Source organism: Melanerpes formicivorus, unplaced genomic scaffold (assembly GCF_026170545.1).
Source record: "Melanerpes formicivorus ecotype bairdi unplaced genomic scaffold, bMelFor1.0.p_v2 SCAF_408, whole genome shotgun sequence".
In the NCBI taxonomy this organism is placed as follows: Eukaryota; Metazoa; Chordata; class Aves; order Piciformes; family Picidae; genus Melanerpes; species Melanerpes formicivorus.
Genome location: NW_027142760.1, coordinates 12,286 through 152,798, shown reverse-complemented (window position 1 = coordinate 152,798; position 140,513 = coordinate 12,286). Strand labels below are relative to the sequence as shown.

Genomic DNA, 140,513 nt, shown 5'->3' with positions numbered 1-140,513 from the left:
AAATGATCTGAGGGCTGGAAGGGCTCTGCTGGGAGGCTCCAGGCTGAGAGAGTTGGCCTTGGGCAGCCTGGAGAAGAGAAGGCTCCAGGGAGACCTTGTGGTGGACTTGCAGTGCTTGAAGGGGGCTGGAAGCAAGCTGGGGACAGAGTTTTTCTGAGGGCCTGTTGTGAGAGGCCAAGGGGTGATGGTTGGAAAATACAGGAGGGAGATTGAGAGTGGAGAGGAGGAAGAAATGTTTGACATGGAGGGTGGTGAGAGCCTGTGCCAGGCTGCCCAGAGAGGTGGGAGATGTCACTGGAGGGAAGGGAGGCCATCCAGAGGGAGCTGGACAGGCTGGAGAGGTGGGCACAAGCCAACCTCAGGAGGTTCAACAAGACCAAGGGCAGGGTCCTGCAGCTGGGTGGAGGCAATCCCAGGCACAAATGCAGGCTGGGCAGGGACTGGCTGGAAAGCAGCCCTGAGGAGAGAGCCTTGGGGGTGCTGGGGGAGGAGAAGCTCAGCAGGAGCTCTCAGTGTGCACTTGCAGCCCACAAAGCCAACCAGAGCCTGGGCTGCATCAGGAGAAGTGTGGCCAGCAGGGCAAGGGAGGTGATCCTCCCCCTCTGCTCAGCTCTGGGGAGACCCCACCTGCAGTCCTGCCTCCAGTTCTGGAGCCCCTATTGCAAGAGGGATGTGGAGGGGCTGGAAGGTGTCCAGAGCAGGGCCAGGAGGATGAGCAGAGGGCTGGAGCTGCTCTGCTGTGAGGACAGACTGAAGGAGTTGGGGCTGTTCAGTCTGGAGAAGAGAAGGCTCCCAGGTGACCTCATTGTGGCCTTCCAGGATCTGAAGGGGGCTCCAGGAAGGCTGGGGAGGGACTGCTCAGGATCTCAGGGAGTGATAGGACTAGGGGGAATGGAATGAAGCTGGAGGTGGGGAGATTGAGGCTGGAGGTGAGGAGGAAGTTCTTCCCCATGAGAGTGGTGAAGCCCTGGAATGGGTTGTGCAGGGAGGTGGTTGGGGCCCTGTCCCTGGAGGTGTTTAAGGCCAGGCTGGCTGAGGCTGTGGCCAGGCTGATGTAGTGTGGGGTGTCCCTGCCCACGGCAGGGGGTTTGGAACTGGATGATCCTTGTGGTCCCTTCCAACCCTGACTGATACTATGATACTATGATGTCCCATGCCTGGCAGCATCCCAGGTGAGGTTGGATGAGGCTCTGAGCAACCTGCTCTGGTTGGGGGTGTCCCTGCTGAGTGCAGGGGGGTTGGACTGGAGGAGCTTTAAAGGTCCCTTCCCACCCAAACCATCCTGTGATCCATCATTTCCACGAAGAGAAGGAGAAAGTTTTCCTATACCAAAAACACCTGGGAGTGAAACTTCCTGTGTATACTCACACCACACACACATAAAACCCCTCAGTTTGAGAGGCAAATTGGATTATTTTATCTTTCCTTCTTCTTTTTTTTCTTTTACAAGCTTTCTATGACATCTAAAATCTCTTTCCCCCCACCCCCACCCCACCCCCTTCCAATAAATCAGACATAGTTCTATTTCCTCTTGATTTCTTCAAACAAGGAGACTTTATGCATCAGCTGGTGGCCCCATGCCAGCAGTTTGTACTTGAATTTCCAGAAGCACAGAGGGTTATTTACATTGCCAGTTGCAACACTTTTCTTTCTTGTTGTTTGGTTGGGGGATTTTTTTTCCCCCCCTGTGTAAAAGCTCCCTTATATTTTATCAATCATTGCTACCCCCACCCCCCTTTTTTTTTTGAATAAACAGTGGGTGAAGGCAAGGAGAACACTGCAGGGCAGGAAAAACATCCCAGCTGCTCTTGGAGCTGGGGGATAAATACAGGAATCATGCTCGCTGCTGCCTTAAGCTGATAGAACTGGCAGGGGTTTCATAGGATCATAGAATCAGTGAGGTTGGGAAAGGCCTCAAAGATCATCAATCCAACCTGTCAGCCAACACCTCCTGACTGCTAAACCATGGCTCCATGTGCCACGTCCAATCCCCTCTTGAACACCTCCAGGGATGGGGACTCCACCACCTCCCTGGGCAGCACATCCCAATGATGAATGACTCGCTGGGAAGAACTTTCTCCTCACCTCGAGTCTAAACCTCCCCTGGCACAGCTTGAGACTGTGTCCTCTTCTTCTGGTGCTTCTTGCCTGGGAGAAGAGACCAACCCCCACCTGGCTACAACCTCCCTTCAGGGAGCTGTAGAGAGCAAGAAGGTCTCCCCTGAGCCTCCTCTACTCCAGGCTAAGCAACCCCAGCTCCCTCAGCCTCTCCTCACAGGGCTGTGCTCCAGACTCCTTCCGAGCCTTGTTGCCCTTCTCTGGACATCATCATCATCATCATCATCATCATCATCATCATCATCATCATCATCATCATAAACAACCAGGTTGGAAGTTAGAAGAGACCTTCAAGATCACCCTGTCCAACCCATCAACCATTCCAACACCACCTAATCAACTAACCCATGGCAACAAGCACCCCATCAAGTCTCCTCCTGAACACCTCACATGATGCAGCCTCCAAGATTTTAGCTCCCTGGGGACAGGGCTGATGCTCAAGCTTGACAAATTCAGGCTGGATGTGAGGAAGAAGTTGTTTCCCATGAGGGTGGTGAGAGCCTGGCACAGGCTGCCCAGGGAGGTGGTGGAAGCCTCCTGCCTGGAGGTGTTTGCAGCCAGGCTGGAGGTGGCTGTGAGCAACCTGCTGTGGTGTGAAGTGTCCCTGCCCATGGCAGAGGAGTTGGAGCTGGCTGAGCCTTGAGGTTCCTTCCCACCCTGATAATTCTGTGTGATTCTGTGAAATCCTCTTCTAAGCAACCTGTGAAATCCCCTTCTACAGAGGGCCCTGAGCAACCTGGTCTAGTGGGAGGTGTCCCTGCACATGGCAGGATGATCATAGAATTGTTAGGGTTGGAAGGGACCTCAAAGATCATCTAGTTCCAACCCCCCCCTGCCATGGGAAATGATCATTAAGGTCCCTTCCAACCCAACCCATTCTGTGATTCTACATTGTCTGTGTGTTTTAATATGATCTTCTCCAGAGGACTGTCTTGATTAACCCTCAGTTCGTTGGAAATGAGCTGCTGACAAATGTTCTCCTGCTCTGTGCAAGTCCTGGAGGGTTCTCCAAGGAGATGGTTGGGTAGGAGAATTGACCAAACATTAAGTAACAGCAGGGGAGGGGAGCTGCAACAACCAAATCACATCAATGCACAAGTGCCAAAAGATGCAGCTCACATACTTGCTACCTCCTCCTACTCAGACACACAGAGTTTGGTGTCTGTCACTGCTCTCACCAGAGCTGCCATTGCCTCTGCACACATCTCTACCCCCTTTCCAGCTGCTTTCTAACTGAAGGCCACAGGTGCAGGCAGATGCTGCCCCTGGAAACATGCACTCAAGCCTCAAACATCTGCATTTGTTTTTCTTTAATCAAGACAGACATGATTAAACAGGAGATAACAGGATCACAGAATTGTTTTGGTTGGAAGAGACCTTCAAGATCACCAGGTCCAATCCTTAACCCAGTACTGCCAGGGCACCACTGAACCATGTCCCTCAGCACCACAGCTGCACACCTTTGAAACCCCTCCAGGGTTGGGGACTCCACCACTGCCCTGGGATGCCTGGGCCAGGCCTTGACAGCCTTTTTGGGGAAGAAACTGTTCCTCATGTCCAACCTAAACCTCAACTTGATGGCATTTCCTCTTGTCCTGTCACTTTCTCATTGGAAGAAGAAACCAAATCCCACCTGGCTCCAACCTCCTTTCAGGAAGCTGTAGAGAGCCAGAAGGTCTCCCCTCAGCCTCCTTTTCTCCAGTTCCCAGTTTTTTTTTGCTCATTGAGAACCTGCATTGTATCAGCCTGGCTTAAATGTTGTTGGGGAGGACTTGAGTGCTCAAATCAGGATAGTCAAAGAACCATGGAGGTATGTCCTAACCATAGGGATTATGTTATCATTAGGTACAACACTGCCAGGCCCACAGCATCTCCATGGCTTTGAAGTACCTCCAGGCATGAGGACTGTCCTGAGCAGCCTGGTCCTGGCCTTGACAACCTTTTGGGGAAGAAATTGTTCCTCCTGTCCAACATAAACCTCTCCTGGCACTATCTGAAGCCATTTTCTCTCGTCCTGTTGCTTGCTCCTTGGAAGAAGAGACCAAACCCCACCTGGCTCCATCCTCCTCTCAGGGAGCTGTAGAGAGCCAGAAGGTCTCCCCTCAGCCTCCTTTTCTCCAGTTCCCAGTTCCCTCAGCTGCTCCTCATTAACTAAGGTTTGGTATTCCACATCTACAAGGTGTCAGAAACAAAACAAGAGCCTGCAGTGAACTAACTCCATGGGAACAATACACAGGGGAAAAAAAAAACCAAACCCAAACCAACCAACAAACCTAAATCCTGGAACATACAGCCCTGCAGAAGTGAGACATGCCACCAGAAAAGCCTCCACAACACTCCTTTGTAACTCTAGAATGTCACATTTGAAACCCAGGGGCTTGCCTCACGCTCCCACTCCCTGAAGGAGAGAGGAGAAGCTGAAGGTCTTTAGCAGACATTAGCAACTCTGTTCTTCAAGTGGCAGATGCAAAGGAAGGGATTCATTTCCCCTAACATCAGCCACCTAAACATTAAATGGCTGATAATCATCTTGACTTCTTTTTATTCTTAACAGAGATTAAGCTTGCTGCTATGTGCAGGTCTCACTTTCTCTCTCCCCAGAGGCTGCAGAAAGCAACTTGAGTGTCGACACCAGAGCGCTGAGCTTAAATAGGGGCCTGAAATTAAACCGGAGGTGTCCCACCCTCAGCACGGCTCCTGAATGCATGGCCTGCATCCAAAGCATGCTGGAGCCCCTGGAAAAATCCCAGCTGTCGTTCTGGAGGTGGGTTTGAGCCCTCTGCTGCTGCTGCCCAGTGGTTTGAGGTGGTCAGGGTGGTTCAGCGGTGCCGTGGCAGATGAGCGGAGCGACCTGCGGTGCTGGCTGGCAGCTCCCCCAGCACCCTCCAGGAGAGCAGCCTGGTGTCCATTCCATAGAACCATGAGGTTGGAAGAGGCCTTTCACAGGCTCACAGGATGCTAGGGGTTGGAAGGGACCTCTGCAGATCATCCAGCCCAAGCCCCCTGCCAGGGCAGGACCACAGAACCCAGCACAGGTCCCACAGAACACATCCAGACAGGGCTGGGAAGGCTCCAGAGAAGGAGACTCCACAACCTCTCTGGGCAGCCTGCTCCAGGCCTCTGGCATCCTCCCAGGGCAGAAGTTCCTCCTCCTCTTGAGCTGGAACCTCCCGTGCTGCACTTTCCATCCCTTGCCCCTTGGCCTAGCCCAGGGTGCAGCTGAGCAGAGCCTGGCCCTGGCCCCTCCCTCCTGACCCCCAGGCTCAGATATTGATCAGATCCCCTCTTCTCCTCTCCAGACTAAACAGCCCCAGGGCCCTTCAGCATCCTCCCTTGGACTCTCTCCAGCAGATCCCTGTCCCTCCTGAACTGGGGAGACCAGAACTGGATGCAATGCTCCAGGTGTGGCCTCACCAGGGCTTTTCTAGAGCTCACAATCCTACCACAACTGCTGAGCCACTGCCACTGAACCACATCCTTCAGCACCACATCCACATGGCTTTTGAATACCTCCAAGGTAGAGAGGCTCTGCAGAGGGACCTGGACAGGCTGGGCAGATGGGCAGAGGCCAAGGGCAGGAGATTGAACACATCCAAGTGCCAGGTTCTGCACACTGGCCACAGCAACCCCAGGCAGTGCTACAGGCTGGGGTCAGAGTGGCTGAGAGCAGCCAGGCAGAGAGGGACCTGGGGGTGCTGGGTGATGGTAGGCTGAACATGAGCCTGCAGTGTGCCCAGGCAGCCAAGAAGGCCAATGGCATCCTGGCCTGCATCAGGAGCAGTGTGGCCAGCAGGAGCAGGGAGGTCATTCTGCCCCTGGACACTGCACTGGTTAGGCCACACCTTGAGTCCTGTGTCCAGTTCTGGGCTCCTCAGGTTAGGAAGGAGGTTGAGCTGCTGGAAGGTGTCCAGAGAAGGGCAAGAAAGCTGGGGAGGGGTCTGGAGCACAGCCCTGTGAGGAGAGGCTGAGGGAGCTGGGGTTGCTTAGCCTGGAGAGGAGGAGACTCAGGGGAGACCTTCTTGCTCTCTCCAACTCCCTGAAGGGAGGTTGTAGCCAGGTGGGGGTTGGTCTCTTCTCCCAGGCAAGCAGCACCAGAACAAGAGGACACAGTCTCAAGCTGTGCCAGGGGAGGTTTAGGTTGGATGTTAGGAAGAAGTTCTACACAGAGAGAGTGATTGCCCATTGGAATGGGCTGCCTGGGGAGGTGGTGGAGTCACCATCACTGGAGGTGTTCAGGAGGAGACTTGATGGGGTGCTTGGTGCCATGGCTTAGTTGTTTAGGTGGTGTTGGATTGGTTGATGGATTGGACATGATGATCTTGAAGGTCTCTTCCAGCCTGGTCTGGTCCATTCCATTCCATTCCATTCCATTCCATTCCATTCCATTCCATTCCATTCCATTCCATTCCATCACCTCCCTAGGCAGCCTGATCCAGTTCCTGAGAATCCTTGCTGTGAGGAAATTGTTCCTAACGTCCAACCCAGTCCTTCCCTGGCACAACTTGAGGCCATCTGCTTTGGTTCAAAAGCAAGGACAAATATGGAAGCAAGCAAAGTGCTCGCACACTGAACCTCCCTACTGACAAGAGTTGCTTGGGATGTGTTTACTGCTGGATGTTGCTGGCCTGTGGCAATGCAGCATAGCTCTGTGAGAGCCATGGAAGCACAGACTGCTTTGCAGGGGTGGAGGAAGCTCATCCAGTCCAACAACCCTGCAGTCAGCAGGGACATCTGCAACTAGAGCAGGTTGCTCACAGCCCCAGACAGCCTCACCTGCAATGCTGCCAGGGATGGGACATCTCCCACATTTTCTGGGCAGCTTGGGACAGGCTCTCACCACTCTCCATGTCAAACATTCCTTCCTTCTCTCCACTCTCAAGCTCCCTCTTGCAGTCCAAACCATCAACCCTTGGCCTCTCACAACATGACCTCAGAAAATCTCTGTCCCCATCTTTCTTAGAGGCCCCTTGAAGCACTGCAAGGCCACCAGAAGGTCTCCCTGAAGCCTTTACTGTGTCCAGTTCTGGGCTCCTCAGTTTAGGAAAGATGTTGAGATGTTGGAAGGTGTCCAGAGAAGGGCAACAAAGCTGGGGAGGGGTCTGGAGCACAGCCCTGTGAGGAGAGGCTGAGGGAGCTGGGGTTGCTTAGCCTGGAGAAGAGGAGGCTCAGGGGAGACCTTCTTGCTCTCTGCAACTCCCTGAAGGGAGGTTGTAGACAGGCAGAGGTTGGTCTCTTCTCCCAGGCAAGAAGCACCAGAACAAGAGGACACAGTCTCAGGCTGTGCCAGGGGAGGTTCAGGCTGGAGGTTAGGAAGAAGTTCTCCATAGAGAGAGAGATTGGCCATTGGGATGTGCTGCCCAGGGAGGTGTTCAGGAGGAGACTTGATGGGGTGCTTGGTGCCATGGTTTAGTTGATCAGATGGTGTTGGGTGATAGATTGGACTTGATGATCTCAAAGGTCTCTTCCAACCTGGTTAATTCTGTTCTCTTCTCTTCTGCAGGCTGCCCAAGCCCAACTCTCTCAGCCTGGAGCCTCCCAGCAGAGCCCTTCCAGCCCTGCCAGCATTGCTGTGGCCTCCTCTGGCCCTGCTCCAACAGCTCCCTGTCTGTGCTGTGCTGAGCACTCCAGAGCTGCCCCAGCACTGCAGGGGGGTCTGAGCAGAGCCCAGCAGAGGGGCAGAATCCCCTCCCTGCCCCTGCTGCCCACACTGCTGGGGATCAGCCCAGCACAGGGCTGGCTCTGGGCTGGCAGCGCTCAGTGCCAGCTCATGGCCAGCTCTGCACCCCCAGCACCCCCAAGGCTGTTCTCCAGCCCTGCATCCCCTAGCCTGTGTTGGTAAAGGGAATTGTCCCAACCTGGGTGCAGTACCTTGCACTTGTCCTTGTTGAACCTCATGGGGTTCACACAGGCCACTTCCCCAGCTTGCCCAGGGCCCTCTGGATGGATCCCGTCTCTCAGCTGTCAGATGACAGCACTCAGCTTGGTGTCATCTGCAAACTTGCTGAGGGTGCACTTGATCCTGCAGTGACACAGTACTGCTAACAAACATGCACTCAAGCCAGCAAATACTTGAGGTCCTGCTCAAACTGGAAGGGAAGAGAGCCTGATCAAACCAGCTTCTCCTCCTGACAGCAGCACCCTGCATGACCCTCCTGCTTATCTGGGTGCCTCAGGCAAAGGGTGTCCCACCAGCACCACCCCAGAGCCATGGTGTGGCCAGACAGGTGTGTGTAGGGTGCTCTGGGGAGTAGCTGAGCAGCAGCAAAAGCCCCCCAGCTGCCAGCAAAGCCTTCCTGGGTGAGTGACTGTGACCAGAAGACATTTAGAGATCTAGAGGGGGGCTGCAGGGGTGATGTCTGGGAAGGAGAAGCCTTCTGGAATCATAGAATGGTTTAGGTTGGAAGGAGCCCTGATGATGCAGCTCCAGCCCCCCAGCTTGTGGGGAAGGAGCCCCCATTTTCACTGCTGGAGCCTTGCACTGCAACCCCCAACTCCACACTTGCAAGAGATGGATTCAGCCTTGACTGGTCACACCCTCAGCACCTAGCTGCCAGGAGAAGGTGCACCAGGAGCAGAGGAGGAGCAGGGAGGGGAAGCAGCTCATCCGTTCTGGATTGTTTTCAGCTTTCCACAAACGCTGCCAGCTCCACACAGGCTTTTTTTTTTCCCCCTTCCCTTCGTGTTCCCAGCCCCAGCTCCTCCCCCCCCAGCCCCCTCCCTCCACGTTACACGGAGAAACAAAGCTGGGACACAAAAACGCTGCCCCTGAAGAAACTCGGGGAGCGCCGGGGCTGGCGGCTGGTGAGTGCTCGCTATTCATCTGATTAAGCAGCATCTGACATTTGGGCTTGGTGGGGTCTCAAGTTTCCCTCTAGTAAGATATGGGCTGACTCGCTGGCAGCCAATCTGGTCCGGCGGCTGCGGATGATGCTGGAGGGAGGCGAGGCGAGGAATGCGCACATCCCCAGCGAGCCTGAAGCACAGCCCCGGCGAGCCTGACCTCAGCTGCACCAGATGCGTGGCACCACGGCCCAGCCCTGCACCTTCTGGGGAACGATGCTTAGCTGCAAAGGCTGCAAAGTCCTCCTTCCTTTCTTTCTTTTTCTTTCCCTCCCCTCCACGTTTCTCCTTGTCTTGTACTTGTTGGGTTGTTTTCCTTTCCTTCGCCCAGCTAGGAGGGTTTTGTGCTTCCTGCTGCCACGTGGTTGCTCCTCTGTTGTAATCAGAGGACAGTGGAAGCTGTTTTACAAGATCAGCGTTGGATTTCCCAACCCAGGTTTGTCCTTGGTGCAACAGAGTCACAGAACTGTCAGGGCTGGAAGGGACCTCAAGGCTCAGCCAGTTCCAACCCCTCTGCCATGGGCAGGGACACCTCACACCACAGCAGGTTGCTCACAGCCACCTCCAGCCTGGCTGCAAACACCTCCAGGCAGGAGGCTGCCACCACCTCCCTGGGCAACCTGTGCCAGGCTCTCACCACCCTCCTGGGCAACAACTTCTTCCTCACAGCCAATCTCAATCTCCCCACTTCTAGTTTTGCTCCATCCCCCCCAGCCCTATCCCTCCCTGACACCCTCACAAGTCCCTCCCCAGCTTTCTTGTAGCCCCCTGCAGATACTGGAAGGCCACAATGAGGTCTGCTGGGAGCCTTCTCCTCTCCAGTCTGCACAACCCCAACTCCCTCAGTCTGTCTCCATACCAGACATGCTCAACCCTCTGCTCATCCTTGTGGCCCTTCTCTGGACACACTCCAGAAGCAGCCAGCACGAAGGGGAAACTCTTCAGTGAGCCACTCTTTCAGAAGAAACCCACTTGAATTGAAATCATACCAAAAGTGACAGCCTTGCTGAAGAGCTGGCTGCATGGTGGCCTCAGCTGAATCCACAGCTCAGAAAACCCAAGCCAGACACCAATACCACAGTTGAGTCTTCTGAGAGGTGTGAGCCACAAAAGAATCCTCCTCTGGGTGGATGTGTCACTGCCTGAGCACAGTGAGCCAGCTGAAGGAGCTGGCTGCAGCATGCTGGCAAAGAGCCACACAGAAAGGTGAGGGTTGGAAGGGAGCTCTGGAGATCATCCAGGCCAACCTCCCCTGCTCCAGCAGGGCACCCACAGCAGCTTGTCCAGCAGCACAGTGCCCGGGGGGGGTGGAAGCTCTCCACACCAGGACACTCCACAGCCTCTCTGGGCAGCCTGCTCCAGCCCTCCAGCACCCTCACAACAAACAACTTTCTCCTCCTGCTCAGATGCAGCCTCCTGGGTTCCAGTCTGTGCCCCTTGCCCCTTGTGCTGTCCCTGTGCACCACTCAGCAGAGCCTGCCCCCAGCCTCTTGCCCCCCAGCCTTTATCTCTTGCTGAGCATTGCTCAGATGCCCTCTGGGGCTGCTCTGCTCCAGGCTGCACAGCCCCAGGGGATCTCAGCCTTTGATCCTCACAGAGCTGTTCCAGAGCCCTCAGCATCTTTGCAACCTCTGCTGGACTCTCTCCACTGTGGTTTCCTTTGAAGCCTAAAACTCTAAGTACAATTTGGTAGAGAAACCTTGTGGTGCTGGGAACAGCTACAAAATCCTTTAAGCTTCAGAGGTCTCTGTCTTTGCCACAAGCCTCCTACTCCTCACCCCAAGACTGTGCACTAACTACAAGCAAGGACTACCATAATTAACATTGTAGGGGTTGTTAGAACTGTGTCTGGCAGAAAAGGACCTGGTCAAGAGCCAGTTGAAGATAAGCCAGTGTGTGGCCAGGTGGTCAAGAAGGCCACCAGCATCCTGGCCTGGAGCAGCAATGGTGTGGCCAGCAGGGTCAGGACAGGGATTGTCCTCCTGAACTCAGCACTGCTGAGGCCAATCCTTGAGTGCTGGGTTCAGCTCTGGGCTCCTCACTGCAAGAAGGACCTTGAGGAGCTGGAGCAGGTCCAGAGAAGGGCAACCAAGATGGGGAAGGGGCTGGAGAACGGGGCTGGATAACAGGGCTGGGGAAGAGCAGCTGAGGGAGCTGGGGGTGTTGAGGCTGGAGAAGAGGAGGCTGAGGGGAGACCTTCTGGCTCTCTACAGCTCCCTGAGAGGAGGATGGAGCCAGGTGGGACTTGGTCTCTTCTTCCAAGGAGCAAGCAACAGGACAAGAGAAAATGGCTTCAGATAGTGCCAGGAGAGGTTTATGCTGGACAGGAGGAATAATTTCTTCCCCAAAAGGTTGTCAAGGCCAGGACCAGGCTGCTCAGGGCAGTCCTCATGCCTGGAGGTACTTCAAAGCCACGGAGATGCTGTGGGCCTGGCAGTGTTGTACCTAATGATAACATAATGAGGACACACCTCCATGGTTCTTTGACTATCCTGGTTTGAGCACTCAGGTCCTCCTCAACAACATTTAAGCCAGGCTGATACAATGCAGGTTCTCAATGAGCAAAAAAAAATCCCTCATCAGCTTGTTTTCCACCCAGACCTCCCAGGGCTGCCCATTGCAACACTGCCAGGCAGCCTCCCAGCTCCTGAGAGCTCTGGCCCTCCAGACCCACTTGTCACCCTCATTTCCACTCCTTGATGTCCCTGATGAGTGGAAGTGAAACTTGCAGAATGGGTTGCATAATTTGTGCACAAAATAAGATGAGCATGGACGTGAATACATCTCTTGGGTGACCACCTATGAACCCTGAAGTCCCAGCAGGCATCCAGCTCATCCAAAGAGCCTGTAATGACCCTGACCACAGTCCTGTTGAAATAAGTGGTGACAAAAAGAACCCCAAACATTAACACCAGGCCACAAGCTCTCTGCCAGTCCTCTTGCAGGCATCAGGAAGCCCCTGGGCAAAGCTCAGCTAGGCAGCAGGCCATCTCTGTGTGGGAGATGCTGGAGCTCTCCTCAGGGGAGCCTCAGGCCATCATGATCAGCCACACGGTGTGACTGCATGGACACACAGGTGTCATGGGTGCTGCACATTGTCACACTCAGGTCATGCCACACATGGCATGTTCCTGAGCCCAAAGTACCCCAGAGATGCTCATCTCCTCTGCCAACACCAGCTGGGCCTCCTCAGAGGCTGCTTTGGGAGTACTGATGTGGACAAATGATGGCTGTGAACCCACTAGCCCCAGTGGCCCACATGGACAGCCCTGCAAAAGCAGCTACAGCACCAATCCAGGGTGTCTTGAGGGCTAGACCTGAGATCTCACCTCTCCTAGATCATCCCAAAGAACCTCTGGCAGCTCTGAGAACACTCCAGCACATCCTGACCTCCCCCTGCTGCCCTGCTTGGCTGGGAATGGAATGGAATGGAATGGAATGGAATGGAATGGAATGGAATGGAATGGAATGGAATGGAATGGAATGGAATGGAATGGAATGGAATGGAATGGAATGGAATAGACCAGGTTGGAAGAGACCTTCAAGATCATCGTGTCCAATCCATCAACCAATCCAACACCACTTAATCAACTAACCCATGGCACCAAGCACCCCATCAAGTGTCCTCCTGAACACCTCCAGGGATGGTGACTCCACCACCTCCCCAGGCAGCCCATTCCAATGGGCAATCACTCTCTCTGTATAGAACTTCCTCCTAACCTCCAGCCTAAACCTCCCCTGGCACAGCTTGAGACTGTGTCCTCTTGTTCTGAAAGCAACAATCCCAGAGCCTTCAGCCCTTGATGAACACCCCCCAGCCACCCAGCCTCCAGAGGACCTCACACCAGCTGAGGAGGAGCTGTGGGTGGTGACAGAGCAGGTAAAACCAGTGTGCAAGGCAAGAGAGCTTGCTGCTGAGTAAGACCAAAGCCCAAGCTCAAACCTGGTCTAAAATAAACAATGAGAGATCCAGTTCTCTGAGGAGCAGTTCATCCAGGCCAGGCTGATGAAGCCTCAAGTGCATTACAGCAGTTAACACCATCTTGACAGGCACCTCTGCCACCTGGAAGGGTACTCATGGGTTTGAAGCACATCTACACAACAGATGTATAGATGTGGAGGACAAACCCCAGGGGAAGGCCATGCCTTGCACCACAGACTGGTCCCAGGTCTTCCACATTTGCTCTGACTGTGAGAGAGGACCACCACAAATCCAGCTCCAAGTGCTTATCAAGGGGATAAGTGTCTTGGGATCTTCTCAATGGTGATCAACCTCTAAAGGGTGGGGATTGAGAGGATAGGGACAGACTCTGCTCAGTGGTGCCCAGGGACAAGGGGGGGTGGGTACAAACTGGAACCCAGGAGGTTCTATCTCAACAGGAGGAGAAAGTTCTTTGTTGTGAGGGTGCTGGAGGCCTGGGGCAGGCTGCCAGAGAGGTTGTGGAGTCTCCTTCCAAGCCCCCCTGGCCATTGTGATCCTGTGCAAGGTGCTGTGGGTGCCCCTGCTTGAGGAGGTGGCTTGGACTAGAGGACATCCAGAGGTTTCTTCCAGGCCCCACCATGCTGGGGCTCTGTGACACTGACAGTGGCATAACTCTGTCTCAAGAGACACAAGAGCCCTTCTTTCCCCAGGCCTCAGGAAAGGCACAGGACCTAGTCCCCATGATTCTTTGGCTGCCTCACAGGAAGATGAGCAGGTGTAACCCTAGTCCACAGGGACACAGCAGGCTACAAGGGCTGGCATCCCCCTGAAAGGCAAGGAAGGAGTCAGGTTGCTCAGGTGTCCCCTGAAATCATACAGCTACATAACATCACAGAACTGTTTGGGTTGGAAAAGAGTCTCCTCAAGATCATAGAACCTTTGACCTAACACCACCATGGCCATTAAACCATGCCCCAAAGTGCTGTGTCAACACATTGCTTGGATGCCCCCAGGGATGGTGACTCCACCACCTCCCTGGGCAGCCTGTTCCAATGCCTGACCACTCTTAGAGTAGAGAAGTTTTTCCTTATATGCCATCTTTCCCCCCTGTTTTGCAGTACTGAACTGCACTCCTACCATGTAACCTCAGGGTTCAGACTGGGTGAGCCCCACCACACTGGAGAGGGACATTTTAGAAGGGCATGGACTGATAGGAGGAGCAATCACAGAATCTCAGGGGCTGGAAGGGACCTCCAGAGCTCACCCAGTCCAAGCCCCCTGCCAGAGCAGGGTCACCTAGAGCAGCTCACACAGGAACACATCCAGGTGGGTTTGGAATAGCTCCAGAGAGGGAGACTCCACAACCCCCCTGGGCAGCCTGCTCCAGGGCTCTGCCACCCTCACAGGGAAATAATCCTTCCTCCTGTTTCCATGGCACTTCCTCTGCCTCAGCTTCCACCACTGCCCCTTGTGCTGGCATTGGGCATCCCCCAGCAGAGCCTGGCTCCAGCCTCTGGGCTCTCCCCCTGCACAGCTTTATCACCAGCAATGAGGTCACCTCTCAGGCTCCTCCTCTCCAAGCTCCAGAGCCCTCAGCTCCCTCAGGCTCTCCTCATGAGGAAGATCTTCCACTCCCTTCATCATCCTTGTGGCTCTGTGCTGGACTCTCTCAAGCAGCTCACTGCCTCTCTTGAACTGAGGGGCTCAGAACTGGACACAATATTCCAGATGTGGCCTCACCAGGGCAGAGTGGAGGGGGAGGAGAACCTCTCTTGACCTACTGACCACATCCCCTTTAATCCACCCCAGGATGCCCTTGGCCTTCTTGGCCACCAGAGCACATTGCTGGCTCATGGTTATCCTTCCACCCACCAGGACCCCCAGGGCCCTTTTCCCCTTCACTGCTCTCCAGCAGTAGCAGTGCTCTCCAGGAGCAGTGGCTTTAAACTGAAAGGGGACAGATTTAGATTAGCTGAAAGGAATAAATTCTTGGGTGGTGAGGCACTGGAACAGGCTGCCCAGAGAAGCTGTGGATGCCCCATCCCTGAATTGCTCAAAGCCAGGTTGGACAGGGCTCTGAGAAACCTGGTCTAGTGGAGGGTGTCCCTGCCCATGGCACAGGGTTGCAGCTGGATGTCCATGAAGTCCTTTTTGGTCTCAGTCAAGAAGGTCCATCCCACTTTGGTGCAGTCACAGCCTACACTATGACTTGTTTTCTTGACCAACAGAAACACACCACCAGGTGTCTGCAGATTTTGGCTCCCAGATCCAAACCTGAACACAGGTCACATTTTCACAGGGGTCAGTGTCTGCTACAGCCTAAACCAAGGGCACAGGAGGGCCCAAAACATCTGAGGTTAGCCTGCAGGACTCCAGAGGGATGCTCTCCTTCACTTCATTCCCCACCCTGTGTTGATGATGAGGATTGTCCCAGCCCAGGTGCAGGATCCTTCTCTTGGCCTTGTTGAACCTCATGAAGTTTACAGGGGCTCACCTCTCCAGCTTTTCCAGGTCCCTCTGGATGGATCCCATCCCTCAGGCATGCCAGCTGCACCATTCAGCCCAGTGTCACCTGCAAGCTGATGAAGACATTAAACATGGTCCTGCTCTGGCAGGGAGGTTGGACTTGATGATCTTCAGAGGTCCCTTCCAGAGGTCCCAGTACAGAGCCCTGAGGGACACCACTTGCCTCCCAAAACCCCCACAAACCACGTTCACAGCATCTCTAGGACATCATATTTCCCTTGGAGGAGTCCTCCTTTTGCCTCTCAATCACAAACACCCCATGGCTAGAAAGGGGGCAGGGGGAGCTCCATTTGCAGGCTAAGTAACAGCTTAGTAAACTCCAGTGTGCTTATGACGGCTGCTGAGCCAAAGGGCTTTATTCCTACCCAATCCAGGCTCCAAAAGAGCAGATGGTCACTTCCAAACAGGCCAAGGAGACCCCTGCTTGCCACCAGAGGCCTCAGGAATCATGAACTGACACAAGAAATAGAGCTTCTCCTCGGACAAACCCCGCAGCCTACAAAGGCATTGGTTCAGCAACTGCTGAGTGTTCGTTTCCTAATCAGGCTCTGTGAGCATGGCACACACCAACACAACCTTATCTTACCTCATCTGGGACAGCAGGCTGCTGTGTGATGTGCAGAAGTACAGCAGCAGGGCCCAAGTGCCAGGTCAGGATGAATCAAGCAGTTGCACAAAACCAGCCAGGACCAACCTGCGCTCTGAAAGCCGCGTTGCAATCGCCACAGCCCCACGCGGCTGGGGAGCTGGGGATCCTCCTTCGGTTGCCTGCAAGCCTTTATCACAAGCAGATCAAGAGCTGCTTCAGCTGGAGATGCCTGCATGTGACTGATCTGAATGTCAGGTGATGGATCACACCACCCAGCTCACCATCTGCAACCTGCTTCTTGGCCAATGTCAACAGCAGACTTCCAGTTGCTCAGGTCCGTGTTGGGAAACTGCCGTCTCCTAAGCCTGCTGCCAGGATTAGCTTAAGGGTTGGGATGGAAAATGAGAGCAGGGCCATGGATGTGGAAGTCAGGTTTTGGTGAATTATTGCAAATGTGCTGGGGTTTGACATCTGCTTTATGGAATCACAGAGCCACACCACGGTGGGAGTTGGAAGGGACCTCTGGAGATCACCCAGCCCAAGCCCCCCTGCTCCAGCAGGGCACCCACAGCAGCTTGCCCAGCAGCACAGTGCCCAGGGGGGGTTGGAAGCTCTCCACACCAGGACACTCCACAACCTCTCTGGGAGCCTGCTGCAGTGATCTGTCACCTTCTAAGTGACATTTTACCTTGTGGTTATGGAACCCAGGAGGTTCCAACTTGTGCCCCTTGTCCTGTCCCTGGGCACCACTGAGCAGAGCCTGGCCCCAGCCTCTTGCCCCCCAGCCTTTATCTCTTGCTGAGCATTGCTCAGATCCCCTCTGGGGCTGCTCTGCTCCAGGCTCAACAGCCCCAGAGGCTCTCAGCCTTTGCTCCTCTCAGAGCTGCTCCAGGGCCCCTCAGCAGCTTTGTAGCCTCTGCTGGACTTTCTCCAACAGTTCCCTGTCTCTCTTGAACTGAGGAGCCCAGAACTGGGCCCAGGATTCCATCCATCACTTTGTTAAGCCAGAGAAGAGGAGAACCTCCCTTGACCTGATGTTCTTGTCCTCAAAGGCACTTTGCTGGCTGATGGTGAACTTCTTGTCCACCAACCTTCCCAGGTCCCTCTCCACAGAGCTGCTTTCCAGCAGGTCAACCCTCAGCTGTCCTGCTGCAGGGGGCTGCTCCTCCCCAGGTGCAGGGCTCTACAGCACACCTACAGCAATCTCATGCAGACATCATGCAGACAGCAGTGACACATCTGGCTTTGCTCTTCCTACCCCCAGAAGCTGTACCACCTAATTGCACTGATGTCCAAGTGACAGGTACTGTGAGGGAAGGGAAGGGAAGGGAAGGGAAGGGAAGGGAAGGGAAGGGAAGGGAAGGGAAGGGAAGGGAAGGGAAGGGAAGGGAAGGGAAGGGAAGGGAAGGGAAGGGAAGGGAAGGGAAGGGAAGGGAAGGGAAGGGAAGGGAAGGGAAGGGAAGGGAAGGGAAGGGAAGGGAAGGGAAGGGAAGGGAAGGGAAGGGAAGGGAAGGGAAGGGAAGGGAAGGGAAGGGAAGGGAAGGGAAGGGAAGGGAAGGGAAGGGAAGGGAAGGGAAGGGAAGGGAAGGGAAGGGAAGGGAAGGGAAGGGAAGGGAAGGGAAGGGAAGGGAAGGGAAGGGAAGGGAAGGGAAGGGAAGGGAAGGGAAGGGAAGGGAAGGGAAGGGAAGGGAAGGGAAGGGAAGGGAAGGGAAGGGAAGGGAAGGGAAGGGGTAGCTAGGGAAGAGCTCCTCCATCATGCATGCCCTGATGGGAGCCAGTGTCAATTCCTCTTCCTTCCCAGGAGAGCCATGGTGAAACCCTTCCTGCCTCAGAAGCCATGGAGTTAGACTGGAATCTCACAGCGGGGAGTGACACACCACAGATTCTTTGGTGTTTATGGGCTCTAAAATGATTCTCAGGGCATCTATTTTTAGAGCTGAAACTGCATTTTTCCAGGGCACTCAGTCACCATCCCTCCCACCACAGCACTGGGCAGAGCAAGAAGGGCCAGAAGCTGTTGGCTAAGGACAGTGACCAGCCCTCCAGCACAGGAAGCAAACAGCCCTGAGCAAGGAGCAGACATGCTTTGAAGTACAGGAGTCACAGGGCCACCGGTGAGGTATCTGGAAGCCATCTGAGGAGAGCCTCAGCATTGAGCAATAGGAAGTTCTTGAGAGCCTGGCTTCTGGGAGCTTTAGTACTAGGTCACCATGTCCCAGGAAGACCTTCCTAGAAGAACTCTGCACAGAGCAGCAGGACTTGATGTTCCCAGGAGGTAATGCAATAGGTACAGAGGCCCTGGTGCAGCATACAGCACCTGAATCTCACTCTTCTTTTTGGGGAGGAATAGGTGAAATGAACAAATGCTTGTGTTGGTGGAGGGTAGTTGTGCTGTTTGTGCAGCACCTCCAACAGTCAGATCCATGCTTGCCATTTCCCTCAACTCCAGTCCACTCCATACCCTATCTACTCCATGCCCCATCTACTCCATACCCCACTCCATACTCAGTCTACTCCATACCTTATCTATTCCATACCCCACTCCATACCCAGTCCACTCCATACCCTATCTACTCCATGCCCCATCTACTCCATGCCCTACTCCATGCCCCATCTACTCCATGCCCTACTCCATACCCTATCTACTCCATACCCCACTCCATACTCAGTCCACTCCATACCATATCTACTCCATACCCCATCTACTCCATACCCCACTCCATACCCTATGTACTCCACACCCTACTCCATGCTCAGTCTACTCCATACCCTATCTACTCCATTCCCTACTCCATACCCCAACTACTCCATACCCCAACTACTCCATACCCCAACTACTCCATACCCTACTCCATGCTCAGTCTACTCCATACCCCATCTACTCCATCCTCTACATCCTCACTGCCTTCCCCTGAATCTCAAGTATCTGAAGACTGACACTTTGACACTGCTGCAGGAGCCATCATGTGTGCTGAGCCCTCCTGTTGGCTTACCACCAGGTTAAACACTTTTCTCTAGCTGAGTCAGGTTGTTACCACCTGACCAACTGTGGACCTGCTGGATCTCACCAGGCTTGGTGTTACTCTTGAGGTATCAAGTTGGACTTGATGATCTTAAAGGTCTCTTCCACCCCAAATGATTCGAGGATCCTGTGTTGAAGAAGCTTCTGGGGATGCAAAGGTGAGGCTTAAATCTTGTTGTCTTCTCCTTCACACCCTAGCTTTTGCAAATCCCTTTTCAGGATATGATTAATCTCTAGTTATAAATAACTGCAGCACCAAACCAACCAAACACTGTTAAGTGTGAAATATTCTCACAGGAGAAACCAAAACCCCAATGATTTTATCTTGTGTATCCTTCCTCCCTGGCACCAGCTATAACAAACACACTGCTAGAGAAAACCTGTGCAATGGAAGACCTCCTCTCAACACTGAAGAGATATCTTTGGATACAGGACTGTGAGGAACTTGCAGGAAAAAAAGGCTAACACCATGAGAATTCTGAGCTCCAGCTTGCTGTTAGGATTTCCTGAAGTAGAACTCCTTGCAAGGGTTTGCCTTTGAGAGGTAGTCAGATGGTGTTTCCAAGCTTCATGAAGTGACCAGTTAGCAAGCAAGGAGGATAAATGTTTCACATAGGCTACCAGGCACCAGCAGGGGAATAAAAGCACAAACCAGAGAGGTTTCCTTCTCTGGAGACCTTCAAAACCTGAAGGATGGCCAAGGGCTCAGGTCCAGTCAACATGGATTTAGGAAGGGAAGGTCCTGCCTCTCCAACCTGATCTCCTTCTATGATCAGGTGACTGCCTGGTGGATGTGGGGCAGGCTGTGGATGTGGTCTGCCTGGACTGCAGCAAGGCCTTTGACATCATCCCCCACAGCAAACTCCTGGCCAAGCTGTCAGCCCCTGGCTTGGACAGCAGCACTCTGAGCTGGGTTAGGAACTGGCTGGAGGCTGAGCCCAGAGAGTGGTGGTGAATGGTGCCACAGCCAGCTGGCAGCCAGGCACCAGTGGTGTACCCCAGGGAGCAGTCCTGGGCCCCATCATCTTTAACATCTTCATTGATGATCTGGATGAGGGGGTAGAGTCAGTCATCAGCAAGTTTGCAGATGACACCAAGCTGGGAGCAAATGTTGGTCAGTTAGAGGGTGGAAGGGCTCTGCAGAGGGACCTCGACTGACTGGACAGATGGGCAGAGGCCAACAGGATGGCATTCAACAAGTCCAAGTGCCAGGGGCTGCACTTTGGCCACAGCAACCCCAGGCAGAGCCACAGGCTGGGGTCAGAGTGGCTGAGAGCTGCCAAACAGAGAGGGACCTGGGGGTGCTGATTGACAGCCACCTGAATATGAGCCAGCAGTGTGCCCAGGCAGCCAAGAGGGCCAATGGCATCCTGGCCTGCATCAGGAACAGTGTGGCCAGCAGGAGCAGGGAGGTCATTGTGCCCTGTGCTCTGCAACAAAGCTGGGGAGAAGCCTTGAGCACAGCCCTGTGAGGAGAGGCTGAGGGAGCTGGGGTTGCTTAGCCTGGAGGAGGCTCAGGGGTAACCACATTGCCCTCTACAACTACCTGAAGGGAGGTTGTAGCCAGGAAGGGATTGGTCTCTTCTCCCAGGCAAGCAGCACCAGAACAAGAGGACACAGTCTCAAGCTGTGCCAGGGGAAGTTTAGGCTGGAGGTGAGGAGAAAGTTCTTCACCGAGCGACTCATTCATCATTGGGATGTGCTGCCCAGGGAGGTGGTGGAGTCCCCATCCCTGGAGGTGTTCAAGAGGGGATTGGATGTGGCACTTGGAGCCATGGTTTAGTCATGAGGTCTGTGGTGACAGCTTGGTCTTGATGATCCTCAAGGTCTCTTCCAACCTTGGTTGGTTGGTTATACTGTGAAAACCCACCTGGATACTATCCTGGGCAAGCTGTTCTGTTCTGGGTGACCCTGCTTTGGCAGCAGGATTGGACTAGATGATCTCCAGAGGTTCCTCCCAATTCCCACCGTGCTGGGACTCTGTGAAAACCTTTCCTCTCTTCCTGTTTCTTCCACCCTCACAGTTTTTAGCTCACAGAAGCAAAAAAAGAAATCAGAAGTATCTAGGTGGCTTGGACTAATGCAGAGCACCTGCTGTGCCACCTGTGTTTGGGACAGCAATGAGCCATGCAAGCTGATGGCAGCACAGACAAGCTCTGCTCCCTTCCACCACCACCACCACCAGCAGGAAAGACCTTGGGAAAGACCTTCAAGACAAACCAACCATTCCCCATCCTAAGTCAGAAAAGACCTTCAAGACAAACCAACCATCCCCCAACCTCACTAAGTCTGGTGCTAAGCCATGTCCTCCAGCACCACATCTCTGTCATCTAAACATCTCCAGGCATGGGCATTCAACCACCTCCCTGGGAAGCCTGGTCCAGTGTTTGAGAACACCCTCAGTGAAGTTTCTTCTAATATCCAACCTAAACCTCCCCTGGGGCAACTTGAGGCTGTGCCCTCTCATCCTGTCACTTGTTACCTGGTGGAATGGAATGGAATGGAATGGAATGGAATGGAATGGAATGGAATGGAATGGAATGGAATGGAATGGAATGGAATGGAATGGACCAGACCAGGTTGGAAGAGACCTTCAAGATCATCGTGTCCAATCCATCAACCAATCCAACACCACCTAAACAACTAACCCATGGCACCAAGCACCCCATCAAGTCTCCTCCTAAACACCTCCAATGATGGTGACTCCATCACCTCCCCAGGCAGCCCATTCCAATGGGCAATCACTCTCTCTGTAGAACTTCCTCCTAACCTCCAGCCTAAACCTCCCCTGGCACAGCTTGAGACTGTGTCCTCTTGTTCTGGTGCTGGCTGCCTGGGAGAAGAGACCAACCTCTGCCTGGCTACAACCTCTCTTCAGGTAGTTGTAGAGAGCAAGAAGGTCACCCCTGAGCCTCCTCTTCTCCAGGCTAAGCAACCCCAGCTCCCTCAGCCTCTCCTCACAGGGCTGTGCTCCAGGCCCCTCCCCAGCTTTGTTGCCCTTCTCTGGACACCTTCCAGTAAGTCAACCTCCTTCCTAAACTGAGGGGCCCAGAACTGGACACAGGACTCCACCTGGCTCCAACCTCTTTTCAAGGAGTTGTCGAGAGCCAGAAGGTCTCTCCTCAGCCTCCTTTTCTCCAGGCTGAACAACCCCAGGTCCCTCAGCTACACCTCACAAGACTTATTCTCCAGACTCTTCCCCAGCTTTGCTGTCCTTCTCTGGACCCAGTGCCCTTCTCTGGACCCGAGATGGGTGCCCACTGTCGGTGTCTAGACCAGAGACTACCATCTCTTTGTGGCCAGGCATGTTACCTGATCGGAGCTTGCTTCTGGAGAGCTCTGCAACAGCTTGCTGCCTCGCTGATTTTCAGAGAGATTAAAGCTGTGGTTTCACAACGGGGCTTAATGCCACATTTGGGCAATTCCTGAGCTCTCAGAACACAGCTTCAGCCCAGGCAGGGTGTGAACATACAGCCCTGCTTCTGCTGAATCAGACCAAGAGAGTGAGCACCAGAGGAAAAACAATAGCTGCTCTGCCTTGATACCTGCCAGGGTGAATTTCTCATGCTGGTGATTTCAAATAGCTGTGGGATTAGCAGCCTGAGCTTACACCTCCAGCACTTTGACCCAGCATTACCAGCTCTCCAGTTCCATTTGTTCTCCAAGAGCAGCCTTCAAGAGGGTCCAAAACATTGACTTTTTCATTCTAACTCACCCTCCACGAGAAACACTTGCCCACCAGAGAAGCAAACCAACCAACCAACCACATGTGTCATTCAGACTCCACTCCTGCTGCAAGCTGCTTCTTCATTTCAACTTGGTTTTTCATGGAGATGCAGCCAGCAGAGCGAAGGCAGCACTAGCACCAGCTCCTTGTAGGTGTTTTCAGAGGATGAGAACTGCACCCTCATTGCTAAACCCTCAGCTTGTGACCTTTCAGAAGGATTAATCTTCCCTCTCATCCCTCCCACCCCCCCCCCCCCCATCTAGCAGCCAGCTGACCCAGTTGGCCAACACTTACTTTACCAGGTGGGGAGGCGAGACAGAGCCCTGCCCAGCATCACACCAGATGGAAAATGTCTGGATTTACAGATCAAGGCAGGGCTTACTAGAAATAACACTCACAAGTAGGTGGGATGTTCCTGAAATGGTGCACTTCAGCAGCTTCAAGATGCAGGTTTTTTCTTTGAATAGAATGACACACAACCTCCCATCTTCATTCCCTGAGCTCCACTAGGAGCAAAGCAGAACTGCTTGTATGTAGTGCAGGAATTGGTCCAGCAGTGCATCTAACTCCATCAGGTCTCTGTACCTCCTTCCTGTCTCTCACTTAAGTATGATCATAGTATCAGTCAGGGTTGGAAGGGACCACAAGGATCAGCCAGTCCCAACCCCCCTGCCATGGGCAGGGACACCCCACACTAGATCAGCCTGGCCACAGCCTCAGCCAGCCTGGCCTTAAACACCTCCAGGGATGAGGCCTCAACCGCCTCCCTGCACAACCCATTCCAGGGCTTCACCACTCTCATGGGGAAGAACTTCCTCTTCACCTCCAGCCTCAATCTCCCCACCTCCAGCTTCATTCCATTCCCCCTAGTCCTATCACTCCCTCAGATCCTGAGCAGTCCCTCCCCAGCCTTCCTGGAGGCCCCTTCAGATACTGGAAGGCCACAATGAGGTCACCTGGGAGCCTTCTCTTCTCCAGACTGAACAGCCCCAACTCCTTCAGTCTGTCCTGATGAAGCTTTAACAACACTTTATTTATTCCTGGACAAAGGAATCAGAATCTGTTCCCCTCTTCATCTTCTGCCTGATACAGCATTCCAGTCACACCACCTTGCTGAACAAGCCCTCTCAAACTGCAGTTGGAACCCACTCTGTAAAAGATCAACAGCTTTCTAAGTCACTCGACATCAGGCAGCACCAAAGACTCCAGGGTGCATGGTAGCCAAGGGGTGTTGGAAGGGCGGCACCAGCCCGTTGGAAACCCTTAAAAGGAGAGAGCTGAGATTTGGGGTGTTTCGGTCTCAAGATTAATCCAGCCCGTACTTAGGAGGAGGGCTGTGCTGCGGGAAGGGGGACAAACGCCTCGGCGGTGGAGTGGGATCCGCAAGGTGTTTAAAACGCCCCACCCAGTGGTAGAAAGCCACAGCTGCACTCAGGAGCAAACCACACGGCAATCATCCCCCTAAGCCTCACACCTTCCTTCCCCCTCCTTCCAGGACACTGATCAATTCCCCTAGTCCCACCTGCTCGCAGCAGAGATGTCTTCATCTCCCAAGGGCAAAAGCACAGTTCAGCCATTGTTGTGTCCGGGAAACTGGAGAATGTGCTTGGGAATGATGTACAAGGAGTAGGTGTTACTGCTCTTAGTCTGTCAGAAATGATTGCACTTGTGAGTAAAGAGGTTCAGGCCAAACCCTCCAGGCTTGGGAGCCCAACAGATTGTGGAAGGCTGTCTCTAGAAGTCAGTTCTCAGTGCCTGTGATCATGAATCACACAACGGCTTGGGCTGGAAGGGACCTTTAAGGTCAGCTAGTCCAACACCCTGCTTTGGTCAGCAAGGACATCTGCAACTAGAGCAGGTTGCTCAGGGCCTCAAACCACCTCACCTGGAGTGTTGCCGAGGATGGAGCATCCCTGGGACAGTGACTCACCACCCTCAGCATAAAATAATTTAGTTTGAATCCCCCTCTTACAGTTTCACACTATCACTCCCTGTCCTGGCACAACAGCCCCCAAGAAAAACTGTCCCCAGCTTTCTTCTAAGCCTCTTCAAGCACTGAAAGGTCACCAGAAGGTCTCCCTGGAGCCTTCTCTTCTCCAGGCTGAATACATGTCAACTCTCTCAGCCTGGAGCCTCCCAGCAGACAGCTTCTAGTCCTTGTGCCATCTTCATGGCCTCCTCTGGCCCTGCACCAGCAGGTCCAGGTCCTTCTGGAGACAGTGCTCCAGCTGGGGGGTCTCACCAGAGCAGAGCAGAGCAGCAGAATCCCCTCCCTCAAGCTGCTGGCCATCTTTAACAGTAGCTTGATAAGGAGAAGCCAATATTCTGAAGCACAGAATATCCTGTTGCTGCACAACCTTGCACAGGACCAGAGTTTGCAGATCTGGGAACACCACACTCCAGGCTTAAAAGTGAAACCAGGAACCACCAAAGAGGAAAGCAGCACATCAAAATCCCTGTCGGTGTGGTGGTGAGGGACATGGTTTAGTGGTGACCTGGCAGTGCTGGGTTAGTGATCTTAGAGGTCTCTTCCAGCTACATCTGCCCCTGTGAAAGCAAACACTGATCATGAAAACCTGCAAGCTGTGGAACAGATTGCCCAGGTGGAAGCCTCATCCCTGGAGGTTTTGAAGGCCAGGCTGGAGGTGGTTCTGAGCAACCTGCTGCAGTGTGAGGTGTTCCTGCCCATGGCAGGGGGGTTGGGGCTGGCTGAGCTTTGAGGTCCCTTCCAACCCTGACAGTTCTAAGTTGCAGGTATTAGAAGTGCAACACACGAGCCCCAGTGTCTTCACACAAAGGGATTGCACTGCTTCACTTCAGAATGGCAAAGCCCCTCACCAGGGGTTCTAAGAGGAAATGAACAGGATACAAATGGAGTGAGGTGGGAATAAGCAGCTGGCTCACACAGCACAGAAAGGATACTAGCAGGATGCACAACGTCTGTGCTGATAACATGTCCATAAGTTATCTGTAAAGTGAGCTGCACATCATGATGCATTTAAGAACATCATTCAGGATGCCCAAATTCAACTCACACAGATGGAATTACACCTGGATCTCAAAAGGGGAGGGGGGGGGGGGAGGAACAAACCACCACACAAGAAAACCAAGAGTGATAAAAGGGGGGAAAGAAAGGTTATGTGACAAATAAAAGTGCAGGAAGCAATTGTGTTTTACAGTCCCTGAGCAGTGGTGAAGTCTTAGAGAACTGTTACTACACAGGGGTGAGAGCTTGCAAAAAAGCTGTGGCCAGCTCTGTGAGAAGAAAAGAGCCCAGGGCTTACCTAGAGCCAAGCAGGAAGAGGGAATCAGTTATTGGTTATTATGTAAGGAACTCAGAACAGAAAAGATCTTGCTCTGTCAACGTGATGTGCCAACTGCATATTGAACAGTGAAACCTCAGAAAGCCAAAGTCACTAAGAGCAGATAAAGGAAAGCAGATACTGTGTTGGGTGAACATCTGGTTGGCTGCCTCAGAGCAGCTGGGCTTTTGTTTAATCCACGCCTCACAATCACAGACTGCTTGGGTTGGAAGACACTAAGCAGGAACATCTGCAGCTAGAGCAGGTAGCTCACAGCCCCCAACAACCTCACCTGCAATGCTGCCAGCGTTCTCCCACCTCTCTGGGCAGCCTGGCACAGGCTCTCACCACCCTCAGCCTCAAACATTTCTTCCTTCTCTCCACTCTCAATCTATCTCTTTCAGTTCAAATCATCATTCCTTGTCCTCTCACAACAGACACTCAAGAGCTTGTCCTAGCTTCTAGGCTCCTTTATCTACTAAAAAGCCACCAGAAGGTCTCCCTGGAGCCTTCTCTTCTGCAGGCTGCCCAAGCCCAACTCTCTCAGCCTGGAGCCTGCCAGCAGAGCCCTTCCAGCCCTGCCAGCATTGCTGTGGCCTCCTCTGGCCCTGCTCCAACAGCTCCCTGGCTGTGCTGTGCTGAGCACTCCAGAGCTGCCCCAGCACTGCAGGGGGGGTCTGAGCAGAGCCCAGCAGAGGGGCAGAATCCCCTCCCTGCCCCTGCTGCCCACACTGCTGGGGGTCAGCCCAGGACACAAACACTGAATATTCCTACAGTTCTTAGAGAAAAATGCACCCATTAAACCCAAGGAACAGTGATGGGAATACTTCAGCTGTTACCCACCACCTGTATCCAAACTCAACCTGAATTTCTTGCTAGGTGAGGCAGTCAGGTTGCAACAACCTGCTGTTTTTCCACAGCTGTCACAGCTCACACCGGTGGAGTGGGAAGAGCCAGCTGTGAATAAGCAACATTTTGACAGTGGGCAAAAAGGCTTTGCTACTGTTTTATCCTACCTCGCAGGTGCAGGCTACAAAGAAGCACGTTCAGAATCTGGAGTATTGCATCCATTTCTGGGCTCTCCAGTTCAAGACAGACAGGGAACTATTAGACTCCAGTGGAGGCTGCAACAGTGCTCAGGGGCCTGGAGAGCCACTCCAGAGAGGCTGAGAGAGCTTGGGCTCTTTAGCCTGGAGAAGAGAAGACTGAGATGGGACCTTCTAGCCTGGAGGAGACTGAGATGGGACCTTCTCAGTCCTGATGAACAGCAAAAAGGTGGGGGTCACAAACTGGAACAGGCTCCCCATGGAGGTGGGTTGAATCCCCATCCCTGGAGATGCTCAAAAGACACAGAGGTGTGGTGTAAAGGGCAAGGGTAATAGATATAAACTCCATCAGAGGAGGTTCCACCTCAACATGAAGAGGAACTTCTTCACTGTGAGGCTCACAGTGCATTGGAACAGGGTCCCCAGAGGGGTTGTGTAGTCTCCTTCATCTGGAGACTCTCAAGACCCATCTGGATGTGTTCCTGTGTGGCCTGTGCTGGATTCCATGGTCCTGCTCTGGCAGGGGTGTTGGATTCAATGATCTCAGGAGGTCCCTTCCAAGCCCTGACTTCCTGGGATCCTGTGTTGGAGCACAATGTTTAACACCAGCCTTGGCAGAGCTGGAGAACGGTTGGATTTGATGATCTAGAAGGTCTTTTCCAACCAAAATGATTCTGTGATCCTTGGATGCAGAGATGAACACCAGAGCAAGCTGCAAAAGACTCTTGACAGCACAGTGAGCCTAGAAGACTTCAGTGAGTCAGTGGAGATCTTGTTTCATCCACATCAGTCTTTCATGTCAAATGATTCATAGCTGGAACTCCACTGCCTGTGAGAGGCTGGATGACCTGCTCAGCTGTGTGCTGCTCTAAATGAGCTCAAATGCCACATTAAGTGACACAAGAGATATGGACAGCACCATCAGAAGAGGTTAAGCCACTGCAAGTATGCAGCAGCACAGCTAGGCACAACTGCCATCCCCTCCATGAAAGGCTGGTGGATTTGCTGGAGCTCTCTGGAAGCTTCCCAGTAAACCACCAGTTGTTCCTTGGCCACACAGCCAGCCTCTCCAAACCCAGTGACTTACCAAGAAGCAGCAACTCCCACAGGGATGTATTCTGAAAACAAACAGACAAACACTAAGCCCTTTTCTTCTTTTTTTTACTCTTTTCTGCAAGATTTATTGTTCTTTTGGGAGGCACAATGGCAATTTCAGCTTTGGCTCATTGTCTTATCCCTCCATCTACTGTTAGTGTACACTTCAGGAGGTCTCTAATTTATCCCCATATCATAGAAGACGGACACGTGGCAGGCAGCAGCAGCTGCTGAGGAAGAGTTCAAGCAGCGCTTGCTTGAAACGAAGCAGCTATTTTAAGGCAGGTTTGGTGAAGGTTGACAGGCAATTTCCTCAGGAAAGGGAAAGAATTTTGCTTACAGAAATACCTTAACTTTGATTGGAAAGAGGCTTTTTCAGGAAAGACTTGATTGCTGTGGAATCACATCGCCGTGGCGCTTCCTTTCGTCAGAAGGGCATCACTGAGTCTGCTCTGCTCACCACTCAGACTTCTCAGCTATTCCTTTACCTTGCAGGAATGGCTCAGAATGAAGGGAGGTGGTGGTGATGCATTGTCACAGGAGTTTCTCAGGGGAGCAGCAGTTTGGGCAAGGCTGCAGACCCCAGAATCTCTCAGGCTGTGTTCTCAATGATGACAGCAATCCCTTGCCCGCCCCCAATGCAAGCGGAGCCAACGGCGTACTTCCCACCACGACGCCTGCGGGGAGAAGGAACAGAGGAAGATATTCACCTTGCTGCAACCCTCCCAGCTGTTGTCCTGGTCTCCTGGAAGGAAACCAGCTATCAGCTAGCAACTACTGAAAATGATGGTTTAGAGTCACTTAGGCTGGGAGAAACCAAATCATTGAGCCCCAACCATTAACGCAGATGGTCACTCCTAAACCACGTCCCTCAGCACCACAACCACACAGCAATGAAATCCCTCCAGGGATGAGAACTCCACCACTGCCCTGAGCAGGCTCTACCAGGCCCTGACAACCCTTTTGGGGAAGAAATTGCTCCTCATGTCCAACCTACAACCCCTCTGGTGCAACTCGAGGTCATGTCCTCTTATTTTATCTCTTGTCCCTAGGGGAAAAGAGACCAGCTCCCAGATGGCTCCAACCTCCTTCCAGGGAGTTGTAGAGAGCAATAAGGTCTCCCCTCAGCCCCTTTTTCTCCAGGCTGAACCACCCCAGCTCCCTCAGGAACTTTAGAATGTGAGAATAGAATAGAATAGAATAGAATAGAATAGAATAGAATAGAATAGAATAGAATAGAATAGAATAGAATAGAATAGAATAGAATAGAATAGAATAGAATAGAATAGAATAGAATAGAATAGAATAGAATAGAATAGAATAGACTAGACTAGACTAGACTAGACTAGAATAGAATAGAATAGAATAGAATAGACCAGACCAGACCTGAAGAGACCTTCAAGATCATTGTGTCCAACCTATCATCCAACACCACCCAACCAACTAACCCATGGCACCAAGCACCCCATCAAGTCTCCTCCTGAACACCTCCAGGGATGGTGACTCCACCACCTCCCCAGGCAGCACATTCCAATGGGCAATCACTCTCTCTGTGTAGAACTTCTTCCTAACATCCAGCCTAAACCTCCCCTGGCACGGCCTGAGACTGTGTCCTCTTGTTCTGGTACTGGGTGCCTGGGAGAAGAGACCAACCCCCACCTGGCTACAACCTCCCTTCAGGGAGTTGGAGAGAGCAAGATGATCTCCCCTGAGTCTCCTCTTCTCCAGGCTAAGCAACCCCAGCTCCCTCAGCCTCTCCTCACAGGGCTGTGCTCCAGACCCCTCCCCAGCTTTCTTGCCCTTCTCTGGACACCTTCCAGCAGCTCAACCTCTTTCCTAACCTGAGGAGCCCAGAACTGGACACAGGACTCAAGGTGTGGCCTAACCAGTGCAGTGTACAGGGGCACAATGACCTCCCTGCTCCTGCTGGCCACACTCTTCCTGATGCAGGCCAGGATGCCATTGGCCCTCCTGGCCGCCTAGGCACACTGCAGGCTCATGTTCAGCCTACCATCAACCAGCACCCCCAGGCCCCTCTCTGCCTGGCTGCTCTCAGCCACTCTGACCCCAGCCTGTAGCACTGCCTGGGGTTGTTGTGGCCAATGTGCAGCCCCTGGCACTTGGATGTGTTCAATCTCCTGCCCTTGGCCTCTGCCCATCTGTCCAGCCTGTCCAGGTCCCTCTGCAGAGCCTCTCTACCCTCCAGCAGATCAACTCCTGCCCCCAGCTTGCTGTCATCTGCAAACTTACTGATGATGGACTCAATGCCCTCATCCAGAAGATGAATGAAGATGTTAAAGAGCACAGGACCCAGCACTGATCCCTGGGGCACACCACTGGTGCCTGGCTGCCAGCTGGCTGTGGCACCATTCACCACCACTCTCTGGGCTCATAGTATTCTTCTACTGAGAAGCCTCTAGTGAGGTTGAAGTATTTCTGTAGGAGAGCAAGGAGCTGCAGGTCTGAGCCCTTCACCATCTAAAAAATGTTGTTCTCAGGAATACAAACCAGCAAGGGACAACATTACAGCACACTTAGGGTGTACTCTCAATGCACAGCAAAACTGCTGGAAGCAAAACATAATCTGATTGCCAAAGTCATTTTTAGAAAGCTTTTTACAGCCACACTCCAAGAAAGAGTTTTCTGCAAGGTGCAGATTAACTGAGGCCTCTTGGCTGCATGCTAATAAAAGTGTTGTAAGTACAAGCAAAATGGTACAGGGAGCTCTGCCCTGAGGGGCAGAACATTCTTGTCAAGATGGTGCTAAGCAGTTCAAGCAAGCCAAAAGAGTCAAAATTCCTGAGAATGGACTGAAGTAGGTTAGAACAATACCTTCCAGAAGCACCATCTGGAAAAGAACAGACTTTGCACACAGGGCATTTCAAAAGGAAACCTTCTGCTGACTACTGTGGGCTTGGATCAGGTCTAGAGAAAGGATCAGGGCACTGGAGCACCTCTCCTAGGAGGACAAGCTGAGAGAGTTGGGGTTGTTCAGTTTGGAGAAGAGAAGGCTACAAGGAGACCTAATTGTGGCCTCCCAGTATCTGAAGGGGGCTACAAGAAAGCTGGGGAGGGACTTTTGAGGGTGCTGGGTAGTGATAGGACTGGGAGTAGTGGATCCAAGCTAGAGGAGGGGAGATTTAGATTAGCCATTAGGAATAAGTTCTTCCCCATGAGGGTGGAGAGACACTGGCACAGGTTGCCCAGGGAGGTGGTGGAAGCCTCATCCCTGGAGGTTTTTAAGACCAGGCTGGAGGTGGCTCTGGAGAACCTGATCTAGTGGGAGGGGTCCCTGCCCATGGCAGGGGGTTGGAACTAGATGATACTATGAGGTCCTTCCAAACCTGACAATTCTGTGATTCTTATCACAGGGTATGAGGCCAGCTGCAGGACTTGGACTAGAACACAGGGGTACCAAATTCATACAGGAAGAGGCACACCTCAGTGAGAAGAGCTTTAAGACAGTTAACTGGCTTAAAGGGCTAAGGACAGACCTTATCTCTCACTCTACCACTCTGTGAAAGGAGGATGGGGCAAGGTAGGGGCTGGTCTCTTGTCCCTAGTAACTGCAACAGGACAAAAGGAAACAGCCCTAAGCTGCACCAGGAATGGTTTAGGTTGGCATGAAGACCAATTTCTTCCCCTAAAGGGTTGTCAAGGCCTGGACCAGGCTGCCCAGTGCAGTGGTGGAGTCCCCATTCTGGGAGAGGTTTCAAAACTGTGTATAGAATAGAATAGAGTAGAAGAAGAAGTTATTTATTTAGAATAAACCAAACCAGGTTGGAAGAGACCTTCAAGATCATCATGTCCAACCCATCAACCAATCCAACCCACCTAAACAACTAACCCATGGCACCAAGCACCCCATCAAGTCTCCAATTAACCAGGTTGGAAAAGAATTAACCAGGTTGGAAAAGACTTCAGAGATCATCAAGTCCAACCTATCACCCACCATCTGATCAACTCAACCATGGCACCAAGCCCCACATCCAGTCTCCTCCTAAACACCTGCAGGGATGGTGACTCCACCACCTCCCTGGGCAGCACATCCCAATGGGCAATCTCTCTGGGAAGAACTTCTTCCTAACATCCAGCCTAAACCTCCTCTGGCACAGCTTGAGACTGTGTCCTCTTGTTCTGGTGCTGGTTGCCTGGAGACCAACCTCTACCTGGCTACAACCTCCCTTCAGGTAGCTGTAGACAGCAATAAGGTCTCCCCTAGCTGTGGTGCTGAGGGACATGGTTCAGTGGTGACCTGGCAGTGCTGGGCTAACTGCTGGACTTGGTGATCTGATGATCTTAAAGATCTTCTCGATACCAAACCAACTCCATGGTTCTGTGATTTCAGCCCCCCAGTACAATCTTTGGCAGGCATAAACTCATCAGCAGTGCAGTCCCTACCAGCAGCTCTCAGCCACATACAGACCTTAACTCATGAACCAGGTGGGCTGTGATCCGTGATCCTGAAGCCCCCAGGGGATGGCCCAGGGCGATGGCACCTCCGTTGACATTGGTCTTCTCAGGGTCAAGGCCCAACACCTTCTCCACAGCAAGATACTGAGGTGCAAATGCCTCATTCACCTGAAACATGAGAGAAACAACACAGCTGTTCACCTCAGGCTTTCCACACAAGCTTTCAGCAGGGTCTGTGCACTCAAGATGAAACAAGGTGTGCTTCCTCTCCAGGTCACAGAATCCCAGCATGGAGGGATCTCTTGATGGAGCTCACCCAGCCCAACCCCCCCTGCTCCAGCAGGGCACCCACAGCAGCTTGCCCAGCAGCACAGTGCCCAGGGGGGTTGGAAGCTCTCCACACCAGGACACTCCACAACCTCTCTGGGCAGCCTGCTCCAGCCCTCCAGCACCCTCACAACAAGCAACTTTCTCCACCTGCTCAGATGCAACCTCCTGGCTTCTACTTTGTGCCCCTTGCCCCTTGTCCTGCCCCTGGGCACCACTGAGCAGAGCCTGGCCCCAGCCTCTTGCCCCCCAGCCTTTCTCTCTTGCTGAGCATTGCTCAGATCCCCTCTGGGGCTGCTATTCTCCAGGCTCCACAGCCCCAGGGGCTCTCAGCCTGTGCTTCTCACAGAGAGGCTCCAGAGCCCCTCAGCATCTTTGTAGCCTCTGCTGCACTCTCTCCAGTAGTTCTCTGTCTCTCTGGAACTGAGGAGCCCAGAACTGGATGCAGGACTCCAAGGGTGGCCTCATAAAGGCATAGTAGCTGAAGAGGACCTCCCTTGACCTGCAGATCACTCTTCTTCATGCACCCCAGAACACCATTTGCTTTCTTGGCCACAAAGGCACTTTGCTGGCTGATGGTGAACTTGGGTGTCCACCAGCACTCTCAGGTCCTTCTCCACAGAGCTGCTTTCCAGTCACTCAACCTCTCACATGTCCTGGTGCCTGGGGTTGTTCCTCCCCAGCTGCAGGACCCTACACTTGCCCTTATTGAACTTCATGAGCTTCCTCTCCACCCAGCTCTCAGTCTGTCCAGGTCTCACTGAAAGGCAGCACTGAGAAGGTATCAGCCACTCCTCCCAGTCTGGTATCAGGAAACAGGCTGAGGGTCCACTCTGCTCCTCCATCCAGACCATTTTGATTGAGAAAAACACTAAACATTTTGCTTACAGAAGTGTGTAAGAGAACACAGAAACTGTCAGGCCAGCCCAAATCCTTCTGGCACATGACACAAAGCAAGTGTGTGGAATACAAACAGAGGACTGCAATATTCTGCTGCAGTGTGCTCATGAGGTGCCCACCGCCCTGACAAAAACTGGGCTTGCCCACAGACAGAGCAGTGTGGAGAACTTCTAACATGAACAGCCCAGCCCACAGAGTCAAACCTCTTGTCACATGAGGGTATCTTTTTCCCCTCCCATGGAATGCTGTCATGCCATTTTCAGCTTCCATCTGCCCAAGATTTTTGTCATGACTGTGCAATCATGTGGTAGAAAGTGGATGGCCAGGGGTCAGGCATGTGAGCTAAGGCAGGTGGGCTCCAGAAACATCCACCTTGAGGTCATGAGCTACAGGTATGAACAGAATGTTTCTGCTAAAAAGCTCAGGGGTAACCTCACTGCTCATGTTAGAACTCCTTACCTCTACCAAGTCCATATCCTTCAGGGTCAAGCCTGCCTTCTTCAGAACCTCAGTAATAGCAGGTACAGGGCCTGTTTGGAAATGTTTTGTTCAGTTAGTCAAGTAAAAACAACATGAAGGCTTCTAAATACATCAGACAGCTTCATAAAGCCTCACCAAATCCACTCCTAAGAGCTTCTGCATAGCCCCTGAACTCTGCAAACACCCTGGCTACCACCTGCTTTATTTGGTGGTGAGAGAAGTTCTGAATCTCAAAACTATTTGGCAGTCTTCTCAACACACTGCCAGGGGAAGTCAGCAATGTCATCACTGCTGCACAGCTACCTTGGTACATACAAACAGAGCTCAAGTCAACAGAGCTGACACTCCACAGCTGAGTAAGACAACTACACGACAGTTTTGAGGCATTCTCCTTCCCTTCTTACTTCAGGGTCACTCTCTCCTCATTACAGCCTCCAGATATGCCCAAAAGAAAGAAGTAGGCTGTTCAGGATTTTGGTGGTCTTGTTCTGGTTAGGTTTTGTTTTGCTGATTGCCCAGGGGTCAAGACAGGGTCCAGGAGCTTCATAAATGCATCTCCATCAATGAGCAGGATCAAGGGGCAGAGTGGAGCTTCAGGCAGTTTGCTGATGGCACAGCACTGGGAGCAGTGACTGACACCCCTTAGGCTGTGCTGCCATGCAGTGAGACCTGGGCAGGCTCAGAGGAAATTCAACCAGGGCAAGTGTAAGGTCCTGCATTTGGGGAGGAACAACCCCAGGCACCACAGCAGGTGAGGAGGTGGCATGCTGAAAAGCAGCTCTGTGAAGGACCTGGGAGTGCTGCTGGACAGGTTCACCATGAGCCAGCAATGTGCCCTCATGGCCCAGAAGGCCAATGGTGTCCTGGGGAACATTAAGAAGAGTGTGGCCATGAGGTTGAGGAACATGCTCCTCCCACTCTACTCTGCCCTTGTGAGGCCACATCTGGAGTCCCTAGTCAAGTTCTGGCCTCCCCAGTTCAAAAGAGACAGGGAACTACTGGAGGGTCCAGCTGAGGCTACAAGGATGCTGACAGGAACTGAAGCCTGTGAAGAGGAAAAGCTGAGAGCCCTGGGGCTGTTGAGCCTGAAGAAGAGCAGCCCCAGAGTTGACCTGAGCAATGTTCAGCAAGAGATAAAGGCTGGGGGTAAGACGATGGGGCCAGACTCTTGCCAGTTGTGCCCAGAGACAGGACAAGGGGCAGAGACTGAAACCCAGGAGGTTCCAGGAGGAGAAAGTTGTGTGGTGTGAGGCTGCTGGTGCCCTGGAGCAGGCTGCCCAGAGAGGTTGGTGGAGTCTCCTTCTCTGGAGGGCTTCCAAAACCACCTGGACATTGTGATGCTGAGCAAGCTGCTGTGGATGTCCCTGCTTTAGGAGGGGGCTGGATGATCTCCAGAGTTCCCTTCTAACCCCTACCATTCAGTGACTCTGGGCTCTTCTAACAATTTACCTGAAAAATCTTCTTTTTTACAAGAATTATGTATATATATATATATATATTTACTTGGACCCAGGTCCAGCCAGAGGAAGCCAGCAAGATTATTGGTTTTGGAGAGCATGACAGAGTTTGGCAACAAAACACTCCTCTGGAAGAAAGCTGACAGCTACAACCTAGTAAAATCCACTGGTGGAGATTAATCTCCAAGCAGAGCCAGCTAAGGAAAGAGACACTCCAAAGGGTTAATGAAGTATGTGCTTGGAGGACAAAGATACTGAGATGTTAAATGGGGGCTGGCTGCTAAACAAGAAACCCCCTAAACCTGAAACATTAACGATCCTAAAGGCCACCTCACCACCCAAAAATGGTGTTGACAGCTCAAGAGCTCAAGGAGCAAACCCCATAAAAATAGGTAAGTGTCTGAACAGACAGAGAAGTTGGAAGAAAGAGCCCAGTTCAAAGCTCAGTGGATTATCAGAAAGCCTGGGGGCAGCTTAATGCCAGGCTCTAAATGCAGCTCATTAGGGATGAGTCTCCACGGGGCTGTTATTCGTGAGAGCAATGGGAAGGCCTCACTTGGACAATAGAAAGACCATTAATGACAGCCAAGCAGAGGTTTTTCTCTCCTCTCAAATAAAGAATTCTCTCACCAGCCATTGTGAAGCAGCACTCCCCATCACTATCAGTATGTGAAAGGGCAGTTGCTCAGTCTCAAATCCTGTTCTCAGATCTGTTGCTGTCATGTCGATGAATCTCATCAGGCTTTTTCCACTCGCTGGGGACAAGCTGTGGTGTGAAGGAGTTTGGATCCTCACTGTTCCTCCATATGATTTATGAAGTTTTTAAACAAGCTAAAAGAGCTGCCTGACCTAGAATGAATGAGCTGGTTTAGAAAGGGCAACGACAGCATGAAGTCTAGCGAAAGAACCCCTCCCTCCACATTTGCTTTGAAGGTTGTGTCAGCCAGATAGTCTGACCAGGAAAACAAACCTGACAATGCTTCATTTGCATCTCTACTGGCACCGGGGACCAGGCAACAATGACTTCTCTGAGCAGAAAGGCCAGAAGGAAAAGCAGTGCCGGGACACAATGCTGTCTACCAAGTGAACAGAAGGGGAAAACCCCAGCGTCTGGGTTGGCTTTGAGGGTTTGTTTTCCTTAACAGCGACTTGATTAGGAAGCATAAAATATGGGACAAAGGAGGAAAGAGAAGCAGTTGGTTTACCCAAGTAACACCTGCAGAGATGTGTCCTCAAATCTAATCCTAGACTGAGCAACTAAGGTGCACACATGGGGACAAAGGAGGAAAGAGAAGCAGTTGGTTTACCCAAGTAACACCTGCAGAGATGTGTCCTCAAATCTAATCCTAGACTGAGCAATTAAGGTGCACACATGGGGACAAAGGAGGAAAGAGAAGCAGTTGGTATACCCAAGTAACACCTGCAGAGATGTGTCCTCAAATCTAATCCTAGACTGAGCAACTAAGTGCTGAGAGGTGTACACATGGCCAGGGCTCCTGCAGCAAGAGGTGAGGAGGACAACTCATAGCTATACATTTTGCAGGGCAACTTCCTACAGGAAACTCCTCCTGGTTTGAGCTGGGTCAGAGCTAGCTCTGCTCAGTGCTGTCCCTTCCCAGCTCAGTCCCTGCTCACTGAGGCTCTTTCTGCAGCTCAGGGCAGGTTGGCACAGCCAGAGGCTGCTCCTAGCAGTGAGCACGCTGAGGGGGAGAGCTCCTGCCAAGGGCTGGCTGCAGAAAGGCTCTGCCTGAGACTTGATCCTGGGCACACCAAGGGCACTGCCACAGCTTGTGCCTCACCTTAGGGGCAGGATGCCAGAGGTGGCAGCTGTGGGGAGGAGCAGACAGGAGAGGTGACCCTCAGCTGCCCAACACGGGATTGCAGCCCATGGGTGGCATCTTCAGGAGGAAGCTGAAGGATCACCAGGGTCATGCCTCCTCTTCGATGGCCCAGAAGGACTCTCTCCTTTCTGTCTTCCATCCTGATCCATGTGTTCCTGAATCCAGTTTCAGACTTCAACTCCTGAATCCAGTCCAGTCTGGGACTTCTCCAGTGCTAGCTCCCAGCATCAGTGGTGCCAATGGTGCCATCATTGCTGTCAGGGGTTGTGTTCCCTATTGGTTCATGTCTTTTTGTCTCTATCCCATGGCATTGTTCTCCTTTCCATCCCAGCTGGTTTAGTTTCTTTCCCACCCCATCAGCCTCTCTCCTTCTGCCCTTTGGGAAAGCAGAGGGGTTCATGGAGCCTCTGTCACTTGCCTGGTGGGCAGCCCAGCCATAACCCTTGATAAAACTAAGAGTTTTAGGAGGAAAAACAGTTTTTAGAAGTGTGGGAGAGAGTGGAATGGAATGAACAGTCCCTCAGCAACAGAAATGTCTTCAGTGCTACGATACTCAGCACACTGCAGGCTTTCCCTCCTCCAGAACACCCATTTAATGCTGCTGGATGCTCTAAAATGTGCCACATGAGGACTTACCAATGCCCATGATGGAAGGGTCACAGCCAGATGAGTGATAGGCTACAATTCTTGCCAGAGGAGTAAGGCTGTGCTTCTTCAGTGCTGCCTCACTGGCAATGATGACTGCACCAGCTCCATCACACACCCCCTTGCAGTGAGAGAGAAGAACATCCTTAGCAGAGGAAAACACCAACAAACCAAAAGCCCTCTCTTTTTAAACTAAATAATGCTGCCCAGAAACCCCCCTTGAGCCCAAGGTACTCTTAACAGACAACTGTATTATTGTTTACTCCAACCTTGCACTCTTCTGTGGACTGTGAAAAGAAGTTGAATTAATGTCAAGCTGAATTAATTTCAATGTTTTAGGAAGGCAATTTTTTTTTTGGGCCACTTAAAGAGTCTTCCTGGCACTCCCAGTATCATTCTGCAGGCTTTAAAGTTAACACTGCAAATACTGGACAAGGTAAGATCAGTTTGGTTGGAAAAGACCTCTAAGATCATCAAGGCCAACCATTAACCCAGCACTTCCACCACTGAACCATGGCCCTCAGTATCACAACCACAGAACTTAGAAATCCCTCCAGGGATGGGGACTCTTCCACTGCCCTGGGCAGTCTCCTCCAGGCTCTGACAACTTTTTGAGGAACAAATAGTTCCTCATGTCCAACCTAAACATAGCCTGGTGTAACATGAGGCCATTTCCTCTTGTCCTATCACTTTCTCCTTTGGAGAAGAGACCAACCTCCACCTGGCTCCAGCCTTCTTTCAGGGAGCTGTAAAGAGCCAGAAAGTCTCCCCTCAGCCTCCTTTTCTTCAGGCTGAACCCCAGGTCACTGTTCAGGCTGCTCCTCACCAGCCCTGTTCACCCAACCCTTCACCAATTTCATTGTTCTTCTCTGGACCCACTCCAGCCCCTCAGTGTCCTTCATGGAGTGAGGAGCCCAAAACTGCACCCAGGATTCAAGGTGTGGCTTAACCAGTGCCAAATACAGGGGGGCAATCCACACTCTGGTCCTGCTGGCCACACCACTGCTGATCCAAGCCGGAATACTGGTGGCCTCCTTGGCCACCTGGGCACATGCTAGCCCATCATCAGCTGAATGTACACCAGCACCCCTAGGTCCTTTTCTGCCAGGCAGCTTTCCACCCACTCTGCCTCAGTGTTCATAGGGTTTCAAGAACAAAGTGTAGGACATGGCACTTCACCTTGTTGAACTGCACCCCACTGGCCACATCCAGTGGACTTGCCTGAGGGCCAAGCCCAGAGAGTGGTGGTGAATGGTGCCACTGCCAGCTGGCAGCCAGGCACTAGTGCTGCCCCCCAGGGATCAGTGCTGCGCCCCATCCTGTTCAATATCTTTACTGATGATCTGGATGAGGGCATTGAGTCCATCATCAGTAAATTTGCTGACAACACCAGGCTGGGCGCAGGAGTTGATCTGTGAGAGGGCAGAAGAGCTCTGCAGAGGGACCTCAACCAACTGGACAGATGGGCAGAGGCCAACAGGATGGCATTCAACAAGTCCAAGTGCCAGGGGCTGCACTTTGGCCACAGCAACCCCAGGCAGAGCTACAGGCTGGGGTCAGAGTGGCTGGAGATCTGACAAAAAGTAAGGGACCTGGGGGTGCTGATTGACAGCCACCTAAACATGAGCCTGCAGTGTGCCCAGGGGGCCAAGAAGGCCAAGGGCATCCTGGCCTGCATCAGGAAGAGTGTGACCAGCAGGAGCAGGGAAGTCATTATGCCCTGTACTCTGTACTGGTTAGGCCACACCTTGAGTCCTGTGTCCAGTTCTGGGCTCCTCAGTTTAAGAAGGACATTGAGACTCTTGAATGTGTCCAGAGAAGGGCAACAAAGATGGGGAGGGGTCTGGAGCACAGCCCTGTGAGGAGAGGCTGAGGGAGCTGGGGTTGCTTAGCCTGGAGAAGAAGAGGCTCAGGGGAGATCTTCTTGCTCTCTCTAACTCCCTGAAGGGAGGATGTAGCCAGGTGGGGGTTGGACTCATCTCCCAGGCACCCAGCACGAGAACAAGAGGACACAGTCTTAAGCTGCACCAGGGTAGGTTGTTAGGAGGAAGTTCTTCTCAGAAAGAGAGATTGGCCATTGGAATGTGCTGCCCAGGGAGGTGATGGAGTCCCCATCCCTGGAGGTGTTTAGGAAGAGCCTGTATGTGGCACTTGGTGCCATGGTTTAGTTGATCAGATGGTGTTGGGTGATAGGTTGGACTTGATGATCTCTGAGGTCTTCACCAACCTGGTTAATTCTATTCTATTCTATTCTATTCTATTCTATTCTATTCTATTCTATTCTATTCTATTCTATTCTATTCCATCCCTCTGTAGATCTTCCCAATCCTCAAGCACACTGGTGCCCATCTTTGTGTCATCTGCAAACTTACCTTTGATAAAAATACTGAAAGAGAACTGGCCCCAGGACTGACCCCCAGGGAGCACCACTTGTGACCAGCACATGGTACTATTAATTATAAAAGATACTTTACAGACTGATTGTGCCTGTGGTCTGGTTTAGGCAGGAATTCAGATGATATGCTCCCAGTGGCTTAAAGAATATTGATTAATTGATTAACATAATGATTGTGAGAGGAACTGTCTGTAATGACATGCTCTTTAGGGACTCAGATTGCTCTGGGTAAGAACAAAGGGTGGTTGGGACTAGAGAGGATTCTCATTGTGGTACAAAGATGAGCAGCAGCAGCTTCATTGATAATATGACACATGGTTTGTGAAGTGAATGTTTATCAATCACCTTCAAAAGGAAGCAGATAATTAATTCTACACATCCCCTTGTGGTAGTTTTAGGCAGATGCCTAGGAAAAATTTTCCACAGACTGAGCAGAGAAGTGGCAGAATGTAAATAAACTACCACTGGATGTGAAAGGGAAAATAATGATAAGGTCTAAAGCCCTGTGAGGAGAGGTTGAGGGAGCTGGGGTTGCTTAGCCTGGACAAGAGGAAGCCCAGGGGAGACCTCATTGCTGTCTACAGCTACCTGAAGGGAGGTTGGAGCCAGCTGGGGGTTGGTCTCTTCTCCCAGGCACCCAGCACCAGAACAAGAGGACACAGTCTCAAGCTGTGCCAGGGGAGGTTTAGGCTGGAGGTGAGGAGAAAGTTCTTCCCAGAAAGAGTAATTGGGCATTGGAACATGCTGCCCAGGGAGGTGGTGGAGTCACCATCCCTGGAGGTGTTCAAGAAAGGCTTGGATGTGGCACTTGGGCCATGGTTTAGTTGTCAGGAGGTGTTAGGTATTAGGTAATAGGTTGGACCTGATGATCTCTGAGGTCTTTCCCAACCTGGTTGATTCTGTGAATAATCCCACTGGTCTCATTACTAACATAAAGTCAGTTTTGTAAACCAACTCCTCCTCTTTTCAACTTCTGTGCTCTAGCTGACATTAGTAGGTGCTTTTGCTTGGCTGTCACGGATCTTGGCTGCATTTCCTGTTGTGACTAAGTACTCTCTGCTCTATCTCTCTCTCTTCAGGTTGGGGGGAAGGGAGCAGAGAAGGGAAAGCTGTTGGTAACCCCCTGGTTTTGTCCAGGGGGGTTCTGGTGTTGTATACTTTGTACATATTCATTGCATTTTGTATTTCTAGAATGTAGTTTTGCTTGCAAATAGTTTCATTTGCTTTCAACTGAGCTGGTCTGGCAAATTTTATCTGAGGGGGTAAGTTCAACCCACCACACCACTGCAGGCACCAACTGCAGAATTAAAGGATGAGAAGGAGGTGTCCATGGTTCAGTGGCAACCCAGAGGAGCAAACTTTAGGGGAAGAGAACAGAAGAGAATAGAACTAACCAGGTTGGAAAAGACCTTTGAGATCATCAAGTCCAACCTACCACCCAACACCATCTAATCAACTAAACTATGGCACCAAGTGCCACATCCAATCTCTTCCTAAACACCTCCAGGGGTGGTGACTGCCTGGGCAGCACATCCCAATGGCCAATCTCTCTTTCTGGGAAGAACTTTCTCCTCACCTCCAGCCTAAACCTCCCCTGGCACAGCTTGAGACTGAATCCCCTTGTTCTGGTGCTGGTTGCCTGGGAGAAGAGACCGACCCCCACCTGGCTACAACCTCCCTGCAGGGAGTTGGAGAGAGCAAGAAGGTCTTCCCTGAGCCTCCTCTTCTCCAGGCTAAGCAACCCCAGCTCCCTCAGCCTCAGGGCTTGTGCTGGAGACCCCTCCCCAGCTTCATCTGCTGTTCTAGAGCTGGAAGAGTCAATGAGGGGCAGTCAGCTGCAGAATGAGGAATCGCTTTGGTCAGCAGACACCTCTGCCAGCCAAAGGTGGGTTGGTGCAACAGGAACACAGCACCAGTAACAGTGGAGAACCTCAGAGGTGTCACAACCCAAGGCTTTGACGTACTCACTGAAGCATTCCCAGCTGTGACTGTTCCATCCTTTTTAAAGACAGCTGGGAGTTTTGCCAGCTGCTCCAGAGTGGTCTGGGGTTTTGGGTGCTCGTCCTTTTGCACAGTTTCTTTCCCTTTCTTCGTTTTCACTTCCAGTGGTGCCATCTCAGCATTGAAGTAACCAGCGTCTTGAGCTGCAAGCAGAAAGGAAAATAAAAGGATTCTGATAAAAATATCAGGAGGATTGCAGCAATCCTGTCTTCATGGGCACACAACTTTTGCTCTATTTTAACCAAGAGGTCAGGGACAGCTTTATGGTGTTTAAACAGGCTGGCTTGGGGTTTTAGTGTTTGTTTGGGTTTTGAGAAACTGGGCAAAAACTTGACAAACACATTCTGAAACTCCTCCAAAGTCTCGAAGAAGAAAGTGTTATTTCAGCTTTACATAACTGAACTACTCAGCTGGCACTTAGCTGTCAATATTCAGGCAGCTGAAGGCTACCTTCTGCCTCCACAATGTTTATATGAATGGGCAGATTTAAAGCCAAGCCAATTCCTACCTCCAAAAACCTGAACCAAGACCCTCAGCCACTTCAAACTGTTCCACACATCTTTAAAGGATTTAAAGCTAAAGATACTGGACTTGATATTTAGATTTTCAACACATTCCACAAAGTCTTTTTCTTTATTGATTAGCCACAGGACTCCCTTTAGTGTGGAATAAGGTCCTGCCTCTCCAACCTGATCTCCTTCTATGATCAGGTGACTGCCTGGTGGATGTGGGGCAGGCTGTGGATGTGGTCTACCTGGACCTCAGCAAGGTCTTTGACACTGTCCCCCACAGCAAACTGCTGGCTAAGCTGTCAGCCCCTGGCTTGGACAGCAGCACTCTGAGCTGGGTTAGGAACTGGTTGGAGGCTGAGCCCACAGAGTGGTGGTGAATGGTGCCACAGCCAGCTGGCAGCCAGGCACCAGTGGTGTGCCCCAGGGATCAGTGCTGGGTTCTGTGCTCTTTAACATCTTCATTGATGATCTGGATGAGGGCATTGAGTCAGTCATCAGCAAGTTTGCAGATGACACCAAGTTAGGAGCAGATGTTGGTCAGTTAGAGGGCAGAAGGGCTCTGCAGAGGGACCTCGACCGACTGGACAGATGGGCAGAGGCCAACAGGATGGCATTCAACAAGTCCAAGTGCCAGGGGCTGCACTTTGGCCACAGCAACCCCATGCAGAGCTACAGGCTGGGGTCAGAGTGGCTGAGATCTGACAAACAGAGAGGGACCTGAGGGTGCTGATTGACAGCTGCCTAAACATGAGCCAGCAGTGTGCCCAGGTGGCCAAGAAGCCCAATGGCATCCTGGCCTGCATCAGGAACAGTGTGGCCAGCAGGAGCAGGGAAGTCATTGTGCCCTGTGCTCTGCATTGGTTAGGCCACACCTTGAGTACTGTGTCCAGTTCTGGGCCCCTCAATTTAAGAAGGACATTGAGAGACTTGAAGGTGTCCAGAGAAGGGCAACAAGGCTGGGGAGAGGCCTTGAGCACAGCCCTGTGAGGAGAGGCTGAGGGAGCTGGGGTTGCTTAGCCTGGAGAAGAGGAGGCTCAGGGGTGACCTCATTGCCCTCTACAACTACCTGAAAGGTGGTGGTAGGCAGGCAGGGGTTGGTCTCTTCTCCCAGGCAAGCAGCACCAGAACAAGAGGACATAGTCTCAAGCTGCACCAGGGGAGGTTTAGGCTGGAGGTGAGGAGAAAGTTCTTCACTAAGCGAGTCGTTGGTCATTGGAAATGTGCTGCCCAGGGAGGTGGTGGAGTTGCCATCCCTGGAGGTGTTCAAGAGGGGATTGGATGTGGCACTTGGTGCCATGGTTTAGTCATGAGGTCTGTGGTGACAGCTTGGACTCAATCTTTGAGGTCTCTTCCAAGCTTAGTGATACTAAGATGAGGAGAAACTTCTTTGCTGTGAGGATGCTGGAGGCCTCAAGCAGGATGGCCAGATGGGATGTGGAGTCTCCTCTGCAGAGATTCCAAACCCACCTGAACACTGTGATCCTGAACAACCTGCTGTGTGTGCCCTTGCAATGGATGATCTCCAGAGGTCCCTTTCAACCCATGCAATGCTGGAATTCTATGAACTGGTTATAAGAAACAGAAATACAAACAGCAAGGTAGAATCCTAGAAAGCAAGACAGAAGCAAAGGCCTCTTCAGGGACAAAGTTTCTATCAAAGGCTCAAGGAATGGCAGGAATTAGCTGGAAGATCAGGAGGGAAAGTAACAGACAACTCAGTTGTTACAAGAGCTCTGCTACTGCCATTGAAAAAATACAGAATCTTCCTTCAAGATAAAAAGATGATAAAAAGCACCATCATTAGAATCTAAAACTATGCTTAGATCTTTGCTCCTCAAGTTCCTCTTTGGGTTGTAATGGATGTCGAAGCCCCAGCATGACCATTACATATTCTACTGGCTTTTGGCCTACCATCCTCTACACCATCAAGTTCACAGCAACCCAATGTCTCTACAGTACAAGAGAATCACAGAATGGTTTATGTTGGAAAGGGCCTCTAAAGCTCACCCAGTCCAACGCCCCTGCAGTCAGTAGGGACATCCCCAACCACAGCAGGTTGCTCACAGCCCCAAACAACCTCACCTGCAATGCTGCCAGGGATGGGACATCTACCACATTTTCTGGGCAGCCTGGGACAGGCTCTCAGCACCCTCTCTGTCAAACACTTCTTCCTTCTCTCCACTCCCAATCTCTCTCTTTTAATTTCCAATCATCACCTCATGTCCTCTCACAACAGGCCCTGACAAAAAGTCTGGCCCCAGGTTCCTTCTAGGCCCCTTCAAGCCCTGCAAGGCCACCAGAAGGTCTCCCTGGAGCCTTCGCTTCTCCAGGCTGCCCAAGCCCAACTCTCTCAGCCTGGAGCCTCCCAGCAGAGCCCTTCCAGCCCTGCCAGCATTGCTGTGGCTTCCTCTGGCCCTGCTCCAACAGCTCCCTGGCTGTGCTGAGCACTCCAGAGCTGCCCCAGCACTGCAGGGGGGGTCTGAGCAGGGCCCAGCAGAGGGGCAGAATCCCCTCCTGCCCCTGCTGCCCACACTGCTGGGGATCAGCCCAGCACAGGGCTGGCTCTGGGCTGGGAGCACTCAGTGCCAGCTCATGGCCAGCTCTGCACACACCAGCACCCCCAAATCCTTCTGCACAGGGCTGCTCTCTAGCCCTTTATCCCCCAGCCTGGTTTGATACTGGGGGTTGCTCAATCCAGGTGAAGGACCTCGCACTTGCGCTGGTTGAACCTCATTAAGTTCACATGTGTGCACTTCTCTATTATGCCTTTGGTCATGCAAACCAACCAGAGAATAGCTCAGACACAAACATCCTCTCTTCAGATTTCATCTCCTCCTCGTCAAACAGCATATGATTTGCAAAAGGGAAAGGATTTAGATTTAGACCATGACATATGAGCTACTTAAATATTTGCATCTGTGCTAAAAACTGACTGGTATCAGACTGTGTGGTAGTTTTAGGCTATGCATTTAAAATTTTTCACAGATCTTGAGCAGAAAAGCAGTAAAATGCAAATAAATCACTATTGGGTGTAAAAAGGAAAACAAAGATAATTGGAGATAATCCCTTTGGAGAGATAAGCCCTATAAGGACAGGCTGAGGGAGCTGGGGTTGCTTAGCCTGGAGAGGAGGAGACACAGGGAGATCCTTATCACTCTCTACAACTACCTGAAGGGAGGTTGTAGACAGGCAGAGGTTGGTCTCTTCTCCCAGGCAGCCAGTACCAGAACAAGAGGACACAGTCTCAAGCTGTACCAGGGGAGGTTTAGCCTGGAGGTTAGGAAGAAGTTCTACACAAAGAGAGTGATTGCCCATTGGGATGTGCTGCCTGGGGAGGTGGTGGAGTCACCATCCCTGGAGGTGTTCAGGAGGAGACTTCATGGGGTGCTTGGTGCCATGGGTTAGTTGTTTAGCTGGGTTGGATTGGTTGATGGGTTGGACACGATGATCTTGAAGGTCTATTCCAACCTGGTCTATTCTATTCTATATCCACCATAAGATTGGTTGTACCAAACCAATTTCTCTTCTCTTCTCACTTCTTGGCTCTGGGGAGAGATACTAACTCGCTTCTGCTTGACCTTAGCTGCATTGTTTTGGTATTAACATTCCTCTGAACCTTTCTCCCTTGTAAAGGGGGCTAAGGGGGCAGAGAGGGAGAAGCTAGCAGCTTCCCCATGTCTTTGCCCAGGGGGCTTCTTGTGCTGTTTGTTAATTGCAAACACCTGTGACTATTGTAACTCCTGGGTATTTTATACATACTCATTGCATCCCTTTGTAGGTTGGGGTCTTGGCTTGCACACACAGCTTTCACTTGCTTCCAACTGGGCTAGTCTGGCAGAGTTCATGGTGGGGGAAAATTTCAACCCAGCACAGACTGGCACTTCTGCTCCTAGATTTACTCACCAGCTTTGCACCTCTGCTGCGTTTTCAAGGCGTAGCGGTCGCAGTCCTCTCGTGTGATGTTGTGCTTTGATGCCAGGTTTTCAGCTGTAACTGCCATTGGTATCTTAACATAAGTATCTGTCAGGCCTTCCCACAGGGTGTCCTCCAACTGCACAGAGCATTATGGCAAGAGAATGGCAAAGCACAATAATGTGAACATTTATCAATGGCATAGAATCATAGAATGGTCAGGGGTGGAAGGCATCTCCAAAGCTCATCCAGTCCAACCCCCGCTGTAGGCAGCAAGGACATCCTCAACTAGGTCAGGTTGCCTCGTCAAGCCTCATCTTGACTATCTCCAGGGATGGGGCCTCAACTACCTCCCTGGGCAACCTGTTGTACTGTTCCTCTGGCCTCGTGGGGCAGAATTTATTCCTAGCATCCAATCTAAATCTGCCCTTTTCTACTTTGAAATGGTTGCCCTTCATCCTATCACTGCAAGCCTTTGTAAACATTCTCCTCCCTCCTTCTTGTAGGCCCCCTTCAGGTACTGAAACATCCTAATTATTCAGCAGCCTCTTGGAAACTCACATCTCTTTCCAAGTTTAGCTCAGGTGACCTCACTTGAGTTAAAGGTTTCTGTAGTTTAAAACATCCCAGGTGGGAAAACACCCAAGTCTAACTTCACTTAACTTGATGGAGTTGAACCACTTAACCTGATGGAGCTGGTAGCCAGTGACAAGTGGTGCTCCCCAGGGCTCAGTATTTGGCCCAGTTCTGTTTAATATCTTTATTGAGTGTTGATCTGCTCGAGGGAGAGTGACCTAGACAGGCTGGATCAATGGGGCAAGGTCACTGGAACAAAATTCAGCAAGGCCAAATGTGGGTCCTGCACTTGGGTCACAACATCACCATGAATGCTCCAGGCTTGGGCAGTGGATGGAAACTGCCCAGCAGAAAAAGACCTAGAGCTGTTGGTTGACAGCTGGCTGAACATGAGCCATTGTGTACCCAGGTGGCCAAGAAGGCCACCAGCATCCTGGCTTGAATCAGAAGCAGCATGGACAGCAGGACTAGACAAGTGATTGGCCTCGTGTACTCAGCAGTGGTGAGGCCACACCTGGAATCCTGGAGCTCTGGGCTCCTCACTCCAAGAAGAACATTGAGGGGCTGGAGCAGGTCCAGAGAAGGGCAACCAAGCTGAGGAAGGGTCTGGAGAACTCAGCTGGTGAGGAGCAGCTGAGTGAACTGGGGTTATTTATCCTGGGGAGAAGAAGGCTGAGGGGAGAACTGGCTCTCTAAAAATGCCTGAAAGGAGGCTGAAGCTAGGAGGGGACTGGACTGCTCTCCCATCCAACAAGTTATAGGACAAGAGGAAATGGTGTCAAGTTGAACCAGGGGAGGCTTAGGCTGGACATTAGGAACAATTTCTTCCCTGAGAGAGTGGTTAAGCATTTAACCAGTCTGCCCAGTGCAGTGTTGGAGTTCCCACCCCGGAGGGATTCCCAAGCTGTGCAGATGTAGTTTAGTGTTGATTTGGCAGTGTTAGGTTAATGGTTGGAATTGATCATCTTAAAGGTCTCTTCCAACCTAAATCATAATATCACAGAATCAGTCAGAGTTGGAAGGGACCACAAGGATCATCCAGTTCCAACCCCCCTGCCATGGGCAGGGACACCCCACACTACATCAGCCTGGCCACAGCCTCAGCCAGCCTGGCCTTAAACACCTCCAGGGACAGGGCCCCAACCACCTCCCTGCACAACCCATTCCAGGGCTTCACCACTCTCATGGGAAAGAACTTCCTCCTCCCCTCCAGCTTCATTCCATGCCCCCTAGTCCTATCACTCCCTGAGATCCTGAGCAGTCCCTCCCCAGCCTTCCTGGAGCCCCCTGCAGATCCTGGAAGGCCACAATGAGGTCACCTGGGAGCCTTCTCTTCTCCAGACTCAACAGCCCCAACTCCTTCAGTCTGTCCTCACAGCAGAGCAGCTCCAGCCCTCTGATCATCCTCCTGGCCCTGCTCTGGACACCTTCCAGCACCTCCAGATCCCTCTTGCCACAGGGGCTCCAGAACTGGAGGCAGGACTGCAGGTGGGGTCTCCCCAGAGCAGAGCAGAGGGGGAGAATCACCTCCCTTCCCCTGCTGGCCACACTTCTCCTGATGCAGCCCAGGCTCTGCTTGGCTTTCTGGGCTGCAAGTGCACACTGAGAGCTCCTGCTGAGCTTCTCCTCCCCCAGCACCCCCAAGGCTCTCTCCTCAGGGCTGCTTTCCAGCCAGTCCCTGCCCAGCCTGCATTTGTGCCTGGGATTGCCTCCAGCCAGCTGCAGGACCCTGCCCTTGCTCTTGTTGAACCTCCTGAGGCTGGCTTGTGCCCACCTCTCCAGCCTGTCCAGCTCCCTCTGGATGGCCTCCCTTCCCTCCAGCCTGTCTGCTGCACCACACAGCTTGGTGTCATCAGCAAACCTGCTGAGGGTGCACTCAATGCCACTGTCCATGGCACCCACAAAGATGTTGAACAAGACAGGTCCCAGGACTGATCCCTGAGGGACTCTGCTTGTCCCTGGCCTCCACTGGCCTCTGTGATTCTAATAATGTCTGACTATATGGGTAATGTCTGAACACAGATCAATGCTCTGAACAACTGAACCTGGATCTAAGCTCCAATAATTTCACTTGCAAGGATTTAGTGCCTATATGCCTGCTACTTTCACTACATAAACATGACTTTTTTCAGTGAGGAGGCAAAAAAGCAACCAACAAAGAAGGAAAGGGAAAACACTAGACCTTGAGTTCTGCTCCAAATCTGGTTCCAAATCGGATGTTGCGGACCGCATAATGAGCCTGGCTCATACTCTCAGCTCCACCACAGAGGACAACTTCTGACTCATTGAGGCAAATCTCCTGTTCAAAGAAAAACACAACAGATCTAGGATTTAATTTGCTGGTTTTGTGAGACACCTGTTTTAGAAAAGGAACTTTTCACCTAGTCATGCACCCAGCATGAAATCAAAGGAAAGCCTCAAAAAGCAACAATTCCTCAGTGGCAAAGTGCAGAGAACAAATGCAGTCTCAGAGCAGTCAAAGTCCTGCTTCCTGAAAATGGTCCTGGTCAGTGCTGCCCCTTCCCAGCTCAGTCCCTGCTCACTGAAGCACTTTCTGCAGCTCAGGGCAGGTAGGAACAGCCAGGTGCTGCTCCTAGCAGTGACCATGCTGGTGGGCAGAGCTCCTGCCAAGGGCTGGCTGCAGAGAGGCTCTGCCTGACTTGATCCTGGGCACACCAAAGGCACTTCCACACCTTGTGCCACACCTTGGGGGGCAGGAAGTCAGAAGTGGCATCTGCAGGGAGCAGCAGACAGGAGAGGTGACCTTCAACTGCCCAACAAGGGATTGCAGCCCATGGGTGGCATCTTCAGGAGAAAGCTTAGAGATTGCCAGGGCCCAGCCTCTTCTTCACTGGCTGCTGTCCCAGGAGGACTCTGTCCCTTCTGCTTTCCATCTTGACCCGCAAGTTCCTGAATCCAGTTCCCATCTGCTGCTGAGGCCAGTCTGGGACTTCTCCAGTGCTTGCCCCCAGCATCAGTGGTGCCAATGGTGCCGTCATAGCCATGATGGGTTGTGCTCCATATTGGTTTGTGTCTTTTTGTCTCTATTTCATGGTATTGCTCTCCTTTACACCCCAGCTGGTTTAATTTCTTTCCCATTCCCAAAGACTCTCTCCTTCCCTTTCTCAAGACAAGGGGGTTCACAAAGTGCAACTGTCATTTTTCTGATGGCCAGCTCAGCCCTGACCCTTGACAGACAGTAACTTGTAATACACATTTGAGATGATTAGTTAATCGTTATTATGACTCATTTTCAGAGTACCTGCTGGGATGCTTTCTATGGCTACCACAAATTTTGTGCACACTTAAGCAGTTCAGAAGAGAAGCTTGCAGCTTTGTTGTGCACCAGGAAAGAAGAGAAATATTAGCTGCAGTGATAAAACACCACGTCTGGAGCAGACCTCACAACCCCACTTTCTGATCTGAGGGGCCAAATTCTCCCAACAGATTTTTTTCAGTGTAGATCAAAGCGTGGAAAACCTTTGCAGAACTCACTGGAGGAAAGAACAGTGGGAGTTAAAAATCCACATCATGGCTCATGCCAAACACCAAGGACACATTTCTACACCCATCTCTTCTCTCATGTTTAAGTCTGATAAAGGTTACAACTAACAGAGAGGAAAGAAAAAAGACCTTTGTACCTGACATCCAGTGGCAATGGACTGGAAACCAGAGCCACAGAGTCTGTTGACAGTGAGGGCTGGAACTGGGACAGGAACTCCCACTCTCAAACCAACATGTCGTGCAATGTAGATGGCGTCCGCGGCGGTCTGTGGAGAGAACCAAGCAGAGGTTTTGCTACACTCCAGCATCTCTAGGAAGTGAAAGCCTGGATGGGAAGTCAGTGTCACTGCATCACAGTGTATGTTCAACAGAAATCCTGGGCCCTAGGAATAGCTTCATAAACACACCTTCCTGTGTGACCAAAAGAGACCAATGTCTCTACACAGTAACACGAAATCGTTCCGGTTGGAAAAAGACCTTTTAGGTTCATCAAGTACAACAGCTAACCCAGCACTGCCAGGTCACCTCTAAACCATGTCCCTCTGCACCACAACTACAGGGCTTTTAATCCCCTCCAGGGATGGGGATTCAATCACCTCCTTCCCTGGGGAGCCTGTTCCAGTGTTTGAGAGTCCTTTCATTGAAGAAGTTTCTTGTAATGACTAGTCTAAACCTCCCCTGCTGTGACTTGAGCCCATTTCCTCTTGTCCTACTGCTTGCTCCTTGGAAGAACAGACCAGCCCCCACCTGGCTCCAACCTGCTCTGAGGGAGTTGTAGAGAGCCAAGTCTTTCCTCAGCCCCCTTGTCTCCAGGCTTAATAACCCCAGGCCCCTCTGCTGCTCCTCACAAGACTTGTGCTCTAGAGCCTTCACCAGTTTTGTTGCTCTGCTTTAGACAAGGGGTGATGGATTTAAACTGAAAAAGGGAGATCCAGACTAGACAGAAAGAAATGGGTGGTGAGACACTGACCCAGGCTGCCCAGAGAGGTGGGACATGCTTCATCCTTGGCAACATTCCAGGCTGGAGAGGGCTCAGAGTAACTTGCTCTAATTGAAGATGTCCCAACTGACTGCAGAGGGCTTGGACTAGATGACCTTTAAAGGTCCCTTCCAATTGAAACCGCTCTGTGATTGTACTCACCCATTTCATGTCTGTCTTTGGTTTAATCTTGGCTGCAATGCAGAGGGCAATATCTACAGGGCAAGATGACACAAATAATTCCTGCCAAGTAAATCTTCTGTGCTACCAACCTGGATGACATTGCCGACAACAACACTGTCAATGATCTCGGGAGAGACCTTGCCAGCAGCCAAGGCAGCTCGAGCTGCATGTTCTGTCAGGTCAGTGGCTGTGAAGCCCTTCAGCAATCCTCCATAGGACCCAAAAGGAGTTCTCTTTGCTGCAACAATGAAGACACCTGAAAGAGAAGCAGGAGTTACCCAGATGGGCAGGGAAGGTAGGCAGAGTCAGCGCTCAGGATGAAAAGCTGGGAAGATTGCAGAGGTACCTCTCTTCAGCAGAGTTTTCAAAACCAAACCAGGTATTTTGAATACTGGGTGGAGAAAAGAGGCTGTCACACCACAGGGGATGTCAAAAGGACAGGGCAGGCTCTTGTCACTGGTGCCCAGTCGTAGGACAAGGGCCAACAGGCACAAACCGGAACCCAGGAGGTTCCATGTCAATAGGAGGAGAAACTTCTTTGCTGTGAGGGTGCTGGAGGCCTGGAGCAGTCTGCCCAGAGAGGTTGTGGAGTCTCCTCTGGAGAACTTCCAAAACCTACTTGGCCATTGTGCTGCTGTGGGTGCCCCTGCTTTAGCAGATGATCTCCAGGGGTCCCACCCAACCCCCACCATGCTGGGATCCTATGATCTAAACTGCATTAGCCATCAGTCTCCTAACTTTTGAGGAAGAAAATCCCATTTTCAATAGCCAGGAGAGCATGTGCAAACACACATATAGAAATACAGTGGTCAGAAGTGGTCTGTAAGAACTTCAGTGTGGGAGAAGGTGTCTCTGAACCAACCTCTACCCCTACAGAGTGCCTGTTGCAGCAGTTCCCTGCTTCTGTGCACAGAAACATGTGGGAAGCAGCCTGTGAACTTTCACCCAGTTGAACAACAGAGCTCACACATCCCTTTTCTACAGCTGCCATGAAACATCCACAGTTATTTTGAGCACCATTGGAAGGATAAATATAGACCTAAGAATGAAAATGCCTCTTCATTAAGCTACTCATGGACACCATCCTCAGGTCCCGTGAGCCACATTCTCTGCCTGGTTTCTCAGGGAGAGGGTGCTCCTCTGTCTCATACATATTTGGATCCCAGGCTGCTTCATTTATAGAAAAGGACTTTCCAAACTGGTGAAGGTCAAGCTTGCACCACTGACAAGGACTTGAACACAACGTTGAGATCTGAAACAGGTAATGAACATGCTCAGAAGATCAGGAAACAGCCTGAGGCAGACTAAGCAAAAATTGCAGCTAAAAAGGATAAAGGTGAATGCAAAACCCAATGTGGCTTTCACAGAACTGTTTGTTTGGAAAAGCCCTTCAACAAGACCCAGCACTGGCAGGTCATCAGTAAACCACATCCCTCAGCACCACATGGTTTTGAAATCCCTCCAGGCAGGAGGACTCCACCACAGCTCTAAGCAGCCTGGTCCAGGCCTTGGCAACCCTTCTGGGTAAAAACAAGTGCTCCTAATGTCCAAACTAAACTCTCCCTGGCCATTTCCTCTTGTCCTGTCACTTCTTCCTTGGAGACCAAAAACCTACCTGTCTCCAGCCTCCTTTCAGGGAGCTATAGAAAGCCAGAAGGTCCCTCCCTCAGCCTCCTTCTCTCCAGGCTGAACAACTCAAAAATCAAAGAATCACAGAATGTTAGGGGTTGGAAGGGACCTCGAATGCTCATCCAGTCCAACCCCCCACCAGAGCAGGACCACCTAGAAACACATCCAGGTGGGTTTTGCATATCTCCAGAGAGGGAGACTCCAGAACTGCCCCCACCCCAGGCAGCCTGTTCCAATATTCCATCACCCACAAAGTGAAAAAAGCTTTCCTCATGTTTACATGGAACAGCTCCACGTCCCTCAGCTGCTCCTCACAAGGGTCTGTTGTCCAGACCCTTCACTGTTCTTTTCTGGAGATGCTCCAGACCCTCTATGTCCTTCTTGGAATGAGGGGCCCAAAACTGAACCTGGGAATCATGCTGTGGCCTTACCAGTGCTGAGCACAGGGAGACAATCCTTGCCCTAGTCCTGCTGGCCACACTATTTCTGATCCAAGCCACCATCCTGTTGACCTTCTTGGCCACATGCTGGCTCATCTTCAGTGGCTGTTGACCAACGCCTCAGGGTCTTTTGCCACCAGGAAAGCCATGAAGATAGCAGCACAGAGGAACACCCTCTAACCCTGATGCTGGCTCTGATACCTACCTTCTGGGGTACCTGCTAACCAAACAGTTTTTACTTTGGTAGTAAGTATTTTCTCCAAAAAAAAGCTGAAAAAACCTGAACTGGCACCAGGTGCAAACCACCACAAGGTGTCTTAACAGAGGTGAGGATGCTTTAACTGATTTATAGTTGTGGAAAACAGTCACTGCAGAATTAGTTCAAGTTACAGATTTAAATTCAGAGCAGCAATCTGCATTTATCTGTCCAAAAGGTAACAATAATTGATGGGATGCTATTTGAGTCTTCATTAAATGTTAACAACACTTGCAAAACCAGGCCCCTTAGCTCTTTTATGCACAACCTCATGTTCCCAAACTAATCTCCCCTGCAGTAAAGCAGGCCTTTGATATTTATCTTGCCACCACTCCTCCTGCCCACTGGATTTCTGCCCCTCTTGTCTCCTCCAAAACTGCAGCAACAAGGCTCTGCTGTGGACCTGCCCAAGCTTAAAGAACTTGCTCTCCTCCCTTTTGGCCAGGTTGTTGGTTATCCACATTATCTGCTGAATCACATATGTCCTGCTGACATACAAACAAATGCTCTGGGGGTGAGGATGGAACTTTGCCCTTAAGCCTCCCTTTCACAATACCATTTCTCCCTCTCTTTCATCATGCCTGTTCCAGAATGCAAACCTGAGCAGGAGATGAAGACTAACCCAGAGTCAGGAGGAAGGGAGGGGTTAATTTTAACGTGGATCAGTTCTGCACTCAAGCTCACCTTCTGGCTGCTCAATGAAACATAATTGCAGGCATTAAAACATAAATCCCTCCACAAAATTTCAGGAGGGGTAACAAGGGGTAGCTGAAGTCCTAAAGCTCCACTAGTGTGCAACATGACCAAGACAAGGCTTGGATAAGTCTCTGCAGTTTTCCAGGGTGATCAACATTGGGTGAGAGCAGAATGCTTCCAAATGGATGAGGATGTGGAAACTTTAGGGGCTAGAAAGCAAAGGTCACTCTTATCAAACACTCAAGACATCATTTGATCTCATTTGGTTAAACACTTGCTGTCAAACAGGGATCTGCCAGTACAGGTCTGAGAATGTTTCAGACCTATACCAACAGATCCCTGTTTGACAGCAACATTTCAACAACATTTCTCAAACAGGGTATTTCTTCCTCAGATCCTATTTTTTAATGCCTAAACCCCAACTGTTAAGGAGCAAGAAAAGCATATAAAAAAAAAGAAAAAAGATATATATACCCTGTCAAGAGAGAAAAGAAGCTCCTGAAAGAGACACAGAAAATGATCACCTAACAAGCATGGGCAAAGCTGCTCTGCATTATCCATTTCAGCAGCAGAGCACAACAGAATTACTGCAACACTGACCAGACAGGCTTTGGGCACTGAAAGCTCAATCTGTGATTTACAGGCAGGATATTACTTAAGTAGCAAAGCACTGCCAAATAGATGACCAAAAAAAAATGCCCTTTTGGATACGTTTCAGCTTTGTTTTTTTAAGCCAGAGTAGGCATGAGAGGGTGCATTTTACCTCGTTTTTAAGAGAGGCATAAAGCACTTCTTCAGACAAAACACTCAGACAGAAGTTGTTCTGCACTGTCGGCGGCAGAACAGGTAGGGGCTGGATGGGACAGAAGGAACTTTGTCACCGACACCTGGAGTGCCACTCCAAGTGACACGGGCAGCTACCCGACACGCCTAGGCAGCCTTTTGCGGGTTCGTCCGTACCACAGCTAACTGAAGCACTACAGAAAGTCAAACATCCTCTATTCAATACTCAAATAGCGCTCAAAGCCCCGGGGCTTGCCACCTTCCCCGCCCCCCGCACCTCAGCGCTTTAAGGCTTTATCTCCAGCGTTTATCACAGGGATGGGCTCACAGAGCCGCGACGAAATCCCACCCAGGAGAGCCAAGACCGGCTTTAGAGGCCCCGCTTCGGCTGTTCTGACGGACAACACAAGTTTACGGGTCTGCTATAAACCGGGCTGCCCCCCAGGGCCTGCCGGGGCGGTCACCTTTCCCCTCACACCCGCCACCCCCCAACGGAGCCAGCCTGGGCCTCGCTGCCCCTCAGGGGCCGGCCACCCCTGTTGAAAGCTCCCTGTATCCCCACGTCCCGGAGCGGGGAAGCCGCCTGCCCCGCCGCGGGGCCGACCGGAGCCTCACCCCGCAGCAACGCCATGTCCGCTGCCTCGCGCCGTCCGCTGATCCCGGCCACTCACCCGCCGCACATTCGCCGCGCCGAGGGCGGGGCGGGGCGGGAACGCCCAGGCGCTATTTCTCATTCTAAATATACGTTTTAAAATGAATAAATGAGTTTTTTAAAAAAACACTAAATTAGTAAAAGTATTTCCTTTTTCTTTTACTTGGTTTCATTTCTTTTCCCTGGCCCTGCCGTGTGCCTAAAAAGGGCGGCGCGGTGTTTGGCGAATCTGCGAGCGGGAGGTGCGGCTCGGCCTTGGCGACGGCGAAGGCGGGAAACTGGGTCCCGAGCCGTCCCGAGCCCCGCCTGCCCGAGCCCCCTCTGCTCGAGCCCCGCCTGCCCGAGCCCCACCCTGCCCGAGCCCCACCCTGCCCGAGCCCCCTCTGCTCGAGCCCCGCCTGCCCGAGCCCCCCCCTGCCCGAGCCCCCTCTGCTCGATCCCCGCCTGCCCGAGCCCCACCCTGCCCGAGCCCCCCCCTGCCCGAGCCCCCCCTGCCCGAGCCCCCTCTGCTCGATCCCCGCCTGCCCGAGCCCCACCCTGCCCGAGCCCCACCCTGCCCGAGCCCCCCCCCGCCCGAGCCCCGCCCGCCCGAGCCCCCCCTGCCAGAGCCCCCCCTGCCCGAGCCCCACCCTGCCCGAGCCCCCCCTGCCCGAGCCCCCCCTGCCCGAGCCCCGCGGCAGCCGGCGGGGAGCGTGTGCGGGGCAAACATAGGCTCGCTGAGGTCGGAAAAAGCCTCGATAAGACCCTCTGAGAGCCCGGACGACAGCTCCTCACCGTCACGGCGGGGAACTCACCCCCCCGGGAGCCTGCGCTGGGGTTTTCACGGAGGTTTGCAGGTCTCAGCCGCTCCACAGCTCGTGGTGGGCACAGCGCGGCCGCGGCCCCAAGGCTTAGCCCCTTCTGGCGTTGGATGGAGAAGGATGAGCACACCCTTGTACGGGACACACCTCAAACCCCGGGTTGAGTTTTGAGGCTCACTCTGAAGAGGACATTGAGGAGCTGGAGCAGGGCCAGGGAAGGGCAACCAGGCTGGGGAAAGGTCTGGAGAGCAGGGCTGGGGAGGAGCAGCTGAGGGAGCTGGGGGTCTTGAGGCTGGAGAAGAGGAGGCTGAGGGGAGACCTTCTGGCTCTCTACAGCTCCCTGAGAGGAGGCTGGAGCCAGGTGGGGTTTGGGCTCTGCTCCCAAGGAACGAGAGACAGAACAAAAGGAGATGGCCTCAAGTTGTGCCAGGGGAGGTTTACGTTGGACATGAAGGACAATTTGTTCCTCAGAAGGGTTGTCAAGGCCTGGGGCAGGCTGTGGTGGAGTCCCCATCCCTGGAGCCATGTGGCCACAGAGAATCACAGCATCACCAAGGCTGGAAGAGACCTCGAGGAGCATCCAGTCCAAGCTGTCACCACAGACCTCATGACTAAACCATGGCACCAAGTGCCACATCCAATCCCCTCTTGAACACCTCCAGGGATGGGGACTCCACCACCTCCCCAGGCAGCACATTCCAATGGCTAACAACTCTCTCAGTGAAGAACTTTCTCCTCACCTCCAGCCTAAACCTCCCCTGGCACAGCTTGAGACTGTGTCCTCTTGTTCTGGTGCTGCTTTTATTAGAATAAACCTTTATTAGAATAAACCAAACCAGGTTGGAAGAGACCTTCAAGATCATCGTGTCCAACCCATCAACCAATCCAACCCACCCAAACAGCTAACCCATGGCACCAAGCACCCCGTCAAGTCTCCTTCTGAACACCTTCAATGACGGCGACTCCACCACCTCCCCGGGCAACCCATTCCATAGCGCAATCACTCTTTCTGTATAGAACTTCTTCCTAACATCTAACCTGAACCTCCCCTGGCGCAGCTTGAGACTGTGTCCTCTTGTTCTGGTACTGGGTGCCTGGGAGAAGAGACCATCATCAGCCTGTCTACAACCTCCCTTCAGGTAGTTGTAGAGAGTGATAAGGTCACCCCTAAGTCTCCTCTTCTCCAGGCTAAGCAGCCCCAGCTCCCTCAGCCTCTCCTCATAGGGCTTGTGTTCCAAACCCCTCACCAACTTTGTTGCTCTTCTCTGGACTCGTTCCAGCAAGTCAACCTCCTTCCTAAACTGAGGGGCCCAGAACTGGACACAGTACTCGAGGTGTGGCCTAACCAGTGCAGTGTACAGGGGCAGAATGACCTCCCTGCTCCTGCTGGCCACACTGTTCTTGATGCAGGCCAGGATGCCATTGGCCCTCTTGGCTGCCTGGGCACACTGCAGGCTCATGTTAAGCCTACCATCAACCAGCACCCCCAGATCCCTCTCTGCCTGGCTGCTCTCTAGCCACTCTGACCCCAGCCTGTAGCACTGCATGGGGTTGTTGTGGCCAATGTGCAGAACCCGGCATTTGGATGTGTTAAATCTCATGCCGTTGGATTCTGCCCATCTGCCCAGCCTGTCCAGGTCTCTCTGCAGAGCCTCTCTACCCTCCAGCAGATCAACTCTTGCCCCCAGCTTGGTGTCGTCAGCAAATTTACTGATGATAGACTCAATGCCCTCATCCAGATCATCAATAAAGATGTTAAAGAGCACAGGGCCCAGCACTGATCCTTGGGGCACACCACTAGTGACTGGTTGCCAGCTGGATGTGGCACCATTCACCACCACTCTCTGGGCTCGGCCCTCCAGCCAGTTCCTAACCCATCGCAGTGTGCTCCCGTCCAAGCCATGGGCTGACAGCTTGGCCAGGAGTTTGCTATGGGGGACGGTGTCAAAGGCCTTGCTGAGGTCCAGGTAGACTACATCAACAGGCCTCCCCACATCCACCAGGCGGGTCACCTGATCATAGAAGGAGATCAGGTTGGTCAGGCAGGACCTGCCCTTCCTAAATCCATGCTGGCTAGGCCTGATCCCTTGGCCATCCTGTAAGTGTTGTGTTATTGAACTCAGGATGACCTGTTCCATGATCTTGCCTGGCACTGAGGTCAGGCTGACAGGCCTGTAATTCCCTGGCTCATCCAACCGGCCCTTCTTATGGATGGGCACCACATTGGCCAGCTTCCAGTCCTCTGGGACCTCGCCAGTGAGCCAGGACTGCTGGAAAATTATGGAGAGTGGCTTGGCCAGCTCATCTGCCAGCTCTCTCAGCACCCTAGGATGAATCCCATCTGGTCCCATGGACTTGTGGGGATCCAAGCTGCTAAGGAGAGTTCCAACTACCGCCTCATGGAACATAGGGAAACTGTGCAGCTCCCTGGCTCCTTCTGCTAGCTCTGCAGACCAGCTGTCAGGAAGACGTTCTGCCCTTCTAGTAAAAATTGAGGCAAAGAAGGTGTTAAGTATCTCTGCCTTTTCCTTATCCTTGGTTACAATGTTCCCCTCCGTATCCACCAAGGAGTGGAGGTTTTCCTTCCCCTTCCTCTTACTATTAATGTATTTATAGAAGGACTTTTTGTTGTCCTTCACAGTAGAGGCCAGTTTAAGTTCCAAGTGTGCTTTTGCCTCCCTAATTCTCTTCCTACAACACCTAGCAACATCCTTAAACATTCTGTGGGTTGCCTCCCCTCGCTTCCAAAGGTGATACACCCTCTTTTTTTCCCTCAGTTCCATTAAAAGTTCATTGCCCATCCAGGCTGGCCGTCTGCCCCGGAGGCTCATCTTCTGGCACATTGGCACAGCCTGTCCCTGAGCCTTCAACAATTCTTCATTGAAGTAGGTCCAGCTCTCCTGGACCCCTTTGTTTTTAAGGACTTTATCCCAAGGAACCCTCTGAATTAGTTCCTTGAGTAACCCAAAGTCTGCCCTCCGGAAGTCCAGAGTGGAGGTCTTCTTGCCGCCCCTCTTGGCTTGACCAAAAACCGAGAATTCAGTTATCTCGTGATAATCTCGTGCTTGCCTGGGAGAAGAGACCAACCCCCACCTGGCTACAACCTCCCTGCAGAGAGTTGGAGAGAGCAAGAAGGTCTCCCCTGAACCTCATCTTCTGCAGGCTAAGCAACCCCAGCTCCCTCAGCCTCTCCTCACAGGGCTGTGCTCCATACCCCTCCCCAGCTTTCTTGCCCTTCTCTGGACACCTTCCAGCAGCTCAACCTCCTTCCTAAACTGAGGAGCCCAGAACTGGACAGAGGACTCAAGGTGTGGCCTAACCAGTGCAGTGTACAGGGGCAGAATGACCTCCCTGCTCCTGCTGGCCACACTGTTCCTGATGCAGACCAGGATGCCATTGGCCTTCTTGGCCACCTGGGCACACTGCTGGCTCATGTTTAGGCAGCTGTCAGTCGGCACCCCCAGGTCCCTCTCTGTTTGGGAGCTCTCAGCCACTCTGACCCCAGCCTGTAGCGCTGCCTGGGGTTGCTGTGGCCAAAGTGCAGAACCTGGCACTTGGACTTGTTGAGTGCCATCCTGTTGGCCTCTGCCCATCTGTCCAGTCAGTCGAAGTCCCTCTGCAGAGCCCTTCCACCCTCTGACAGATCAAGATCTGCTCCCAGCTTGGTGTCATCTGCAAATTTGTTGATGACTGACTCAATCTCCTCATCCAGATCATCAATGAAGATGTTAAAGAGGATGGGGCCCAGCACTGATCCCTCGGGGACACCACTGGTGACTAGCTGTGGTGCTGAGGATTGTGGGTTATTGGTGATCAGACCATGCTGGGTTAACAGTTGGCCTTGATGGTCTTAAAGGTCTCTTCCAACCTGGAACCTCTAATACAAGAAATATATGGACAAAAGGAAGGAACACAAGGATGAGCAGAGGGCTGGAACTCCTCTCCAGCAAGGACAGGCTGAGAGAGTTGGGGTTCCTTAATGTGGAGAAGAGAAGGTTCCAAGGAGACCTTCTTGTGGCCTTCCAGCATCTGAAGGGGGCTACAAGAAGGCGGGGGAGGGGCTTTTGAGGGTGTCAGGGAGTGATAGGACTGGGGGGGAATGGATCCAAGCTAGAGGAGGGGAGATTCAGATTAGATGTTAGAAAGTTCTTCACTGTAAGGGTGGTGAGAGCCTGGCACAGGATGCCCAGGGAAGTGGTGGAAGCCTCATCCCTGGAGGTGTTTGCAGCCAGGCTGGAGGTGGCTGTGAGCAACCTGCTGTGGTGTGAGGTGTCCCTGCCCATGGCAGGGGGGTTGGAACTGGCTGAGCCTTGAGGTCCCTTCCAACCCTGACAATTCTGTGATTGTGTATCCAAGTTAGGAGCTTATTTATACATGAAATGGGAGTGACACAGACCTCAGAAAGAATGAGTCTATGAGTAGGAGCTGCCTTCTGGTCTGCTGCACGAACCCATTCATTGCAACCTCGTGGCTGTGTGTCAAGGTTCCACACAACCCACCTTCCAAACTTCCAGGGTTGAAAAATGCACACTGAGGTAAGATTTATGTGCATTAAAACTTCAGTGGGACAATTCAGACTGTCTGGCAGGAGATGGGAGGATCAGTACAGTAGTCAGTACAAGGGTTTTATTTCACATACAGATAAAAGCTCCTCTTTGTCTTCACTGACGCCATTCTATGTTTTATGGATTCCCTGTGAGGGAAGGTGTCATGAGGAATGGCTGAGGAAACTGAGGGTGTTTAGTCTTCAGAAGAGGAGGCTGAGAGGAGATCTCACAGAACCACAGAAACATCCAGGTTGGGAAAGACCACCAAGATCACCAAGTCTAAGCCAGAACCTTACTCTACAAGGTTCACCCCTAAGCCATATCCCCAAGCACCACATCCCAACCACCTTGAAACACATCCAGAATTGGTGACTCCACCACCTCCCTGGGCAGCGCATTCCAAGCCCTGACCACTCTTGCTGGGAAAAAATGTTTCCTAATGTTCAGTCTAAACCTGCCCTGCTGCAGCTTGAGGCTGTTCCCCCCTGTTCTGTCACTAATTACCTGTGAGAAGAGACCAACCTCTCCACAATGTCCTTTCAGGTAGCTGCAGAGAGCCATGAGGTCTCCCCTCAGCCTCCTCTCTTCCAAACTGACCATCCCCAGTTCCTTCAGTTGCTCTTCATCAGATATATTCACCAGGCCCTTCACAGCTTCCTTGCCCTCCTCTGCACTCACCCTCTACAACTACCTACTGTGAACAATCCTGGGTTTGATTAAAAAAGAGTCTTTTTACAGCCTTCCCTGCTGGTTGATGGTAGGCTGAACATGAGCCTGCAGTGTGCCCAGGCAGCCAAGAAGGCCAAGGGCATCCTGGCCTGCATCAGGAGCAGTGTGGCCAGCAGGAGCAGGGAGGTCATTCTGCCCCTGTACACTGCACTGCTTAGGCCACACCTTGAGTCCTGTGTCCAGTTCTGGGCTCCTCAGGTTAGGAAGGAGGTTGAGCTGCTGGAAGGTGTCCAGAGAAGGGCAAGAAAGCTGGGGAGGGGTCTGGAGCACAGCCCTGTGAGGAGAGGCTGAGGGAGCTTAGCCTGGAGGAGACTCAGGGGAGACCTTCATTGCTCTCTACAACTACCTTAAGGGAGGTTGTAGACAGGCAGAGGTTGGTCTCTTCTCCCAGGCAGCCAGCACCAGAACAAGAGGACACAGTCTCAAGCTGTGCCAGGGGAGGTTTAGGTTGGATGTTAGGAAGAAGTTCTACCCAGAGAGAGTGATTGCCCATTGGAATGTGCTGCCTGGGGAGGTGGTGGAGTCACCATCACTGGAGGTGTTCAGGAGGAGACTTGATGGGGTGCTTGGTGCCATGGGTTAGTTGTTTAGGTGGTGTTGGATTGGTTGATGGGTTAGACACCATGATCTTGAAGGTCTCTTCCAACCTGGTTTATTACTATTACTATTATTATTATTATTATTATTATTATTATTATTATTATTATTATTATTATTCAGTGTGAGCTTGCAGCCCAGAAGGCCAATGGCATCCTGGGCTGCATCAACAGCAGTGTGGCCAGCAGATGGAGAGAGATGGTTCGTGGCCAGCAGATGGAGAGAGATGGTTCTGCCACGTTGCTCTGGGGAGACCTCACCTGGAGTCAGTACTGTGTCCAGCTCTGGAACCCTCAATACAGGAAGGACATGGACCTGATGGAGCAGATCCAGGGGAGGGCCACGAAAATGACCAGGGGGCTGGAACACCTCTACTGTGAGGACAGGCTGAGGGAGCTGGGAGTGTTCAGCCTGGAGAAGAGGAGGCTCCAGGCAGACATAGTAATGACTGTCCAATGCCTGCAGGCAATCTGCAAGAAAGCTGCAGAGGGACTGTTTACAAAGGCCTGCAGTGATAGGACAAAGGGCAATGGCTTCAAACTAGAGCAGAGCAGATGTAGATTGGATGTTAGGAACAGGTACTTTACTCTGAGGGTAGTGGGACCCTGGAAAAGATTGCCCAGGGAGGTGGTTGGAGCCCCATCCCTGGAGGTATTCAAGGTTAGGCTGGACAGGGCTCTGGGCAACCTGATCTAGTGGAGGCTGTCCCTGCTGACTGCAGAGGGGGTTGGACTGGATGAGCTTTGCAGGTCCCTTCCAACCCAGACCATTCTGTGATTCCAGTGACTTCATGAATCTAGAGATCAGGGAACACACAAGGACAGGCAACTTTGTCTTCAAAAAAAACCCCAGAGGGTTTTACTGTATTTTCTCTCTTTTACTGTGTTTTGACTGTTTCACTGTATTTTCTTTCTCTGCTATTGATGTCTCTCTCATTTAAGCACCTACACAGGGGCTGGCACTACATCCTTTCTTCTCCATTCATCTGTCTTCAAGAACTTAGGATTCCACACTCAGTTGGTTTCTAATCAGCTTGCAGTATTCCAGTACCTCTGAAATGAAGATGTAATGTGCAAACCTTTCAAAGTCCTAAGTAGAAGTGTTGAGAACTTTGAAAAGGTCTGAGGTGTTTGGACAGCAACTTTCAAGTAGAGCTGTTCCCAATATAAAGAGGTAAATACCAGTGCCCAGCCCCCTGAGCTGGAAGACAGAGAAGGGGAAAGGAATGAGGCCCCCATGCTCTGAGGAGAGATGTTTGGTAACCTGTTACACCACACACAAAAGTCTGTGGGCCCACATGGGATCCACCCAAGGGTACTAAAGGAGCTGGCAGCAGAGCTTGCTAAGCCACTCTGCATCATTTTTTCAGCAGCCCTGGTGTCATCAAATGTGATGCCCACCTACAAAAAGAGGTCAAAGGAGTATCCAGGAAACTACAGGCCTGTCAGCCTGACCTCAGTGCCAAGGAAAGGCATCTTGAGTGGCATCATTTATCATGCATGGGACAAGAAGCTGATTTGGCCCAGTCAACATGGGTTTATGAAGGGCAAATCTGAGCTGACCAGTCTGATCTCCTTCTATGACAAGGTGACCTGCCTGATGCATGAGGGAAAGGCTGTTGATGTTATCTACCTTGAGTTTAGTGAGGCCTTTGACATATTATCCCACAGCACCCTCCTGGAGAAATTGGCTGCTCATGGCTTGGACAGGCACACAATATCTTGGGTGAAAAACTGACTGGATGGCTGGGCCCAGAGAGTGGTGGTGAATGGAGTTAAATCCAGCTGGTGGCCAGATGAAAGTGGTGTCCCCCAGGGCTCAATGCTGGGGACAGTTCTGTTCAACACCTTTATCAGTGACTTAGGTGGGGGAATTGAATGCACCCTCTGTAAGTTTGCAGATGACACCAAGCTGGGTATTGATCTGCTAGAGGGCAGCAAGGCTCTGCAGAGAGATCTGGACAGGCTGGGTTTATGAGCTGAGAGTAATGGGATGAGATCCAACAAGGGACAAGTGTGGAGTACTGCACTTGGGTCAGAAGAACACCATGCAACATTACAGGTTTGGGGCTGAGTGTCTGGAAACTGCCTGGCAGAAAAGGACCTGGGGGTGTTGGTAAACAGCCATCTGAATATAAGCCAAAGGTGTGCCCAGGTGGCCAAGAAGGCCAACAACATCATTACTTGGATCAGGAAATGTGTGGCCAGCAGGACAAGTGATGTGATCATCCTCCTCTACTTAGAACTGGTATGGCCACACCTGAAGTACTGGGTTCAGTTTTGGGGCACTCACTCCAAGAGCATCGAGGGGCTGGAGCATGTCCTGAGAAGGGCAATGAAGCTGGGGATGCGTCTGGAGCACAAGGCTTGTGAGGAGCAGCTGAGGGACCTGAGGTTGTTTAGTCTTTAGTTTTGTCTATCTGAGGGGAGACCTCATCTCCCTCTACAACTACATCAAAGGAGGTTGGAATGAGGTGGGGATCAGTCTCACCACATGCAACAAGTGACATAACAAGAGGAAATGACCTCGAGTTGTGCCAAGGGAGGTTCAGGCTGGATATTAGGAAACCTTTCTTCAAAGAAAGGATTATCAGGCATTGGGGTGGGATGTCCAAGGAGGTAGTGAAGCCCCCATCCCTGGAAGTGTTTCAGAGAGGTGTGGATGTGGTGCTGAGGGACATGGTTCAGTGGCAGTGTCTTAGTGGTGGGATTGCAAGCTCTAGAAGAGCAGTTGGACTTGATCTCAAAGGTCTCTTCCAGCCTCAACAGTTCTATGCACTTGATGATATTTTACAGTTTACACTAGGAACATGGAATAAGACACCAAGCTGGGGGCAGGAGTTGATCTGCTGGAGGGTAGAGAGGCTCTGCAGAGGGACCTGGACAGGCTGGGCAGATGGGCAGAGGCCAAGGGCAGGAGATTGAACACATCCAAGTGCCAGGTGCTGCACATTGGCCACAGCAACCCCAGGCAGTGCTACAGGCTGGGGTCAGAGTGGCTGAGAGCAGCCAGGCAGAGAGGGACCTGGGGGTGCTGGTCGATGGTAGGCTGAACATGAGCCTGCAGTGTGCCCAGGCAGCCAAGAGGGCCAATGGCATCCTGGCCTGCATCAGGAACAGTGTGGCCAGCAGGAGCAGGGAGGTCATTCTGCCCCTGTACACTGCACTGGTTAGGCCACACCTTGAGTCCTGTGTCCAGTTCTGGGCTCCTGAGGTTAGGAAGGAGGTTGAGCTGCTGGAAGGTGTCCAGAGAAGGGCAAGAAAGCTGGGGAGGGGTCTGGAGCACAGCCCTGTGAGGAGAGGCTGAGGGAGCTGGGGTTGCTTAGCCTGGAGAAGAGGAGGCTCAGGGGAGACCTTCTTGCTCTCTACAACTCCCTGAAGGGAGGTTGTAGCCGGGTGGGGGTTGGTCTCTTCTCCCAGGCTACCAGCAGCAGAACAAGAGGACACAGTCTGAAGCTGTGCCAGGGGAGGTCCAGGCTGGATGTTAGGAAGAAGTTCTACACAGAGAGAGTGATTGCCCATTGGAATGGGCTGCCTGGGGAGGTGGTGGAGTCCCCATCCCTGGAGGTGTTCAGGAGGAGACTTGCTGGGGTGCTTGGTGCCATGGGTTAGTTGTTTAGGTGGTGTTGGATTGGTTGGTGGGTTGGACACGATGATCTTGAAGGTCTCTTCCAGCCTGGTCTGGTCTATTACATTCTACAAAAGCTGTGTTTCTCCATCCCCATTTTTGACCCAAAGTCACAATTTCTTCAAAAGTGTTTATTTCACAAATTATTGTTTGTTTGTTTGCTTGGTTTTTTTTTTCCATATCCCCAGATGAATATTACAGTGACTATTACAAGCATTTTCCTATAAACAAATGTGTAGTTTACAGATTTGTTCAAAATGGAAAGGAAAACAAATAAGATTTCATAAGCAGTTGCATCTCCTCTACAGGTCTTTGCTCCTGTGTAGCAATCTCTCCAACAGCAGCTTATGCTTCCTGCTTGTTAAGGTAAAATGAGACTTCAATCCCCAAAAAACTCCTCATAACAGAACAAAAAAATAAGCATTGCACATTTATTTGTTTTTGGGATGATAATTCCTTTTTCTTCTGATTTGAACTTAATTTGCAAGTCCTTGTCCACTTGGCACTGAAATCAGCTGGGGAAGTTGTCCTCTGGATTGTTTTACTCAACCATCTACCCCGACAGGACTTCTTTCAGGGCAGGGTTAAAAAGAACCAACCCCCCCCCCCAAAAAAAACCCTTAAGTGATTTATGACTAATATAAATGTGTGAATCAGCAAAGCTTTTTGGGGGGGAAAGGCTCAAGCTAGTTCACACCATTCATTGTAATCAGGTCATACTTAGATGCAGTAGGCAAAATGCTGATTTTTTTTCCTTCAGTTAATAGACTGGGAAAGAATAATTTTGCACCATTTTGTCCACTCCCTATTGGGAAAAAAAAATAAAGAAGAAGAAGCTGTTGTTTCAAGTGTAGCTTTTGCAAATCACACCAATGGAGGCTCAGGTCTTCCACAGGCTTTTGGCACCTCCTTTGTTTCCAAGTCTCAGTTACAGGACACCAGCTTCGACTCTGCGACTTGCTGACATTTTGTTACCCTCTCCCTCACACAAAGTCCTTTCCTTTTTTTGTTGGCACAGTGGAGCAGGGACAAAAAAAGTTTATGACACGCAAATTCAGCCTGGAGGTTTAATGTTCTTTTTTTCTACAGTCCACCACAACAGCTTTACCAGCTGAAAGAGAAGCTACAAGATGCCAATAAAGAATCAAAAAGAATGTGGGGGGGGAGAAAAAAAACAAACCCACAAACCAAACCAAACCAAACCAAACCAAACCAAACCAAACCAAAAAGCAAGTTTTGGGTGAAAATAAATCATGTGCATTTGTCCTGGATGCTTCTTGTTAGGGCAATGTGCCTGGCTTCAGGTTTGAAGTGTTGGTTTCATTGTGGTGTCTTGGTTTGTGTGATTTGGGGTGTTGGAGGGCTATTTTTTTCTTCCCCCCCATTTTCTTTTTGGCGACTTAATTTTACTTTTTATGCCCAGCAGTGCTTTCCTGAGGTACATTATGCATACAAAAGTCAGGATGGGAAATCACACAGAGATTAGTCTCTTTCTTGACTGCACAGTTTTATCATCCATTCACCACTGCGTGTTGGCTCTTCCAGAAACCTGTTTGGTCCATGTTTAAGGAGTTCCTGAAACTCCATCTGTGATATTTTTCTCTCTTTGCTGGAGGGGGGGGGGTGTGTGTGAATCTCTGGGTGGGAGCACTGGGTTTAATCATACTTTCCTTCAGACCTTATTGAGAAATTCCAAGTTGAGAGCAGCAGGGATATGAATTGAGTCCATGGTTATGGAGGATGGGTTGAAGGGGAACGAAACAGGGAACACGTGCTTGAAGTCTATGAGCAGCTGCGGGGGGTCATTTCGCTCTTGCAAGTGCATCTGTGAGGGGTGGGAGAAGAAAACAGTTAGCACCAGTTTGTCACCTTCTCTTTGCCTTCCTGGGGCTTATCATTACAGGTTGGACCATGTTTATCATCACCTAAGGTTGGACCACGTTTATCACCACCAAAGGTTGGACCACGTTTATCACCACCAAAGGTTGGACCATGTTTATCACCACCAAAGGTTTGGCCATGTTTATCACCACCAAAGGTTGGACCATGTTTATCACCACCAAAGGTTTGGCCATGTTTATCACCACCAAAGGTTGGACCACGTTTATGACCACCAAAGGTTGGACCATGATTATCACCACCAAAGGTTGGACCACGTTTATCATCACCAAAGGTTGGACCATGTTTATCACCACCAAAGGTTTGGCCATGTTTATCACCACCAAAGACTGGATCATGTTTATCACCACCAAAGGTTGGACCACGTTTATCATCACCAAAGGTTGGACCATGTTTATCATCACCAAAGGTTTGGCCATGTTTATCACCACCAAAGGTTGGACCACGTTTATCACCACCAAAGGTTGGACCACGTTTATCACCACCAAAGGTTGGACCACATTTATCACCACCAAAGGTTGGACCATGTTTAGCACCACCAAAGTTTGTACCATGTTTATCACCACCAAAGGCTGGACCATGTTTATCACCACCAAAGGTGTGGCCATGTTTATCACCACTCATCCTGAGTGCAATCACACAGCACTTAGAGGATGGCCAAGGGATCATGCCCAGCCAGCATGGATTTAAGAAGGGCAGGTCCTGCCTGACCAACCTGATCTCCTTCTACGAGCAGGTGACTGCCTGGTGGATGTGGGGAGGTCTGTGGATGTGGTCTGCCTGGACTTTGACACTGTCCCCCACAGCAAACTCCTGGCCAAGCTGTCAGCCCCTGGCTTGGACAGGAGCACACTGCATTGGGTTAGGAACTGGCTGGATGGCCGAGCCCAGAGAGTGGTGGTGAATGGTGCCACAGCCAGCTGGTGGCCAGTCAGTAGTGGAGTCCCCCAGGGATCAGTGCTGGGCCCTGTGCTCTTTAACATCTTCATTGATGATCTGGATGAGGGCATTGAGTCATCATCAGTATATTCAGTAAATCTGCAGATGGCACCAAGCTGGGGGCAGGAGTTGATCTGCTGGAGGGTAGAGAGGCTCTGCAGAGGGACCTGGACAGGCTGGGCAGATGAGCAGAGGCCAAGGGCAGGAGACTGAACACATCCAAGTGCCAGGTGCTGCACATTGGCCACAGCAACCCCAGGCAGTGCTACAGGCTGGGGTCAGAGTGGCTGAGAGCAGCCAGGCAGACCTGGGGGTGCTGGTTGAGGGTAGGATGAACATGAGCCAGCAGTGTGCCTAAGGGGCCAAGAGGGCCAATGGCATCCTGGCCTGCATCAGGAACAGTGTGGCCAGCAGGAGCAGGGAGGTCATTCTGCCCCTGTACACTGCACTGGTTAGGCCACACGTTGAGTCCTGTGTCCAGTTCTGGGCTCCTCAGGTTAGGAAGGAGGTTGAGCTGCTGGAAGGTGTCCAGAGAAGGGCAACAAAGCTGGGGAGGGGCTTGGAACACAGCCCTGTGAGGAGAGGCTGAGGGAGCTGGGGTTGCTTAGCCTGGAGAAGAGGAGGCTCAGGGGAGACTTTCTTGCTCTCTACAACTCCCTGAAGGGAGGTTGTAGACAGGCAGAGGTTGGTCTCTTCTCCCAGGCAGCCAGCACCAGAACAAGAGGACACAGTCTCAGGCTGCACCAGGGGAGGTTCAGACTGGAGGTCAGGAGGAAGTTTTACACAGAGGAGTGATTGCCCATTGGAATGGGCTGCCTGGGGAGGTGGTGGAGTCACCATCATTGGAGGTGTTCAGGAGGAGACTTGATGGGGTGCTTGGTGCCATGGGTTAGTTGATTAGGTGGTGTTGGATGATAGGTTGGACACCATGATCTTGAAAGTCTCTTCCAACCTGGTCTATTCTATTCTATTCTATTCTATTCTATTCTATTCTATTCTATTCTATTCTATTCTATTCTATTCTATTCTATTCTATTCTATTCTATTCTATTAAGGTTGGACCATGTTTATCACCACCAAAGGTCTGACCATGTTTATCATCATCACTGAGATCTAGGAACAGTTTCAAAGATACTGCAGAAAACAGTGAGAATTATTTAGTTCTCTATTTCAGAAGCTTTCCTCTGAGCAAATATTTAGAGGAACTTCTACACAGACTGCAGGAAAACACCTTTTCAGCAGATCCTGGCTACATTTTCTCTATGTCCACACAAAGGCTTGCAAACAACATGACCCCCTTGCACAGCCAAAGCAGCACTGCACAAGAGTAGCAGACCCCTTTTGACCTAATCACTTAGTTGTGGAGGAGATGAACTCATTTCTCTTTCCTCTTCCTGCCTCCTCCTTGGTTTTAATTTAGTGGTTTTTTTTTTTACCTGTAGTGGTTAGTTTCTGCCTTGTACCTCAGCAGTAACTCAACGATGCTCCACTGACTCCTGCAACCTTACTTGTGAGTTGTCCTTTAAGAGGGGAGTTGCTGCTTCATTAGCAGCTGGGAACTTAGGTGCTTATTGCTCTTTGTGATGAACAAAGAGCAGTTCATCCCTTTGTTCATCCCTACAGCTTTAGGTTGCAGGAAAGCCCATGCAGAGCACTGAATCCAGGCCAACAAGCAACAGCATGGCTATTACAGAATGCCTGAGTGAGTGATGGCTTCCTACAGATGCCATCAGGACTACCTCCTCCGCTTCCTTTCACTTACCTGTATGTCTCGAATGAAGGTTACAGTCACACGTTCTTCAAACTCATTCACAGGAGTGTAGAGATTCAGTATCTTTACAATCTGTTGAACAAAACAAAAGAGCATTTCAGAGAGCCATGAGATTTTTCAGAGTTTGCCTTAATATGGCCATAACAAGACTCTCATGACACCACTGAGAAGCAGAAGCAGCAGGAGAAGCTTCTGCATCCAAAGCACTGTGGCCAGCAGGCTGAGGGAGGGTGTTCTGCCATTCTGCTCTGCCTTCATGAGTCCCCCTGGAGTTGTGTGTTCAGCCCTGGGGCCTCTAACATAAGAAGGAGGTGTTGGAGAAGATGTCCCTAACATGAGGACCTGTTGGAGCAGATCCAGAGAAGGGCCACAAAGGTGATCATGGGGGCTGGAGCACCTCTGCTGTGTGGACAAGCTGAGAGAGTTGGGACTGTTCAGCCAGGAGAAGAGAAGGCTCCAGGGAGACCTTTTAGCAGCCTTCAATGCCTAAAGGTGTTGTACAAGAAAGCTAGAGAGGGAGTAAAAGGGTGTGTAGTGATAGGACAAGGGGTAATGGCTTTAAACTTAAAGAGAGTAGATTTAGATTAGACATAAGGAAGGAATTTCTCCACTGGGAGGGTGTTGAGACACTGGAACAGGTTGCCCAGAGAAGTTCTGGATGTTCCATTCCTAGAAGTGTTCAAGCCCAGGTTGGGCAGGGCCCTGAACAACCTGATCTAGTGGACCTTATCCCTGCCCATGGCAGAGATGTTGGAACTAGATGATATTTAAGGCCCCTTGCAATCCAAAGAATTCTGTGATTCTATGGTAAGTGTCATCCTGGTGTTCCTTTGCCTGCTACAAGATATGGTTAAGCCTCCATGGATCTGTCAGGCTCACTTCTCATGGTCACATTTGTAAACTGGGAACACAGTTGAGCAAGAGATTTACACAACAGGGGCTCCACCAAGATGGCATTTGGTGATGTGGGTGACCAGTCCACAGGTACCATCTCTACCATGCTTCTCCTGATGCTCCTTCACTCCCACAGCAAAAGCTTGAGTTTATATCCTCATGGAATGAAGACTCCATTGAAGTTGGACCTGGCCAGGCTAGGTGGGCAGTTCTCACCCTCCTGCTCCAAATATGAATTGTTGGTGGGCATCTTGCAGACCTAGCCAGGCTAGACCCTGGTAGTGGACAACAACAGTAGGCTGAACATGAGCCTGCAGTGTGCCCAGGTGGCCAAGAAAGCCAATGGCATCCTGGCCTGCATCAGGAACAGTGTGGCCAGCAGGAGCAGTGAAGTCATTCTCCCCCTGTACTCAGCACTGGTTAGGCCACACCTTGAGTCCTGTGTCCAGTTCTGGGCTCCTCAGGTTAGCAAAGATGTTGAGATGCTGGAAGGTGTCCAGAGAAGGGCAAGAAAGCTGGGGAGGGGTCTGGAGCACAGCCCTGTGAGGAGAGGCTGAGGGAGCTGGGGTTGCTTAGCCTGCAGAAGAGGAGGCTCAGGGGAGACCTTCTTGCTCTCTCCAACTCCCTGAAGGGAGGTTGTAGCCAGGTGGGGGTTGGTCTCTTCTCCCAGGCAGCCAGCACCAGAACAAGAGGACACAGTCTCAAGCTGTGCCAGGGGGCTGTTTAGGATGGATGTTAGGAAGTTCTTCACAAAAGGAGAGATTGGCCATTGGGATGTGCTGCCTGGGGAGGTGGTGGAGTCACCATCACTGGAGTGTTTAAGAGGAGCCTGGATGAAGCACTTGGTGCCATGGTTTAGTTGATTAGATGGTGCTGGATGATAGCTTGGACTTGATGATCTTGAAGGTCTTCTCCCACCTGGTTAATTCTGAGGCTAAGAACAAGATGGGTTTAAAATGCTGTCTGACTTAGGCCATGAACTCCTTAGGGCTGGGTTTGCTCTTTAGAGACTTCTGAAGGTCCAGCACCATCAGTGGCAGTGTAAGAGAGAAGCCACCAAGGAGACCACCTCTGACAAGGCTCAGAGCCAACCATCAGTCCTGACGAGGACAGACTGTCCCTGTTACGCGAAAGACACTCTCAGGGCTGGGCAGTGAAGGTGTGGCACCAGAAGACCAGCCTTCCCCACCCCTTTAACTCTTAATTTAACCCCCTACCTGCTGTGTTGTGAGTGATGTGCACAAGGAGCAGATGGCCTCAGCATCTTCCGAGGTTTTCTTTTTCAGCTGCAGAAGCTGCGCCGCCTGAATCAAGGGCTCCAGTTTCTGGGCTGCTCCGCTCTGCTGCAGGTTCTTCCCACGCAGCCATTCCTCCAGCTGGCTAATGTTAAACCTGAGCAAGAACCAAGGCATGAAAAAGGTGAGCTGGGAGACAGGAATGTCAAGAAAGAGACTGGTAGATGTGGATTTTTGTGAGCCCCCATCTGTGCTGCGCAGAGCAAGAGACAAAACATTTACATCCCACGCTCCTCAGGAGGAGGTGAGCCATGCAGCAGCTGAGCAGCACAAGGGACGTGCTTTCCTGCAGCAGCCCAGCTTCCAAGGAAGATTTACATCAAGCTTTGAACAAGTTTTGAGATGCTGGGGGGGGGAAAAAAAACTAGAAAGAAAGCCTGCAAGGTACCCAAGCACCTTTGAAAATATCTGCACCAAAAAAAAACCCCAAAAGCCTTTGCCTGGGCCCACTCCAAGGCTCCAGGGGAAAGGGAGGGAGTAGCAAAAGGCAGGTTTGAATCATTTACAGCAAGAAGGGACTTGAAAGATTTATGCCAGGGCTGATAAAAATTCACAGCCTCTTTCTGGCAGGTTGGCAATAGGCACCCTTTGAAATTCCACAGCACCCCAGGTTTGGGTGGGTAGGGACCTGTAAAGGTCAGTTAGTGCAAACCCCCTGCAGTCAGCAGGGACATCTGCAACTAGAGCAGGTTGCTCACAATCCCAAACAACTTTACCTGGCATGGTTCCAGGAATGGGGCATCTCCCACCTCTCTGGACAGCCTAGGACAGGCTCTCACCACCCTCACTGTCAAATATTTCTTCCTTCTCTCCACTCTCAATCTCCCTCTTTTCTCCCTCATTTTAACATGCTCTCAGAAAAAATCTGTCCCCAGCCTTCTTCTAGGTCCATGTGAGCACTGCAAGGCCACCAGAAGGTCTCCCTGGAGCCTTCGCTTCTCCAGGCTGACCAAGCCCAACTCTCTCAGCCTGGAGCCTCCCAGCAGAGCCCTTCCAGCCCTGCCAGCATTGCTGTGGCCTCCTCTGGCCCTGCTCCAACAGCTCCCTGGCTGTGCTGAGCACTGCAGAGCTGCCCCAGCACTGCAGGGGGGGTCTGAGCAGAGCCCAGCAGAGGGGCAGAATCCCCTCCTGCCCCTGCTGCCCACACTGCTGGGGATCAGCCCAGGGCAGGGCTGTCTCTGGGCTGGCAGTGCTCAGTGCCAGCTCATGGCCAGCTTTGCACCCCCAGCACCCCCAAGGCCTTCTCCACAGGGCTGCTCTCCATCCTTCAATGAGCCTTCAGTGCTACAACAGCTGTTGTAAAACCAGCAGACCCATCAGCATTTCATTCTCCTCTTTCCCATCGCCTTATGCACGAACAAAACTCTCTCGAGCAGGTACACCCCAGCCCAAAGCCCGTGTCCCACCTCAGCTGCATGCCCGTGCTCCATGAGCAGACATCCTTCCTCAGCAGGAGGTTGTTGAGGGCAACTGCATTGATCATGTAGAAGAGCTGCTTGAAGACCTGCTCCACGATCTCAGGGTCCATGCCCTGGTCACACATGGTGCTGTGGAAGTTGTTCAGCTGGTGAATGATTGTGTCTAAGGTGTAGGTGATGTCACCATCTGCCAGGCAGGAGGTGCGAAACTTGTAGCCTATTGGTTTGATACCAGAAAGCCCCTGGATACTCTCATTTTCCAACACTGCAAACACTGAAAAAGGAGAAAAAAAACAGAGCTAAGGAAGCCTGAACCAACCTACTAGTCATTAGAAGTAAGAGCTGATCCACCCCTGGGCAGTCACAGGCATGCAGCAGTCTCAGGGTGCCACACAGTGGGTGCTGGGAGGACTGAAAGTGGGACAGAACCATTGATTTACTGTGATAATCCTGGGTGGAGGCAACCCCCAGCATCAATCCAGGATGGGGAAAGAAGGGATGGAAAGGACTTGGGGGTGCTGGTGGTGTAGAGACTGAGGATGTCTCCCCTCAGCCTCAACATCTCCCCAGGTCCCTCAGCTGCTCCTCACCAGACTTGTGCTCTAGAACTTTCACCAGCTTTGTTGCCCTTCTCTGGACATGCTCCAGCACCTCAATGTCCTTGGAGTGATCCAGGTGAGGCTTGCCAGGGCTCTGGGCAACCTGATCTAGTTGAGGATGCCCCTGCTTACTGCAGAGCGGGGGTTGGGCTAGGATGACCTTTGGAGGTCCTTTCCAACCCAGACCATTCTGTGATTCTATGATTCTAGAGTGGAACCCAGGATTCCAGGTGTTGCTTCACCAGTGCCAAGCAGAGGGGCACAATCACTTCCCTGCTCCTGCTGGCCACACCATTGCTGATCCAAGCAAGGATGCTGGTGGCTGCCTTGGCCACCTAGGCACATGCTAGCCTAGCCTTAGCCAGCTGTCAGCCCACACCCCCAGCTCCTTTTCTGCTGGGCAGTTTCCAGCCACTCTGCCCCAAGCCTGGAGCCTTCATGGGGTGGTTGTGAGTCAAGTGCAGGACCCAGCACTTGGGCCTTGTTGAACCTCTCCTCCAAGCGCAGTTTTCCCTTTGGGGAATGCCATGCAATCACTGAACAAAGGTCAGGGTGGATATTTACAGGAGAAAAGTGTTCTCCTAAAGGCTAACATGCTGTGAACTCACCAATCATGGGCTGGATTATGCTCTCTGCTATCTTAATGAGCTGCTGGTAGATCTGGATGGAGAGGTGGCTCAGCACCTGGCGGTACTCCGTCAGGTCAAAGTTCTTCAGACAGTGCTCGTTCTGCTTAGGTGTGTTTTGTGTCATGAAACCCTGAGCAGGAGGAGATGAAAACACTTGGTTTCACTGCCCTGTGTACTTATTAGAATAAAACCTTTATTAGAATAAACCAAACCAGGTTGGAAGAGACCTTCAAGATCATCGTGTCCAACCCATCAACCAATCCAACCCACCCAAACAGCTAACCCATGGCACCAAGCACTCCATCAAGTCTCCTCCTGAACACCTCCAATGACGGCGACTCCACCACCTCCCCGGGCAACCCATTCCAATGGGCAATCACTCTCTCTGTGTAGAACTTCCTCCTGACCTCCAGCCTAAACCTCCCCTGGTGCAGCCTGAGACTGTGTCCTCTTGTTCTGGTACTGGGTGCCTGGGAGAAGACACCATCATCCGCCTGTCTACAACCTCCCTTCAGGAAGTTGTAGAGAGTGATAAGGTCACCCCTGAGTCTCCTCTTCTCCAGGCTAAGCAGGCCCAGCTCCCTCAGCCTCTCCTCACAGGGCTGTGTTCCAAGCCCCTCACCAAATTTGTTGCCCTTCTCTGGACTTGTTCCAGCAGCTCAACCTCCTTCCTAAACTGTGGGCCCCAGAACTGGACACAGGACTCAAGGTGTGGCCTAACCAGTGCAGTGTACAGGGGCAGAATGACCTCCCTGCTCCTGCTGGCCACACTGTTCCTGATGCAGGTCAGGATGCCATTGGCCCTCTTGGCTGCCTGGGCACACTGCAGGCTCATGTTCAGCCTACCATCGACCAGTACCCCCAGGTCCCTCTCTGCCTGGCTGCTCTCAGCCACTCTGACCCCAGCCTGTAGCACTGCATGGGGTTGCTGTGGCCAATGTGCAGCACCTGGCACTTGGATGTGTTCAATCTCCTGCCCTTGGCCTCTGCCCATCTGTCCAGCCTGTCCAGGTCCCTCTGCAGAGCCTCTCCGCCCTCCAGCAGATCAACTCCTGCCCCCAGCTTGCTGTCATCAGCAAATTTACTGATGATGGACTCAATGCCCTCATCCAGATCATCAATGAAGATGTTAAAGAGCACAGGGCCCAGCACTGATCCCTGGGGCACACCACTGGTGCCTGGCTGCCAGCTGGCTGTGGCACCATTCACCACCACTCTCTGGGCTCGGTTTACTCACAATCCAGTACAAACACTGTGTTAAAACAAGAGTACAATACACCCAAATGTTACCAAACTTCATTCTCTGTAGAGCATTATGGAAAAGATCAAGACTCCCAAGCCCAGCATTTTAAGCTGACCTGAAGTTCAGCCATCTCTCCAGCTAGCTGCATTCATTCCCTGCAGACACAGCAGGGTTGGTTTTTTTAACCACACAGATGCTGCAGCCCCAAGTTCTGTGCTCAGACAGGGAAGAATTTCCAACTCAAAACAGCTGCTGATTTTACAAACTGCTCAGAATTGGTGGTGGGTTTTTCCCCCCACCCCCACCCCCCACCCCTTTGTTTTGTTTTTGCACCAAATCATCAACAGAATTTTCAAAGAGCAGGTTCACATAGGACAGTAAATCATGGCAAAGAATGTGAAAGTTAAGCTTGGTGGGGTGTTGGTTGATGGGTTGGGTTCTTTTTTTGGGGTGGGGTCTTCTTTGGGTGGGGGTTTCCTTTACAAATGTGATGTTGTGATCCAGGCAGAACAGGGCAAAACAGGAGCACAAACTCTTAGACATTATCACTTGTCTAATTAAAACCTGGCAAGTCCAGCAGTGAGGTTTTAGACACTACTGTGAATGACCTGAGCAATTAATTGGAGCCCATCAAGACCTTGATCTCTACCCTTAAAGCTTGATTGCTCAGGATTAAATGAGAGACTGTGCAATTTGGCTCCTGCTGAACATTTCAATGCCTAGAGCATGTGGCAGGGTGTGATGCACTAAGGGGACAGCCATGGTCTGGTTTTGTCAGAAGGGACTGGCTGTCATCAGACTGATTTCAGTTCATGGAACATTACTGAGGTGGCAGGAAGAGATCTGACATTAGGATTCTGAAGTTTTGCTCCCTCAGACTGTTGGTTGCTTTTGACAGAACAGGGGGGGAATAAAAATTAGTAGAAACGTGCAGAAGAAAATGGCAAGATCTGGAACAGCTTTCCCCTGTTTGAAGTCAAGAATAGAACAGGACAGGATAGGATGGAATGGAATGGAATGGAATGGAATGGAATGGAATGGAATAGAATAGAATAGAATAGAATAGAATAGAATAGAATAGAATAGAATAGAATAGAATAGAATAGAATAGAATAGAATAGAATAGAATAGAATAGAATAGAATAGAATAGAATAGAATAGAATAGAATAGAATAGAACAGAACCGAACCGAACCAGACTGGAAGAGACCTTCAAGATCATCGTGTCCAACCTACCATCCAACACCACCCAAACAACTAACCCATGGCACCAAGCACCCCATCAAGTCTCCTCCTGAACACCTCCAGGGATGGTGACTCCACCACCTCCCCAGGCAGCCCATTCCAATGGGCAACCACTCTCTCTCTGTAGAACTTACTCCTAACCTCCAGCCTAAACCTCCCCTGGCACAGCTTGGGACTGTGTCCTCTTGTTCTGGTGCTGGCTGCCTGGGAGAAGAGACCAACCCCCACCTGGCTACAACCTCCCTTCAGGGAGTTGTAGAGAGCAATAAGGTCACCCCTGAGCCTCCTCTTCTCCAGGCTAAGCAACCCCAGCTCCCTCAGCCTCTCCTCACAGGGCTGTGTTCCAAGCCCCTCACCAACTTTGTTGCCCTTCTCTGGACATGCTCCAGCACGCTCCAGCAAATCCTAGGGTAATGAAAAGTTGTTGGACCTACTAAAACCAGGCCTCCAAAAGCAAACTATCAGAAGGAAATCCCTCCTTGAGACAAGTCCAAGCTGGGTATGGAATTCAGAACACTCTGTGGTGTGCTGTGTTCTAAGGGTCCTGGTCTCAGCTCTCAAATGTCTTGGTGCAAGGCCCCATGAAACCCAGCATGGTGGGGGTGGGAGAGAACCTCTGGAGATCATCCAGTCCATCTGCCCCTGCTCAAGCAGGGACACCCACAGCAGCTTTCCCAGGATAATGGTGTCCAGGGTGGGGCTGGAATCCCCCCAGATGAGGAGAACCCCAGGCTTCTCTGGGCAGCCTGCTCCAGCCCTCCAGCACCCTCACCCCCATTTTCTCCTCCTGTTCAGGGGGAACCTCCTGGGTTTGTTTGTGCCCATTGCTCCTTGCCCTGTCCCTGGGCACCACTGAGCAGAGCCTGGCCCCAGCCTCTTGCCCCCCAGCCTTTATCTCTTGCTGAGCATTGCTCAGATCCCCTCTGGGGCTGCTCTGCTCCAGGCTCCATAACCCCAGGGGCTCTCAGCCTTTGCTCCTCACAGAGATGATCCAGGCCCTTCAGCATCTTTGTAGATGCTCCATCCTCTGATGGACTCTGTCCAGTAGTTCCCTGTCTCTAATGGAATGGGGAGCCCAGAACTGGGCCCAGGACTCCAGATGTGGCCTCAATAGGGTAGAGGAGAGGGTGAGGAAAGGCTCTCTCGGCTCTCTAGCCATGCTCTTCTTCATGCACCCTATGAACTTGTGGTCTAGTTTGGATCAGAGAGAAGGAAGAAATGTTTTACTCAGAGGCTGGTGAGACACTGGCCAAGGTTGCCCTGAAAGGTGGCTGATGCCCCTCTCTGGAAATGGTCAGCTCTGAGCAGCCTGCTGTAGCTGCAGATGTCCCTGCTGTCTGCAGGGGGGTTGGACCAGGAGACCTTGCAAGGCCCCTGGGACCCAAGCTGTTCTGTGTTTCATAGTTTCATAGTTTCATTCAGGGTTGGAAGGGACCACAAGGATCATCTAGTTCCAACCCCCCTGCCATGGGCAGGGACACCCCACACTACATCAGCCTGGCCAGAGCCTCATCCAGCCTGGTCTTAAACACCCCCAGGGACAGGGCCCCAACCACCTCCCTGCACAACCCATTCCAGGGTCTCACCACTCTCATGGTGAAGAACCTCCTCCTCACATCTAGCCTGAATCTCCCCACCTCCAGCTTCATTCCATTCCCCCTAGTCCTGTCACTACCTGAGATCCTGAGAAGTCCTTCCCCAGCCTTCCTGTAGGCCCCCTTCAGATACTGGAAGGCCACAATTAGGTCACCTGGGAGCCTTCTCTTCTGCAGACTGAACAGCCCCAACTCCTTCAGTCTGTCCTCACAGGAGAGGTGCTCCAGCCCTCTGATCATCCTTGTGGCCCTTCTCTGGACACCTTCCAGCACCTCCAGATCCCTCTTGCAATAGGGGCTCCAGAACCTTTCTAGGAATTTTCAAGCCACCTCGTGTTACATCCAAATGAACAAAAGAGCAAAGGCTGAGGTGACCTCCCATCCCAGCCAGAAGGAAGCCCCAGGAGGCCTGGAGATCCAAGACCCTGAAGGCCAGCGATGAGTTCCTTACCGCATCTCCGCTGTATTGCTTCAAGCAGTGCAGCAGGCGGCAGGTATTGGCCAGCCAGAACGAGGTCAACTCAAAGTCACTGTTGTTTTTCTGCAGGGGCAAAATGGACACCTGTGAGCCTGGCTGTAACCACCTTACCTGGTCTCATGCCCAAGAGCAGAGAAAAGTGGACACCTACCCTCAGCACCTTCTTGATGCCGTTGATGGTGGAGGTGAGCAGGGAATGCACTTTCTGGTCGTCGTTGATGTAATCCGCGTGCCTGATGCACATGTAGAGGATGTAGGCAGGAAGGCAAGGGACTGTAGCTGACACTGTCTGGGGCTTCAGATCTGGAAGGTTTGGGGTTTATCTTTAAAATCCTCTTAGAATCACAGAACTGTCAGGGTTGGAAGGGACCCTGCACTGGAAGGGACCTTGTCAGCCCTTGCACTGGAAGAGGTTGCCCAGGGAGGCTGTGGATGTCCCTTCCCTGGAGGTGTTCAAGGCCAGGATGGATGTGGCCTTGAGCACTGTGTTTTGCTGGAAGGTGTCCCTGCTATGGTCTGACTGCTTCCCCCTCCCCATCGTGGTGAGCAGCTCACCAAGACAGCCCCAGCCTTGATGACTCAACATAGGATCACAGAGCTGTCAGGGCTGGAAGGGACCTCAAGGCTCAGCCAGCCCCAACCCCCCTGCCATGGGCAGGGACACCTCACACCACAGCAGGTTGCTCACAGCCACCTCCAGCCTGGCTGCAAACACCTCCAGGCAGGAGGCTTCCACCACCTCCCTGGGCAGCCTGTGCCAGGCTCTCACCACCCTCATGGGCAACAACTTCTTCCTCACAGCCAATCTCAGTCTCCCCATTTCTAGTTTTGCTCCATCCCCCCCAGTCCTGTCACTCCCTGACACCCTCAAAGTCCCTCCCCAGCTTTCTTGGAGCCCCCTGCAGATACTGGAAGGCCACAATGAGGTCTCCTTAGAGCCTTCTCTTCTCCAGACTGCACAGCCCCAACTCCTTCAGTCTGTCCTCACAGCAGAGCAGCTCCAGCCCTCTGCTCTTCCTCATGGCTCTTCTCTGGACACCTTCCAGTACCTCCAGCACTTTCCTGTACTAGGGGCTCCAGAACTGGACACAGTGCTCCAGGTGGGGTCTCAGAGTGGAGCAGAGGGGAAGAATCACCTCCCTCAACCTGCTGGCTATGCTTCCCTTGATGCAGCCAGGATACAGTTGGCTTTCTTACAACTCAAAAACTCCTAGAAGAAGCAGGGAACACCAGAGCTGGAGTAGGTCACAGGCTAGCCACTCTTTCCTCAGCTCTGCAGTAGAGGGGATTTCAGCTCTGCAACTCCCTTCCCTCTCTGCAGCATGCACACAGAGGTACAACTGTAGAACAGGACCTGCTGGAGATGGCTAAAGCAGAAGAGTCACAGCAGAAGGGCGCAGAAGGGCAGCTCTGGCTGCACTGAAGTCTGAATTCATAACCTGGTAGTTCACATTCCATCAAGAGAATGAATCCCAGTGGCAAACTGCAGCCTCTAAGGGAAGAGCCTGTCTGACCAGGAGGACTTCAAAGCCCACAGCGTTGGGCTAGCATTGCTCAGAGAACTCTTTCTAGATGCTCTGTTGACTCTTGGGTATCCATTCTTTGCTGTGCATTAGGATTTAACATCTTAATGACTTGAATGGGGGGATTTGAATAGAACAGAATTAACCAGGTTGGAAAAGACCTTTGAGATCATCAGGTACAACCTATCACCCAACACCATCTGATCAACTCAACCATGGCACCAAGTGCTTCATCCAGGCTCTTCCTAAACACCTCCAGGGATGGGGACTCCACCACCTCCCTGGGCAGCACATCCCCAGGGCCAATCTCTCTTGCTGGGAAGAGCTTTCTCCTCACCTCCAGCCTAAACTTCCCCTGGCACAGCTTGAGACTGTGTCTTCTTGTTTCTGCTGCTGGCTGCCTGGGAGAAGAGACCAACCCCCACCTGGCTACAACCTCCCTGCAGGGAGTTGGAGAGAGCAAGAAGGTCTCCCCTGAGCCTCCTCTTCTCCAGGCTAAGCAACCCCAGCTCCCTCAGCCTCTCCTCACAGGGCTGTGCTCCAGACCCCTCCCCAGCTTTCTTGCCCTTCTCTGGACACCTTCCAGCAGCTCAACCTCCTTCCTAACCTGAGGAGCCCAGAACTGGACACAGGACTCAAGGTGTGGCCTAAGCAATGCTGAGCACAGGGCAGAATGACCTCCCTGCTCCTGCTGGCCACACTGTTCCTGATGCAGGCCAGGATGCCATTGGCCTTCTTGGCCCCCTGGGCACACCGCTGGCTCAGACTGAGGCACTGTGAGTAAGTTTGCAGAAGACATCAAGTTGGGCAGGAGTCTTGATCTGCCTGAGGGTCAGGAGGCTCTACAGAGGGCTCTGGACAGGCTGGGTCGATGGGCTGAGGCCAGTGGGATGAGGTTCAACAAGGCCAAGTGCCAGGCCCTGCACTTGGGTCACAACCACCCCATGAAGGCTCCAGGCTTGGGGCAGAGTAGCTGGAAACTGCCCAGCAGAAAAGGACCCGGGGTGTTGGTCTACAGCTGGCTGAAGATGAGCCAGGGGGTGCCCAGGGGGGCAGGAAGGCCACCAGCAGCCTGGCCTGGAGCAGCAATGGTGTGGCCAGCAGGAGTAGGGCAGGGATTGTCCCCCTGCACTGCACCCTGCTGAGGCCACAGCTTGAAACTGGATTCAGCTTTGGGCTCCTCACTCCAAGAAGGACATTGAGGTGCTAGAGTGGGTCCAGAGAAGGACATTGAAGCTGTGAAGGAACAAGCAACTGGACAGAGGAAATGGCCTCAGGTTGCACTAGGGGAAGTTTAGTCTGGACATGAGGAACAATTTCTTCCCCCAAAAGGTTTGTCAAGGCCTGACCTGGGTGGTTCAGGCTGCGGTGGGGTCCCCATCCCTGTAGGGATTTCAAAGCTGTGTGGTTGTGGTGCTGAGGGACATGGATTAGTGGTGACCTGGCAGTGCTGGGTTATCCTTGGATGATCACAAAGGTCTTCCCCAACCAAAACAATTCAGTGATTCTATCATTATACCCATGCTGGTCTGCCTGCTTAGTGCTGTGCTCCTTACCTACCCTCCCTGCTTTCCCCACCAGCCTGCAGCCACACCAGGGCTCAGCTGCAGATCTGTTTGTCTGTCTCGAGATCTCAAGCTGACAAACTCTGCCAGGCAAGTGAGGAGGGAGCCAGGCACAGGAGCAGAGCAGACTCCTCACCTGTGATGAGGTTTCTGATGAGGAGGGGCTCATCCTCTTTGTAATACTCCAGCATGCCCTGGAAATCCTTCTCCTTCCTCTGGACAGTGACTTGCATGTTGGGCTCATGCTGCCTCCTCTCTGCTGGCACCGTGGCTTGGAATGCTGTGAAGAGAGGAGAGGTGAGGGGGAGCCTGGTGATCAAGAACTCTTCACACCTTCTGCTGGCTTTTAGACCAGACAAAAGGTGAAAGCATTAAACATTAAATCTCTAATAATCTCATCAGACTCCACAGACTTCTAACAATACCAAAATCAGGCCCTGAATTAAAGGGGCAGCAGAAATTCTGACTGGGAATGAAGGAAAGAGTGCAAAATTTGGACCTAAAAGAGGAGAAGATGAAGTCACAAGGGGAAATATTGTTGCTGGGAGGGTGCTGGAGGGCTGGAGCAGGCTGCCCAGAGAGGTTGTGGAGTGTCCTGGTGTGGAGAGCTTCCAACCCGCCCTGGGCACTGTGCTGCTGGGCAAGCTGCTGTGGGTGCCCTGCTGGAGCAGGGGGGGTTGGGCTGGGTGAGCTCCAGAGGTCACTTCTGACCCCTACCATGCTGGGGTTCTGTGACTTTTCATTTTCTGCAGGCTATAAGAGCTACCAGAGTGCCACAGCAATGCTGGCAGGGCTGGGAGGGCTCTGCTGGGAGGCTCCAGGCTGAGAGAGTTGGCCTTGGGCAGCCTGGAGAGGAGAAGGCTCCAGGGAGACTTTCTGGTGGCCTTGCAGTGCTTCAAGGAGCCTATAAGAAAGCTGGGGACAGAGTTTTTCTGAGGGCCTGTTGTGAGAGGCCAAGGGGTGATGGTTTGAAGTACAAGAGGGAGCTTGAGAGTGGAGACAAGGGAGAAATGTTTGAGGCTGAGGGTGGTGAGAGCCTGTGCCAGGCTGCCCAGAGAGGTGGGAGATGTCCCACCCCTGGCAGCATCCCAGGGGAGGCTGTTTGGGGGCTGTGAGCAACTTGCTCTGGTTGGAGATGTCCCTGCTGACTGCAGGGGAGTTTGATTAGATGACCTTTAAAGGCCCCTTCCAGCCCAAACTACTCTGTGATTTTATGATTCTCTGTAGGTTTTCAGGGTATGATTTTCACAGTGGGGGTGAAGAGCCAGCCAGGCAATGGACAAACACCTCAGCATCCCACCCTCTGGCTGGCTGCTGAGCTGAAGCTCTGCAGTGGCACACCACGGAGCCTTCTGCTGCCATCACAGTTTAATGGAACAGAAGAGGCCAGCGTGCAGGGACTGCAGTGCTCAGCAGCCTGCTGCATGCAAATGGCCCTGGGACCAGCTGTGCTGGCTGTGGAAACCCTCCAGCTCTTCAGCCTAATTTCACATCATGCCTTGTTTGCAGAAATTAGCTGATGAGGAACAAGGTGCTGTGATTCAGTCTCAGGGCCTCCAGAGAATGGGAAGCTCCTTCTATGCAGTACAGATGCCACAGAACACACTTCTGGTGTCCTGTGATCACAGGGAGCCTACAATATCTATTTTATTGCTAACTGGGTTTAATTCCTCCCCAAAAAAAACCCCACAACCAACCAACCAACCAAAAAAAGCCCCAAACAAATAAAAAAGGCCAGGCCAGAGGAGTGGGCTGTGAGCTACTGGTTATCTCTCTCTGCTCTGGACAGGTTGAATTGAAAGACTAAAACCAGTGGGATGAGGTTCAACAAGCTCAAGTGCTGGGTCTTGCACTTGGATCACAAGTTGCACCTGCAGTGCTCCAGGCTTGGGGCAGAGTGGCTGGAAGCTGCCCAGCAGAAAAGGACCTGGAGGGACTGGTAGACAGCCAGATGAAGATGAGCCAGGGTGTGCCCAGGTGGTCAAGAAGGCCACCAGCATCCTGGCTTGGGTCAGCAGTAGTGTGGCCAGCAGGAGCAGGGCAGGGATTGTACCCTTCTACTCAACACTGTTGAGGCCCTTCCTTGAATCCTGGCTTCAGTGTTGGGTCCCACAATCCAAGAAGAGCATTGAGGGGCTGGGATGGGTCTAGAGCACAGGTCTTGTGAGGAGCAGCTGAGGCACCTGGGGTTGTTCAGCCTGGTAAAAAGGAGGCTGAGGAGAGACCTTCTGGCTCTCTACAGCTCCCTGACAGGAGGTTGGAGCCAGGTAGGGGTTGATGTCTTCTTCCAAGGAACAAGTGACAGGACAAGAGGAAATGGCCTCAGATAGCACCAGGGGCAGTCTGGACATGAGGAACAATTTCTTCCCCCAGAATGGTTGTCAAGGCCTGGCCCAGGCTGCCCAGGGCTGTGGTGGAGTCCCCATCCCTTGAGGGTTTTCAAAGCCATGTGGATGTGGTGCTGAGGGACATGGTTTAGGGGTGACCTGGCAGTGCTGTGGTAAGAGTGGCCTTGAGGATTGTAAAGGTCTCCTCCAACCAATGCAACTCTTTGATTCTGTGACTCTATGCTTGGGTCACAGTCTTGAAAGCAAGGAAAGCAGGAAGGCTTCTTGCAGTACTCTCCCATTGCTGGTGCACCAAGCATCAATCTGGTAACTCCAGCAAGAACTTGTCCCTCATCACATCATGGACCTTCTTTCAGGCAGGCCAAGTTCAGCCACTTTGACAAGCTAAAACCACAGCAGCACAGCTCTTGCTTCCTCAAATGCAGCCTAAGCATGACCCAGGAGCTTCATCTGGACTTCCAGTTCCCTGCTGTCACAGCAGGGATGAGCTCAGTGCCAGTTAAATGCCAGAATGAGCAAAATCTTCCTCTGACAGAAAGCTGAAAAGGAAAACCTGCAGCCCAGAGTGCTGTTCTCTACCCCATTGTCCCCCAAAAGCTCAATCACCTTCAAAATCTTGGACCTTCTTCATGTAAATCTTCAGCTGCTTCTTCAGCTTCTTTTCATTCTTTTCCAACTTCTCCAGCATTTCTTTAAGATCCTGAAAAACAGAAGGATGCATGAGGCTAGGAAAGAAAATGAAGCCCAAGAACAGCTCATCTGAGGTGAGTCTGAGGCTGCAGTCAAGCTGCACCTCTTTTGTGCACCACTATGGCATGGTGTCAGCATCTGGGCCCAAGAGAAGCCATCTTATTCCTGGGCTGCTCAGAGAGACCCTTCCCTACACCACAAAGACCAGGTCACAACAACCCCATGAACACTCCAGGCTTGGGGCAGGGTGGATGGAAAGCTGCCTAGTGGGAAAGGACTTGGGGGTGCTGGGTGACAGCAGCTGAAGAGGAGCCAGGAGGTGCCCAGGTGGGCAGGAAGGCCACCAGCAGCCTGGGCTGGAGCAGCAATGGTGTGGGGCAGCAGGAGCAGGGCAGGGATTGCCCCCTTGTATTGCGCACTGCTGAGGCCACAGTTTGAGTACTGGATTCAGTTCTGGGCTCCTCACTCCCAGAAGGACATTGAAGAGCTGGAGCAGGTCCAGGGAAGGGCAACCAAGCTGGGGAAGGGTCTGGAGGAGAGGGCTGGGGAGGAGCAGCTGAGGGAGCTGGGGGTGTTGAGCCTGGAGAAGAGGAGGCTGAGGGGAGACCTTCTGGCTCTCTACAGCTCCCTGAGAGGAGGCAGGAGCCAGGTGGGGTTGGGCTCTTCTCCCATCTAACAAGTTATTGGACAAGAGGAAATGGCCTCAAGTTGCTCCAGGAGAGGTTTAGGTTGGATATGAGGAACAATTTCTTCCCTGAAAGGGTTGTCAAGGCCTGGGAGAGGCTGCCCAGGGCAGCAGTGGAGCCCTGGAGTGGTTTCAAAGCCAGGCAGCTGTGGTGCTGAGGGACTTGTTTAGTGGTGACCTGGCAGTGCTGGGTTCATGGTGGGACTCTGATCTTAAAGGGCTCCTCCAACCAAAACAATTCTGATTCCCTGACTGGGGAGGCTGTGTGCCTGCTTCTTCTAGGTGCAGCCTGCAGCAGGCAGTGCTCACAACAAACCACCCAAAGCATTTTACTGCTGGCTGTTAATCACAACTGAACAGTTCCCACACTCTTTAGACACCAGAGATGTGGAGAAAGGCAAGAAGCCCTTAGCTGAAGTCAGGAGGGGCCAAGGCTCACTCCAGACTTTGCACACAGGTGCAGGATGTGAGAAAGGGGAAAGCCATGACCACCCAGCTCTGCTGTTGGGCATGGCAGCTGCCCACTCCCAGTAAATGCCAGCAAGAAGCAAGGACTGCCTTGCATTTGAAATCAAGCAGTGGTCCCCAACGAGCTCATTTGGGAGGCAGTGCCACAAACCAGTATTAGATAAAAAAAAGAAGAGGATGAGAAATGTGAAGTAAGATCTCTGTGGAGCCACAGAGCCACTGAAGAGCAGAGAGCAGCTCAAGGCCAAGTCCCACTGCTCTCAGCTCCACCAGGGGGATCACAGAATCACTCTGGTTGGAAAAGCACTTAGAGATCATCGAGTCCAACCAGCTGAGGCTGCAGCATCTTGCAGAGAGCTGAGGAGGGGTGGAAGAAAGCCCAGTGCCTTCTCCTCCCCTTCACACTTCCTACCTCCCTCCTCTCAGTGTTTTTCCCTGTTGTCTCTGCCTTTGGCAGTGCTTTGCCTGCAGCCTCTTACCAGGTTTTCATTGGTGAGACGTGTGATTTCTTGCTGAAGTCCAAACTCCACCTGGACCTCTGGAGACAACTGCAGGGTCTGCAGGAAAGCCTGCTGCTGTTTCTCCAGCTCCTCTTGCATGGCATCCACCTGGTTTCTCAGAGCTTCCATCTCCTCCTCGTGCTCTCTTCTCTGCTCCTGGAGCTGTGCCTCCAGCAACCTGAGAGAAGGGAAGGGCCAGACCACTCAGCCTGTGAGCTCAGCACCCTGTTGGTAACCCCTGTTTTGAGTTGAGAGCCTTCAAAGCCAGCCAGCTTGGCTTCCCTGGGCAACCTCCCTATCAACCTGACACAAGCAAAGAACTTCTGTGGCCACTATTGCCACAGTAGAACTGTTGATTGATCTATTACAGACTAAATGCTTTTGAAAATAGGGACATGAGACCAAGAGTTTGTTGGGGTTTTGGTTTTGTGTTTTTTACATAAAAGGCAGGGGGAAAAAAATCCAGGAGTGGGGTTTTTTTTCCCCTGCAACTGTACCACTAATTTGGGTTCCTTGACTCTTCCCATTCACCCAAAGCAAACACCTGGCAGGAAAGTGGTGCAGATGAATGCCTGCAGCATCAGTTCTGGTGCTCACCTCCTCCCAGACATCAGTTCTGGCTCCTGGAAACTGAGCTGTGGGTCTTGCAAAGGGCCCCACAGGGCTGGGCTGCCCACAGGCTCCATTTGCTGCTGCTGGGAGCCCCCCCAAAGGGCAGAAGCTGAAACACTTTGCTCCCTCCTAGCTGTTTGTAGAGCTGGTAGTCATCTTTGCTTAAAAAGCAGGCTATTTGTGTCTACCTCAATCTCAATTCATGAGCTACCTGCAGAGAGCTATGCACAAGGCCATCCTGACCAGCTCCTGCTTTCATCACCCTTGCTGACCTCACCAGGACTCTTCAGCAGTGGGTAAGACATTGGTTTCCTTCTACTCCATGACATAAAAGTGGCAATGCAGTGACACAGAGCTGACAGAAGTCACCAAACACGGCCTTCCTCCCACTCTGAGGTGGTTACTCAACTTTTCCTCCAGCAATCCCTTCTGCTACCCTCTCCTACCTCCTTTTCCCTGTATCAGGTCCCCTTCCAGCCTTGCTCTGACAAGCCCAGGGGAGAAATGTTGAGCTAAAGGGTTACTAAGGTATTTGTTTAGAACATTACCCTGCCATCTGCTAAACCCTCATTAATCCAGTGGAGGAATGATTCATCACTGAGACATTAACTGCCCTCCTGTGCTGAAAATCGTGGCAAGAGGCATGATAATTGATTTTTCATAAGGGTATCTTCTACCCCCTGCTTAATGGAAATCTCCTTCTGAGGACTCCAGAACAGTAAAATGAGTGACTGCAGAAGGATGAGGAACAGCCACCAAGACAGAACCTGCAAAGTGTTAGTCCCAGGTTGCACAGGGTGACTGTGGCAAAGAGGAAGAGGACCAAGGCCATATCACTGCTGTACCCCATGGAGGTACTCCATGGGCACAGATGCAGACACCACACAGGTGGCTCAGGCATCAGATGCAAACAGCATCCCAAAGCTGAGGAAGTCCCTGGTGCTGGGTGCTCAGCATTTATCCAAGAGCATCCACAGACATGGAGCAAGGTCCTGCACTTGAGTTGAGACAACCCCTGGTATCAAGCCAGGCTGGGGATGCAGGGCTGGAGAGCAGCCCCGTGGAGACAGGACTTGGGGGTGCTGGAGGGGCAGAGCTGGCCAGAGGCTGGCACTGAGTGCTCCTGGCCCAGAGCCAGCCCTGTGCTGGGCTGATCCCCAGCAGTGTGGGCAGCAGGGGCAGGGAGGGGATTCTGCCCCTCTGCTGGGCTCTGCTCAGACCCCCCCTGCAGTGCTGGGACAGCTCTGGAGTGCTCAGCACAGCCAGGGAGCTGTTGGAGCAGGGCCAGAGGAGGCCACAGCAATGCTGGCAGGGCTGGAAGGGCTCTGCTGGGAGGCTCCAGGCTGAGGGAGTTGGGCTTGGGCAGCCTGGAGGAAAGAAGGCTCCAGGGAGACCTTCTGGTGGCCTTTCAATGCTCAGATGAACCTAGAAGAAAGCTGGAGAGAGACTTTTTCTGAGGGCCTGTTAAGATGAGGGAGAAAAGAGATTGAGAGTGGAGAGAAGGCAGAAATGTTTGAGGCTGAGGGTGGTGAGAGCCTGTGCCAGGCTGCCCAGAGAGGTGGGAGATGTCCCATCCCTGGCAGCATTGCAGGTGAGGTTGTCTGGGGCAGTGAGCAACCTGCTCTAGTTGCAGATGTCCCTGCTGACTGCAGGGGGGGGTTGGACTGGATGAGCTTTAAAGGTTCCCTTCTGACTCAAACCATTTGATTCAGTGGGGGCAAAGAAATCTATAACTCCATCAAGTCCACTGGGAAATTCATGGAGATTTCCATCTGTGAACTGCTTCCCTGCAGGAGCAATTAAGTAGGGAGGGGAGGGGGGAGGAGGTGGGGGGTGTGTTATAAGGCTTGTATAAAAACCCATATGCTCTTTATGGAAGGTTTCTGGCTGAAAAAACATTGCTTTTGCTGTTGTTGTTAAGATCCAAACAACTCCATCTGCACACCCATTTTCCAGCAGGAGACAGGAAAGCACCTCTTGCCACTACAGCAACATGGGCAGCCACAGAGCCCAGCCTGGTAATCATCTTGTCAGGAATTATGTTCTTAAGAGGCTGTGAACACACAAGCTCAGCATGGAGTGAGTATTTAAGTACTTAACTTTCACTTTGTTTCCTCATGTGGGTTCAGGATGAACTGTGAGCCACCCTCAGAACAACACAACCCTTCCCTGGACTTGGCTTCCCACACTGCTTTGAAAAACAAATGAATCACCTCTGCTGTCCTTCCTGTTACTGCTGGCTGCCCTCTGACCACTCCAGGTGACTTTCTGCCATGCTTTATTTTCCCCTCCTCCTCTCTACAGCTCTTTTCCCACTGCTTTTATTAAAAGCATATATATTCAAGGTTTGTAACCACCCTGCAGGAGAGCACAGGCTGGTTAACATTGAAATATCTCCTCTTTCAAGCACCAGGTTGAACCAGGAGAAGAATCCAGGAGTCTTCTTGCCTTGCTTTCCTCACTGTTTGTGAGTCTCAGCATTCATGAGCTTGGAGGTAAGACATCACTCCAGAATGACCAACACCTCCAGAGGATAGGAGGTAAGACATCACTCCAGAATGACCAACACCTCCAGAGGATATGGAGGTTGCAGGTATGGCTCCAAGGTGCCCCACTGGGGTATTTGCCCACCAGACCATGCTGCTGAAGGATGGCACTGAGTGCCCACCATGCACTCTCCTCCTCATACCTAGGGGCATGCAAAATGGGAGCATGCAAAGCAGGCAGCATCACAAGCACAGGGACTCCCTTTCTGGGATGTTAAGGATTGAGAGGAAATACTTTAGGGAGGTGCATGGGGAATAAAACCATCTAAAATGGGGTTTTCTGGGGGGGCTTCCTGGAGTTTACAGCTTCCCAACACCTTTATCATGTTGCAAGGTAACAATTCTTACTGAAGCACAGCCCAGGCACTGCTGACCCATCAGCAATGCCCAATTAGCATCACATCAACTCCTCTGAATATTAGTGAGGGTCTCAAATCCCCAGTTTGCCCCAGCTGCCCCCAGAGAGGAGACAACAGGCCCTACAGAGGACAAAGGGTCCTAGAGAGGACAACAGGATAGCAGCAGAGGAAGAGGAAGAAGCCAAAGAGCAAGCAAAAAGCAGGGGAGAGGAGAGGGAGCAATGGGTGCAAAAGGAAGTGTTTGACCTGGCAACTTGCTTCAGGCCTTGATAAGCCAGCCCAAGCTCCCCATCTTCATTGAGGTACCCCCAGTCCTCAGTCTTGCTAGAAATAAAGGACAGAAAAGGAAACAAGAGGACAGAGAAAGAGAAAAGGTCAGCTGCCAAAGAAGGGGGAAAGGTGAAGAACCAACATACATGTCAATATCATTCTTTTGAAGCACTCCTGGTCACAGCCTGGAGGACAACCACCCTGACTCCTGGAGCTGCTCCTCTCTCCTCAGCTGTGTGGTGTATCCTCATGCAGCTTTTTCCTCCCTGACCCACCACACCAGCATGGAAACCCAACACCTTTCAGACTGGAAAGGATCATCACAGATCACTCATTCCAACCCCCTGGCAGGTTATCATCATCCCTGAGATGTTCCAACTCCTGGAAGCCAGAACCTGAGCTTTCTTTTCTTGCATGGCTAAACTCTTTCCCATTTAGCATCACAGAATCGTTTTGGTTCCAAGACAGACTGAGAGAGTTGGGGCTGCTCAGTCTGGAGAGGCAAAGGCTCCCAGGAGACCTCATTGTGGCCTTCTAGGATCTGAAGGGGGCTCCAAGAAAGCTGGGGAGGGACTTTTGAGGGTGTCAGGGAGGGATAGGGCTGGGGGAAAGGAGCAAAACTAGAAGTGGGGAGATTGAGATTGGCTGTGAGGAAGAAGTTGTTCCCCAGGAGGGTGGTGAGAGCCTGGCACAGGTTGCCCAGGGAGGTGGTGGAAGCCTCCTGCCTGGAGGTGTTTGCAGCCAGACTGGAGGTGGCTGTGAGCAACCTGCTGTGGTGTGAGGTGTCCCTGCCCATGGCAGGGGGGTTGGGACTGGCTGAGCCTTGAGGTCCCTTCCAGCCCTGACAATTCTATGACTCAAGATCATCAAGTCCCACCATAAACCCAGCACTGCCAGGTCACCACTAACCCACATCCCTCATCAGCACAGCTACATGCCTATGGAAGCCTTCCAGGGATGGGGACTCCACCACTGCCATGGTAAGCTTCTTCCAGGCCTTGCCAATCCTTCCCATGGAGAATTATTTCCTAAGGTCCAACTTACTCCTCCCCTGGCACAGCTGGATCCTCACTATTCATGACACAAAACTATCCTGGGAACCCCCGCGGGGTGAGCAGCATTGAGGTTGGACTCAAAGGTCTTTTCCAGCATGGTTAGTTCTATTCTATTTCTCCCTGGATAATCTTGGACTGCCAGCTCTTTTCCCATCATATGCCTAGGGGCAAAGGAGGAGAGCAGCTCCAGAGGGTGCCAGTGTCCTGAGATAAAGCAGCCCTGGGAAATAAGCACTCAGCCTGTGTCCACCTGACTAAAGCACTGGCTCAAAAACCATCAAAGATCCCCTTCTCCCAGTTTTCATATTGGCCAAGACATTAAAAGTCAATAGGAGCCCTTTCTAGCTAATTAGATTAATTACTATGTGCCAAGACCATTTCCTAAAATGCTGGCTGAGTCCTTCTCTCAATTAAGGCTGAAAGGAGTTGAGAGGACATGACTCACAGCTTCCTCTCTCCTTTCTCCTTATCTTGGAGGTACAGGACCAGGAGAGCAGCTGGTGACCTGCAGCTGGCAAACTGCCTTCACTGAACCATGGAATGGTTTTGGTTGGAAGGGACCTCCAAAGCTCATCCAGTCCAACTACCCTGCAGTCAGCAGGGACATCTGCAGCCAAAGCAGGTTGCTGAGTCCCTTCATGATTCTGAGCAATTCCCACCCAAAGCCCTCCTTCCCCTCCTCCAAATAGCTTAAAGGAGGTGTTGGTACACCAAACCTCAGGGGTGTGAACTCAGGTATCTTCAGATAATGGCCAGCCCTTCATAAAGGGAAAGGTGCATTTCATTTTCAAACACAGACAGGAGATTTCTCACTAACTGATGAAACAAAACCTCAGGCATCTCACAGATGAGATACAGGAGGGAGTGGGAAGGAGTGATAAGAGCAGCCACAATTGAGTGGTGAGAAGAGATAGGAATCCTTTCCTTGTGATGGCCTTTCCACAGAGTCCCAGCACGGTGAGGTTAGGAGGGACCCGTGGAGATCATCCACTCCAACCCCCCCTGCTCCAGCAGGGCACCCACAGCAGCTTGCCCAGCAGCACAGTGCCCAGGGGGGGTTGGAAGCTCTCCACACCAGGACACTCCACAACCTCTCTGGGCAGCCTGCTCCAGCCCTCCAGCACCCTCACAACAAACAACTTTCTCCTCCTGCTCACATCCAACCTCCTGGGGGACACTTTGTGCCCCTTGCCCTGTCCCTGGGCACCACTGAGCAGAGCCTGGCCCCAACCTCTTGCCCCCCAGCCTCTATCTCTTGCTGAGCATTGCTCAGATCCCCTCTGGGGCTGCTCTGCTCCAGGCTCAACAGCCCCAGGGGCTCTCAGCCTTTGCTCCTCACAGAGAGGCTCCAGAACCCTCAGCATCTTTGTAGCCTCTGCTGGACTCTGTCCAGTAGTTCCCTGCCTCTAATGAACTGGGGAGCCCAGAACTGGACAGAGGACTCCAGATGTGGCCTCCCCAGACAGAGCAGAGGAGGAAGAGATCTTCCCTCTGTGATCTGCTGTCTGCACTCTTCCTTCATGCAGAAGCAGCAACCGCAAAAACATCCTGCAGGTGAAGCCAGAGTCAGCCACTCAGTGTGCAGCTTGCAGGCAGGATGTACTCAGGAGAAAGGAAAAACAACCCAGGACCCAGGTACTCTACAGAAACCACTTGGAAGTTAATCACAGGAGTTAATTTCAAAGCCTAAGCCTGATCTGCTTGGAGCTGCCTGGTGATTATCTCAAACATCATCACCTCCTCTTTTGTTGACTCTACATTTCCACCGAGATCAAACAGGCTTGGAAGAAAGACCCCAAGACCTGAGAGGGGCAACAAAGCTTTGCATTCAGTTACTGAAGCAAGAAATTAGCTGGAAAGTAACTTGATGCTCTTCCCTTTAGCAGCTGAAATGCAGCAAGAGGGGTGGGGGGAAGGAAAAAAGGCTGAGTTCACCTGATTTTGAAGGGGCTGCTTTGAATTCTAATTTCCCCTTGAACTGGCATCAAAAGGCTTTCCAGGAGAGCAGTGTGGAGAAGGAGAGTCGATAGGTGGGCAGGGTTAGCAGCACCTGGCAGCTACCCCTGGTTTCCTCCTGCTGCATTTAAAAGCTCTAGGTTATACAGACACAGAGGGAACAGAAGGTCTGTCTCCCACCTGGCTCTATTCTCTCTCCCACCAAGACAGAGCCAGGCTCCATCCCGAGCCTAGATTGCTAAGGCATTTGAGCCAAGCCTAGACTGCTAAGGCACTTGAGGGCACCCTTAGCAAGTTTGCAGGTGCCACCAAGCTGAGTGGTGACACCAACACAGGATGCATCCAGAGGGATCTAGACAAACTAAGGAAGAGGCCTGTGTGAGCCCCATGAAGTTCAACAGGGACAACTGCAAGCTCCTGCACCTGGGTTGGGGCTATCAGCACAGGCTGGGGGATGCAGGGCTGGGGAGCAGCCCTGTGCAGAAGGCCTTTGGGGCTGCTGGGGGTACAGAGCTGGCCATGAGCTGGCACTGAGCACTGCCAGCCCAGAGCCAGCCCTGTGCTGGGCTGATCCCCAGCAGTGTGGGCAGCAGGGGCAGGGAGGGGATTCTGCCCCTCTGCTGGGCTCTGCTCAGACCCCCCCTGCAGTGCTGGGGCAGCTCTGGAGTGCTCAGCACAGACAGGGAGCTGTTGGAGCAGGGCCAGAGGAGGCCACAGCAATGCTGGCAGGGCTGGAAGGGCTCTGCTGGGAGGCTCCAGGCTGAGAGAGTTGGCCTTGGGCAGCCTGGAGAGGAGAAGGCTCCAGGGAGATCTTCTGGTGGCTTTTTAGTAGATAAAGGAGCCTGGAAGCTGGGACAAGCTCTTGAGTGTCTGTTGTGAGAGGCCAAGGGGTGATGGTTTGAAGTGCCAGAGGGGGATTGAGAGTGGGGAGAAGGCAGAAATGTTTGAGGCTGAGGGTGGTGAGAGCCTGTGCCAGGCTGCCCAGAGAGGTGGGAGCTGCCCCATCCCTGGCAGCATCCCAGGCTGGAGCAACCTGCTCTGGTGGCAGATGTCCCTGCTGATTGGAGTGGGGTTGGACATCCAAGGCTCCTCCCAGTCTGACCTCCTCTGTTTTTTGACATGATGACTTCATTCCAGGAGGGACTCAAGGCTGGAACATGGCTTTCCCACATGGGTCAGGCCTGCCTGATGGAAGGGCATCCACCCTGCTTAGAAACCACCCACAGAAGCAGAGCTGCCTGGGTAAGGAGAAACAGGAGTGCTTCTTGCAGCACAGGTGGGAGCAAGTAGTGGCCCTTGCTTATTAGTCCCACTTGAGAATTGCAAGCCCACCAGGAAAGGTCTCCCTGAAAACATTTACTGATCATGATTAGAAAGGGAAAGCAGTTGGGACAGAGCTGCCTAAGCCCAAATGCAGGTTTGTGCTGAGGGGAAGGAATGTTAATTGCTATCGACCAGAACAGAGATCAATGCTCCCCAAGCATTGTTTTCATCTTGTCGATTGCCATCGAGTGGTCTACAGCTGATAAACCAACCCAAAACACAGACTGAAGGCAGGGGGATCCATATAAAGGGGGAAGGTGGTGGTGATTAACAAGCCAATGGATTAATCACTGCAGAAAATGAGTGTGATTGCAGAGCTTCAGCTGCTGTAGCACACAAGCTGAGCTCCAGACAAGGTTCTGGAAACCAGGATGGTGAAGAAGAAGGACCAGAGTCCCCCAGCAGGCTGAGTGAAAGCAGACAGGATGGCCAAGCACTGATCACTGCTGGGGACCAGCCACACCACCCCACAGAGCTCAGGCACTTGCCCTGTGAAAGCAGCAGCTCTCATCTGACTGCATCTCCTCCAACACCTGAGCAGAAACCAACCATCCCTGCAGCTGCACACTGGAAAATGCAGTTTAGGGAGTAATTAAGGCTGGTGGGGTTCCCTAGAGGTCATGACTGGGTCCAGTCTTCTTCAACACCTTCATCAGTGGCCTGGGTGAAGGGGCAGAGTGGAGCCTCAGGCAGTTTGCTGATGGCACAGCACTGGGAGCAGTGGCTGACAGCCCTCAGGCTGTGCTGCCATGCAGTGAGACCTGGGCAGGATGAGGGCTGGGAGAGAGGAACCTCATGAGGTTCAACCAGGGCAAGAGTAGGGTCCTGCAGCTGGGGAGGAACAACCTCCTGCACAGGACAGGTGAGGGGTGACCTGCTAGAAGGTGGAGAAGGACCTGGGAGTGCTGGTGGGCAGCAAGTTCAGCATGAGCCAGCAATGTGCTCTAGTGGCCAAGAAGGCCAATGGTGTCCTGGGGTGCATCAACAAGAGTGTGGCCAGCAGGTCACAGGGGGAGGTTGCCACCTCTACTCTGACCCAGGGAGGCCATATCTAGGCAATTTGGCCCAGTTCAAGAGAGACAGGGAACTACTGGAGAGAGTCCACCAGAGGCTACAAAGCTGCTGAGGGGCCCTGAAGCAGCTCTGTGAGGAGCAAAGGCTGAGAGCCCCTGGGGCTGTGGAGCCTGGGGCAGAGCAGCCCCAGAGGGCATCTGAGCAATGCTCAGCAAGAGAGAAAGGCTGGGGGGCAAGAGGCTGGGGCCAGGCTCTGCTCAGTGGTGCCCAGGGACAGGACAAGGGGCACAAAGTGGAACCCAGGAGGTTCCACCTGAACATCCAGCTTACAAGGAGGCAAAGGCTATTAAAAGTTATTGATCCACTGCTCCTAGGTCTTGTGAGCACCCTGCTGAGGGCAAATTCTTAATGGAGAAAAGCCTGAAGCATGTGTGTTTGTCAAAAGAGAAGGAGAAGAACATTCCATTTCCCTGTAAATATCTAATTTATATATTACCTTCCCCTTCAATCCACATCCTTTGGTCTGCTTGCAAGATACTACTCTCTTAATTGATGTCCTCCTGCCAGGACTGATCTAAGGCCTTGCAAAGCGTCATGAGCACCTTAGTATCATAGTATCAGTCAGGGTTGGAAGGGACCACAAGGATCATCCAGTTCCAACCCCCCTGCCATGGGCAGGGACACCCCACACTACATCAGCCTGGCCACAGCCTCAGCCAGCCTGGCCTTAAACACCTCCAGGGACAGGGCCCCAACCACCTCCCTGCACAACCCATTCCAGGGCTTCACCACTCTCATGGGGAAGAACTTCCTCCTCCCCTCCAGCCTCAATCTCCCCACCTCCAGCTTCATTCCATTCCCCCTAGTCCTAGCACTCCCTCAGATCCTGAGCAGTCCCTCTCCAGCCTTCCTGGAACCCCCTGCAGATCCTGGAAGGCCACAATGAGGTCACCTGGGAGCCTTCTCTTCTCCAGACTGAACAGCCCCAACTCCTTCAGTCTGTCCTCACAGCAGAGCAGCTCCAGCCCTCTGCTCATCCTCCTGGCCCTGCTCTGGACACCTTCCAGCACCTCCACATCCCTCTTGCAATAGGGGCTGCAGAACTGGAGGCAGGACTCCAGGTGGGGTCTCCCCAGAGCTGAGCAGAGGGGGAGAATCACCTCCCTTGCCCTGCTGGCCACACTTCTCCTGATGCAGCCCAGGCTCTGCTTGGCTTTCTGGGCTGCAAGTGCACACTGAGAGCTCCTGCTGAGCTTCTCCTCCCCCAGCACCCCCAAGGCTCTCTCCTCAGGGCTGCTTTCCAGCCAGTCCCTGCCCAGCCTGCATTTGTGCCTGGGATTGCCTCCCCCCAGCTGCAGGACCCTGCCCTTGCTCTTGTTGAACCTCCTGAGGTTGGCTTGTGCCCACCTCTCCAGCCTGTCCAGCTCCCTCTGGATGGATCCCTTCCCTCCAGCTCTCTGCTGCACCACACAGCTTGGTGCCATCAGCAAACTTGCTGCAAACCTTCAGCACATTAACCCTCTGGGTACAAACATGCTAATGATTTGGGTGTTGCCACAGAATCCAGTGTGGCTTCAGATCATCATCATGGGGTTTTGCCTCTGGCAAAATGAGGAGAACCTCACTGACTTCCCAGCACAGCATGAGGACTTACTCAAACTCTTAGATACAAACCCAAAATCAAACTCTTAAACACATCCCCAGCCAGTCCTGATACTGTTTATGCACTAGAAGCAAAGCCAAAACCCACTTCTGCTCACTTCCATGTTGGCTGTTCTACCTGCCCAGGATCACAGAATGGCTTAGGTTGGAAGGGCCCTAAGAGATCTGCTCTGAACCATGGGCAGGGACACCTCTCAATCAGACTCAGCTGCTCAAGGCCTCATCCAGCCTGGCCCACAACACCCCCTGGGCAGCCTGTTCCAGACTCTCACCACCCTCCCACTGAAGAATTTCTTCCTCAGCTCCAGTCTAACCCTGCTCTCACTCAGCTTCAAACCATTCCCCCTTGGCCTCTCTCCAGACACCCTCAGGAAAAGTCTCTCTGCAGCCTTCCTGCAGGATCCCTTCAGGTACTGGAAGGCAGCTCTGAGGTCTCCCCAGAGCCTTCTCTTCTCCATACTGAACACCCCCAGCTCCCTCAGCCTGGCCTCACAGCAGAGCTGCTCCAGCCCTTGTTTCATCTCTGTGGCCTCCTCTGGCCTCACTCCAGCAGCTCTGTGTCCTTCTCCTGCTGGGGACACCAGAACTGGAGGCAGGATTGGAGGTGAGGTCTGAGCAGAGCAGAGCCAAGGGGCACAATCCCCTCTCCTGCCCTGCTGCTCACACTCCTCTGGCTGCAGCCCAGCACACAGCTGCCTGCTGGGCTGCAGGAGGGCACTGCTGGCTCCTGGGGAGCTGCTGAGCACCCAGCACCCCCAGGTCTCTTCCTTCAGGGCTGCTCTCTGCACCCAGCCTGGATCTGTGCCTGGGACTGGGTATCTCCCCTCTCTTGAGGACACAATGCCCCAGCACCGGCTGCTCACCCACGATACACATCTTTGGTCCCATCTTCATGGCCCATCCTTGACCCAAGGGGCAGAACACAACCCAGAAGCTGGTAGCTCTCTAGCAGAACATGCCAGTTTTGGTCAGGACCCCTCCTGTGAACACTTTGGTCACTTCTACAGCTGGAGGAATCCCTGCCACACTTACCGGTTGGTCTCACACATCCCCTGGTAGGCTTCAATCGCATCCTCCTGGTCGATGTGCTTGTCACTGTTGGGCCAGCTGGCATTGGTGGTGATGCCCCCCTAAAGGTGACAGGCAAAACACTGCAGCATGACATCCTGCACATCCCCCTCTTGTCTTCCAAAGCACCTGATAACCAACAGCTCCCAACCTCCCTCAACAGAGCTTCCCGGGGGTGTCCCTCAGACTGCAGAGCCTCCATGAACTCATTCGTGTGCAAACAGAGCAGCAGAGATTAGGAGATGGAAGAGGGATGCAGTGAAACTGGGAGGCAGATAAGAGGAAGGTGTGAAGTACAACCCAAAACCTTGAGAAATGTTAAGGCAGAGAGCTAAAATGCCCTGGAGAGAGTGTTCAGCAGATATCCTCTTCAATCAGAACAGGCTCTAAACAAAAGAGCCCTCAAACAGATGTGATGGGACAGACTCTCCTCTTGCCTTTGAGCTAGAGTAGAATCAGATTACAGCTACAGCAGAATCACATTGCATACACCACCACCAACAGAGCAGAACCTGCTCCAGAAGCTCTTTTTCCCCCCACCCCATTTCTTTGCAGAATAAACCAGATGTCACAAAGCATCACCAGGAACATCTCAGGCCACCAAATCTCTGTGCAGGGCTGGAGATGCTGTTCTCTGCTGGGTATGGGGTACAGGGTCAAACCTATCTGTGCAGGGCTGGAGATGCTGTTCTCTGGTGGGTATGGGGTACAGGGTCAAACCTATCTGTGCAGGGCTGGAGATGCTGCTCTCTGGTGGGTATGGGGTACAGGGTCAAACCTATCTGTGCAGGGATGGAGATGCTGCTCTCTGGTGGGTATGGGGTACAGGGTCAACCCCATCTCTGTGCAGGGCTGGAGATGCTGCTCTCTGGTGGGTATGGGGTACAGGGTCAAACCCATCTCTGTGCAGGGCTGGAGATGCTGCTCTCTGGTGGGGTATGGGGTACAGGCTCAAACCTATCTGTGCAGGGCTGGAGATGCTGCTCTCTGGTGGGTATGGGGTACAGGGTCAAACCCATCTCTGTGCAGGGCTGGAGATGCTGCTCTCTGGTGGGTATGGGGTACAGGGCCAAACCTATCTGTGCAGGGCTGGAGATGCTGCTCTCTGCTGGGTATGGGGTACAGGGTCAAACCTATCTGTGCAGGGCTGGAGATGCTGCTCTCTGCTGGGTATGGGGTACAGGGCCAAACCCAGCTCTGTGCAGGGCTGGAGATGCTGCTCTCTGGTGGGGTATGGGGTACAGGCTCAAACCTATCTGTGCAGGGCTGGAGATGCTGCTCTCTGCTGGGTATGGGGTACAGGGTCAAACCCATCTCTGTGCAGGGCTGGAGATGCTGCTCTCTGGTGGGGTATGGGGTACAGGCTCAAACCTATCTGTGCAGGGCTGGAGATGCTGCTCTCTGGTGGGTATGGGGTACAGGGTCAAACCCATCTCTGTGCAGGGCTGGAGATGCTGCTCTCTGGTGGGTATGGGGTACAGGGCCAAACCTATCTGTGCAGGGCTGGAGATGCTGCTCTCTGCTGGGTATGGGGTACAGGGTCAAACCTATCTGTGCAGGGCTGGAGATGCTGCTCTCTGCTGGGTATGGGGTACAGGGCCAAACCCAGCTCTGTGCAGGGCTGGAGATGCTGCTCTCTGGTGGGGTATGGGGTACAGGCTCAAACCTATCTGTGCAGGGCTGGAGATGCTGCTCTCTGCTGGGTATGGGGTACAGGGTCAAACCTATCTGTGCAGGGCTGGAGATGCTGCTCTCTGCTGGGTATGGGGTACAGGGTCAAACCCATCTCTGTGCAGGGCTGGAGATGCTGCTCTCTGGTGGGGTATGGGGTACAGGCTCAAACCTATCTGTGCAGGGCTGGAGATGCTGCTCTCTGGTGGGTATGGGGTGCAGGGTCAAACCCATCTCTGTGCAGGGCTGGAGATGCTGCTCTCTGGTGGGGTATGGGGTACAGGGTCAAACCTATCTGTGCAGGGCTGGAGATGCTGCTCTCTGCTGGGTATGGGGTACAGGGCCAAACCCGTTCCTGTGCAGGGCTGGAGATGCTGCTCTCTGGTGGGTATGGGGTACAGGGTCAAACCCATTCCTGTGCAGGGCTGGAGATGATGTTCTCTGGTGGGTATGGGGTGCAGGGTCAAACCCATCTCTGTGCAGGGCTGGAGATGCTGCTCTCTGGTGGGGTATGGGGTACAGGGCCAAACCCATTCCTGTGCAGGGCTGGAGATGCTGCTCTCTGCTGGGTATGGGGTACAGGGCCAAACCCATTCCTGTGCAGGGCTGGAGATGCTGCTCTCTGGTGGGTATGGGGTACAGGGCCAAACCCATTCCTGTGCAGGGCTGGAGATGCTGCTCTCTGGTGGGTATGGGGTACAGGGTCAAACCCATTCCTGTGCAGGGCTGGAGATGATGTTCTCTGCTGGGTATGGGGTACAGGGCCAAACCCATCTCTGTGCAGGGCTGGAGATGCTGCTCTCTGCTGGGTATGGGGTACAGGGCCAAACCCATCTCTGTGCAGGGCTGGAGATGCTGCTCTCTGGTGGGTATGGGGTACAGGGCCAAACCCATTCCTGTGCAGGGCTGGAGATGCTGCTCTCTGGTGGGTATGGGGTACAGGGTCAAACCCATTCCTGTGCAGGGCTGGAGATGATGTTCTCTGCTGGGTATGGGGTACAGGGCCAAACCCATCTCTGTGCAGGGCTGGAGATGCTGCTCTCTGCTGGGTATGGGGTACAGGGCCAAACCCATCTCTGTGCAGGGCTGGAGATGCTGCTCTCTGGTGGGTATGGGGTACAGGGTCAAACCCATCTCTGTGCAGGGCTGGAGATGCTGCTCTCTGCTGGGTATGGGGTACAGGGCCAAACCCATCTCTGTGCAGGGCTGGAGATGCTGTTCTCTGGTGGGTATGGGGTACAGGGCCAAGCCCCTCACAGCAGTACAGAGCATCAGGGGACACACAGCCCTGGACAGCCTGAAATGCTGCCATGGATTATCCCACCCACCAGCAGAACCTCCTAGCACCCTGCAGAACCACCTGTAGCCTCCCTGCCCCATACTGCCTGGCAGAGCACACCAGCAGGCATGGCATGGCTCAAGCAGACAGTGAATGTCCAGCAAGACCAGAGGAACAGGAAAAGGAGATCCACTACCCTCTTAGTTACCATGTTCCTCTCTTTCTGCTGCGCTGCCTTCATGATCTGTGACCTCAGATTGAGCACCTCGTCCTTGCGCACTTCCAGCTCCTCGTTGGCCGCCTTCAGCTGGTTCAGGAGGAGGTTGTAGCTGTCCTGAACGTCACTGGAGCAGTTGTTCTGGGTTGCCCTGTCTGCAATAGCTGTCCTCAGCTCGTTCAGCTCGTTCTTCAGCTTCTTGTTCTCTGACTCCAGCTCTTGCCTCTGGAAGACACCAAACCGCTAAGCAGTTTAGATGAACTGTCCTGCCGTGCCTGGAGCTGAGGGGCACAGCTGAGGGATCAGATCCACCCAGAGGGATCTACACAAGCCTGTGTGAACATCATGAGGTTCAACAAGGACAACTGCACCTGGGTCTGAGAAACCCCCAGTATCAACCCAGGCTGAAGGATGCAGGGCTGGAAAGCAGCCCCATGGAGAAGGCCTTTGGGGGTGCTGGGGGTGCAGAGCTGGCCATGAGCTGGCACTGAGCACTGCCAGCCCAGAGCCAGCCCTGTGCTGGGCTGATCCCCAGCAGTGTGGGCAGCAGGGGCAGGGAGGGGATTCTGCTCCTCTGCTGGGCTCTGCTCACACCCCCCCTGCAGTGTTGGGGCAGCTCTGCAGTGCTCAGCACAGACAGGGAGCTGTTGGAGCAGGGCCAGAGGAGGCCACAGCAATGCTGGCAGGGCTGGAAGGGCTCTGCTGGGAGGCTCCAGGCTGAGAGAGTTGGCCTTGGGCAGCCTGCAGAAGAGAAGGCTCTGGTGGCCTTTCAATGCTCAGACAGACCTCAAAGAAAGCTGGGGAGAGACTTTTGAGCAGGGCCTGTTGTGACAGGACAAGGGGTGGTGGTTTGAAACTGAAAGAGAGAGTGGAGAGAAGGGAGAAATGTTTGAGGCTGAGGGTGGTGAGAGCCTGTGCCAGGCTGCCCAGAGAGGTGGGAGATGTCCCACCCCTGGAACCAGCTGGAGTTGTTTGGGGCTGTGAACAACCTGCTCTGATTGCAGATGTCCCTGCTGACTGCAGTGACCTTTAAGGCTTCCTTCCAACCCAAACCAGTCCATGAGTCTATGACCCTCTTCTGAGACCCCTCAGTCTCCAATGGCCACAGCTGATCCATCGGTGCATGGCAGGGTCTGGAACTGCTGCCTGTCCAGCCATGTGTGGGTCAGGAAAGATTTCTGCTGTCACCAGTGGCCTGCTGCTGCCTGAGCACAGCTCTACAGGCTGACAGAGGGGAGGTGTTGAAACGTTTTTTAAACACAAAGGCAAACCATTAGAGAAGCCAAACACACATTTGTTTCTTCTCCACCCATCAAGAGATCCCCACAAGCCCCACGTGGTTAGCTCATCTTCCATATCCACTAGACAGGGTGGAAGGAGCCAGCTGACAATGATCCTTCATCATGGCAGACAGGCAACATGAGGAGAGCTCAGTTTGCAGCTGAAGGATTTTCCTGCCCTGACATCTTGTCAGCAGCTGGCATCTGACAGGCAAGGGCAGCACTGTACAGGTTTGACACCAGCTGCTTCTCCTGCATAAAGATGAACAACACCCAGGCTCCTGCTCATGGCCTGAATCCCAGCAGCCCAATTTCCTTTGCACCAGATCCTCCATCACCAGCTGCTGCATGGTGGCACCCAGGGCTGATCCCAGCTCCTTGCACCCAGGTGTCTCAGACAGTGATGAAACCCAAGGGGAACATCATCTAACTGTTGCATGGCAAAGCCTGAGATGCCTGCAAGAGAGCTTGCAGAGCCTGGTGTCTGACTGCTCCCTAGGGACAGGTGCCCATCCACGTGGATCTTCTAGTGTCCACAACAGCACAAACTCTTTCCCCACTGTGCCCCAAGTGCTTCTCTCTCTGTGCTGCCTTTTGTAGAACCACAGAGATACTTAGCTTGGAAGAGACCTCTAAGGTCTCTGAGTCCAGCCAAGAACCCAGCACTGCCAGCTCACCACCACTGTGGCCCTCAGCACCACAGCTACACAGCTTGGAAACCCCCCTCCAGGGATGAGGGACTCCAACACTGCCCTGGGCAGCCTGGGCCAGGCTTTGACAACCCCTTCTGTGAGGAATGCTCTTCAGCTGTCCAACCTAAACCTCCCCTGGAGCAATTTGAGGCCATTTCCTCTTCTCCTCTCTCTTGTTCCTTGAGAGAAGAGCCCAACCCCCACCTGGCTCCAACTTCCTATCAGGTTGCTGTAGAGAGCCAGAAGGTCTCCTCTCAGCCTCCTCTTCTCCAGGCTGAACACCCCCAGCTCTCAGCTGCTCCTCCCCAGCCCTGTTCTTCAGAACCCTCCCCAGCTTGGTTGCCCTTCTCTGCACCTGCTCCAGCTCCTCAAGGTCGTTTTTGGAGTGTGGGACTCAAAACTCACCCAGGATTCTCAGTGTGGCCTCAGCAGTACTGAGTTCAGAGGCACAATCCCTGCCCTGCTCCTGCTGCCCACACCATTGCTGCTCCAGCTCAGGATGCTGATGGCCTTCCTGCCCACCTGGGCACCCCCTGGCTCATCTCCAGCTGCTGTCAGCCCACACCCCCAGGTCCTTTTCTGCTGTGGAGGTTCCAGCCAACCAGCCCCAAGCCTGGAGCCTTTGTGGGGTTGTTGTGACTCAAGTGCAGGACCCAGCACTTGGCCTTGTTTTGACACTCTCCTCCCCACTGCCTTCCTCCACAATCCCTCTTAGCTACCTGCCCCCAGTATCAGCTTGGGCAGATGTGAGCTAACCAGCTATCAAATGTCTGGTGGGGAAGAGGACACTGAGTGAAATCTGCAGAGCCTGTCTCTAGCTGTGCAAGCCTCATTTCCATAGGGAAACAGAGGTATAAACCCTCACAGATGATAAACAGCAGAGCTCACATCTGGACACAGCAGACTTGTGAGCAGGATTGCTGAGCTGGCATCTGGAGCAGCCAGAGTGCCCCAAGCTGAACAAATACCAGGATCACACAAGCCAGCATCGAGGGGGTTGGAAGAGACCTCTGGAGATCATCCAGTCCAACCCCCCCTGCTCCAGCAGGGCACCCACAGCACCCTGCCCAGCAGCACAGTGCCCAGGGGGGGTTGGAAGCTCTCCACACCAGGACACTCCACAACCTCTCTGGGCAGCCTGCTCCAGCCCTCCAGCACCCTCACAACAAACAACTTTCTCCTTCTGGCTTCCAGTTGGTGCCCCTTGCCCTGTCCCTGGGCACCACTGAGCAGAGCCTGGCCCCAGCCTCTTGCCCCCCAGCCTTTATCTCTTGCTGAGCATTGCTCAGATCCCCTCTGGGGCTGCTCTGCTCCAGGCTCCACAGCCCCAGGGGCTCTCAGCCTTTGCTCCTCACAGAGATACTCCAGGGCCCTCAGTATCTCTCTAAGCTGCTGCTGGACTCTCTCCAGCAGTTCCCTGCCTCTCTTGAACTGGGGAGCCCAGAACTGGATCCAGTTTTCCAGATGTGGCCTCAGTGGGGCACAGTAGAGAAGGAGGAGAACCTCTCTCTGCAACCTGCTGGCCACACTCTTGCTGATGCACCCCAGGACACCATTGGCCTTCTTGGCCACCACCAGGCCTCATGGTGATCTTCTTGTCCCCCAGCACTCCCAGGTCCTTCTCTATGGAGCTGCTTTCCAGCAGGTCACCTCCTCACCTGTCCTGGTGCAGGGAGTTGTTCCTCCCTAGGTGCAGGAAGGAGCCTACACCTCACTGAACTTCCTGAGGCTCCTGTCTGGCCCCTGTCTCTAGCAGGGCACACTCAGGTGCCTTCTACTCTCTGTCATTAGAACAGAGCAGTAAGGGTAAGAGATGCTGCCAGGGAGCAAAGCCTCCATGCTGTCCACAGCTCACCAGAGGGAAATGGTCAGACCTTGGGGTTCTTTTCCCCCCTCTTTGTCCTCCTCTTCCTTAGTTTTCCTTTTTCCTCCTTTTTTCTTCCCCTTTATTCTCCTTTTTCCTTAGTTTTCCTTTCCTCTCCTTTTTTCTCCCCCTTGTCCTGCTTTCCCTTAATCTTCTTTTGTCTCCCCCTTGTTCTCCTATTCCTTAGTTTTACTTTTTTTTTCCTCCTTTTTTCTCCCCTCTTTCCTTTTTCCTTCATTTCTCTCTTTTTCCTTTTCCCCTCTCCCTTTTTTCCCCCTTCTTTTCTTTCCCCTCGTTTTTTACCCCCCCCCCCTTTTATTTAATTTACCCTCTTGCTTTTTGTGGTGTTTTGTTTTGTGGAGGTTTTCTTTCTTTGTATATTTGGGGGGTTTTGTTGTCATTATTGCAGGTTTTTTTCCACAGCATCACAGCACATTAGAGGTTGGAAGGCACCTCCAGAGATCACAGAATCAGTAAGGTTGGAAAAGACCTCAAAGATCATCAAGTCCCAGCCCCCCCTTTCTGTTTTGGGGGGTTTCCTCCTTCTTCTTCTCTGTACTTCTTTCTTCTTCACACAGCTCAGCCACACTGCTAACTCCAGGAATGGCTCATATTAATCTTGAAATGAAGCCAGGAAGATCAGGAAAGAAACCAATGCACCAACAGCCCTGCCCCAAGAGCTCACAGATCCTGGGCTCCTCTCAGAGATTCCATTTAAAGTCATCCCCACCTCCTTTCTTGGTAGATTTCATGAAGCAGCATTACAGTGCCCACAGGCATGGGTGAGCTGCCTGTTGCCCCTTGCCCACACACCCTCTGCCCACCAGCAGCAGGGAAGAAGCTGAAATGAGATGCTTTGAAGGTGGAAAGGGAGATTTCCACCTGTGCTGTGGGAAAGGACAACCCCATGGAGCAGGCTAGGTTGGGGACTGAGCTGCTGGAAAGCAGTGAAGGGAAAAGGGCCCTGGGGGTCCTGGTGGGTGGAAGGATAACCATGAGCCTGCAATGTGCTCTGGTGGCCAAGAAGGCCAAGGGCATCCTGGGGTGGATTAAAGAGGATGTGGTCAGTAGGTCAAGAGAGGTTCTCCTCCCCCTCCACTCTGCCCTGGTGAGGCCACATCTGGAATATTGTGTCCAGTTCTGGAGCCCCTCAGTTCAAGTGAGGCAGTGAGCTGCTTGAGAGAGTCCAGCACAGAGCCACAAGGATGATGAAGGGAGTGGAACATCTCCTGTGTGAGGAGAGCCTGAGGGAGCTGAGGGCTCTGGAGCTTGGAGAGGAGGAGCCTGAGAGGTGACCTCATTGCTGGTGATAAAGCTGTGCAGGGGGAGAGCCCAGAGGCTGGAGCCAGGCTCTGCTGGGGGATGCCCAATGCCAGCACAAGGGGCAGCGGTGGAAGCTGAGGCAGAGGAGGTGCCATGGAAACAGAAGGAAGGATTATTTCACTGTGAGGGTGGCAGAGGCCTGGAGCAGGCTGCCCAGGGGGGTTGTGGAGTCTACCTCTGGAGATATTCCAGACCCACCTGGATGTGTTCCTGTGTGATCTGCTCTAGGTGCTCCTGCTCTGGCAGGGGGCTTGGACTGGATGAGCTCTGGAGGTCCCTTCCAGCCCCTCACATTCTGTGAGGCTGTGAAATGCTCTTTCTTCAGCAGCCCAACAGCCAGGCTGTGTTTGACAGCTCACAGGCTCAGAACAGCCTGGACTTGAACTCACACTTGTCCCAACGTGATGGAGGTGTGGAAGGGCTAAGAGGGATGGAAATAGCCTCAGTCTTTGGGAAGGGGCTCACACATAGCAGGGCTGAGCCTGTGTCAATCAGAGGTTAGCACTGCCATGAGAGGAATTTGCTCTCTCTTCTATTTCTAGGTAGGGAAAGAAAATAAACTCCCCTAGAAGTTCACCCTGTGATGAGCTCTGAAGTCTAAGGCATCAAACAAACATCCCAGCTATGCAAAGAGCGAGAAAGGAAGGCCTGCCTTGTGCTCCTGCTCAGAACACAGTCAGGGGAGGGCTCCTCAGTGCTTTCCTTCCCACTCCCAATTTCCCAGCTTGAGAAGAATAAGCCAGAAAATGCTTTTTTCCCAGTGGGGAATTTCCTGTCATGCAGGCATGTCTCAGGGAACTACCTTCCACCAGGAAGGCTTCATAGCCCAAGCAGAATGCATCAGGTCAGGAAGGACCTTTAGAGGTCATCCTGTCCAGCCCCCCCAGCAGTCAGCAGGTGACAGCTAGATCAGGTTGCTCAGGGCCCCATCAAGTCTGATCCTGAATGCCTGCAGAGCTGGGGCCACAAGCACATCTCTGGGAAACCTGTTCCAGTGTTTCATTGCTTCCTGCAGAGGGAATCCCCATCTAGATGAGCTTTGGAGGTCTCTTCCAACCCAGACTGTTCTGTGATTGACCACTTTCACTTTGTGCAGAACTTCCTCCCTCCTGTGTAACCTGGGGTAGGTGACCCTGCTCTGGCAGAGGGGTGGACTGGATGATCTTTCAAGGTCCCCTCCCAGCCCCTGAAATTCTGTGATGCTGTGATGTCCAACCTAAACCTACCTTGCTCCAGCCTTAAGCCTTGCAGCAGAGGGTCAGAGACTGGTTTGGGTTGGAAGGCACTTTAAAGGTCATCCAGCTCCAGTCCCCCTGCCAAGGGCAGGGACATCTTTCACTGCATCATGGTGCTCAAAGCTCCACCTCCAACCTGGCCTTGAACAGTGCAGTGTCACTGAAAAACTCTGAGGTGTGTTTTCTTCCCAGTGGATTTTTCCACCTGTTTCAAGCTCCCAAGTTAAAGGACCCTGCTTATTTTGTTGTTGTTGTTGTGGGGGAGCACATGCTACCAGTTATGAAACAGTATTAATATCCTTATTGATGATCTGGATGAGGGCATTGAGTCCATCAGCAGTAAGTTTGCAGCTGACAGCAAGCTGGGGGCAGGAGTTGATCTGCTGGAGGGTAGAGAGGCTCTGCAGAGGGACCTGGACAGGCTGGGCAGATGGGCAGAGGCCAAGGGCAGGAGATTGAACACATCCAAGTGCCAGGTGCTGCACATTGGCCACAGCAACCCCAGGCAGTGCTACAGGCTGGGGTCAGAGTGGCTGAGAGCAGCCAGGCAGAGAGGGACCTGGGGGTACTGGTTGATGGTAGGCTGAACATGAGCCTGCAGTGTGCCCAGGCAGCCAAGAGGGCCAATGGCATCCTGGCCTGCATCAGGAACAGTGTGGCCAGCAGGAGCAGGGAGGTCATTCTGCCCCTGGACACTGCACTGGTTAGGCCACACCTTGAGTCCTGTGTCCAGTTCTGGGCTCCTCAGGTTAGGAAGGAGGTTGAGCTGCTGGAAGGTGTCCAGAGAAGGGCAAGAAAGCTGGGGAGGGGTCTGGAGCACAGCCCTGTGAGGAGAGGCTGAGGGAGCTGGGGTTGCTTAGCCTGGAGAAGAGAAGGCTCAGGGGAGACCTTCTTGCTCTCTCCAACTCCCTGAAGGGAGGTTGTAGACAGGTGGGGGTTGGTCTCTTCTCCCAGGCAGCCAGCACCAGAACAAGAGGACACAGTCTCAGGCTGTGCCAGGGGAAGTTTAGGCTGGAGATTAGGAAGAAGTTCTTCCCAGAGAGAGTTATTAGCCATTGGAATGTGCTGCCTGGGGAGGTGGTGGAGTCACCATCCCTGGAGGTGTTCAGGAGGAGACTTGATGGGGTGCTTGGTGCCATGGGTTAGTTGATCAGATGGTGCTGAGTGATAGGTTGGACTTGGTGATCTCAAAGGTCTCTTCCAACTTGGTTAATTCTATTCTATTCTATTCTATTCTATTCTATTCTATTCTATTCTATTCTATTCTATTCTACTCTACTCTACTCTACTCTACTCTACTCTACTCTACTCTATCCTATTCTACCCTATCCTACCCTACCCTACCCTACCCTATCCTATCCTATCCCAATAGAGGGTCATGAAGCTTTGTTAGATTGCTAGGACTATGTCAGGAATGCAGCAAGTAGGAAACCCCAAAATTAGTACTTCCATTCTGAGCTTTCTGGGTTAGAACTTGAAGCAAGAAACCATCTGTGAACTCAGGTCAGGACTCCAGAAGCCATCAAGAAAAGAGGTGGTGCTGCACATGTGCTGGGATTTCCCCTTCCCACCTACAACTTCAACCTTCCAAGTGGAGGACACTTGGGTAATGACCTTAAAGCTCCTGCCAGGCTTCTCCTGCAGTGGGCTGTGCAGAGGTACTAATGAAACTCAGCAGGGCTTCCCTCAGCCACAAACAGCAGGGACAACAACATGCCCAGAGGCTTAAAACTGGGGAGGCTTTGGTGCCAGGAAAAGCTGCTGCTGGAGAGGTGCTCTTGGACAGGTTCAGACACACATCTCTGCCTCTAAGCTCTGCTTTCCTGCACTCTTCTGAGGAGCTGAGGATGATCCTTGTGGGTCCCTTCCAACTCAAGGTACTCTGTGGCACAGTGGTAGCACCACTGCTCTCAGATGGGTTAGTGTGGTCTTGCCTTGGCTAGTACATGACCCTCTGGATTCTTCACCTCTACTGCAACAGAGGGAATTGGGAGAAGAGTCTAACACACATGCTGGAGCACCTCACCTATGGGGACAGGCTGCAAGAGTTGGGGCTGCTCAGCTGGGAGAAGAGAAGCCTCCAGGGAGACCTTAGAGCAGCCTTCCAGTACCTGCAGGAGGGTACAGGAGAGCTGGGGAGGGACTTCTGACAGGAGTTTGTGGTTGCAGGACAAGGGGCAATGGCTGTGAGCTGGGAGAGAGGAGACTGAGACTGGAGATGAGGAAGAAATTCTTCAGAGTGAGGGTGGGGAGACTCTGGCACAGGCTGCCCAGGGAGGCTGTGGATGTCCCCTCCCTGGAGGTGTTCAAGGCCAGGCTGGATGAGGCCTTGAGCAACCTGGGCTGGTGGGAGGTGTCCCTGCCCATGGCAGGGGGTTGGAACTGGATGATCCTTGAGGTCCCTTCCAACCTAACCCATTCTGTGAATCTATGAAATATGATGAGGTGGCAGGGACAGAAGCAGCATCTGAAATGCAGCTCTGCACTACCCAAAACCAAACCATCACCACCACCACTACACAAAAAAAGCCTTGCAGAGCTTGTCCCAGGAGACTGCTTTTGACCAGGGGGTCAGGACATAAGACCTGACCTAAAAGTCAAGGCCAGAAGCATTTGGGTGCAGTTAAAGCACAGGCACACAAAACACACAAGCCACAGCAGGAGCCTAGCAGGCTGGGGGCATTCTGTATGTCACAGGGAGAATATGAGGGAGGCAGAACTGTAAGGATGTGGAGAATGGGGACAAGGTGAATTGCAGGGTAAGGTAAGAGCTGGGAGGATAGAGGATAGAGGATGACTGTGGTGAGAGGTGGAGGCTGTTACTGCAGCTCCTGCAGCAGATTCAGTTGGGCTTGACCTGAGTGGCACCAAGGGGATGGATGCAAAGTAGGTAAGAAGCAGAGCAGGGGTTTGGAAGAAGAAATAAATTGGCCTTCAGCCAGGAGAATTCACACCTGCTGCAGAGCCAAGTGCTGAGACCTGCAGGGTCTAAGGACACCCAAGGAAACACTAGAGAGGAGAAGCATCCCTCACCACACATGGGCAGGACTCAGGTGGGTAGATCAGAGCAGAACTGATGGTACCCCTAAGAGCCCACCCCAGGCCAAGCAGCTGATGGAGAGCTACAGCTTTCCAGCTGCTCTTTGTAACTGCCAGACTGCACACCAGGAGGTTTTGGGTTGCTGTTAGGGGTGCTGGAGCCAAGCAAGAGGTGACAACATAAAGCAGAACCTCCTCACTCACCTTCAGACTGTTGTATGCAGTCTCTTCATGGTCTGAAGTCACTTCAGGCTTCATTTCAATTACCTGCATGGATAAAGGAAGTGAACTGACATTCACAAGCATCCAGATGGCACATGGCACAGGGTGGCTTAGGCTTGTCTCCACCAGCAGCCAGCCCTGTTGTGGCACTGCCAGCCAACTCCACCACCACATGGCATTAGGCAGTGTCCCAGCAACACCTAGCAGGGCAGAGAAAACAGTGTGATGTCTCCCTGAGATGTTGGCAGCTTTCAAACAATGACACCAGGGGAGCACAGTGGCTGGGAAGCAGGTGTTCAACCTGTCTCTGTAGTTAGGGTGAGGCTGGGGAAGTCTCCCACTTGTGTTTCCTGCAAGTGGCTCAAGGTGAGCAGTAAGAACATCTGGTGAAGAAAGGAAGCAATGACTGCTGGTGAAGCTTCAGAGGACAGCTTCTTGCCCTGGTCCAGGCCTTGACAACACTTTCAGGGGAGAAACTCTGCCTCACACCCAAACTAAGCCTCCCCTGGCACAACCTGAGGCCACTTCCTCTTGTCCTGTCACTTGCTCCCTAGGAGAAGAGCCCAACCCCCACCTGGCTCCAGCCTCCTCTCAGGGGCTGTAGAGAGCCAGAAGGTCTCCCCTCAGCCTCCTCTTCTCCATATTAAACACCCCCAGCTCCCTCAGCTGCTCTTCACCAGCCCTGCTCTCCAGACCCTTCCCCAGCTTCATTGCCCTTCCCTGGACCTGCTCCAGCTCCTCAGTGTCCTTGGAGTGAGGAGTCCAGAACTGAACCCAGGATTCTGTGTCTGGCCTCACCAGTGCCCAGTACAGAGCCACCATCACTTCCCTGCTCATGCTGGCCACACCATTGCTGATCCAAGCCATCCTGGTGGCCTTCTTGGCCACCTATGCACTCATCTTCAGCCACCTGTCACCCAGCACCCCCAGCTCCTTTTCTGCTGGGCAGATTCCAGCCACTCTGCCCCAAGCCTGGAGCCATCACGGGGTGGTTGTGACCCAAGTGCAGGGCCTGGCACTTGGCCTTGTTGAACCTCATCCCACTGGCCTCAGCCCATCGACCCAGCCTGTCCAGAGCCCTCTGCAGAGCCTCCTGACCCTCAGGTTGCCATTCCTCATTCTGACCTTCACTAACAGAACTGATTCCACACTTCTCAAAAGAGAGGAAACAGGATCAGTGCAGCAGAATCAAGTGCACCAAGATTCATTCTACCTCCTTCAACATACTTCAGATGCTGTCCTGTTGTCAGTTTATGAACAAAACCCAACAATATAGCCATCAGATCTGCTGCCCAGCTCTCCTCAGCTGCCAAGAAAACAAATAAAGAAGGTTTGTTTTGAATTTCCAAAAGGCACTTGCTGCCTCTTCATTGCACCCTGTCACACTCAGACTTCAAGCCCTCCATCATGTGTCCTCAGGCAGCCAAGCAAAGCCAGCCAGAAACAGAGACTCACAGAACTGTCAGGGTTGGAAGGGACCTCAAAACCCAGCCAGCCCCAACCCCCCTGCCATGGGCAGGGACACCTCACACCACAGCAGGTTGCTCACAGCCACCTCCAGCCTGGCTGCAAACACCTCCAGGCAGGAGGCTTCCACCACCTCCCTGGGCAGCCTGTGCCAGGCTCTCACCACCCTCCTGGGGAACAACTTCTTCCTCACAGCCAATCTCAATCTCCCCACTTCTACTTTTACTCTATTCCCCCCAGTCCTATCACTCCCTGACACCCTCAAAAGTCCCTCCCCAGCTTTCTTGTAGCCCCCTGCAGATCCTGGAAGGCCACAATGAGGTCTCCTGGGAGCCTTCGCCTCTCCAGCCTGCACAACCCCAACTCCCTCAGTCTGTCCTCACAGCAGAGCAGCTCCAGCCCTCTGCTCTTCCTCATGGCCCTGCTCTGGACACCTCCCAGCACCTCCAGGTCCTTCCTGGCACAGAGGCTCCAGAAGTGGCCCCAGAGCTGCAGCTGTGGTCTCAGCAGAGTGGAGCAGAGGGGCAGAATCCCCTCCCTGGCCCTGCTGGCCACACTTCTCTTGTTGCAGCCCAGGCTCTGCTTGGCTCTCTGGGCTGCAAGTGCTCACTGCTGGCTCCTGCTGAGCTTCTCCTCCCCCAGCACCCCCAAGGCTCTCTCCTCAGGGCTGCTCTCTAGCCAGTCCCTGCCCAGCCTGGATTTGTGCCTGGGATTGCCCTGAGCCAGCTGCAGGACCTTGCCCTTGGTCTTGTTGAACCTCATGAGGTTGTCCTGGGCCCAGCTCCGAGCCTGTGCAGGTCCCTCTGGATGGATCCCTTGCCTCCAGCCTGGCTGCTGCACCACACAGCTTGGTGTCATCAGCACACCTGCTGAGGAAGCCTCAATGCCACTGTCCCTGTCACCAACAAGACATGAAGAGTTGGTATCATGGGAGGACATCTCTTACCTGGGATTTCTTGCTCTCCTGCTCCTTTCTCTCCAGCTGGGTTTGCAGCTTCTTCCTCTCCTGCTCGAGCTCCCTCACTCGCTTCTGCAGCTTTAGGAAGAGGCTCATGTCCATGGCAGCCTTCTCCATCCCAACCTCCTGGGCAGGCAAAGAGAAGACCTCAGTCAAGTGTTATAGCCATGCAGAGTGCCAGATACACCCTGACTGTGCATCACAGGTTTGTCTGGGTTGGGAGAGTCCTTTAAGATCATCAAGCCCAACAGTTCACTCAGCACTGACAAGTCCACCCCTGAACCATGCTCCTCAGCAGCACAGCTACATGGCCTTGAAACCCCTCCAGGGATGGGGACTCAACCAGCTGGTAAGAGAAGCATCCCCTCAAAGGCACAGCTTCCAACACCCAAACCCTACTTTAAGCAGCTATTTTTAAAGCAAATAAACAGGGGCAGTAAGGTTCAGATTGGCTGTGAGGAAGAAGTTGTTGCCCAGGAGGGTGGTGAGAGCCTGGCACAGGCTGCCCAGGGAGGTGGTGGAAGCCTCCTGCCTGGAGGTGTTTGCAGCCAGGCTGGAGGTGGCTGTGAGCAAGCTGCTGTGGTGTGAGGTGTCCCTGCCCATGGCAGGGGGTTGGGGCTGGCTGAGCCTTGAGGTCCCTTCCAGCCCTGACAGCTCTGTGTTTAACAAGTCACTGAGTGCTTAACAGGCCAATAAATAACTGGGTTGGTTGGGACCTCAGCAACATAAAAAGATGCCCTCCTGAGGCCCTTCCAGCCAAATCTCTGTTAGTTGTTTTTTAACTGGCTTCACTCTGAGTATTTTCTATCACAGCATTGCCAATATTGATGAATTTGACCTCCTCCACAACTGCTCCCAGAGCTGCTCAGAAATCCTAAAGCAACCCTAAGAGAGCCAAGGGAAGTGGAGGTTCCTGCAGGGTCCTGGTGGATCCTAGCAACACTCACCCCCCATGGGGGCTCTTGAGCTTAGAAAGCACAGGTAAGTACAGCCCACTTCTGCCTTCTCCACATGATGCCTGATAGCCAGGGAACCATTCCTGCTCCTCTTGTCTGCATGGAGAGGCTGCTGGCTTCAAGGGATGTGCTGGCCAGCAGAGCACCCATGAAGATGCTAGGGGCAAGGGGGCAACGAGCTCCTGTGGAGGAGCACTGCTACAGGGTCATTGCCATTGCTGTTAGTGGAACAATGCTGCCTGCCTTTGATGGGTTTTCATCAGACTTTGAGCTGGCATGGCCCCCCAAAACCAACCCTGCAGTATTGTTAGAGCCCTGTTTAAGTCTGAGCCCACACATTTGCAGCTGCACCACAATGACTCTGAGAATGCATCAGGTTTTACTGCAGGATGAAATCACAGAAGCACAGAATGGTTTTGGTTGGAAGAGACCTCTGTGATCACCAGAAGTCCAGACATGAGCCCAGCACTGCCAGGGCACCACTGAGCCATGGTCCTCAGCAGCACAGCCACACAGCTTTGAAACCCCTCCAGGGATGGGGACTCCACCACTGCCAGGGCACCACTGAGCCATGGCCCTCAGCAGCACAGCCACACAGCTTTGAAACCCCTCCAGGAATGGGGACTCCATCACTGCCAGGTCCCCTCTGGACCATGTCCCTCAGCAGCACAGCCACACAGCTTTGAAACCCCTCCAGGAATGGGGACTCCATCACTGCCAGGTCCCCTCTGGACCATGTCCCTCAGCAGCACAGCCACACAGCTTTGAAACCCCTCCAGGAATGGGGACTCCACCACTGCCAGGTCCCCTCTGGACCATGTCCCTCAGCAGCACAGCCACACAGCTTTGAAATCCCTCCAGGGATGGGGACTCCACCACTGCCCTGGGCAGCCTGGGCCAGGCCTTGGCAACCCTTTTGGGTAAGAAATTCCTCCTCCTGTCCAACCTAAACCTCCCCTGTTGCAACCTGAGGCCATCTCCTCTTGTGTCAAATTCAATCACCACAATCCCTCACACTTTATAGTCCAACCTGCACTCCTCCTCCATGCCCCCCAGACCCACAGAGCAGGGCTCTCCTCCTCCTCCTCCCCCTGATCCTGCCCCATGTATACAGTACCTCCACTTGTTGTATCACATCCTCAGTGTCTCCTATCTCAGAAGTTGATATGGATGGGTAGTTGGAATCAGACTCCAAGCTGCTCTGGTTGGATGGGCTTCTCTTGTGCCCAGGGGACTGCTGCCAAGGAGCAATGCAGATACAGACAGAATACTTTCAGCCTTTATAAGGAAGGATTCCTCACCAAGCACCTTTCTTTTGTGTGTGTGTGTGTCTATACATTGAGCTCAGCTTTACAGGAGGCTTGGCTATCACCTTACAGTGGATTCTCCTCCCTGGTTCTTTTGCTTTACCACACTGTGAGCCCAGGGGAACAGCTGAAAACGAACTGGGAAGCTCAGTTGAAATACTCTGCATGAATTAAAGGCTTTTCATGGCACCAGGTGCCTCTGTGAATTGAGAGCACACAAAGTGGAGCTCGAGATTATGCCCTTCACAACCCCCTCTGAGGCTCCCTTCAAACGCTCAAACCTTCCACCTAATCCACTCAAAATTGATAGCTGATTTTCAGCAGGCCTCCTTAGAACTCAGCAAAGCTCAACCTGAAAGAGCTTTGGCTGCTGAAATTCTGAGTCCAGGTGGCTGGGGTTTGAGGGCTGGGCTTTTGTTTCAGGGGTGGGGGTTGAAACTCACTCCTGGCAACACCAAGCACAAGCTGCACAGCACTGCGAGTTCTGTGAGGTGTTGTGGGAGGTGGGGGGAAAAGGGGGTGGGGGATGAGTGAGGCAGCAGAGCAGCGGCAGGTGAGAGCAGAGCAGGGGTAATTGCAGGGCCATTACCTTGATGATAGCCATTTCATCCCGCAGGTTGTCGTACCGCTGCTCCAGCCTGGAGTACTCCTTCACCAGGTTCTGGTAACGAGACCTCTCCTCCTCCAGCTCCTTCTTCATCTGCATGCTCTCCTCGGCTGTGTTTTGTGCAAACTCTCCTTCAAAACACAGGGAAGGGGAAAACCAAAACACCGAAAGAAAGGATGGGTTTCATGTCTGAAACGAACATGTGGTGAACAAAGCAACAGCTAACAAAATGACCTCTGGCAAAAGCTTTTACACCTCCACAACCCCAGGGAGGTAGGGATGGAAGGGACCCCTACAGACCACCCAGTCCAACCCCCCCTGCTCCAGCAGGGCACCCACAGCAGCTTGCCCAGCAGCACAGTGCCCAGGGGGGGTTGGAAGCTCTCCACACCAGGACACTCCACAACCTCTCTGGGCAGCCTGCTCCAGCCCTCCAGCACCCTCACAACAAACAACTTTCTCCTCCTGCTCACATCCAACCTCCTGGGGGACACTTTGTGCCCCTTGCCCCTTGTGCTGTCCCTGGGCACCACTGAGCAGAGCCTGGCCCCAGGCTCTTGCCCCCCAGCCTTTGTCTCGTGCTGAGCATTGCTCAGATCCCCTCTGGGGCTGCTCTGCTCCAGGCTGCACAGCCCCAGGGGCTCTCAGCCTTTGCTCCTCACAGAGCCGCTCCAGGGCCCCTCAGCAGCTTTGTAGCCTTCCCTGGACTCTCTCTGGCAGTTCCCTGCCTCTCCTGAACTGGGGAGCACAGAACTGGATGCAGGACTCCAGATGGGCCTCACTAGGGCAGAGTAGAGGGCCAGGAGAAGCTCCCCCAGCCTGCTGGCAGCACTTTTCTTCATGCACCCCAGGAGACCATGTGCCACACAAACCACATTGCTGGCTCATGCTGAACTTGCTGCCCACCAGCACTCCCAGGTCCTTCTCCACAGAGCTGCTTTACAGCAGGTCACCCCTCACGTGGCCTGTGCAGGAGGTTGTTCCTCCCCAGCTGCAGGACCCTACTCTTGCCCTGGGTGAACCTCATGAAGTTCCTCTCTCCCAGCTCTGAGCCTGCCCAGGTCTCACTGCATGGCAGCACAGCCTGAGGGCTGTCAGCCACTGCTCCCAGTGCTGTGCCATCAGCAAACTGCCTGAGGCTCCACTCTGCCCCTTCACCCAGGCCACTGGTGAAGGTGTTTGACAAGGCTGCACCCAGTACAGATCCCTGACCCAGAACACATAAACCATCCTCTAATATTCAGAGGCATTTATAACTGAGATCTGCCTCTCTGCCATTTGGATCACTTGCTTTCCCCAGGCCCTGATGCCCCAGGAGCAACCCATGAGAGATGAGAAATACTTGCAGCAGGTTTCTTTCTAACATCTTATTTTCATTCCTTGGTTTGGCATGGGGCTGAGAGCAAGAGGTCATAGTGTCACAGTATCAGTCAGGGTTGGAAGGGACCACAAGGATCATCCAGTCCCAACCCCTCAGCCATGGGCAGGGACACCCCACACTACATCAGCCTGGCCACAGCCTCAGCCAGCCTGGCCTTAAACACCTCCAGGGACGGGGCCCCAACCACCTCCCTGCACAACCCATTCCAGGGCTTCACCACTCTCATGGGGAAGAACTTCCTCCTCCCCTCCAGCCTCAATCTCCCCACCCCCAGCTTCATTCCATTCCCCCTAGTCCTATCACTCCCTCAGATCCTGAGCAGTCCCTCGTGGGCACCACAGAGCAGGGGCAGGTTCCTCACAGAAGGAGGCACAATGCTCTTTGTGGATCAAAATCACAGCTGAAGAAGCTTAAGGCATCTCTGAGAGTTGCCTTCACAGCCTGGGATTCCCCCAGATGGCTTCTCCCCGTTGCCTCACTGCCTGAGTCTCTGCTTTAAAGGACACTCAGAGCCCTGCCACATGAGGAAGATCCTTTTGTCACAGCTCAGTGTCCTGGCCTGTGCTGCTGCTTGGATCCTTTATCTATCAGTCTTCAGGCACTGCCATTCTCTGTCCTCCACCCCCAGCACCTCCTGCAGCAAATGCTGCAACAAAACTGAACTAAAATGCCCCTGTAGGAACTTTATTCCATAATTTACCAAGTCACAGCACTGGTTGGGCTGGAACAGCTCTGTGAGATCACTGAGTCCAACCAGGGCTCAACCATGGCCCTCAGCACCACCTCTCTGCCTCTTTGAATCACCTCCAGGCATGGGGATCCAACCACCTCCCCGGGCAGCCTCTTCACTGGAACACTGAGTGAGGGAGTTTGAGAACCCTTTCAGTGAACAAATGTCTTCTAATGTCCAACCTAAAGCTCCCCTGGTGCAACCTGAGGCCATTTCCTCTCATCCTGTCACTTGTTCCCAACCCTCACCTGGCTCCAGCCTCCTTCAGGGAGCTGCAGAGAGCCACAAGGTCTCCCCTCAGCCTCCTTTTCTCCAGACTAAACAACCCCAGGTCTTTCAGCTGCTCTTCCCCAGACCCTTCCCCAGCTTCACTGCCCTCCTCTGGGCACACTCCAGCCCCTCAGGGTCCTTCTTGGAGCTGACAGAGTCATCCCAGACCCTGTTTCGCCATCCACCACACAGAGAGCACCGACGCAACCCCCCGCACCACCCGACCACCACGCAAGCATCCAGGAGGTCAACCCTGCCCAGGGCAGCAAAAGCCTGCAGGAGAAAACTGCTGCTGGAGTGGAGGCTTCATGCTGCCCGAAGCAGCTCTCCTTACCTTGAGACAGCCCCAGGATCCTGCTGTTCAGCTCCTCTTTCTCCTGCTTCAGCAGAGCGTTCTCCTCCTCCAAGTCGGCGATGCGCTGCGGAACAAGGCAGAGCGTCAGGGGCTGCTGCAGGGCAGGGTGACTGCAGGGGGATTGCATTTCACCTGCCTCCAGAGAGGAAGCTTTGTTGGGCCTCTCTTTGATGCTTCAAAGGTCTGGCCCCTGGTGCTGAGCCTTTGTACTTCACCAGCTGAAGCACAGAGCTGCACTGCGAAAACACAGACCAACCTGCCTGCCCCTAACGCTAACCTCCCGGCTCCTGAGCCTAACCTCCCTGCTCCTGAGCCTAACCTCCCTGCTCCTGAGCCTAACCTCCCTGCTCCTCAGCCTAACCTCCCTGCTCCTGAGCCTAACCTCCCGGCTCCTGAGCCTAACCTCCCTGCTCCTGAGCCTAACCTCCCTGCTCCTCAGCCTAACCTCCCTGCTCCTCAGCCTAACCTCCCTGCTCCTGAGCCTAACCTCCCGGCTCCTGAGCCTAACCTCCCTGCTCCTGAGCCTAACCTCCCTGCTCCTCAGCCTAACCTCCCTGCTCCTGAGCCTAACCTCCCTGCTCCTCAGCCTAACCTCCCTGCTCCTGAGCCTAACCTCTCTGTTCCTCAGCCTAACCTGCCTGCTCCTGAGCCTAACCTCCCTGCTCCTGAGCCTAACCTCCCTGCTCCTGAGCCTAACCTCCCTGCTCCTGAGCCTAACCTGCCTGCTCCTGAGCCTAACCTCCCTGCTCCAGATCCTAACCTCCCTGGCCTGAGCCTAACCTGCCTGCTCCTGAGCCTAACCTCCCTGTTCCTGAGCCTAACCTCCCTGCTCCTGAGCCTAACCTCCCTGCTCCTGAGCCTAACCTGCCTGCTCCTGAACCTAACCTCCCTGCTCCTGAGCCTAACCTGCCTGCTCCTGAGCCTAACCTGCCTGCTCCTGAGCCTAACCTCCCTGATCCTGAGCCTAACCTCCCTGCTCCTGAGCCTATCCTGACTGCTCCTGAGCCTAACCTGCCTGCTCCTGAGCCTAACCTCTCTGATCCTGAGCCTAACCTCCCTGCTCCTGAGCCTAACCTCCCTGCTCCTGAGCCTAACCTCTCTGCTCCTGAGCCTAACCTGCCTGCTCCTGAGCCTAACCTCCCTGCTCCTGAGCCTAACCTGTGTGCTCCTGAGCCTAACCTGCCTGCTCCTGAGCCTAACCTGCCTGCTCCTGAGCCTAACCTCCCTGCTCCTGAGCCTATCCTGACTGCTCCTGAGCCTAACCTGCCTGCTCCTGAGCCTAACCTCTCTGATCCTGAGCCTAACCTCCCTGCTCCTGAGCCTAACCTCCCTGCTCCTGAGCCTAACCTGCCTGCTCCTGAGCCTAACCTCCCTGCTCCTGAGCCTATCCTGACTGCTCCTGAGCCTAACCTCCCTGCTCCTGAGCCTAACCTGCCTGCTCCTGAGCGTAACCTGACTGCTCCTGAGCCTAACCTCCCTGCTCCTGAACCTAACCTCCCTGCTCCTGAGCCTAACCAGCCTGCTCCTGAGCCTAACCTCCCTGCTCCTGAGCCTATCCTGACTGCTCCTGAGCCTAACCTCCCTGCTCCTGAGCCTATCCTGAGTGCTCCTGATCCTAACCTGCCTGCTCCTGAGCCTAACCTCTCTGATCCTGAGCCTAACCTCCCTGTTCCTGAGCCTAACCTCCCTGCTCCTGAGCCTAACCTCCCTGCTTCTGATCTTAACCTGCCTGCTCCTGAGCCTAACCTGCCTGCTCCTGAGCCTAACCTCTCTGATCCTGAGCCTAACCTCCCTGCTCCTGAGCCTAACCTCCCTGCTCCTGAGCCTAACCTGCCTGCTCCTGAGCCTAACCTGCCTGCTTCTGATCTTAACCTGCCTGCTCCTGAGCCTAACCTCTCTGATCCTGAGCCTAACCTCCCTGTTCCTGAGCCTAACCTCCCTGCTCCTGAGCCTAACCTCCCTGCTTCTGATCTTAACCTGCCTGCTCCTGAGCCTAACCTGCCTGCTCCTGAGCCTAACCTCTCTGATCCTGAGCCTAACCTCCCTGCTCCTGAGCCTAACCTCCCTGCTCCTGAGCCTAACCTCCCTGCTTCTGATCTTAACCTGCCTGCTCCTGAGCCTAACCTCCCTGCTCTGGAGCCTAACCTGCCTGCTCCTGAGCCTAACCTGCCTGCTCCTGAGCCTAACCTCCCTGCACCTGAGCCTAACCTGCCTGCTCCTGAGCCTAACCTCCCTGCTCCTGAGCCTAACCTGTCTCCTACTGAGCCTAACCTGCCTGCTCCTGAGCCTAACCTGCCTGCTTCTGAGCCTAACCTCCCTGATCCTGAGCCTAACCTCCCTGCTCCTAAACCTAACCTCCCTGCTCCTAAACCTAACCTCCCTGCTCCTGAGCCTAACCTCCCTGCTCCTGAGCCTAACCTCCCTGCTCCTAAACCTAACCTCCCTGCTCCTGAGCCTAACCTCCCTGCTCCTGAGCCTAACCTGCCTGATCCTGAGCCTAACCTGCCTGCTCCTGAGCCTAACCTGCCTGCTCCTGAGCCTAACCTCGCTGCTCCTGAGCCTAACCTCCCTGCTCCTGAGCCTAACCTGCCTGTTCCTGAGCCTAACCTCCCTGCTCCTGAGCCTAACCTCCCTGTTCCTAAACCTAACCTCCCTGCTCCTGAGCCTAACCTCCCTGCTCCTGAGCCTAACCTGCCTGATCCTGAGCCTAACCTGCCTGCTCCTGAGCCTAACCTCCCTGCTCCTGAGCCTAACCTCCCTGCTCCTGAGCCTAACCTCCCTGTTCCTGAGCCTAACCTCCCTGTCCCTGAGCACAACCTCCCTGCTCCTGAGCCTAACCTCCCTGTTCCTGAGCACAACCTCCCTGCTCCTGAGCCTAACCTCCCTGCTCCTGAGCCTAACCTCCCTGCTCCTGAGCCTAACCTCCCTGCTCCTCAGCCTAACCTCTCTGTTCCTGAGCCTAACCTCCCTGCTCCTGAGCCTGACCCCCCAGATCCTGAGCCTAACCTCCCTGCTCCTGAGCCTAACCTCCCTGCTCCTGAGCCTAACCTCCCTGCTCCTGAGCCTAACCTCCCTGCTCCTGAGCCTAACCTGCCTGCTCCTGAGCCTAACCTCCCTGCTCCTGAGCCTAACCTGCCTGCTCCTGAGCCTAACCTCCCTGCTTCTGATCTTAACCTGCCTGCTCCTGAGCCTAACCTCCCTGCTTCTGATCTTAACCTGCCTGCTCCTGAGCCTAACCTCTCTGATCCTGAGCCTAACCTCCCTGCTCCTGAGCCTAACCTCCCTGCTCCTGAGCCTAACCTCCCTGCTTCTGATCTTAACCTGCCTGCTCCTGAGCCTAACCTCTCTGATCCTGAGCCTAACCTCCCTGTTCCTGAGCCTAACCTCCCTGCTCCTGAGCCTAACCTCCCTGCTTCTGATCTTAACCTGCCTGCTCCTGAGCCTAACCTGCCTGCTCCTGAGCCTAACCTCCCTGCTCCTGAGCCTAACCTCCCTGTTCCTGAGCCTAACCTGCCTGCTCCTGAGCCTAACCTCCCTGTTCCTGAGCCTAACCTCCCTGCTCCTGAGCCTAACCTCCCTGCTCCTGAACCTAACCTGCCTGCTCCTGAGCCTAACCTCCCTGTTCCTGAGCCTAACCTCCCTGTTCCTGAGCCTAACCTCCCTGCTCCTGAGCCTAACCTGCTTGCTCCTGACCCTAACCTCCCTGCTCCTGAGCCTAACCTCCCTGCTCCTGAGCCTAACCTCCCAGCTCCTGAGCCTAACCTGCCTGCTCCTGAGCCTAACCTCCCTGCTCCAGAGCCTAACCTGCCTGCTCCTGAGCCTAACCTCCCTACTCCTGAGCCTAACCTCCCTGCTCCTGAGCCTAACCTCCCTACTCCTATGCCTAACCTGCCTGCTCCTGAGCCTAACCTCCCTGTCCCTGAGCCTAACCTCCCTGCTCCTGAGCCTAACCTCCCTGCTTCTGATCTTAACCTGCCTGCTCCTGAGCCTAACCTGCCTGCTCCTGAGCCTAACCTCCCTGCTCCTGAGCCTAACCTCCCTGTTCCTGAGCCTAACCTGCCTGCTCCTGAGCCTAACCTCCCTGTTCCTGAGCCTAACCTCCCTGCTCCTGAGCCTAACCTCCCTGCTCCTGAACCTAACCTGCCTGCTCCTGAGCCTAACCTCCCTGTTCCTGAGCCTAACCTCCCTGTTCCTGAGCCTAACCTCCCTGCTCCTGAGCCTAACCTGCTTGCTCCTGACCCTAACCTCCCTGCTCCTGAGCCTAACCTCCCTGCTCCTGAGCCTAACCTCCCAGCTCCTGAGCCTAACCTGCCTGCTCCTGAGCCTAACCTCCCTGCTCCAGAGCCTAACCTGCCTGCTCCTGAGCCTAACCTCCCTACTCCTGAGCCTAACCTCCCTGCCCCTGAGCCTAACCTCCCTGCTCCTGAGCCTAACCTGCCTGCTCCTGAGCCTAACCTCCCTGCCCCTGAGCCTAACCTCCCTGCTCCTGAGCCTAACCTCCCTGCTCCTGAGCCTAACCTGCCTGCTCCTGAGCCTAACCTCCCTGCTCCTGAGCCTAACCTCCCTGTTCCTGAGCCTAACCTGCCTGCTCCTGAGCCTAACCTCCCTGCTCCTGAGCCTAACCTCCCTGCTCCTGAGCCTAACCTCCCTGCTCCTGAGCCTAACCTCCCTGCTCCTCAGCCTAACCTCCCTGCTCCTGAGCCTAACCTGCCTGCTCCTGAGCCTAACCTGCCTGCTCCTGAGCCTAACCTGCCTGCTCCTGAGCCTAACCTGCCTGCTCCTGAGCCTAACCTCCCTGCTCCTGAGCCTAACCTCCCTGCTCCTGAGCCTAACCTGTCTGCTCCTGAGCCTAACCTCCCTGCTCCTGAGCCTAACCTCCCTGCTCCTGAGCCTAACCTCCCTGCTCCTGAGCCTAACCTGCCTGCTCCTGAGCCTAACCTGTCTGCTCCTGAGCCTAACCTCCCTGCCCCTGAGCCTAACCTCCCTGCTCCTGAGGCTAACTTCGTTGCTCCTGAGCCTAACCTCGCTGCTCCTGAGCCTAACCTCGCTGCCCCTGAGCCTAACCTCCCTGCTCCTGAGCCTAACCTCCCTGCTCCTGAGCCTAACCTGCCTGCTCCTGAGCCTAACCTCCTTGCTCCTGAGCCTAACCTGTCTGCTCCTGAGCCTAACCTCCCTGCCCCTGAGCCTAACCTCCCTGCTCCTGAGCCTAACCTCCCTGTTCCTGAGCCTAACCTCCCTGCTCCTGAGCCTAACCTGTCTGCTCCTGAGCCTAACCTCCCTGCTCCTGAGCCTAACCTGCCTGCCCCTGAGCCTAACCTCCCAGCTCCTGAGCCTAACCTCCCTATTCCTGAGCCTAACCTCCTTGGTCCTGAGCATAACCTCCCTGCCCCTGAGCCTAACCTCCCTGCTCCTGAGCCTAACCTCCCTGTTCCTGAGCCTAACCTCCTTGGTCCTGAGCACAACCTCCCTGCTCCTGAGCCTAACCTCCCTGCTCCTGAGCCTAACCTCCCTGCACCTGAGCCTAACCTGCCTGCTCCTGAGCCTAACCTCCCTGCTCCTGAACCTAACCTCCCTGCTCCTGAGCCTAACCTCCCTGCTCCTGAGCCTAACCTCCCTGCACCTGAGCCTAACCTCCCTGTTCCTGAGCCTAACCTCCCTGCACCTGAGCCTAACCTCCCTGCTCCTGAGCCTAACCTGCCTGCTCCTGAGCCTAACCTCCCTGCACCTGAGCCTAACCTCCCTGTTCCTGAGCCTAACCTCCCTGCACCTGAGCCTAACCTCCCTGCTCCTGAGCCTAACCTGCCTGCTCCTGAGCCTAACCTCCCTGCTCCTGAGCCTAACCTCCCTGTTCCTGAGCCTAACCTCCCTGCACCTGAGCCTAACCTCCCTGTTCCTGAGCCTAACCTCCCTGCACCAGAGCCTAACCTCCCTGTTCCTGAGCCTAACCTCCTTGGTCCTGAGCACAACCTCCCTGCTCCTGAGCCTAACCTCCCTGTTCCTGAGCCTAACCTGCCTGTTCCTGAGCCTAACCTCCCTGCACCTGAGCCTAACCTCCCTGCACCTGAGCCTAACCTCCCTGCTCCTGAGCCTAACCTCCCTGCACCTGAGCCTAACCTCCCTCCTCCTGAGCCTAACCTCCCTGTTCCTGAGCCTAACCTCCCTGCCCCTGAGCCTAACCTGCCTGCTCCTGAGCCTAACCTCCCTGCTCCTGAGCCTAACCTGCCTGCTCCTGAGCCTAACCTGCCTGTTCCTGAGCCTAACCTCCTTGGTCCTGAGCCTAACCTCCCTGCTCCTGAGCCTAACCTCCCTGCTCCTGAGCCTAACCTGCCTGCTCCTGAGCCTAACCTCCCTGCTCCTGAGCCAAACCTCCCTGCTCCTGAGCCTAACCTCCCTGCTCCTGAGCACAACCTCCCTGCTCCTGAGCCTAACCTCCCTGCTCCTCAGCCTAACCTCCCTGTTCCTGAGCCTAACCTCCCTGCTCCTGAGCCTAACCTCCCTGTTCCTGAGCACAACCTCCCTGCTCCTGAGCCTAACCTCCCTGCTCCTGAGCCTAACCTCCCTGTTCCTGAGCCTAACCTCCCTGCTCCTGAGCCTAACCTCCCTGCTCCTGAGCCTAACCTCCCTGCTCCTGAGCCTGACCCCCCAGATCCTGAGCCTAACCTCCCTGCTCCTGAGCCTAACCTCCCTGCTCCTCAGCCTAACCTCCCTGCTCCTGAGCCTCACCCCCCAGATCCTGAGCCTAACCTCCCTGCTCCTCAGCCTAACCTGCCTGCTCCTGAGCCTAACCTCCCTGCTCCTGAGCCTAACCTCCCTGCTCCTGAACCTAACCTCCCTGCTCCTGAGCCTAACCTCCCTGCTTCTGATCTTAACCTGCCTGCTCCTGAGCCTAACCTCCCTGCTTCTGATCTTAACCTGCCTGCTCCTGAGCCTAACCTCTCTGATCCTGAGCCTAACCTCCCTGCTCCTGAGCCTAACCTCCCTGCTTCTGATCTTAACCTGCCTGCTCCTGAGCCTAACCTGCCTGCTCCTGAGCCTAACCTCTCTCATCCTGAGCCTAACCTCCCTGTTCCTGAGCCTAACCTCCCTGCTCCTGAGCCTAACCTCCCTGCTTCTGATCTTAACCTGCCTGCTCCTGAGCCTAACCTGCTTGCTCCTGACCCTAACCTCCCTGCTCCTGAGCCTAACCTCCCTGTTCCTGAGCCTAACCTCCCTGTTCCTGACCCTAACCTCCCTGCTCCTGAGCCTAACCTGCCTGCTCCTGAGCCTAACCTCCCTGTTCCTGAGCCTAACCTGCCTACTCCTGAGCCTAACCTGCCTGTGCCTGAGCCTAACCTGCCTGCTCCTGAGCCTAACCTCCCTGCTCCTGAGCCTAACCTCCCTGCTCCTGAGCCTAACCTCCCTGCTCCTGAGCCTAACCTCCCTGCTCCTGAGCCTAACCTGCCTGCTCCTGAGCCTAACCTCCCTGCTCCTGAGCCTAACCTCTCTGCTCCTGAGCCTAACCTCCCTGCTCCTGAGCCTAACCTGCCTGCTCCTGAGCCTAACCTCCCTGCTCCTGAGCCTAACCTGCCTGCTCCTGAGCCTAACCTGCCTGCTCCTGAGCCTAACCTCCCTGCTCCTGAACCTAACCTCCCTGCTCCTGAGCCTAACCTGCCTGCTCCTGAGCCTAATCTCCCTGTCCCTGAGCCTAACCTGCCTGCTCCTGAGCCTAACCTCCCTGCTCCTGAGCCTAACCTGCCTACTCCTGAGCCTAACCTGCCTGTGCCTGAGCCTAACCTGCCTGCTCCTGAGCCTAACCTCCCTGCTCCTGAGCCTAACCTCCCTGTTCCTGAGCCTAACCTCCCTGCTCCTGAGCCTAACCTGCCTGCTCCTGAGCCTAACCTCCCTGCTCCTGAACCTAACCTCCCTGTTCATGAGCCTAACCTCCCTGCTCCTGAGCCTAACCTCCCTGCTCCTGAGCCTAACCTCCCTGCTCCTGAGCCTAACCTCCCTGCTCCTGATCCTAACCTGCCTGCTCCTGAGCCTAACCTCCCTGCTCCTGAGCCTAACCTCCCTGCTCCTGAACCTAACCTCCCTGTTCATGAGCCTAACCTGCCTGCTCCTGAGCCTAACCTCCCTGCTCCTGAGCCTAACCTGCCTGCTCCTGAACCTAACGTCCCTGTTCATGAGCCTAACCTCCCTGCTCCTGAGCCTAACCTCCCTGCTCCTGAGCCTAACCTCCCTGCTCCTGAGCCTAACCTCCCTGCTCCTGAGCCTAACCTCCCTCCTCCTGAGCCTAACCTCCCTGCTCCTGAGCCTAACCTCCCTGCTCCTGAGCCTATCCTCCCTGCTCCTGAGCCTAACCTCCCTGCTCCTGAGCCTAACCTGCCTGTGCCTGAGCCTAACCTTCCTGCTCCTGAGCCTAACCTCCCTGTTCCTGAGCCTAACCTCCCTGCTCCTGAGCCTAACCTCCCTGCTCCTGAGCCTAACCTCCCTGCTCCTGAGCCTAACCTCCCTGTTCCTGAGCCTAACCTGCCTGCTCCTGAGCCTAACCTCCCTGCTCCTGAGCCTAACCTCCCTGTTCCTGAGCCTAACCTCCCTGCTCCTGAGCCTAACCTCCCTGTTCCTGAGCCTAACCTCCCTGCTCCTGAGCCTAACCTGTCTGCTCCTGAGCCTAACCTCCCTGCTCCTGAGCCTAACCTCCCTGCTCCTGAGCCTAACCTGCCTGCTCCTGAGCCTAACCTCCCTGCTCCTGAGCCTAACCTGCCTGTTCCTGAGCCTAACCTCCTTGCTCCTGACCCTAACCTGCCTGTGCCTGAGCCTAACCTCCCTGCTCCTGAGCCTAACCTGCCTGCTCCTGAGCCTAACCTCCCTGCTCCTGAGCCTAACCTGCCTGCTCCTGAGCCTAACCTCCCTGCTCCTGAGCCTAACCTGCCTGCTCCTGAGCCTAACCTCCCTGCTCCTGAGCCTAACCTGCCTGTTCCTGAGCCTAACCTCCTTGCTCCTGAGCCTAACCTGCCTGTGCCTGAGCCTAACCTCCCTGCTCCTGAGCCTAACCTCCCTGCTCCTGAGCCTAACCTCCCTCCTCCTGAGCCTAACCTCCCTGCTCCTGAGCCTAACCTGCCTGCTCCTGAGCCTAACCTCCCTGCTCCTGAGCCTAACCTCCCTGTTCCTGAGCCTAACCTCCCTGCTCCTGATCCCAACCTCCCTGCTCCTGAGCCTAACCTCCCTGCTCCTGAGCCTAACCTCCCTGCTCCTGATCCCAACCTCCCTGCTCCTGAGCCTAACCTCCTTGCTCCTGAGCCTTAACCTCCCTGCTCCTGAGCCTAACCTGCCTGCTCCTGAGCCTAACCTCCCTGCTCCTGAGCCTACCCTGCCTGCTCCTGAGCCTATCCTCCCTGCTCCTGAGCCTAACCTCCCTGTTCCTGAGCCTAACCTCCCTGCTCCTGAGCCTAACCTGCCTGCTCCTGATCCTAACCTCCCTGCTCCTGAGCCTAACCTGCCTGATCCTGAGCCTAACCTCCCTGCTCCTGATCCTAACCTCCCTGTTCCTGAGCCTAACCTGCCTGCTCCTGAGCCTAACCTGCCTGCTCCTGAGCCTAACCTCCCTGCTCCTGATCCTAACCTCCCTGCTCCTGAGCCTAACCTGCCTGATCCTGAGCCTAACCTCCCTGCTCCTGATCCTAACCTCCCTGTTCCTGAGCCTAACCTGCCTGCTCCTGAGCCTAACCTCCCTGCTCCTGAGCCTAACCTCCCTGCTCCTGAGCCTAACCTCCCTGCTCCTGAGCCTAACCTGCCTGCTCCTGAGCCTAACCTCCCTGCTCCTGAACCTAACCTCCCTGCTCCTGAGCCTAACCTGCCTGCTCCTGAGCCTAATCTCCCTGTCCCTGAGCCTAACCTGCCTGCTCCTGAGCCTAACCTCCCTGCTCCTGAGCCTAACCTGCCTACTCCTGAGCCTAACCTGCCTGTGCCTGAGCCTAACCTGCCTGCTCCTGAGCCTAACCTCCCTGCTCCTGAGCCTAACCTCCCTGTTCCTGAGCCTAACCTCCCTGCTCCTGAGCCTAACCTGCCTGCTCCTGAGCCTAACCTCCCTGCTCCTGAACCTAACCTCCCTGTTCATGAGCCTAACCTCCCTGCTCCTGAGCCTAACCTCCCTGCTCCTGAGCCTAACCTCCCTGCTCCTGATCCTAACCTGCCTGCTCCTGAGCCTAACCTCCCTGCTCCTGAGCCTAACCTCCCTGCTCCTGAGCCTATCCTCCCTGCTCCTGAGCCTAACCTCCCTGCTCCTGAGCCTAACCTGCCTGTGCCTGAGCCTAACCTTCCTGCTCCTGAGCCTAACCTCCCTGTTCCTGAGCCTAACCTCCCTGCTCCTGAGCCTAACCTCCCTGCTCCTGAGCCTAACCTCCCTGCTCCTGAGCCTAACCTCCCTGTTCCTGAGCCTAACCTGCCTGCTCCTGAGCCTAACCTCCCTGCTCCTGAGCCTAACCTCCCTGTTCCTGAGCCTAACCTCCCTGCTCCTGAGCCTAACCTCCCTGTTCCTGAGCCTAACCTCCCTGCTCCTGAGCCTAACCTGTCTGCTCCTGAGCCTAACCTCCCTGCTCCTGAGCCTAACCTCCCTGCTCCTGAGCCTAACCTGCCTGCTCCTGAGCCTAACCTCCCTGCTCCTGAGCCTAACCTGCCTGTTCCTGAGCCTAACCTCCTTGCTCCTGACCCTAACCTGCCTGTGCCTGAGCCTAACCTCCCTGCTCCTGAGCCTAACCTGCCTGCTCCTGAGCCTAACCTCCCTGCTCCTGAGCCTAACCTGCCTGCTCCTGAGCCTAACCTCCCTGCTCCTGAGCCTAACCTGCCTGCTCCTGAGCCTAACCTCCCTGCTCCTGAGCCTAACCTGCCTGCTCCTGAGCCTAACCTCCCTGCTCCTGAGCCTAACCTGCCTGTTCCTGAGCCTAACCTCCTTGCTCCTGAGCCTAACCTGCCTGTGCCTGAGCCTAACCTCCCTGCTCCTGAGCCTAACCTCCCTGCTCCTGAGCCTAACCTCCCTCCTCCTGAGCCTAACCTCCCTGCTCCTGAGCCTAACCTGCCTGCTCCTGAGCCTAACCTCCCTGCTCCTGAGCCTAACCTCCCTGTTCCTGAGCCTAACCTCCCTGCTCCTGATCCCAACCTCCCTGCTCCTGAGCCTAACCTCCCTGCTCCTGAGCCTAACCTCCCTGCTCCTGATCCCAACCTCCCTGCTCCTGAGCCTAACCTCCTTGCTCCTGAGCCTTAACCTCCCTGCTCCTGAGCCTAACCTGCCTGCTCCTGAGCCTAACCTCCCTGCTCCTGAGCCTACCCTGCCTGCTCCTGAGCCTATCCTCCCTGCTCCTGAGCCTAACCTCCCTGTTCCTGAGCCTAACCTCCCTGCTCCTGAGCCTAACCTCCCTGCTCCTGAGCCTAACCTGCCTGATCCTGAGCCTAACCTCCCTGCTCCTGATCCTAACCTCCCTGTTCCTGAGCCTAACCTGCCTGCTCCTGAGCCTAACCTCCCTGCTCCTGAGCCTAACCTCCCTGCTCCTGAGCCTAACCTCCCTGCTCCTGAGCCTAACCTGCCTGCTCCTGAGCCTAACCTCCCTGCTCCTGAGCCTAAACTCCCTGCTCCTGAGCCTAACCTGCCTGCTCCTGAGCCTAACCTCCCTGCTCCTGAGCCTAACCTGCCTGCTCCTGAGTCTAACCTCCCTGTCCCTGAGCCTAACCTGCCTGCTCCTGAGTCTAACCTCCCTGCTCCTGAGCCTAACCTGCCTGCTCCTGAGTCTAACCTCCCTGCTCCTGAGCCTAACCTCCCTGCCCCTGAGCCTAACCTCCCTGCTCCTGATCCTAACCTGCCTGCTCCTGAGTCTAACCTCCCTGCTCCTGAGCCTAACCTCCCTGCTCCTGATCCCAACCTCCCTGCTCCTGAGCCTAACCTCCCTGTTCCTGAGCCTAACCTGCCTGCTCCTGAGCCTAACCTCCCTGCTCCTGAGCCTAACCTCCCTGCTCCTGAGCCTAACCTGCCTGCTCCTGATCCCAACCTTCCTGATCCTGAGCCTAACCTCCCTGCTCCTGAGCCTAACCTCCCTGCTCCTGAGCCTAACCTGCCTGCTCCTGAGCCTAACCTCCCTGTTCCTGAGCCTAACCTGCCTGTTCCTGAGCCTAACCTCCCTGCTCCTGAGCCTAACCTCCCTGTTCCTGAGCCTAACCTCCCTGCTCCTGAGCCTAACCTGCCTGCCCCTGAACCTAACCTCCCTGCTCCTGAGCCTAACCTCCCTGCTCCTGAGCCTAACCTGCCTGCTCCTGAGCCTAACCTCCCTGTTCCTGAGCCTAACCTCCCTGTTCCTGAGCCTAACCTGCCTGCTCCTGAGCCTAACCTCCCTGCTCCTGAGCCTAACCTGCCTGCTCCTGAGCCTAACCTCCCTGATCCTGAGCCTAACCTCCCTGCTCCTGAGCCTAACCTGCCTGCTCCTGAGCCTAACCTGCCTGCTCCTGAGCCTAACCTGTCTGCTCCTGAGCCTAACCTCCCTGCTCTGGAGCCTAACCTGCCTGCTCCTGAGACTAACCTCCCTGTTCCTGAACCTAACCTGCCTGCTCCTGAGCCTAACCACCCTGCTCCTGAGCCTAACCTCCCTGCTCCTGAGCCTAACCTCCCTGCTCCTGAGCCTAACCTGCCTGCTCCTGAGCCTAACCTCCCTGCTCCTGAGCCTAACCTCCCTGCTCCTGAGCCTAACCTGTCTGCTCCTGAGCCTAACCTGCCTGCTCCTGAGCCTAACCTCCCTGCTCCTGAGCCTAACCTGCCTGCTCCTGAGCCTAACCTGCCTGCTCCTGAGCCTAACCTCCCTGCTCCTGAGCCTAACCTGCCTGCTCCTGAGCCTAACCTCCCTGCTCCTGAGCCTAACCTGTCTGCTCCTGAACCTAACCTGCCTGCTCCTGAGCCTAACCTGTCTGCTCCTGATCCTAACCTGCCTGCTCCTGAGCCTAACCTCCCTGCTCCTGAGCCTAACCTCCCTGCTCCTGAGCCTAACCTGTCTGCTCCTGAACCTAACCTGCCTGCTCCTGAGCCTAACCTGCCTGCTCCTGAGCCTAACCTCCCTGCTCCTGAGCCTAACCTGTCTGCTCCTGAACCTAACCTGCCTGCTCCTGAGCCTAACCTGTCTGCTCCTGAACCTAACCTCCCTGCTCCTGAGCCTAACCTCCCTGCTCCTGAGCCTAACCTCCCTGATCCTGAGCCTAACCTCCCTGCTCCTGAGCCTAACCTGCCTGCTCCTGAGCCTAACCTCCCTGTTCCTGAGCCTAACCTCCCTGTTCCTGAGCCTAACCTGTCTACTCCTGAGCCTAACCTCCCTGCTCCTGAGCCTAACCTGCCTGCTCCTGAGCCTAACCTCCCTGTTCCTGAGCCTAACCTGTCTACTCCTGAACCTAACCTACCTGCTCCTGAGCCTAACCTGCCTGCTCCTGAGCCTAACCTACCTGCTCCTGAGCCTAACCTGTCTGCTCCTGAGCCTAACTTGCCTGCTCCTGAGCCTAACCTCCCTGCTCCTGAGCCTAACCTCCCTGCTCCTGAGCCTAACCTGTCTGCTCCTGAGCCTAACCTCCCTGTTCCTGAGCCTAAACTGTCTGCTCCTGAGCCTAACCTCCCTGCTCCTGAGCCTAACCTGTCTGCTCCTGAGCCTAACTTGCCTGCTCCTGAGCCTAACCTCCCTGTTCCTGAGCCTAACCTCCCTGCTCCTGAGCCTAACCTGTCTGCTCCTGAGCCTAACCTCCCTGCTCCTGAGCCTAACCTCCCTGCTCCTGAGCCTAACCTCCCTGCTCCTGAGCCTAACCTCCCTGCTCCTGAGCCTAACCTCCCTGCTCCTGAGCCTAACCTGTCTGCTCCTGAGCCTAACCTCCCTGCTCCTGAGCCTAACCTGTCTGCTCCTGAGCCTAACCTGCCTGATCCTGAGCCTAACCTCCCTGCTCCTGAGCCTAACCTCCCTGCTCCTGAGCCTAACCTCCCTGCTCCTGAGCCTAACCTCCCTGCTCCTGAGCCTAACCTGTCTGCTCCTGAGCCTAACCTCCCTGCTCCTGAGCCTAACCTGTCTGCTCCTGAGCCTAACCTGCCTGATCCTGAGCCTAACCTCCCTGCTCCTGAGCCTAACCTCCCTGCTCCTGAGCCTAACCTCCCTGCTCCTGAGCCTAACCTCCCTGCTCCTGAGCCTAACCTGTCTGCTCCTGAGCCTAACCTCCCTGCTCCTGAGCCTAACCTGTCTGCTCCTGAGCCTAACCTGCCTGATCCTGAGCCTAACCTCCCTGTTCCTGAGCCTAACCTCCCTGCTCCTGAGCCTAACCTGCCTGCTCCTGAGCCTAACCTCCCTGCTCCTGAGCCTAACCTCCCTGCACCTGAGCCTAACCTCTCTGCTCCTGAGCCTAACCTCCCTGCTCCTGAGCCTAACCTGTCTGCTCCTGATCCTAACCTGCCTGTTCCTGAGCCTAACCTCCCTGCTCCTGAGCCTAACCTCCCTGCTCCTGAGCCTAACCTCTCTGCTCCTGAGCCTAACCTCCCTGCTCCTGAGCCTAACCTGTCTGCTCCTGATCCTAACCTGCCTGCTCCTGAGCCTAACCTCCCTGCTCCTGAGCCTAACCTCCCTGCTCCTGAGCCTAACCTCCCTGCTCTGGAGCCTAACCTGCCTGCTCCTGAGCCTAACCTGCCTGCTCCTGAGCCTAACCTCCCTGCACCTGAGCCTAACCTGCCTGCTCCTGAGCCTAACCTGCCTGCTCCTGAGCCTAACCTGCCTGCTCCTGAGCCTAACCTCCCTGATCCTGAGCCTAACCTCCCTGCTCCTGAGCCTAACCTCCCTGCTCCTGAGCCTAACCTGTCTGATCCTGAGCCTAACCTCCCTGCTCCTGAGCCTAACCTGTCTGCTCCTGAGCCTAACCTGCCTGCTCCTGAGCCTAACCTCCCTGCTCCTGAGCCTAACCTGCCTGCTCCTGAGCCTAACCTCCCTGTTCCTGAGCCTAACCTCCCTGCTCCTGATCCTAACCTCCCTGCTCCTGAGCCTAACCTCCCTGCTCCTGAGCCTAACCTGCCTGCTCCTGAGCCTAACCTCCCTGTTCCTGAGCCTAACCTCCCTGCTCCTGATCCTAACCTCCCTGCTCCTGAGCCTAACCTCCCTGCTCCTGAGCCTAACCTGTCTGCTCCTGAGCCTAACCTCCCTGCTCCTGAGCCTAACCTCCCTGCTCCTGAGCCTAACCTGCCTGCTCCTGAGCCTAACCTCCCTGCTCCTGAGCCTAACCTCCCTGCTCCTGAGCCTAACCTCCCTGCTCCTGAGCCTAATCTGTCTGCTCCTGAGCCTCACCTCCCTGCTCCTGAGCCTAACCTGCCTGCTCCTGAGCCTAACCTGCCTGCTCCTGAGCCTAACCTGCCTGCTCCTGAGCCTAACCTCCCTGCTCCTGAGCCTAACCTCCCTGCTCCTGAGCCTAACCTCCCTGCTCCTGAGCCTAATCTGTCTGCTCCTGAGCCTCACCTCCCTGCTCCTGAGCCTAACCTGCCTGCTCCTGAGCCTAACCTCCCTGCTCCTGAGCCTAACCTGTCTGCTCCTGAGCCTAACCTCCCTGCTCCTGAGCCTAACCTGCCTGCTCCTGAGCCTAACCTCCCTGCTCCTGAACCTAACCTCTCTGCTCCTGAGCCTAACCTGCCTGCTCCTGAACCTAACCTCCCTGCTCCTGAGCCTAACCTGCCTGCTCCTGAGCCTAACCTCCCTGCTCCTGAACCTAACCTCCCTGCTCCTGAGCCTAACCTGCCTGCTCCTGAGCCTAACCTCCCTGTCCCTGAGCCTAACCTCCCTGCTCCTGAGCCTAACCTCCCTGCTCCTGAGCCTAACCTGCCTGCTCCTGAGCCTAACCTCCCTGCTCCTGAGCCTAACCTCCCTGCTCCTGAGCCTAACCTCCCTATTCCTGAGCCTAACCTCCCTGCTCCTGAGCCTAACCTCCCTGCTCCTGAGCCTAACCTGCCTGTTCCTGAGCCTAACCTCCTTGCTCCTGAGCCTAACCTGCCTGCTCCTGAGCCTAACCTCCCTGCTCCTGAGCCTAACCTCCCTGCTCCTGAGCCTAACCTCCCTGCTCCTGAGCCTAACCTCCTTGCTCCTGAGCCTAACCTGCCTGTGCCTGAGCCTAACCTCCCTGTTCCTGAGCCTAACCTCCCTGCTCCTGAGCCTAACCTCCCTGCTCCTGAGCCTAACCTCCCTGCTCCTGAGCCTAACCTCCCTGCTCCTGAGCCTAACCTCCTTGCTCCTGAGCCTAACCTGCCTGTGCCTGAGCCTAACCTCCCTGCTCCTGAGCCTAACCTGCCCGCTCCTGAGCCTAACCTGCCTGCTCCTGAGCCTAACCTCCCTATTCCTGAGCCTAACCTCCCTGCCCCTGAGCCTAACCTCCCTGCTCCTGAGCCTAACCTGCCTGTTCCTGAGCCTAACCTGCCTGCTCCTGAGCCTAAACTCCCTGCTCCTGAGCCTAACCTGCCTGCTCCTGAGCCTAACCTCCCTGTTCCTGAGCCTAACCTGCCTGCTCCTGAGCCTAACCTCCCTGCTCCTGAGCCTAACCTGCCTGCTCCTGATCCCAACCTTCCTGATCCTGAGCCTAACCTCCCTGCTCCTGAGCCTAACCTCCCTGCTCCTGAGCCTAACCTCCCTGCTCCTGAGCCTAACCTGCCTGCTCCTGAGCCTAACCTCCCTGTTCCTGAGCCTAACCTCCCTGCTCCTGAGCCTAACCTCCCTGTTCCTGAGCCTAACCTCCCTGCTCCTGAGCCTAACCTGCCTGCTCCTGAGCCTAACCTCCCTGCTCCTGAGCCTAACCTGCCTGCTCCTGAGCCTAACCTCCCTGTTCCTGAGCCTAACCTGCCTGCTCCTGAGCCTAACCTCCCTGCTCCTGAGCCTAACCTGCCTGCTCCTGAGCCTAACCTCCCTGCTCCTGATCCCAACCTTCCTGATCCTGAGCCTAACCTCCCTCCTCCTGAGCCTAACCTCCCTGCTCCTGATCCCAACCTCCCTGTTCCTGAGCCTAACCTCCCTGTTCCTGAGCCTAACCTCCTTGCTCCTGAGCCTAACCTGCCTGTGCCTGAGCCTAACCTGCCTGCTCCTGAGCCTAACCTCCCTGCTCCTGAGCCTAACCTCCCTGTTCCTGAGCCTAACCTCCTTGCTCCTGAGCCTAACCTGCCTGTGCCTGAGCCTAACCTCCCTGTTCCTGAGCCTAACCTCCCTGCTCCTGAGCCTAACCTCCCTGCTCCTGAGCCTAACCTGCCTGTTCCTGAGCCTAACCTCCTTGCTCCTGAGCCTAACCTGCCTGTTCCTGAGCCTAACCTCCCTGCTCCTGAGCCTAACCTCCCTGCTCCTGAGCCTAACCTGCCTGCTCCTGAGCCTAACCTCCCTGCTCCTGAGCCTAACCTCCCTGCTCCTAAGCCTAACCTGCCTGTTCCTGAGCCTAACATCCTTGCTCCTGAGCCTAACCTGCCTGTGCCTGAGCCTAACCTCCCTGCTCCTGAGCCTAACCTGCCTGCTCCTGAGCCTAACCTGCCTGCTCCTGAGCCTAACCTGCCTGCTCCTGAGCCTAACCTCCCTGCTCCTGAGCCTAACCTGCCTGCTCCTGAGCCTAACCTCCCTGCTCCTGAGCCTAACCTCCCTGCTCCTGAGCCTAACCTGCCTGTTCCTGAGCCTAACCTCCCTGCTCCTGAGCCTAACCTCTCTGCTCCTGAGCCTAACCTCCCTTATCCTGAGCCTAACCTCCCTGCTCCTGAGCCTAACCTGCCTGCTCCTGAGCCTAACCTCCCTGCTCCTGAACCTAACCTCTCTGCTCCTGAGCCTAACCTGCCTGCTCCTGAGCCTAACCTCCCTGCTCCTGAGCCTAACCTCTCTGATCCTGAGCCTAACCTCCCTGCTCCTGAGCCTAACCTGCCTGCTCCTGAGCCTAACCTCCCTGCTCCTGAACCTAACCTCCCTGTTCATGAGCCTAACCTCCCTGCTCCTGAGCCTAACCTGCCTGCTCCTGAGCCTAACCTGCCTGCTCCTGAGCCTAACCTGCCTGCTCCTGAGCCTAACCTCCCTATTCCTGAGCCTAACCTCCCTGCCCCTGAGCCTAACCTCCCTGTCCCTGAGCCTAACCTGCCTGCTCCTGAGCCTAACCTCCCTGCTCCTGAGCCTAATCTCCCTGTTCCTGAGCCTAACCTCCCTGCTCCTGAGCCTAACCTGCCTGCTCCTGAGCCTAACCTCCCTGCTCCTGAGCCTAACCTGCCTGTTCCTGAGCCTAACCTCCCTGCTCCTGAGCCTAACCTGCCTGCTCCTGAACCTAACCTGCCTGCTCCTGAGCCTAACCTCCCTGCTCCTGAGCCTAATCTCCCTGTTCCTGAGCCTAACCTGCCTGCTCCTGAGCCTAACCTGCCTGCTCCTGAGCCTAACCTCCCTGCTCCTGAGCCTAACCTGCCTGTTCCTGAGCCTAACCTCCCTGTTCCTGAGCCTAACCTCCCTGCTCCTGAGCCTAACCTGCCTGCTCCTGAGCCTAACCTGCCTGCTCCTGAGCCTAACCTCCCTGCTCCTGAGCCTAACCTCCCTGCTCCTGAGCCTAACCTCCCTGTTCCTGAGCCTAACCTGCCTGCTCCTGAGCATAACCTCCCTGCTCCTGAGCCTAACCTGCCTGATCCTGAGCCTAACCTCCCTGCTCCTGAGCCTAACCTCCCTGCTCCTGAGCCTAACCTGCCTGTGCCTGAGCCTAACCTCCCTGCTCCTGAGCCTAACCTGCCTGCTCCTGAGCCTAACCTCCCTGCTCCTGAGCCTAACCTGCCTGCTCCTGAGCCTAACCTCCCTGCTCCTGAGCCTAACCTGCCTGCTCCTGAGCCTAACCTCCCTGCTCCTGAGCCTAACCTGCCTGCTCCTGAGCCTAACCTCCCTGCTCCTGAGCCTAACCTGCCTGCTCCTGAGCCTAACCTCCCTGCTCCTGAGCCT

General features: G+C 53.7%; 2 protein-coding genes across 2 annotated transcripts; both read right to left on the bottom strand.

Moving 5' to 3' along the window:
- Positions 1 to 28,239: 28,239 nt before the first annotated feature.
- On the bottom strand, positions 28,240 to 56,828 carry ACAA2 (acetyl-CoA acyltransferase 2). The gene is made up of 10 exons (XM_068170520.1): positions 56,732 to 56,828; positions 52,402 to 52,568; positions 51,288 to 51,416; positions 49,829 to 49,945; positions 47,062 to 47,209; positions 42,614 to 42,789; positions 38,242 to 38,371; positions 34,287 to 34,357; positions 32,614 to 32,768; positions 28,240 to 28,864 (listed from the first exon to the last, which is right to left on the bottom strand). The coding sequence occupies exons 1-10, from the start codon at positions 56,745 to 56,747 to the stop codon at positions 28,780 to 28,782; spliced, it is 1,194 nt and encodes a 397-aa protein (XP_068026621.1). The 5' UTR covers positions 56,748 to 56,828; the 3' UTR covers positions 28,240 to 28,779.
- Positions 56,829 to 67,184: 10,356 nt separating this feature from the next.
- Positions 67,185 to 121,696, bottom strand: LOC137459766 (unconventional myosin-Vb-like). The gene is made up of 17 exons (XM_068170522.1): positions 121,549 to 121,696; positions 118,816 to 118,964; positions 118,037 to 118,156; positions 115,952 to 116,089; positions 113,521 to 113,583; positions 103,875 to 104,108; positions 100,681 to 100,778; positions 88,831 to 89,029; positions 87,115 to 87,208; positions 84,297 to 84,440; positions 81,224 to 81,375; positions 81,046 to 81,135; positions 76,492 to 76,642; positions 75,273 to 75,558; positions 73,789 to 73,963; positions 71,669 to 71,749; positions 67,185 to 68,893 (listed from the first exon to the last, which is right to left on the bottom strand). Exons 1-17 carry the CDS (start codon positions 121,694 to 121,696, stop codon positions 68,741 to 68,743), a joined length of 2,475 nt encoding a protein of 824 aa, XP_068026623.1. The 3' UTR covers positions 67,185 to 68,740.
- Between the last annotated feature and the right edge of the window lie 18,817 nt (positions 121,697 to 140,513).

Bases quoted from the DNA above. Each gene is read 5' to 3' on its own strand.
- LOC137459766 (XM_068170522.1), bottom strand. From the start codon at position 121,696: ATGCAATCCCCCTGCAGTCACCCTGCCCTGCAGCAGCCCCTGACGCTC. The intron at 81,136-81,223 runs GTAGGTGTCCAC...TTGCCCCTGCAG, and splicing joins GCATCAAGAAGGTGCTGAGG to AAAAACAACAGTGACTTTGA. The intron at 76,643-81,045 runs GTAAGGAACTCA...CCTCCTGCTCAG, and splicing joins AGCAATACAGCGGAGATGCG to GGTTTCATGACACAAAACAC.
- ACAA2 (XM_068170520.1), bottom strand. The intron at 49,946-51,287 runs GTACAAAGGTCT...TTCTTTGAACAG, and splicing joins CCATTGCCACTGGATGTCAG to GAGATTTGCCTCAATGAGTC. The intron at 42,790-47,061 runs GTGAGTAAATCT...TTCTGCTTGCAG, and splicing joins GCAGCAGAGGTGCAAAGCTG to CTCAAGACGCTGGTTACTTC.